Below are 144,179 nucleotides of genomic sequence, written 5' to 3'. Positions count from 1 at the left end.
TTCATACCATGATGGAATGTACCTTGAATTGTGAGCTAAACTCAACCTTGCCTCCCTCAAAATGCCTTTGACAGTGTTGAACACAGCAATGGGAAACTTCATTGGCAATCCTATCTACTATGCTTTCAAACCACAATATTGCCAATGACTTAAAATACTTTCAGAGAGACAGTATTGTGCTCGGTAACATCTGAAACACATAGAATAATTTCTTAGGTCCACAGAGTTTGGAACACCTGGTGTTAAAACACCAATTGAACCTAGCAATGTAGCTCACACATGAGTGAACTGGAGCCAGGTATATGACAAGGACATTTCAAAGCCATGCAGAGAATGGATCAGCGTCATGAGAGCTTAGACTTTGTCACTCTACGGCCTGTTCTTGGCCCCTCTCACTCGTATTTTCTCCACATTTCTTTCTAATTTTGCATTAGAAAAAAATGTAGTTTGAGGATTTTTGCCTGTGTTTAATTTTTAGTTGTAGACACTACCTCCACAATTTGGTTTAAGTACCAAGCCTTTTATTCCAGCAAGAGACATGAAACTCACCATAATTTCAAGTATAACCTGGGAGCTAGTGTCTTTCTATCCCACCAAGTGAATTCTGCTCTCCTGATAGACAATAAAGATGGCTTTGGCCAGCAGGATTTATTTAGTAATGCTGACTCCATGTTTGTTCATCTGTGAACAATGTAAAAGGCAGAGCTGGTGATTTGTGTTAACTAAGCACCTTCATTATAAGAACTCAAGGGAGAGGGTGGGGAACATTTCTCCATGCAGCTGTCTCGGGTCCTCGGATGATGTGCGCTGTTAGGAGGCATTCGAATCATGCTGGGCGTATGGAAAAGTTTAAGGCAAAGATGACGGGTCACTTTCCAAGTACTCGGACTGAATTTAAAGAGCCACATAGAGTTCCTCTCCAAATCCCACTTTCCCAGCTGGCCTCACTTCCTGTGCCTCCCACAGGCTGCTCAAGCAAATGCCACAGGTTACCAGCTCAGAGGATGGCACCCCTCTAGTGAGCCATTACCAGAGGTATGCCACACAGCCACCTGCAATCCTTCCTAAAGATGATGACTTCTCCACTCGCCCACTTCCCGCAGGTAGGCAACAACACACCTTGGTCTTGATCCTAGTCATGGCTCTGGTCCTTAACCTCCCAGCCTTGTTTGTCAGGAGCTCTTCACATGAATCCAGGTAGTATTTAGGGGTGATCCCTTTTGTTTTAAGGCAGGTCCAAGCAGTATTTTAGGGGTGACCTCTTTTGTCTTAAAGCAGGTGGTTCTTATTTTAAGGCGAGTAGAAGAATGGGCTCCACTGTAAATTCTCCAGTCCCAAGCACTTTCTCTCCCAACCCCTCTGAGAAATTCTGAAGTCTTCTCTCAGAGGGGAAGGCTGCTCTATCCATCTGGAACTCAGTGTAAGGTGCTGATACTGCACAAGAGAGCCCAGTCTGTCAGTCACACGGAGGCCAGTGGTTCACATCTCTTCCTTGAAAACAATTGTTTCACTTAGGCTCTGAGACCGGACCTGCAGGAAAGAAGCTCAGGAAGAGAGACTCAGAAAAACTGCCTGACCATAGGTGCCCTGCAAACAGGAAGGCGAGGAGAGCCCCAGTGCATCAGGCATTTTGCAACAAGGCTGTTTGCTACCTCTTGAGACAAGGAAAGCCTTGCCTGACAGTTCCTGCTAAAGATGATGGATGACTCTCCAACTTGCAGCAGAGGTTTGAGAATCACTTCACAAAACCTGGGGAACTGAGCTTTCCAAACAAGCCAATTACAAACAGGATTTGACTCCCGTCACCAAAAATCCTCGCACCTCCAAGAACACATTCATTGTACAAAGCAAGTGTTCTAATTGGGTCTCAAAGGCACGGAGACAAAAAAAAGGGGGGGGATTATTTGTTCCCAGTTGGTGAATAAGGTGTTCCTGCCAAACAGATGATCTTTTCTAGCTTAGCTTGATGTGTGTAACTCTTCATAGTTGTAAGGACCTGAACAGGAGAAAGGAGAGAGGCATAAGTTCTCACTCTTGAGTACTACGTGTGGCCCCAAGTGGAGCTGGTTTACCACGGCTAAAGTTACATTACCGAATGGTATACTGTAACCAAGCTTAAAACGGACTTCTTCTGGGACCAGCTCATGCACCATCACAGCTGCTACAGAACACAGCTGTGGATGATGAGCTTATCCCCCACCCTGCAGCAATTTTCCTGGTTGATTACGACCATCTTCCCTGTATGGCCATGTCTCTTGGGCACAGCTGAGTGGCTCTTCCTTTATGAGATGCAGAAGCTTCTCTCTGAGGACTTTGAACTGGAAGAGATAAACACCAGCCTGACCAAACAAATAGGCCCAGACGTTTACCAAGAAGTCTTTTTTTTTTTTCTTTTTTTAGAATGCTCTTTATTTGGGAGCCTTGGTTGACCTTTATGTGTGAGGAGGTGGAAATGTCCCCAGGAAATCTTAAAAACCTCAGAGGAAACTGTTGACAAGACTCCAGAGAACTGAATTTTTGTTTGTATTCTGTAGGCGGGGAATAACAGATGGCTTTCTATGTACTTCAGGCAGAGGAGTGCAATCTTGACATTTTTATTACATTACTTGTTTGTTGTGTAAGTGTGTACACATGTCCCAGTGTGCAGGTGTGGTCAGAGCCAAGGACATCTTGTGAGAGTGTGTTCTCTCTTTTCATGATATGGATCTTGGGACTGAACTCAGGTCATCCTGCGTGGCAGGCAGCAGGTACATTTACCCATTAGCAACCTTGTCTGCACAAGATGATTGTGATCTTGAAAAGAGTGATTTCTTAGTTTTTTAAGTGGGCATTTTTCACTGGTGGTGCTACAAAAATAAATTACAGAGTTTCAGGACATTACACTGGGATTCTGATTTATTTCAGCGTGGTGTGTGTGTGTGTGTGTGTGTGTGTGTGTGTGTGTGCGTGTGCATGTGTTTTTCAGGTACATGGGTATGTGTGAGTGCATGTAGAAGCCAGAGTACAACCTTTGCTATTGTTCCTCAGGTAATATCCACCTTGTGTTTTTGAGACAAGATTTTATGCTAATTTGGAACTCATCAAGTAAGCTAGATTGGCTGATCAGTGATTGCCAGAGATCTGCCTGTCTCTGTCTCTCCAGTGCTTGGATTACAAGTATGTGCCACTATGCCTGGACTCTTTCATGTGTGTTATAAGGATTAAATTCAGGTCATTGTACTGGTGAAGCAAGCACTTAAATGACTTAGCTGTCACCCCAACTTTTAGATGGCAGTTTTGAAGAAATTATATTAAAAAAAGTCACTTTCAGCAGAAGTTCTATGTATTGAGGCAAACCATGTAGGGTCTTATGAATAGCTCTCTCATTTTTAAGTTGAAACCATTAAAAATCCCTAATTACACCTCTACTTGAGAACTAGAGGGGGCATGGGGAACTACAGTGCTCTGTAATCAATCAGACATGATCACTCAGCAGCAGGAACACAGTAGGGCAGAGTCAGGAGGAGTCTAGGGGGTACAGCATACTCAGGAGAAATGAGATTGAATACAAGAGGATGTGAGTTAATGTCTGAGCAAAAGACACACACAATCTTTACTTGGAGACTTGGAATTTCAGGTCGTAAGGCTATTCCAACCTTGGGACTTTGGTCCAAAAGGAATTAAAACCATTGCTGAAAAGGACTCAATATCCTCATCTTATCAGAGGTCCCTGGGTATATGACCACATGCTGGCATATGTTCAGAGGCAAAGTGACGAAGGTCTACAGGTTGGCTTCAGCCTCATGTTCCTGGAGTTCTTGCTTCCCTGTTTTTCCCATGGGATGGTCAGAATAAAGTTGAGTATTCACAAGTAGTATAGTAAAAATGAGACTCAACCTCACAAACAATAGAAGCCAGGACAGCTGGGCCATGTTCTACAGGTGGATTAGATCATGAAAACTGACGAACCATTGTGAGGTCTGGATTCAGCATCCTTTGGAGTGCTAGTCCCTGGTTTGGCCCTGACTCAGGACCACCTAAGCAGAGGCTGTGCGGACATGGGCCACGTAGAGCTTTGAGGTTCTGAATCATTGGTTTGGGTGTTTGGGCAGTGATGGGGGCTCAATGTCAACTGGCTCCTCTTTTCATTCTTTCCACTCTCAGAAGAAACCAGGACACTCTGGTCAACTCCTCAGCAGAGGTCAGAGCTGGAGCTCTCCAAGGTGCTGATGTCCTAGGCCAACTTCCCCAGAGGGCACAATACTTTGCTAATGTTCCTTGAAGCTCACCTAGGCCAACTGGGGAACCCTTTCCCCATCCCTCCCCCTGTTCTGAGAATATATTAACCATAAGAGGCCCATTAGAAGGACATCGGGATAATTGAATTAAAAGGATAGATAGATAGATAGATAGGTAGATAGATAGATAGGTAGACAGACAGACAACAGACAGATAGATAGATAGAGGAAGAGGAGACAAACCCGCAGAGATATCAGTCACCTTTTAAGTTAATAGCCTGGGGAACCAGATAGATGGCAATATTACTCAACAGGAGAATTTTCAGTTGTGTGTGTATGTGATTTATCTTATACAAGTTGAGTGTACTAGGACACTTCTAGACTTAGAGCTAAGATGGTACCAGCAAGCACCACCATCTCCACTCCCCTATGGATATGAGGTAATAGGTGTGCAAGGTCATGCCTAACATGGCTTGTGGGCATTGACAATTATGTCCTTATTCTTGCCCAGTGTCTTAGTTTCACTTCACCCTGATCAAAAGTGACTTTGGGGAGAAAAGGGTTTATATTGACACAATCTCCTACATGTCATAGATCATCAATTTATAGAAGTCAAGGCAGGAACTCAAGCCACTTCTCACACCACACCCACAGTCAGGAGCAAAGGGGGGAAATCAACCTCTTGGCCAGCATGCTTGTTTGCTTTTGCTCAGGGTCCAGCACCAGGAATGGTGTCAGCCAGCACTGGGAATGGTGTCAGCCAAATGGTCTTTCTACACCAAGTAACAGTCAAGATAATCCCCTACAGGCATATCAATCTGATTAAGATAATTATTTATGACTCTTTCCCCAGAGGATTCTAGGTTGTGTCAAGTTGGCAGTTAAAATTTAGTACACACAGCAGTCATTCTTACCCAACCAGTCACCTCCCAACCTCTGTAGTAATTCCTTGTTCACTGTCCTTTGGCCACAGAAACCTGCCTCTTCTAAGTTGTCATGCTGGTTTCTCACTCAAGGCCTCTTTGGATGCCCTTTCCTCTGCCAGGAAACATTCTACTGCTGCTACTGAGCCCATTATTCATGTGCCTGCTCAAATGCAGCCCTTTCAAGAGAAGTCCTCCCTGATGTATGCATGTGGTAGTCATTGCAGGTCTCTCTACATCACATTGTCACTTTACTTTTCTGTTAGCATGTATTATCACTGAAAATTTACATTCTGCATGGAGGACTTTTTGCCTCCGAGCTTCATCAAGTGCTTTGAGGGCTAGAAGTCTCATCTGTCTTTCTCATTTCACTTTCTTGGACAATTATTCATATACAAGAATGAATGCAGAAAATGCATGGTAGGGAGGAGAAAAGTGTAAGGTTTAGTTTAGTGAACACTTAGTGAGCATGTACCCTGTCCCAGTAGTTGGAATCTTTAACAGATACTTCAATAAATAAAAGGCATCCTTAAAATCTTGGAGTTTATAATATCAGAAAGGAGGGAAACATGAATATTTATGTTTAAGAGGAAAGGTCTATGGAAGAGATAAACATCAGAAAATATGAGGCTTCGTGGGAGAGGAGGAGTTCCATAGAATCTGGAGATTTTAGAAGGCTCCACATAGAAAGCAGAATCCTGAGGTCACAGAGTCAGGCAAGTGGAGGTGGTATGGCTGGGAAACATGAAGAAAGGAAAAGAGTTAACAGTAGTTTACAAGAGTTTCCTGTACAGGAAAGGAAAAACTGAATTAAGAGTACCGAGATGTGTAAATCACTGGAAAGGAGTGAGTCCATTTAAAGATTAAAAAGAAGAAGAGGCATAATTGCATACATATAGGTTAATTTTCAGGTGGATAGATGGACAGGTGAGAAGGCTGGTGGCAGAATTCCTTTCTGGTATCCAGGATTTTGTGGACAATAGCCTAACATCAGAACTTGTTTATCTATGAATTTCAATTTGGGTTCAATAGAACAAAGAATGGTTGTAGTTGTTCAGAAGTGAAAAGGTCTATCTTGGAGTCAGTGAACTCTTTGCCCTTTACTGAGTTGAGTAGAGACCTTGCTGAGGGCCTTAGGCTTTGGATGGGGCATTGTAGCTTATTGTCTTGATGTTCTTTTTAGCAAGAATGTTTCTTTATCTTCTTATAAAAGGAGCATATCCCAGTGAGGTAGTTATGTAGAAGCCAAGGCTCTTCAAGAGGAAGAAATAAACCAATAAAAAGAATGCACAGTCCTCTACTTCTACCTCATTATCTGTTTTCCTATAGATGTGGACATTTACTAATTTTGATAAATGTGTTTGTGGAATATATCACGTCCAAATGGCAGGGTTAGCCAATAGGTTGGAGGCTGAGAAGAGCAGACACTGTAGCTATAGCTCAAAGACATTTTGGAGGCATAATTTCCTCTGCATTGGGGATGGCCAGTCTTTTTATCTTAAGGTTTTTAATTGAGTGGATACGTTTATCACCCACATTAAAAACAATAATCAACTCCACTGATGAATTCTGATTAATTTAGAAAATGACTGCCCATGTACATGTAGATAAGTGTATGGCCAGTTATCTGAATACTATGGCCTAACCATTTAACACAGAAAATAAACCATCCTGCTGGGAACCTGCTCATATCCAGCTCAGCCATTGGTTAAGTGGATACTGCTCCTTTAGTGGCCTAGGTACCCTTCTTTTGCATCTACATTCTATGTATACATAATTGAGAATGGAGAGTCAGATAATGTTGGCATATCTTCAGGAATTTTTTCATGTTCCTGTTCAAGTGTATGTACTCACCCCAACCTTGTCTTTTAAAATTCTGCAGCTGAATTCTTGATTCAGGCTTCTTTCCTGTGATACCCCATTATGGACACTATTCGGTCTTTGTCTATTCTCTCTCACACTTGATTATGCTATTTACCACATTATCCTTTCCATTGAGAAACTAAGGCTTCAGCTCCTACACTGTGTCTTTAGTCTCATAGGTATGGAGAAAGTTGTGATAGAAAAACATCCTCACTTCTGTTTCTAAGTTAGGGAATGCCAGAAGAAGGGTATTTACATTGTTTGCCTGAAGGATCTTTTGGAGAGAGCCAACATTGGGGTTTTCTGCATCACCACACCATTCTCCATCTGTGTCAGAATTTTTTTGTGTGCATTTTTCAAGCTTAGTGTTCAACGAATCTTCAACCTAATAAGAATAAGGTGCTCTGGCTGAGGACCAGCTGGGAGGGAATGAGCGGATCCACATTCCTTTGAAGCCAGTTTCAGATTCTGGAATGCTTTATTGGAAACCACACCATCTCTGGAGAGACTCATCACCTCTTAAGTCTATGTTTAGACAAGGTCAGGACAGGGGCTCTGGACTCCTAAATACCATAGTGTGTGTGCCCTGATTAGTAGCTTCATTTGTGGTAGTTCTGGGTTGATTCAGAGTTAGCCTGGCATATCCTGTTGAAATCCAGAATGCCCCATCTGTCTTAGCCACTTTTCTCTAAATGATGGTAACAACTTAGGAAAAAAGGGTTTTATTTCAGTTCCTAATTTCATGATAGAGAAGAAATAGTGGTGTTCTTAAGGATGAGAAAGGACCTTGTATGTGGCTATGGGTGTGTGAGAAGCTTGCTCACATCTCAACTAAAGAGAAAATATAAGGCTCAGTGAAAAAGGAACTTTACTTAAACCCCCAAGTCCCATTCCTACAGCCCTATTTGCAGCTCAGTCCTCTGCCCAAATATTTCTACAATCTCCTCAAACACAGTTGGGAACCAAGTGTTCAAACATAAGAGCTCATGGAAGATATGCAGGGTAGTTTTATAACAGCTTGACACAAGCCAGAGTTATTTGGGAAGAAGGGACTTCATTTGAGAAAATGCTCCCAACATTGGCCAGTGGGCAAGTCTGTGGTTCATTTTATTGATTTATAGTTTGTGTGGGAAAATCCAACTTACTATGGGTAGTGCCATCTGTGGGTTGTTGGTCCTGAAAACTATATGAAAACAGCCTGAACAAGCTGTGAGGAGAAAGACATCAAGCAGCATTCTTCCATTGTCTCTGCTATGGTTCCTGCCTTCAAGTTCCTGCCCTGATATCTCTGGATGGAGAACTGTAGTCTGTGAGGTGAAATAAACCCTCCTGTAATTGTACATACATTTCAGAACCAGCTCTACTGGGCTGCCCACTGGGAGAGGGAAGCCCACTCTCCCAACTGCTGCAGTTGGTAAAAACCAGGGCTAGTTCTCCAGCTCTTATGACTTCAGGGCTGCCAGCTCTCACAACTACTATTGAAGGCATCACCCTCCCTGCTCCCCCTGTATTTCATTAGATTGTAATAAGCAGCTCTATATCACCTATGACCACAGGGAAGGGGGACAGACCCACTTGCACCTCCTCCATTAGGGCCACCTTTACTGTACTGCATAGGTGAGAAGCAGGTCTTGCTTTCTCAAGTGCCATAGCTGGCAAGGGGGCAAGGGCAGCTCTCTCACTCTCATGACCAGTGGCCAGCTCTCCTAATTGCCTCAGGTGGTGTAGGGCAGGGGTAGGGGGAGGCAGAGGTGGGAGGGAATCACTTGTATAACCAGGGATTTCAAGGCAGAGTAGTGATGGGGCCAGGTCTTCTACTCTCATGACTCCAGGTTGTGCTTTTCCTACTGCTGGAGGATCTTCATCCCTCTTGGAGGCTCTAGACTTCAGATTTCCCCTACCTTTAAAGACTAGTAACATCAACTTTTCAAGAACATTGTAAAAATCAAATGCAATTTTGGTTATAAAAGGGTACCAAAATAGGGACAGAGACTCATTCTAGGAGTGGCACCTTGCAGCATAACCTGGGACTAGTTTCAGGCTGCTCTTTCACATGTGACATAACCCCACAAAAATGTAGGCATGGATTGTTGAATTTAAGGCTCTCTCTCTCTCTCTCTCTCTCTCTCTCTCTCTCTCTCTCTCTCTCTCTCTCTCTCTCATTCACTCTTTCCCTTCCTCCCCCCCCCCTGTGTGTGCTTGGGTTTATGTATGGAAATGGGAACTAGACAATGATCATATCCAGCTGGTTATTATGAGTACATTTGTAGCTGTTGCTAAAATACTGAAATACTGTCTGCACATTCTCTGAGTACCTTCTGCTAACTTGGCTACCCTCCTAGCAATTGCAGGATATCTTTACAGTGAATAGTTTAGAAGATGAACATCTGGCATATAGTGGTCTCTGAGACTGCTGCTCCAATCCCGTATCCAGGCAAGACTCATTCTTGTTAGTCAATGTCCTACATCATACCTTACATTTTGACTGTCACCAATTTAGTTATCTTTTTATATGCAGAAAACCACACTGAGACAGTATATTTATTTTCCTAAGCTCTGTGAGTTGAGAAGTTTTAGCCAGATGTTTCCCTTCTGGGGGTTGATATACTTGGGTACTGAAGTCACCTGCAGGCTTTATGATAGCTGACCATCACCTGGGAGTTTAGTAGACATGTTAATGGAAGTACCCACACTGGTAACCAGGTTTCTCACAATATTAATCAATTTTCCACTTAAAATACCCTAAAAACTTCTGTGTCAAAAGCTATAGAAGAGTTGGCCTTATGCCAACTCTACTATATTCTGCTCATCAAAGAGATAAAGGGCCCTTCTAGATTTAAAGTTTTAGGAAAATCTGAACTTTATATTGAAGAAGAACAGGTGGGATAGAAGACATTTCTTATTAGAGAGAACAGTTTGTTCTAGTCAGGGTGGATAAGGCTCTGTCTGAAATCCTTTCTGCTCTTGTCTCTTTATCCTTCCTCCCCTTCACAGATGGACCTCATCTGCTGGGATGGGTCAATCTCTACTTCTCCCCAGAGTTCACTCTTTTATTTCCTATTTCATCACCTCTTTACTGGTAAAAGGAAATGACAAGATTATATATTTGCACATGTACAAGAGGGACCTGAGGACAATTCACTTTTTAGAATCCCTCATTTGTTGTCTTGGGTGTACAAGAGAGGCCAGTGAGAAATTTCTTCCCTGTGTGTACTGGCAAAAAGGGAGTGGTCCTATAGGATGCACTATTGTCAGAGATTGTCATATTCCTTTTTCTGTTCCTGCAATAAAAAACCAAGACCAAAGCAACTTATAAAAGAAAGCATTCAATTGGGCTTTTAGTTACAGAGGATTAGAGTCTATCATGGCTGAGCAAAGAAAGGAAAGACAGCACAGACAGCTGAGAGCTCAATTCTTGATCCACAGGCAGCAGGGAGAAAGGGCAGCTACATAACAGAGTCAATATTAATTATCTTGAAATCTCTTTCAGCGAAGAATTTAGTCCATTATTTAAAAAATGTAACCTCAGGCAAATTCTAAGGACAAGGGCAGAAAGCAGCCAAAATATCATGGCCGTGGTATCCAGCCCAGTTAGTAATATTGTTTTCCAATGAGATCTCTTGAGCTGGGACTCTGTGCTTCACAGTGCTCTTGGTTTTACTGTCTTTCAATATTCCACTAGGATGATCTAAAACACACTGTTTATAGCATTCAATTACATTTATAGTCCAAAGTACCAAACTCTTCCACATTTTCCTGAATGTCATATGGTCAGGTTATTCACAGCAATAGCCTAGTCCCTGGTACCAAATTCTGTCTTAGTTACTTTACTATACTATACTATACTATACTATACTATACTATACTATACTATACTATACTATACTAATCAATATGACCAAGGAAACTTGTAAAAAAGTATTTAATTGTCATATGCTTTGAGAGGATTGGAGTCTATGATGGTGGAGTAAAGATGTGGCAGCAAAAAGGGGTGGAGCTCACATCTTGGTCTCTATGGGGCTTCATGGGCAAAATTTGCACTCTGCCAGAGAGTTAAGTTTTGAGATGATGGTTAAGTGCAATAGGTGTCTTTAAAGGGTTCCACTTTTCCTAGACAAGTAAGAGTGCTACACCGTTGACATTGTGTACTCAGTTTTGTGTGTGGGCCCCTATCCATCTGAGCTGGGCTGGTTCTGGCTTGTGTCTGGGCAGATTTTATTTTTGTTCAGGAAGGCCTATGCCTTATATCCCATTGCTAGGGCTTGAGGTCTTCTACCAGTAACTGCCTTCTAGAGCCACTGTCTGCCTCATTCTCTCTTCTGGTGTGCTATGACTGTATCTGCCACCTATGATTTGCCATCCACATTCTCAGCACCTGCCCTGCATCCTGCCTCTAACCTTGGCCAAACTGCCAGAGGGAGAAAAATGTATATGCCCTTCTGTTCAACTGAAGAAAAAAATGTATGACTCTTGGTTTCTCTCCCATCCATCCATCCAATCCTCTCATGTTTTTTTTTTTTTTTTTTTTTTTGAACTGAGGGGAAAAATCTGTTATTCATAAAGAAAAACAAAGGATGATAAATTATATGAGCTTGTAAAATATATTCACATGAATCACATTTTCTTCTGGATAATTGAATTTAGAGTGACATTGTCCAGCATCTGCTACTGACGCAGGAATGCCAGTCTCCTTCAGTTGTCTTTTATATTTTAAGTGTGATCCCATAAGGGCCCAGCTAAACCCAGGGCCTTGGCTGCTTCCAGGCCAGCACACGTGTTGGGATCTTTGCACAATTTTGCTACTTGGCCTAAATGAGGAGCTTCATTAAAATGATATGTCTCCGTTAGAGTTGTAAATGACATGTGACCTTCCAGCAAAATATGGTCTCATTAGATGACAGGAAGAAATGTGTGGGATGTAAAGTTTTGATATTTACAAAGGTCAAGGCAAAGGTGAACATTCTACTTACCACCAGTCTAGCATTCCTGGGTCCTACTGTGGCTGCTGTTGCTTGGTGCAGCAAGAACTGCACTTTCCACCAATTTGCTTATAATGCAAGATTGTGGATTGTTTATGGTTTGTGTGAAAACACCACCATATTTTAGTTATAATTGAATGGCTGGTTGTGGGGGAAAACTAAAAAAATGTACAGAAATAACTATCTTCTTTTTTCATCTTCCCCTCCAACTAATTATTCATTGGTTAATAGGCATATTGCCCAAAAGAGAAGGTCCCAGGAGACAGACAGCTTTTCTCATTTCAGAAGCGTTGGGACCTGGCTTCTACTGGATTTCCTGTCTTCACAGACCTTCTCCTTATCTCTCAAGTAACAGAAGGAGTCTGGCTTTCCAACCTGGGCCCAGTGCACTTTACAAGTTTGGGTTTACTTAGTGGCATGGGAGACATGGCTTTTGGTTTGTAGGACTGGCCTTCTGATTGAACTCCAGGAATGAAGATTCATAACAACAAATGAAAGTAAATAATGGATAAAGGATGCTGAGGGTCACTGGAATCACTTTGTCCCTTTTACTTATTGGTACTTTGACTGTTTGAGGGCAGGGCCTCCACCATAGAAAGGGCTGTGTGTAAGCAAGGATGAGCATTAGCCTGTGTTCCATGTGCCAGCCCTGGCTATGAACTGTATCTTTTCAAAGCAGGGGCAGGTAATCTGTGGTCCATGAATCAAATCAGGTCTACTACCTCTTATAGATTAAAGTCGTTTTGGAACATGTTATGCCCATTTCTTGTTTGTGGCTGCCTTTGTATTCTGTTAGAATACAAAGTCAGTTGCTGTGACAGGGCTCTCACTGTCTGCAAAGCCCAAAACCATTGACTATTTGACCCTTGACAGATGAGGTTTGGAGACAAATGATCTGGAGGTACGGACACCTTTTTCTAATTTTCAGGAGTCTTTGACTTCCTGCCAAGGTGCAGTTGCACCCTAGTGATGACAAGACTGCCCTTTTCTAATTTCACAGAGGTGCCTTCTTAGCTGACGACATTCTAAAGAGTCAGCTCTAGTCCTGCCTCCACGGACTCCCCTACGAGGTCTTTGGGGAGCCAGGACTCTTGGGTCTTTACCCCAGCCTACTGCAGGCAATTGCTGGACACCAGAGCCAGCTCTAGGATGCCCAAGCCACAGGTTTATTGCACAGTTAGGCTGTTCAGGGAGCCAGGGAATGGCTGTTGCAGCTCTCAGCAGGGACATAAAAGCTTTCCTTGTTCTTTTTCCAAATAGCCGTGAAAGAAAAGGTTTGGCTTTGGAGCATCATCACTAGCCACTCCATAGAGAAAAATGCAAACTGTCTTGTGACTTATCATTAACCACTTGTTTACACAGCAGGGATGATTGACATGGTTTATTTTCCTGCGGTTTTTCTCCTAATCGAACGCGAAACATGAACTGTAGAATTCGTATGGTTCTCTTCACCTTTTGCAACCCAGAATCTGCTAGGGAAGTGTTGCTGGTCCTTTTGGTTGTCCACCCTGCGATTGATTGTGTGAACAAGGATGAATGCTCATATCCTAGTTAGGCCCCATAGAACCCACCTAAAAGAACTGTGGAGTTATATTTGAAAACCCAAAGTATTCCTTATGTTCCCCAGGAAATAACCAGACACAGCAAGATCAATGGGTTGTAGAATGTAAGGCTGGAAGGCAATCAGAGGTGTCCTGCCTCTTGCTAGCTCTGAAATCCTCCACCGTGCAGTTGGGAAATGGCTCCAGTGAGGGCTGTGTAGCAGTTTTCCCAGAATCCCTTGGAATTGATGCTTTCTTCTCCCATCATCCTCCTGTGGGCAGGGTTTGTGTGTCAGCAGAGGGTGCCACCCCTTGTGATTCAGATCACAGGGATTGGGGACCTGGTAAGAATCTTTGTGTCCCTTTCATCTTGCCCAACATGGGACTTTTACAGAGTTCTTCTCATTTAATGATCTTGTTGTGGCCCCACTGTCCTCCTAGACAATGTCTCCACACTCCATTGATTGCTACATATTATTCTATGATAACTAAGAAAAATCTGTGTGGGTGGATGGACAAATTCTGAACATCCCTAAAGATACAGTATAGTGAGTACTTTAGAATATTGTGGAAAAATGAGAATGACGAAGCTGAAGTCTTATAGTCCTGCTAAATTGTACCACAAAGTGCCTTGGCGAAGCTGACTACACAGAATCAGAGCAAGAGGGAGCTGAGGAGAGAAAAGTTTATGAGCAATTCACATTCTGGGGTCTGAGGTAGAGGAGGCTATATCCCTGATAAGGAACTGATCTTAGGTGACAGGGCTATCATGGTGGCATTCCTTGGGATACTGGGCTTTCTAGAGGACAGAGACTGTAGGACAAAGCATGCTAGGTCACTTCTAAGGAGTTCAGGGCAGTTGTCAAACTCATAGTCTTAGGCCCTAGCTATGCTCAGAACCCCCGGGGATCGTGGGAGCTCTAGGACCTGGCCTGAGTGAATCACACAGAATAAATTTGATCTCAAGATCTTTCTGAAGCCTGTTTTCTTTTAGAGTTCCCGACATTACACCTATTCTTTATGCTCCCCACCCCCGAATAAATATCTATCTCATCACTCATGGAGAACCTCCATTGGCTATTGGATTCCTTTGTTGGAAAGTAACTAGCTCTTCTCAGAAAGAAAACCAATTCTCCTGGAGACACTAGAGGAGTCTAACTGCTGTTAGGACACACTCAATGGAGTGATGGGTGTGTGCACATGGGTGCCTGTGTGTGTGCACCTGTGTGCACCTGTGTGCATATCTTCCTCTTCTGAGCCTCTGGGTCTTCAGGAGTGGATGGATGCACATGAGGTCAACAACATAAGATGCAGCAACTGAAACAAAGGAAGTTTGTAGCCTTGGAAGGGAGGGCATTCGGCTTCCAGGAAGCACTTCTTACTCTGAGTCCCAGTGTATTAGTGACTTCTGTTGCTCTGACAGATGCTGCCATGTACAATTTAAAGAAAAGATTTGTCTCACAGTTTCAGAAATTAAACCTAGCTTGCTAGCTAGTTAGCTAGAGCCTGAACAGGCTACCCCCTTTTCCCACTTCAATTCCATCTGGATTCTTAGCCCGAGATGACCTGTCCACATTCAGGGTCTGTCCTTCTTCCTTACTGAATCTTTTTTGAATCAGACATACCCAGAGGCATGCTTCACTGATCTCCTAGGCTTCAAAATGTAAATAAATTGGCAATCAAGATTAACCAACACATGCAGCCTTGAAGAAGACTGGTCCTTACCTGAGAATAAGAGGGTTGGGGTTTTGCTCACCTGTAAAGATCTATTTATGTTCTGTAGGTTATAGTTTGGACCCAGGTGGAAGACAGTGGAACTTTCTAACATTAAAGGTAGGTGGTGGTAGGAGGGTGAGGGGTAGTGTCTTGGGGTTTCTATTGCCGTGAAGAGAATGGCCACAGCAACTTTATAAGGGAAAACAATTGGGGTTTGCTATTCGAACTACCTCAGGTGGGGCACTTTCTTCTTAGAAGGGAGGAGTCAGGCTTTGGGTTGAGCATCTGGAAGGAGTCTTCTTGATCTGTTTCACTTGAAGTCAGAGTCCAGGTCTCTGAGAGTGCTGCCAATGTTGGGAGGGTCATGTGTGAACATGCGCATGCTAGGAGAGGAAACATCATCCTTTTAGATGGGTTATGACTGTTTCTTAGGTATGGAGCCTGGCACCACATAGAGAATAGGTCTTTTGCCATGTACCAAGTCTTTTGCAGAGCCAGACAGTGTGACACAGTGGACCCATGCTTCTTCTCTGCAATTATGTTACTGATAGATTAACAAAGAATTCTCAACTTTCTCTTTTCCTATTGCCCATGCCTAGCCTCTCCACTCTCCTTCAAATTTCTCAGATAATCTCTTTCTCGGGAGTCATCTTTGTGCATTGGGAGTCACAGCTGACACTTTCCTGATGACCTAGTATCTCCTTGGTTTTGCCAGGAATGCTGGACTTAGGGATGATCAGTATAAGAAATAGCCCAGATATGTTCCCTTGTTCCCAAACTTCTACTGTAGAAGTTTCTCTGTCCCTCTGTCCCTCTGTCTCTCTGTCTCTCTGTCTTTGTGTCTCTGTGTCTCTCTGTGTGTGTCTCTCTCTCACCCCCTCCCACACAGATACACACATTGATCTTACTATACAGCTCTGGCTGGCCTGAAACTCAGAGATTCACCTGCTTTCCCTCCTGAGTGCCTAGATTAAGGGTTTGTGCCATGACTCTCAGTCTAGAGGCCTCCCCCTTTTGAACAATTATAGTCAATAAGCTTGGTAAGTTTTGGACAGAAAATGAACCATGTGGATAGAATCAGATGGAGACAAGGTTGTATATATACCAGGGCATCTCTGGACAATGTAATTCTGACACGACTTATTGTGTACTTCGAAGTGTGATATGACCTTGGCCCTAGCTGCTTGCTAAGTCAAACTTATGTCTACAAGATAAAATGGGGAGTCTTAGTTTTTAAAGTTACATCTTTGCTACTATCTTAAGCATTTTAAATAAATTATTTAGACAACAACCGTATGTATTTTTTCTTTAAGTGATAGAAGTTCTTAAATGGCAGCAATTACCTTTAATCTTACTTCCTGTGAAGGTTTGAACATACAAACTGGTACTATTAGGAAGTGGCTTTCTTGGAGTAGGTGTGGTATTGTTGGAGGAAGTGTGTCACTGAGGGTGTGGACTTTGAGCTTTCCATATGGTCAGGATACACCCAGTATGTTTCAGTCTTCCTTCTGCTGTGTGTGTATCAGGATGTAGAACCCTCAGTTCCTTCTCCAGAACTATGTCTTCTGGCATGCTGCCATGTTTCTCACCATGAAGATAATAAACTAAACCTCTGAAACTGTAAGCCAGATCCAATTAAATGTTTTCCTTTATAAGACTTACCTTGGTCATGGTGTCTCTTAGCAGCAATAAAAATAAAGCATTTCCTTTGGATCTATTGTATTTTAGAGGCTTGCCAGAATTTCTTGACACTTTAAGCACCAATGACAAAGAAAGGGGGTGTCAAACCTTATGAAGAGTAAAGAAAGGTTGTGGCACTGATCTCACCATAACCCATTAGGTGGTTTTAAACCTTCAATCACTAAATTACATTTCCTCATGCTATTGGATGTCACTAAACCATTTTGAGATCAAGAGAAAGATAAATTTTAACTCGTTGTCACTTTGTGTGAAGGAGTCTCCATTCTTTGGTTTCTACATCTTCAATTTCAGATAATGTTTGTGCAATTGAAAGACATCTGACCGATAGGGGATACTATTTAAGGTATCCAGCCACATATGTTCAAAGTTGTCTTGTGTGTCTGTGACATATGTATGCTCATCTTTGTGTGTGAGCACATGTGTGTACATACATTTTTGTATGTGTGTAGGATAGAGGTTGATATCAGACGCCCTCACCAATCAATCTCCATTCTGAGATTTGATCTTTCACTGAACCCAGAGCTCATTGATTTTACTGGGTCGATTGGCCAATTAGCTCAAGATATTCTCCTGTCTTTACCCTCCCCTACCAGGCATCAACTCTGGTAAGAGGAAGAAAATGTAACTTTTGAACTAGATCCAACTCTCAGGTCTCACAAAGAAGTAGGTGAGTGCCCCCAGAAGTGCAGTAGCAACATTGTTAAGAGGTTTGAGAGCCCAACAGAAAGCAAAACTTTCTAATAATCAAGGGGTGTGTTGTCTCTAGATAACAGAGGTCAACTGAATATTTATCAGTGATGGCACAAAAGAAGCAGGTGACAATCTCTAGAAACATACCACAGTCCTGGGATAGGGGAGGTATATGGGAGGTATATGGTATATGGGAATGACTCTAGCTTAGACTCCTAGTAATGGAGACCCTGAAGTGGCCCACTTCCTGTAGCCAGGCAGGACTCCCAGTGGAGGGACAAGGAAAGCAACCCATGCACTAAAACTTTGACCCAAATTGTGTTCTGACTACAAGGTGTACAAGTCAAAGATAGAGCAGGATCTGAAGGAATAGCCAACCAATGACTACCTCACTTTGAAACTCATTCCAAGGGCAAGAACTAATCCCTGACACTATTAATGATACTCTGTTATGCTTGCAGACAGGAGTCTAGCATGACTGTCCTCTGAGAGACTCTGCCAAACAGCCAATTGAAAGAGATACAGCCAAACATTAGATAAAGTTGGAGAGTCTTATGGAAGAGTTGGGGGAAGGATTGAGGGACCCACAGAGGACAGGGGACTCCACAGGAACATCAACTGAGTCAACTTAAAATTTAATGAGATTGTTTGTCTTTAGTATAAAAGTAATGGAAATGGTAGTTAGAGGAAGGAATGGGACAGAGTTAGATTTACTTCTTTTTTTTTTTTTAAATCAACTTGGTGATTCTGTTCTTCCTCTTGGGCCTCTAGATTTACTTTTGATTACCAAATATCTAATAAAAGAAGAGACATTTGTTTATTTGACATGAGATGAGTACTGGAAATTTAGAACCCAATTCTAAATCAGAGAAGAGTTCCCTCCTGAGTGAAGCCAGGATAGTTCCCTCTTGAAGAGAAGAACTCTCAGGGTAAGTTCCTCTGGGAGATGCAGAAGCCCTTCAGGACTCCTTAGTCCTCACCACTTATATGAGTCTCATTCCTAATCTGGATGGTGGGACCAGCAAAAGTAGCTTTAAATATCCCACTGCATGATAAGCCCCAGGGACCATCCAGTTTCTCCACCCACATCGACCCCCATCTTCACAAAGCCTCCTCATCTATTTGACCTAACACTGGTTGCCAGGTTACAGAACCACTCATTTGCTGCTCCACAAAGGGTACACTCGGGCAACTCAACAATGAATACAGCTTGAAGGGAGACCAGCTGTACTTACAAATAAACATCCCAAGCACATTAATCTGCTGCAAGTTTTTATGAGGGGAAGCATAAAATTTTCAAATAAAGGGCTAATGGGAAATATGTCCAAAATGTTGGAATCAGTGATGTTCTACAGTAGAGAACTGCCGGGCTAGATCCATCAAACAAAACGTTACTAGCAACTGATTGAGTTTTAAGACCCCTGGCTCTCCACTCCCACACCTGAGTTGTATATTTTATCTGAAGAGCTGTTTCATGTTCCGGACTCAGCTCTGTTTGCAGGAGAGCTGTCACAGTTTTATGGCCTCAACTTTAAAGAGCAGGACATTTCTTTCCTGGAGAAGAAGGCTAATAGGAGGTAAAATGCAGGGATTATGGGCTCTCCCACAAATCCAGGCAAGCAGATGCTCCTCTTTTTGTAATCAAATGAATGTTTTCTTTGGACCCAGCTAGCTAGGAAGACGCTCTTTTAAAACAGCCCTGGGAACAGGAGACATGTGCCAGGCCAGATGGAAGGAAAGGGTGAGGAAAGCAGGTGTTTAGTTCTTAGGAGTACCTGCCCTCCTCCCCCTTCCGGGTACATGACTGTAGACAATGGCAAAATGATTTTCGTTGTAACGTGAAGACTGGGGATATGGTTAGCCCTGCTCCCATCCTGCCCTTTGCTCCTCTTAGTAACCTCCTTCCCCCCTCCACTTCCCAAGGGATGCTGAGCTCTGCTTTGCTGTCCCTTCTCAGCACTGAACTAGCTCAGCTTGAGCTGAAGACCACCTCCCGCCACCACAACTTTTCTGTCTCCTGTCCAAAGAAGAGCCCTTGGAACAGTGGAAAGAGACTGAGGTAGGAAAGCAGGACCAGCTTAAAGTCCTACTCTACACTCACCAGCTGTGTTTGTCCCTAAGAAAGTCACTCAGTATTAGTAAAAATTCTCTAAAAGGATGGAATCAATAGACTGAATATATGTGGCATAAACACACACACACACACACACATGATTTATTAGAGTGGTTTATAAGAATCTGGTAGTTGTTTAGTCCTTGAGATTGGATGTCTCACCAGCACCAATCTGGCACTAGAGTCCTAGTGGATTCCCAGAGAGCTGTTGTTTTTCATTGGGTTCCTGCCCCAGCATCAGAGAAGATAAATTTGCCAGCTAGAATGTGGATGAGCAGGCCAAACACAAAGGCTTCTTTCTGTTGTGTCCTTTTATGTGGGCTCCTATGAGAAGGTATAGCTCAGATTTTGGATGGGTTTTTCTGCCTCAAATAATACAATTAAGACAATCCCTGGCAAGAGTAGCCAGCAACTTGGGGTTTTTGTTGATTCCAGGTAGAGTCAACATAGTAACCACACTTCGTTTTGTTTATTCTTGGAGAAGAAGGACCAGTACCAGAACCAAAGGGTCATTGTGACCCTGCCATGGCATGCACTAGGTGACTGCTGTTTGGTTCTATGACTTGACTGCTGATTATGAAACACTTTCTTGTTTCTGAGCTTCAATTTCCCCAGATGAAATTAAGAACTCCTTGCATGAATCTTAAGAGAATTAAGAAAGACATGCACAGAAACTACTTAGCACAAGGTGGGTACTGGATAATCTGTTTTAGGAATATCTCTATTTGAGCAGAAATCAAGTCTGATTTTAAACACATCATGAGAGGGCAGGGTTATCCAGAGTAGGCTGACTCCATGACAGGCTGCAAACTGGCAGTTTGGGAAACTAGGCCTAAGTTTCTGTTTCCTGGAACTGGAAAAGTCTGAAACAAGTCAATTCTAGGAAAAACCACCCCTCACAGGAAGCCAATCAGGAAGCTAGCCTGAGCCAACCTCATGGGCATCCACCCAATCAGGAGCTGTAGTAGCTGTCCCACCACCTAGCTTGAGCCAAGTATAGCTAGTCATCAGAGGTCCTCCAAATCCCCCAGATCCTTATCCAATTACAATTATAAAGGTACCTATGTCTTTGGAGATATAACCAACCAATCAAGGGGGAAAAAAGCCAAAACTTACCCACTCCTACCCTAACTGGCATTAAACTGACTCTGCAAAGTGCATGCCTCTGTCTTCCATCCCAATGTATGGTAGACCCCTGCATGCGGGTTCTCTGCAGAACAAATACTCCTGTTGTTGCATACTATTTGAGTCTAGAGTATCATTCTTTGCAAATCATGGACCCTCACAATGGTTAAAGCCTAGTGAAGGTCAAGTACTTCATACTCCCTTCACTGTGCTCTTCACAGAGCATTTGCTTAACTCTAATTCTAATTCCATGTGACCCTGGTTTCTTCCTCACCTAGGGGTCAGCTTATATGCTTTGATATTCTCAGGTGAGCCACCCTGATTGGGTGGCTCCTAATACCTTCTATTTTTTTTTCTTTATTTACAACTGATCCTATCAGTCCCTGGATGTCATCAAAGGATACCAGTGCTGGCTTTCTACCCTGCATCCCAAATGCAGAGTAGCTGGTCTATTAAACCCCTCTAAAGATCAGTTTCAAGATCCTGTGGGATGAACAAATGTCTTCGGGTGGAGGAGGAGAAGTTAGTTCATCCTGGATATTTCCCTTTCTTTCCATTTCTATTCTGAGCTCCAGACACTACTTTTATCACCTGATGCTCTCCTGTTTGGCATCATGACAGAACAGAACACAAACAACACAAACCAAATAAGCACCTGCCTGTAGAGCCTTGGGAAGGTTCACAGCTCCAAAGGCAGCACTGCCATGATGTAGTCTATGCCTGTAAGAATCACCTCCAGTGGACCACTCTTCCTGAAGTGGACTTAGCTCATACTTCTTGCCTCTTGCTAGTTCCCAAAGCTCTTCATTTCTTCTCAGTTTTAAAGCTCAATCTACTGAGTAAGACCTTATTAGGTGATAGGAGACACCATCACCTATGCCTTTTTACTTTTATATATCCCATCACAGAATATAACCTTAATAAAGACTAAAGGAAGAAAGTCTGGTCCACACACTGAGGGGGAGATTGGAGGTTCTAGGGACAGCCACAAGTAGAGGTCCCAGGTCCTTTAACAACTAGACATGTGAGAAAGGGAATTTTCAGAACATCTCCTGTCCCAGTTACTGCTTAACTGTGGGAACCAGAAGGGGTACTGTCTGAATGAGCCTAGCCAGTCCCTAGATTCATAAGAAATAATTGTAGCCATCTGGTTGGAGAAGCTTCTTAAAGAGCAGTATACACCTGGCTTTCTTATCACTGCAACAATTCCTGGCTGTAGAATGGTCCTGATTCTGTTCATTAGAGAGACTGAGTACCACAGGCACTAGTGTCCAGTTCAGGCTCCTGCACTGGGAACTGACAGGGACCCAGGGTTACAGGATTCCTTGGACTGTAAGCCTTTTGTTATGGTCCTTGTGAAACGGCTCACTCTTCATTCTCCAGCAGAGCTGGGACGATATCCAGGGCCAGCTGTGTGCTTTGGAAAGACGCTTCTCTAATTTCTTAGCACACACACTCTCTCTGGTGCAGGAGGATGAATGAGATTAACTTCCAGTTTCACACCCTGGAACTCCAAGGACCAATGAAGAGTCAGTGTTTCTCAGCTTCAAGATACTGATTTGGCTTTTAGCAAATGAGTACACTAACAAGCTAGAATCTGCAGGTCCTCAGCGGGTGAATCTGGGAACCACGGGAGCAAAGGGTTTCCAGTTACCCTCTGGCTTGTCCTCAAAGTCTTCACTCTCCCTAAAGAATGGGTGTGAAGGCTCAGGCTACGCAATGGTCTGGGAATGGAGACTTGGAAGCGAGCATTGAGGTTCCCCAGAATTGTAAGCCTTCAGCCAGCAAGCAGGAGGTCAGAGAGAAGGGAAGGGAGAGGAGGGGGTATACGGTGAGGTTACAATAAACATGGAGTGCTGCTTCAAGATGCCTTGTCCAGCAGCTGGTAGGCTATGCTCCTCCGTCAGCACTGGTTCAGACTGAATGTATTCTCCCACAGTTCAAATGATGAGGCCCCATTTCTCTAACATTATGGTATTGCAGGTAAATAGGCTTAAATGAAGCAATGAAAGTGAGGCCTCCATAACAGGAAGAAGAGAAGACTAGAGACCTCCTACCATCCCATCACTGTGAGGAAAAGGAATTTTACACTAGGAAACGTACAATCTATAAACCAGGAAGAGCATCTTCACTGCCTCGCCAGATACAGAATCTGTTGGCAGCTTCAGAACCGTGATAAATGTTTGTTGTTTAAGCCATCTAGTTTATATATTTTGTTATAACAATTTAAACTGTCTGAGTCAAATCTTGATACTTTTTTTTTTCCCACTACGGTTTGTAGGACCAGAGGAACCCAAGTGATTGTTTCCTTTAGTCTAATCTTATTCCAAGAAGTGACATTATGACTTAGGGACTTTACCTAAGTCAGGTCAAAATCTTGGCTCTAAAATCAAAAAGACATTGGCTTTTGTTAGTCACCATGTCTGTATGCAGAGAACAAAACAGAGAACAAAGTTGTTATTCATGTAATCTACTAGGCAAGCCCTATGGAAGAAGGAGAGAAGTTTTTCACAGGGATCCATTCTCTGGAGGGATGCGACATCTGTGAACATTGCTGGCACTTCTAGCTTACTTTGTAGAGACACATCTAGGGCCCTTATTCACCACACACTTGCAGAGTAGAGTTAGTTCCCCTATAGCTTTTGAATTCACAAGCAGCCTGTTTTAGTAGTAGTTAAAAATTGTGACTGGTACTTCTTACTTGCACAGAGTTGGAGAAGCTCCTGAACACCTTTATGCTTGCTCTTCTTCCCCTAAAACCCACCACGGTATTGCCTTGCTGAGATGATTGTGAAGGCTCATGCACTCCCCTCCTTCTTTCTCTAGAGGATTTTGTAGTTATTAACTCTTGTACTACGCAGCCATTTTTTTCCCTCTCTACTTTCCTGAACCTTGCTATCCACTTTACCCAGCCCCACTGAGCTCCCAGCCAGCAGAGCATACATGTGGTATGCTTTATTTTGTCAGCATGGTGTTTATTACAAATCTGAGCTTGAGTGTGTTTGATGGCCACACACTCTCCAGCTTGCTAGTCCCCTGAGATTCATGTTTGAAACATTTATGGTACTTGTCATGCCTCTGTAGGCCTCGCTTTGCAGGCTTGTAACTACTTTTAGTGTGGAGAAAAACTGGACTGAGTAGGGGTAGACTATGTGTGTGCAAGGAGCTCTGATAGTGGAAGTGAGGACAGAAATCTGGAGTCATTGTTGAAGTGCCACCATGGCATTAGGGTGTCATTTCCCCTATTCACCTCTGTGGCTGTACCCCATGCTCCTGACCTTGCTACCAGGAACCAGACAAGCCCAAAGCAATGTTTCATGTGTAGATGCCTAGGTGTATACTCATGCATGTGTGCCCACATAGATGAACTCTTGCCCCAGAGCCATGAAGTATCTGTCTTTGTGGCAGCCATACACTTTGTGATTTTTTTTTTCTCCAGTGGCCCCTTCTGATTCCTAGGTGGTGAGAGATGCTCCTGCCTCTGCTGTCATCTTGAATTCTGGTACTTTCTCTTCCACGGCAGCTTGAGATGCCAAGTGTGGGGCTCTGGAAGTAAGGTTTCCACTTGATGGAAGGACAGCTACAGCAGTTTCTTTTTGGTGTGGTTTCTTCACAGGATGATTTCCTCCAGTTCTGCTAGGATGGAAGGGTAGTTGCAATATTAGCCACAGTAGCAGGGCATGAACTATCAGGAGGCCATGGATTAAAGGGCCTTTTCCTTGAATCTTTGAAATACAGGAGCAACCTTCTCTCAGCTGCCTGAGTCTACATTAAGCATGTTTCAGTCTAGGCTTTGTAGTTGGCAGGCATGGCCTTGCCTTGGATCTCTCTCTGCACTTGTTTCTTTAATGAGTTTATTTTTGGAGTCTGGCTACTCAGATCCATTATCTTGATGGCCTACAAGGCTTTCTCTCTCCCTCTGAAGTGTCTTAGTTCCAAAAATAGCCCCTTCCCAAACTAACTTCCACATACTCTGTTCCTTCATAGCAGCGAATCACGCCATATTTACTTCAAAAACTTCACATTGAATTGGGGAAGGACCTTCCTCATTCTCACAGTCCTTATAATATCTGGAGATGACATTATAGATTTCCAGTTCGGGAGGATTTTGGTGGCAGAACCAAGTAAAAGGAAGAAGCTGGGTAGATGATAGAAGAAATGGCCTGAGACACTTTCTAGAATCTTCTAGAACACAAAGGTTACTCATCTGAGGTGATAATTAGTTTAAACACAACCAAAAATCTCTTGGAAAGAAAGTCTGCATGAAGTATTACCTTGATGAGGTTGACTTCTAGACTTGACTGCAGGGATTGTCTTGGTTTTCTTAATGAGTTGGGGAAGACCTACACTACATGTAGGCAGCATCTCTGGTAGGTACTGCAAACACAAGAACATGTAAGAGAGAAAGCTGCTTACATATCTGCTCACTTGGCTTTCACTCTTATTGTTAATTTAATCTACTCTGTTGCTGCTGATCTCTTGTGTGAGACAGTTGCCTATGGACTACTCAGACCACAGCACGTAATAATAACTTTCTATTAAAACAGTATGCATTCTATTGGTTTTGCTCCTCTAAGGCAGTGGTTCTCAACCTTACTAATGCTGTGATCCTTTAATATACTTCCTCATGTCACCACACCATGATCCCCCAAACCATAAAATAATTTTGTTGCTACTTCATAACTGTAACGGAATCATAATGTAAATATCTAATATGCAGAATATATGTGACCCTTCTGTGAAAGAGTCATTTGGCCCCCAACAGGGTTTGAAAATCCATGGGTAGAGAACTAATAAACATAGCAACTGAGATTAACTTTTTTTTTTCTTCTGCATGGATGGCTCCTTTGGCCAGCTTCATGGGAGAAAATTTGCTGTTGGTTGTACTGCCAGGAAAATGCTTAGTCACAGCTACTCAGCAGTATTTCTGAAGAAATGCAAGAGCCTTTTCCTATCTCCCTCAGCTACCTGAGGCAAATCAGGACCAGTAAAGACAAAGATGCTTTTTATTCAAGCTAGATTTAAACTAAGTAGGCCAAGGGAAGGAACTGGATGATCTAGGTCTTATAAGAGTAAGCCTTGACCCTCTTACCAGGATTCTGAAGCCCTCCTGACTAATCAGAACCAGATTTTAGTTTTGTTAATGAATATACTTGACATAAAGTCTCAAGGACACAAAGGCTATGCAGTGAAAATGTAAGTCCCCCCACTGTCTTAGTTACAGTTTTATTGCTGTGAAGACACACAATGACAAAGGCAACTCTTATAAAGGCAAGCATTTAATTGGGGCTGGCTCACAGTTTCAGATGTTCAGTCCATCATCTTCAAGGCAGGAAGCATGGCAGCCTGCAAGCTGATGAGGTACTGGAGAAGGAACTGAGGGTTCTACATCTTGAGCTAAAGACATCCAGAAGGAGACTGTTTTCTGTAGGCATCCAGGAGGGTCTCTTCCACATTTGGTAGAGCTTGAACACTGAAAGACCTCACAGACCACCTACATAGTAACAAAATTTCTTCCAAGGCCACACCTTCCAATAATGCCATTTTCAATGGGCCAAGCATATTCAGACTACTACATCCACCTATATCCCATGCCCATTCTCCCAGTTTCTTACTCCAAAGGCAATATACTATATAAATCTATGTAAGAAGACTATGAGGTTATAAATTTGTAGGAAACTTATAAATTTCTTGATATATAATCTATTTCTTTAAGATTATGCTAGCATTCTACTTACAAAATTTGTCTCATATTTTATATTGTACATCCATATTTGGACACACAGAACTGCCTAAATATTGTAACAGCTCTGTAAGTTGTCACTGTGTATGTTGTTATTATTATTATTAATAATATTATCGAAAATATATTCTCTCATACAATAAATTTTGACCCTAGTTTCCCCTCCTTCCACTTCTCCCAGCTCCTTCTCCCACCTTCCCTAGCCTCCAGATCCAGCATCCTGACTCCCTTTCTCTTCAGAAAACACCAGGTCTCCAAGAGACAACAGCCAAACACCGCTGACAAGGTACAATAAGATGAGGTGAAAGCCCTTCTCATATCAACAATGGGTGAGGCAACCCAACAGGAGGAAAAAAGTCTTCAGGAGCAGGCAAAGAAGTCAAGGCACACCTATTCCCACAGTTAGGAGTCCTACAAACCCACCAAGCTAACAGCCATGACATGGGCAGAGGACCTTCCACAGACCCATGTGGGCCCCGTGCTTGCTGTATCAGTTCCTGTGAGCCCATACGAACCCTCTTAGTTGATCCACTGAGCAATGTTCTCCATCCCCTCTGACTCCTGCAATTTCCCCCCTCCTTCCTCCAATCTTTAAGGGGAGGGACATGATGGGAACCTCTAATTTAGGGTCTCTCTCTGCACAGTGTCTGGCAGTGGGTCTCTGCTCCTGACTTTTTCCTTTCCTTTCCTTTTTCCTTTCTTCTTTTTGTGTTTGGTTTTTACCCTTGGTCTCTGTACTGAGTATTAATTTATTTCACTCTCTACTGATCTCCCTTTGAGTTGAAGTGAGTCTTTTGATTTTTAGAAGAGCGATGTTGCACCAGGTGTCACCGATACTAATATGTAGGCTAAAGCTAGAAGTGACATGTTGGGTCTAGAGACATTGCCCTTGGCATCTTGATACTTGTTACCTCATTGTCCTGAATAAAATTCTGGGCGTCTTCCCAGCACTGCATAAAAATGCCAGCTGCCCACATCTGCATCAACAGTACGGCAACAAGACTTTCTACTCCTGCCAGTCTGTTCAGTGATGATATCTCACTGTGGCATTAACGTAGGTTTTTATGTAATGAGACTGTTTCCGAAACCTTTCATGCACATGTGTGTGTTTCCATGTGTGATTTTTAAATCTCCTCGATGAATCTGTTCATTCTCCTCCCAGTTTTGCATCGCGCTGTTGCTTTTTTTTTTTTTTTTTTTATGTTGATCCATTGGCACTTCTTGGATAGGGCATTTCCTTCTCTGCGCTTTATATTTCCAAGTGACAAGATATTGTTGGTTGGTGACTTTCACCTGTGTGAAGGAGGAGTCATTATCCAGTGGCTAGGTTATGCCTCTCTAGCTAAGATACTTCTTTGTCTCTCCCTGCCTTTGAACTTGTTCTACAGGGAACATGTCCCTCTGGCCATGTCCTAAGCTGAGTTACAAAGGTCTTACACATGCCAAGTAAAGGTGGGTAGGAAGATCTGCAACACTTTGGGATCTAATACTGGGAGACCTTCTGTTTACATAATAAGGTTGCCTACCCCAGTGACTCCATCAGTAAGTAAATTATTTTTTAATATTAATCTGCTTACTCCTTTGTTGGTAGAGTTTTGACTGGACAGTTTGTTGTTTATTAGATCTTTCGAAAGCTAATGAGCCTTAGAAGTATTAAAAAGACTCTTTTATTTTTGCCTGTGATTTGAATTCCAAGTCTATCTTTTCAAAGATTTTGCTTTTTACATTTTTTTTCCCTTCAGGGGCATGTTTTTCTTCTTCGTATGGAAAACTAGTGAAATTGATCAACCTCATATTTTCTGAATATTGAAGCTTTGTGTTATGCTTAGAAAGTCCTTCTGTGTTATTAGATTATCTAAGATACATACTCATGTATTTCCGTTAGGTAAGTCCCTGCTTCATTCTTCATGTTTAAACCCCTGTGAGGCTTCCCCCCAGCACGGCAAGCTTTGAGGAAGAAGCTTTGGGAGGTGGTAAGGAAGGAATTTCTGAGGGCAGCTGGAATACCTCCCAGGCACCAGAAGAGGAATATACCATCACCATCCTCTCTGATATCAGGATTCTAAATGCAGGGCTTGTTTTTAGGCTCACCACAATTCAAGCCCAGCTTGCTTCCAGTGGACCAACAGCCCAGGAAGCAATAGCTTCCTCTCTGAAACAGATGGGCCTCAGAGCAGACTATAGAAGCCTTCCTGGATGCCCTAAGTCTGGGTTTGCTGGGCCTCTACCTCTCTTGAGATGACTAGAAAGCCAGAGCAAGCCTGTAGCTGTGGCCCTGAAGAAGGAGCGTTTACAGCACGTTGCCTCCTCTCTTCTGATCAAAATCAACCCCAGGCTGCAAACGTGGGATCACTTAGAGACCAAAGTCTTCCTGCATCAGGTCCTTGTTACTCTGTAAGTTCCTTTCTCATGTTATAAGGGAACATGCCTTCCGGGGAGCAAAGCAGACCATGTGCGTCTTTCCACCGACCCCTCTGGGCTCAGCAGACTGAGGACCACATCGATTTACTTCCCACCTGTCTGTTCACAGCCCCGCCCTCTGCCCACCAGCCTGTCCCAAGATAATCAGACAACCTTGAGCTTTCTGTTTTTCATATGCATAGTTAAACATGGAGACGTTTGCTGGTCTCCCTCTGATTCCTTATGTGAAATGATGTAAATCTTGATGAACGTGAAGGTGACGTTTATGGGTGTTTGTAAGTTCTGTGTTTATTAACATTTTATATATTACAACCTGCACTCTCTCCTCCTACTGCCAAGATCAAATCTATATAATTTTTGCTCATTGTTTCCTCATTCCGTCTTTCTTCCTAATAGTCCCTAATAGTAGAGCTGCACTGGCTGTGTACTACAAAACTCCCTGATGTTATAATTTACATAGCTGAAAGTTAGCACAGAATCACAGACTGGCAGCCTTTCGACTATCCATCCTGTGGCCACAATTTACATAGGCAATTCTAATTCTTTTGTACAATTAATGACTCATATGTTATATCCTGGAGCCACATGGAAAGATTTTTTGGGTTACCTGCTGTTCTGTATTATCCATGCTTAATTCTTACACTAATGCATGTGATTAAGAGTTATTCCCACTTTCTCAATTGAACCAAATTGAGAGGGCTGGGGAGGGGATGTTAGTTCCACACTGAAGGGTGTGGATGTGTGTGCATGTGTGTGTTCGTATGTGTATGTGTGCATGTCTCTGTGTGTATATGTCTCTCTCTGTGTATGTCTGTGTGTATGTATGTTTCACTCTGTGTGTGTGTGAGAGAGAGAGAGAGAGAGAGAGAGAGAGAGAGAGAGAGAGAGAGGGAGAGAGAGAGGGAGGGAGGGAGAGAGGGAGGGAGGGAAGGAGAGGGAGAAGGATTTAAAGATTTTAGCTGTAAAGTTATTGCAATGTGGGTAAGCTTCAGAGAAAACTTTTGTCCATGTGGGGAAAATATTTGAAAGAGGCATTAAAAATGCCCTGGGGGCCCATCAACTTTGTAGCCAGCAGGTTTGAGTGGACTTTTTCTGTGGTGAAGCTTTTAGCATGCTGTCAGTTAAGGACAATCAGGACCCATCTCAGGCGTCTGCTGTAGAATCAGGAAGCACAAAGGAATTGCTTTCTGTGTGACACTACTACTGGATAGACCTGTGACTTAAAGCCTGCTAATTAAAGGCATCTCTTCAGAACTAAATCAAGGGAGGCCAAGGTCCAAGAATGTTTTAGGATTTTCTCTGTTAAAGAGGGTTGGGTGTGCCTAGGGCCAAGTGTGCAGTGGTGGTAGAGGTGACCGAGACCAGTGTCCACTAGGGTGGTCTTGAGGATGTGTTTGTGTTTTCTGCCTCATTGCCCTGGCTTCAAGCCTGTTTCCTGGTCTCAGCTCTGCACATTTCCTGTGGGTTCTGTAGACTATCCCAGTACTACTTTACCTAACATCCCATCTCTGCTTAGGTCTATCAGTGTTGACCTCTGTTCTACGTAACTAAGGGTCCTGAGAAGTCTCCTCTCTTTTTATGGTCATGGTGACCCTTTCTGGAAAGCAAATAAACCATCTCACTGATAGAAGGAATAGAGAAAGCCTTTATTTTTGGTTTTTATTTGCCAATTTCCTTGGCATAAATACATTTACCCACAGGCAATTTTGAAATGCCAACTTTTAAACCCAGACCTGACAACATTCCTGAGTATGTATTCATCTAGACACTAGAAGCTACCCAAGACAGCTCCAGCACAGTGCCACTGAATCTTGAAACCTGGGGGCTCAGCATAGGGCAAGAAGGGTGTTGTCAGAATTCAGCTTTTCTACTCACGGTCACAACTTTACTGAACTGATTGTATGGCATCCAGAGAGAGGAGGTGAACAAATTCTAGTTGGTGAATGGGGACATTAGAGTTGAGGCCAGGACCCAACTCTGGGAAACGGATCCAGCCAGTATGAGCCTCTTTCCTCTATGGGAAGGAGAATGTATTAGTTACTATGCTTATTGGTATGACCAAACACCTAACAAAAACAACTTAGGGGAGGGAGGATTTGTTTTGGTCATGGTTTCAAACACTTCTATCCATCCATCTATCCATCCATCTATTCTTGCTTGGTCCCACGTACCTGAGCAGGACCTTATAGCCATGGGAGTGTGTAGTGGAAAGAAGATACTTGCTTCATGGCTAACCAGAAAGCAGAGAGACAGAAATGCTGCCCCTGGATTGCCTCTTTTATTCCTTCTGTGCTCTAGTCTCTGAGATGGCATTGTCCACATTCAGGGTGGGTCTTCCCTGGAAGCACTCTCATAGACAAATCTAGGACCATCCCTCACCAGTCTTCTGGGCGACTTCAAATCTAGACAAGTTGGCAATGAAGATTGATCATTACAGGGAGACATCTTTGCTTTGACACCAAACCCTGATTATTAGGATGGCGCTTGCCCTGATAATGTTGTAAAGTCCTTTTAATGAGCAGGCCCTCTGTGTGGAAGCCATGGGAAAATAGTTTTGCAGGGAAAGCTGGGGCTGAAGGGTCAATTCTCAGGGGAGCATCTCACTGTGTATGCTTGGGAGCTCTGGTCCAGGGAAGGCCTGCTGTGTATCTACAGTGTGCATGCTGTGGTGGGATTGGGCCCTGGGGACATTCAGCTCTGTGTGGCTCTAGGCATGTGTCTTGGATTACTGGCCCTCAGCGGGTGAGCAGACAGCAGAGCCCCTTGTTAGAGGACATGGCGAGGATTTGAATGTTTAATAAGAAAAGGATGGTCAAAACATGCTACAAGAAATCCACAAAATGTCACTGGCATCAGCTGTCTTGTTCCCTCTGGCGTGTGTTGACAGGGTTTTGTAAATAGTCTGATTAATCCATGGCCTCTTGTGACCTAGAAATTCACAATTGGGATTTGGTTTGTTCCTGGGAATTAACATGTTGGCCAGTCAGAGAGAGAAACAAAGGGGGCACACGATGATTTCCTGGCCTTACATCAGAAAAGCCTTGAAAATAGCTCATGGGCTTCCAAGAGCCACTGGCCTCCACACGCCACTTGGAGGTCTGAGACACTTGGTATTCTATGACCTGTGGGTTCTCAGTCATCCTGGCTGGATAGTCTATAACTAATTAGGACTGAGAAAGCATGAAGTGCCAAAGACCCTAGGCAATGCTACCTGGCCACTCAATGGACTCAAATGTACCCTTCAACTTCTTTCCTTCTGTCCTTGGTCTCTAAAACCATCCTGCTGGAATTAAACAATTAAGCACTGGGGGCAGGAATAGAGAGGTCTTCACCAGCAGCTCATTTTTGCTACAACCACAGGGTGTCTCATGACTCTTGGTTCAGATCCATCCCCAGTCCCTTCATATGAGTCCCACTGGCATCATCAGTGAGCCCTACAGGGTCACAGGGCAGCTGATACTACTATCTCAGCCATCCCAAGCAGCTGAGTGAAGTCTGCTACCGTTCTCTGCTCTCAAAGCTCTCCTAGGGACTCAAGGTGCAGATATCAAGAGAGAGGCCAGCTCTCTGACAAGGAAGCTCACTGGCTCTCTGCTTTATCGCCTATTTCCCTGAAACCTTTGACTGAGAACTACAAGTGTTCTGATGAGATAGGCAAGCACAGTTTAGCAGCTTTGGAGTTGGCTTAGGCTATGCACATCTTTCTCTGATAATCATGCACTTGACAGACCGAGATTCTTACATGCAAGTACTGTGTGCATAGAGCCCTATCCAAACTAACAATGCACCCTGCAATCTGCTGGCAACATCTGAAACCCACTTGTGTTGTGATGCACGTATACCAGCTTCAAAAAGTAGAAGTATATCACTCAGCCATGGGCTGATCCAGCTTGAACTGATTTTGGATGCATGGGTAAGAATGGTGAAACTAAATACTTACCTGAACTTTTAGGGAGAGTCTCTTACTTATCACCTTATGCCTATGCATATTTGAGTATGCTTATGATTAAAATCAGATGCATCACGGGAAAGACATACATAGTAAAGAAACAACTTAATCTGTCCTTCAAAATGGGGAATGACCCAAACCCTAGTAATTAAGATCCTCTTTCTCTTGAACCCCATAAAAGGAAGTCACGAAGACTAACCCTTGCGTATTTTCAACCACATAGCCTGCTCGTCTCTGATTCCAATCTTTTCTATTCTTTGCTTTAAATAGAATTTTCCTGCTACTTTGCAATCTGTGTGGGCTTTTATTCCTTGAATAAGAAGCCAAGAATCTGGGATACTGGTCTAGAGCCTAAGCATTGGTAATAGTGGGGGGAACTCAAAGAGAACCCTCAGACCTATTTTTCTCTTTGAAGAACTGGACAAAATGCCATGTGGTTGCAAAGATAAAAAACAAAGGTATGTGCTCTGAGGCACATTTTGGAGGACAGGAACTTCCCAAATTATTCATTTCTCATCATTTAAAGCATGCTAAAGTCTAGCTAATCACTTAGCATTAGATTAATGTGTCAAAAATCAATACAAAGTTACTACCAGTCGATGCTTACAACTTTCGCAGCCCCCAAAGCAATCCCCTTCCTCCAAAGTGAACACCAGGTATTATCAGCTAAAGAAGAACAGCATCCACATGCGTAGGAACTGGAAGGAATCTCAGAGATAATTTTCCACTGAAGAAACTCACACTTTTGCCTCGTGTTGGAGGCAAAAGGCAGGACTGAGAGTCCCAAGTCCCAGATTATTATGGGATCTTCTCATTACATGGCTGTAGCGTATTCACATACGAAGTAATGGAAGAAGATGGGACTCTTGCATGATGCTCTGAAAGTTATAGGTGCATTGGACAGCTGGTACTACTAGGGAGGATACCCAAGGGATTATCTACTCTCAGTTTTTATGCTACTCAGAACACTCGAAGTGACTATATTGATTGTGCTAGGGAAAAGCTTGTGTTGAAAATCAGGACATTAAACAGTTTGGCTAAGTTAAGACCCAAGATGAGACAGGTATTACCTGAAAGAAAAACCTCTGCAAATTTCTGCTCTTTGAACCTTTGTGGCTAATGCCAGCAAATACTCATGGTACTTGGGGCGTGGCTGTTGTTGTTGTGATTGGTGGAGTGCTCATGAGCAAGGATTTGGGTGTGGTTTTCCTCCTTTGACCTGACTAACCCCTTGAGTGTACATGCATGTGTGTGGGGTGGAGGGATGAGACGGAGAGAACATATTTGATGATGTTATTTGACATAGAGGTATGTTGAAGAAGCATTAAGAAGATGTGGTAAAGAATGCACAGTCTTCTTTTTCTTTTTAATGTGTATAAAAGTGGATATTAGAAGATAGACTCAGAGTTAGAGGGGCTTGAAGACTGGGTAGCAGAGGCATGAGTTACATGTGTTACTCAGTGGAAGCAAAACAAATGAGAAAAAAAAAATGGAACAATGGGTCTCTGATAGAGTGGAGGGGACTCCATAAAAATCCTCAATAATAAATCGTTCTGCCTCAGGTCATCCACAGTTGTGGTGGAAACCCAGTTGGGAGGTTGAAGTCCAACAGTCCTTTTGGGCTAACAATCCATGCTCTTTACAGACTTTGTTCACATGGCCACATACAGCTCTCATATGCCCTCTACTTCCACAGGGCCCTGTGCTTCTACTGATTCTTCACTGAGGAGGAGAAGATGTAAGGAAGAAGTTAGGGCAGGAAGTGGGGAGGACCCTAGACAGGCATCATTGTCCGGGTGTCTGAGATGACGGGGCATGGACAGCCTTTCCTTCTGCTAACCACTGGGACCCACTTGGTCTTGCTTCCATTGGAAGACTTTCAGTGCACATCGGCTCCCTTTAGGGTCCTAAAAAGTCCTCCAGGAAAGGCAGTTCTGCTTGACCACAGAACACCCACTACCAGGTTGATACTATCAGTTGCATGGGGCAGAACAAAGGGTGATTTTTGATAAGATTAATCCACAGTATCAAATCCAGAGTAGAGATCCAATGTACTGTGAAACTTGCCCTTAGCTCAAGGTTCTCCCAGTCTCAGTGCCTCTTATCTCTGCTGCTCTTCCTCGCTGCATCCCATATGTATGTTACCTTTTTACTTCTCTGATGAAATACCCTGACCAAGGCAGCTTAGAGAAGAAAGAACTTATTTAGGCTTATGGTTCCAGAGGGCTGGGGTCTGTGATTGCCAAGCAGAAGCCATGGCAGCAGGAACAGCTGAAAGCTTACTACTGAAGCCACAGACAGAAAGCAGAGGTGGCTAACTCAGTATGGCACAATTCTTTTGAAACCTCAAAGCCACCCTCAGTGACTCACCCCCTCCAGCAAGGTCCACTCCTCCCAAACAGCCACCAACTTGGGACCAAGTATTCAAATGCTTGAGACTTATGGAGGACATCTTATTCAAACCACCACACCATGAATCCCCTTCCTTGGACGTGCATGGTGTTCCTGACCAAATCACACATCTTTCCACACAATTTATACACGAGGCTCCCTAAACCCCTTTCAGTAGAATGGCACCCTTTTGGAGATGAATTACTTAGAAGAAGGAGTCTCCTAAGTAACTCATTTGAGATGAAGATGTTAGTGAAGGTGGGATCTAGTCCAACTCTGTTCATACTCATGGAGGGAAAAAGAGAATGAGGCACACGTAGGAGGAAGACGGGATGAAGCCTCTGCAGAAGCCAGCCCTGTCAGCATCCTGGTTTTAGACTTCAACTCTCAGAGTCTGGAGAAACAAACTGTTGGTTTGCTAAGATTCCTGCCGTGGTTCACTGTAATGACAGTCTGAGTGAGCAGTGCTCCCAAGGTAGACCTCAGAACTAAAAGTGCTCCCCACTATAATACACTCATCCTTTCCAGACCCTAGAATCACAGTTAATTTCTGCCATAAACAAAGCCAACAAAAACCTAAACACTTCCATTGACTTTCTGAGTTGCTCTCCGGTGTGCTTTGGTTCCATAATGTTCCGTTGATTTATCCAACTGAAGTGAGTCCCTGTTGTATGTGTCTGTGAGAGAACCAGGGCAGCTTTTCTCTCCATGCCTCTCGTATAATAAGTTGTGAATGTTTACTCTTTTACCTCCTTATCGGGCCTCTTCTCATACAACCTTGTTCCATGGACCAGTATGTGTGGAGTGCAATGAATGGCGAACATTTAAGAGATGCTCAGTGATTGTTTTCTAGGTGGATGAAACATTGCCCCCAACTTTATGCAGTGGAGAGGAAGGTTGAGTGTCAGTGCGAGCCTGGCATTTGTTTGGGGTGCTGGGCTTCCAGACAGTTTCTCTGGATCAGGGAGGGCTTTGAGGAGGGATTTTTGAGAAAGCCCTTGGTAGATGCAGAGGAGGTGAAATCACGCAGGAGTGAGAGAGAGGCTTTAGAGCGCTTCCTGGTTGGGGTTTCTAAGCAACTGTCCATCTTGATTGACTGGTTTTCCAGGACCTCAGGGGCTTTTATGCAGAGCAGACCCAGTAACTATAGGAAGACAAGGGTGGATGACGTGCAGACTCCTGGGCTGTGGGCTCAGCTCCCCGTTAGAGCTCTTCCCAGTGACCCAGTGGAGCCAGAAGGCACAGGTGACTGGAAAGCTGCCAAATCTTGGGCCAATTTTGGGTCCCTAGATGGGTCACTGTGAGTGTCAGGCCACCGGCACCAAACTGGTGGGCTGCACGTGCAACTTGTCATGCATGGTAGCCACACATTGGTCTGTGTGACCCAGCCCAGGGGAGCCACCCCCTGGAGCGGTACTCTGACACCCTCCACTCTGATCTAAACACAGGTTTTTAATTTCCCAGTGTTCTGCCCTTTCTCCCTCTCGCTGGTTGGCTTCTCTGTCACTTCATTTCCTGCTATGTTCTCATCTTACAACAAAGGTGAACAGAGCTGACCTCTCCTTGCCCCAAAGCAGAATAAAACACAGAACAGATTTTTGTGAATAAAAATACAGGCGAATACCACCAGCCAGTCGCTGTGGGCTCCACAAGGTCCAGCTGGTCTACTTCATACTGGCCCTACAGTTTCAACCTCAGGGCAGAGAAGCCAAGTCAGGGCCAAGCCCTGGGGCAGGCAATGGACAGAGGCCAGCTCACTGAGCCACAGTGAGGCTAGACCAGGTGGTGTTGGACAACTTTTTCCTGTGGAGGGCAGCTGGGAACATGGTGACCTCCTTTCAAGTTGCTCTTACCAGGGGACCAAGGAGGAAAACTTGAAATGCTAATACCTCGTAGGAAGGAAATATCTGGAACGTTGGGGGAAACTACAAGAAGGATGCAGAATATTTCTTAGAATAGTAACAGGGACTGGTAAGAGCCAGACGGAGAGCCCAGGTTGGGTACTTATTCTCTCGAAACAGGCTGTGTTTTATCTCAGGCAAGATGCCTCACCTCAGTTTTGTCATCAGTGAGATTGAGTCAGCGAGGGACGATTTGGAGGTGAATTCAGAGTCAGATAAGACACCACATCTTATTCAGGAAGTGCTTGTCATGGGATCTATGGTGTACACTCTTTCCATTTGGCTGTTACCTTGACTGCCGGGGGACCCTCTGGGACATCATACCTCCAGCTTTGGTCTCCCAGAACTATCTGGAAGTTTTGTCAGCTTTCTATACAGACTAATGCTTCTTCTTGTCTCTATTTGTGACAGATGTCTAGCTTCAGAGTTTTCTGCTCCTGCATTTGCTACTGGGGCACAGCTCACAACCATGCTGGCTAGCAGGTATGCTTGCAAATGACTCATTAAATAGCTAGATGCACAAAATGATTGTTATCTTAAGAGACAATTTTAAGATGTGAACTTAAGTTGTATTCCTCCATGTATTTTCCACCGCTATTTAAATGTGGGTGGAAAAAGGCTTTCTGTTATACCCCTGGTCTACAGAGAGCTGTGGCTAGGTTTGGAAGTAGAAATTATCTGTAAGACACTTTTCATCCTGAATTCTGTTTGTAAAAGTTCTGAAAGTGTTGAAAAAGTATATTGGATGTATGGGAGGTAAACAAACAGGAGAGACAGAGACAGGCAGAAAGAGAGAGAGAGACAGAGAGAGAGAGAACAAAAAGGAGAGAGACATGGAGGAAGAGGTATTCCTCTTTATTTTGCTTCTGAGTTCCAGAGAAATTCCTAAAAGTATGTGGGACATGAGGGAGCTCCACATCTTCTGTGAACATCTGTGGTTGTCTATGTGCCTTAGAAGTAGCATCTTTAAGACTGGTCAGTGCCTGCAAATGCAGGGAACTGGTCCCAGGGCTCCCCAGGGATGGGCTGGCGCCAGCGGAGTAGACTGAGGTAATGGATATCCATGAACAGGTATTTAGGACTGACAGCTAATGAGCATATAGGGTCCTCTGGGTACCCAGATACTATTTACAAGCCTTCAAAAGGCTTAGACCCCAGAGAGACAGAAATCAAGCAAGAGAATTACAGCCATAGTTGAGTTGTTCTTCTCCATCTGTACTGTCTTAGCAGTGAGACGTTTGCAGACTGTGTAAGAAGTACCCTGGGTCTGTGTTTGGGGAAAGGGTATGAGCAGCCCTTCCTGGTCTTAGGTGCTATATTAATGGGATGCACTTGGCAGGGCTCTCACTCCTGAGCTTGGCTCCGTTGAGCTTAAGCTCCCATAGTTATAAAAACTGGAGTAACCTGTACATTGGGGTGCATTATCCCACAACCAAGAAAGTTTTTTGTCTTTTATAAGCAACTAAGTTTTACAAAAGGAAAATTGGTACTTACTCTAGCTGATGACTAATGCCTGTAACTGCCTCCCTGTATCATTTCTAACATCACAATTCAGGAGGCACTTGACGAAGCTCCGTCCCTCAGACATAAGTAGTGACTTCAAAGCACATCAAAGTGGATAACTCCATGCCTGCTTTGCCCAAGAGTTTCTAGTTGGTTTGCCCTGGGGCTCCCGATCCATAGCTCCAGAGGAGACCACACAATAGGCTCTCACCCCCTAGGCTCAGTGCAGGAGTGGGATAGGGGTGCTCTCCTTTTTCTGGTCTTGCTATTTTACTTTCTGATGGCAAGGTGCGCTCACTTCTTTGCCTTTTAAAGAACTAGTGTCCTTTGATGCCTTGCTTGGGAAGAAACGTAGATGATGTCCTTGTTAACAGTCTTTCATGTAAAAACCCAATCTTGATATTGGCTCTTGTTCCAAAACAGATGATTGCGATATAGTTCATCTTTCTCTTTGGGGGCCACAGTTGCTATCAGGGACTATGCCCAGCTGGGGGGCTGTCTTCATTCAGGACAGAGCCCTCATCTTGGGTTCCCATGATTTTCTTTAGTGTGTCATATTTTCCTCAGCAATGAGAGATGTTTCTCTGTAGAATAACAAGCTAGAAAGAAGGGTCGAGGCTGATCCAGCTTGGTAGGGTCAGGATGGAAGGTCCAGGGGATCCACTATGTGTGCTCAGTGAAGGGTTGGAGTCTGCATCACGGTTTGGGAAATAAATATCTGGCTGACTGCTGTGAGGTATCATGGGGGCTGTGCTTGGGCATTTTTTTTCTGAGATTCTGCCTCCTGGTCAAAACTTTTCCCTTGAATCTTCTATCCTGAAAGTAAGCCTTTAAGTGGAGAGCATCTTCAGGCTTCCTGGCATCCTGCTGTTTCTTCTGTGTTACATGGGTCTGGAATTCACACAGGTTGCAGCATGCAAGGGTAGGCTGAAGCCACAACATCTGAAGGCAGAGGGCATCTCACGGAGCATCCGACAAAACTCCCAGAGGTGAGTTAGTGCCGGCAGAGCGAGAGAACAGCACAGAAGAAAATGAAGAAAAGGGAACAGTGGCTACTGTTGTGGATGTTCACTGGCTTCTTATTTTCCCTTTGAGATCAGAGACATACACTGTCTCTAGGTCTCCTGAGACTCCTGTGGGGCTTGGCTCCCATGGTGCCTAGAGATAAGGCACTCCATGTCCTTTGGAGAACTGCCCTCCAGGTCATCATCCAAACTTCAGGCCAGGTCTGGTTACCAGTTAGCACTTGATGGTACATAACATGCTAGATGTGGATTGAAGTGTGGGTTGTATTTCTAACTATGGCTTGAGATAAAGAATCTTGGAGTTACTACGGAATACCATTGTGATGCTGCTGGTGGTGGTGTGATGCTGAGCCCTTCCCAGGGAGCTTCTTCAATTGTAGAATAAAACTAGCCGTCTACACCATCCCTTTCCTAGGTCCTGGGAGGCAAGTGAAGCCAGGGCCCTCAGTTGGAGGCTGGGGTTCTGAGCTGTGATAAGATCCCTTCTCCCCCTCCTCCTCCTCCTCCTCATTCTTCCTCCTCTTCTTCTTTTTCCATTTTTATTGGTTATTTTATTTATTTACATTTCAAATGCTATTTCCCTTTCCAGTTTCTCCTCCACAAACCCCAATCCCCTCCCCCTACCTCTCTGAGGGTGCTCCCCCACCCTGCCTACCTACTCCTGCCTCAGCCCCCTAGCATTCCCCTACCTTGGGTCATTGAACCTCCACAGGACCAAAAGGCACTCCTCCAAGTGATGCCTCAAAAGGCAATCCTCTGCTACATATGCAGCTGGAGCCATGGGTCCCCCTTTGGTTGGTGGTTTAGTCCCTGGGAGTTCTAGGGGGTCTGGTTGGTTGATATTGTTGTTCTTCCTATGGGGTTGCAAACCCATTCAGCTCCTACAGTCCTTGCCCTACCTTCTACATTGGGGTCCCCCTGCTCAGTCCATTCTTACTAAGAGCCTTAGGCACAATGCTAACTTCACTTCCACCTAAGGCTTTTTCTCTCTGAATGGTGGAAACAAAGGTGTTTGTGTGCCCTGCTGCCCTCTGGTGGCAATCTCTGGAACTCACCGCATCCTTGACTTCCAGCTTGGATTTGTTGATGGCTGTTGCTTTCCAGATTTTCTTGTCTGTCTTTGTCAGAAAGGTCGAGGTAAGGTTGATTTCCAGGTGATTTTGTGTATCCCCACATGTGTATTGTGAGATCTATGCAGAATCTCTCCCCATTCAAATACTCACTCTGTGGGGTGTGGCAGATGGCAGCTCAGTAGATGGGCAAACTTGCTATGAAAGCAAGAGGATCTGAGTTCAAATCCCATGAACCCCGTGAAATCTGATGTAGTTAATTATGCCATCACCTTATCAATGGGGGCAGATACAGGTAGATCCCAAGAGTTTGATGGTGAACATAGTGTATATGCATTAAAAGGAGACTGGATGTTTCTCAACATTGTCTCTGGCTCCACACAGGTCAGTTGCTTGCAGACAAGCCAGGGGCTTTATATTCATGACCCATGCATCTTCAAATGCCTGGAATATAACAGCTTGGATGTTTGCATTCAGTAGGCATTTAATAATTGTATGCTAGAATGTAATCAAAGAATGAATAGGCGGAGTCTCAGATGTGGTACTTAGAGTACACAGCATGTGATAAAGACAGGGTGAGTGGACTTCGTTGTTGCATGGCAGGAGCCATCAATCCAGGGTCAACTCTGTATTTCAGCAATGACCCTGAAAAGTCTGAGTATACATTAGGTGCAACTGGCAGCAAAGCACACTTCAAAACTGTAACAGACTATTAAGCCAGTTTATGAGGATCATGGGTGTGAAGCAGGGAGTTTTTAAACTTTAGACAAATCTCACCCTACTTATGGCTTCAAGAATCTCCATGACAGTTTGACTTGGGGACCATAACTAATCAATTGCAGCCAAGACAAATACCTGCTTCATAGATACAAGTCTGACTTCAGGGCTGAATTCAAAGTAGGGGTCATAGCTTAACATTGAAATTCACTTCCTCTTAAAACTTTCCATACTGGAACCATTTTGGACAGAAGATAGAAATAGTACTGGAGCTTTAAGGGGTAGAAGTTGTAGAAAAATTGTTAAGTGCATATTTGGGTTCTTGTCCGCACCATCTCATAATGAATCAAGACGAATGTGTCTCTTTAATTCTCTTGGGTGGAAATGGCCATTGTTTCTAATGAGAAAGAACAAAATGTGGCCTGAATGTCTCCCACCACCAGAAAATACGCTTAGTGGTATCAGTGCTCACAGAGACATGGACTAGAGTGGAATTATCATGTGAAACATCGGTTACAATGCAATTTAAAGAGTTAATATAACCAAATGATATAGCCACAGATTTGAAAGGAACACTGAAATTTTACAAAATCGTTTGCAGCACCCTTCCCCAAAGCAGGATGATCTCAAAGAAAACACGGGTAAATACTTGTGTCTTAATGGGTAACATCTTCATTTTAACACATTAAAAACACAAACAGCCCACACAACTTACCTGTGATCCTGTGACTAGTTCTGCTTCGGAAAAGCCTGAAGTAGGAGCAATGCAAAACAAAGACAAAGAAGGAAGTTATGTCAAAGAAAACAAAAACTAATGTGTAGTTATAATTAGGACCAAATCCCTAAACAATGAAACTCAAGGAATACACTCAGAGGAAATATTATTTTTTCCATCAAGTACTGGGCATTGAACACAAGGCTTTGGGCAGATGAGGTCCACGCTCTTACCACTGAATTGCATCCAGCCCTGTAAGCATTATGGCTGCACCATTAAATAATTTTTGGGGCAATTTTGAAGTTCATTTGGAGTGAAAGTTAATACACAGAAACTACCAGCAACTTGGTACAAGGCTCAGGTACTGTGGGTGTGTTTAATGAAGTCTTGAGATATGGCCAAGAGGCCCATTGTCTTCAGTGGCAGGGGACCTCCTAAAGCTATGTCCCTGGAGCGCCACCTGTGAAGTCCACTGTCAGGCAGAAGCGACAATGCTTAGTGTCTTCTTTCAGGATGATGGATTTTCTTCTAAGCAAAGGATTCCAGAACTTTCCCTCTACACTTACTAGGATATACCTTCTCCCTAGCACCACCATACCCAACTGGACATCACAGCAGAGGGCAGGGTAATAGGTGAGGCTTCCTTCTACCACCTAGAGGTGTGACCAGATGACCCCCAGCCCCATTGTATCTCTTGAACAAAGACAAGGGTTTGGGCTCCTCCTTTGCTCATAATCCTAAGGCTTTAGGGGAGGAAAAATAGCCAGAGAGAGCACATTAGAGGACAGTTAGGCTGCCCAAGATCTTTTCCAAGGACATTCCTCATAAATAGTTTGAAGTAGAAAATCTATTCTGAAGCTGGACTTGTTCCAGACTTTGGGGGGGCATGCATCAAGATGGGGTGTGAGATACTGGCATATGGTATTGGAGGACTCACCTTACTGAGTGCTTTCCCCCAACCCCGAGCAGGTACACAAACTGTGCGCAGAGCTGGTGCTGGGGGATGCCATTTGGTGGTCTAAGAGTTACTGATTGCTTTCTTCGTCACAAAGCCTTTGATTCCTGCTGGCTCACGTGTACACATGTGGGTATTCCTGGTGGCCTGACCATTGAGCATAATTAAAAGAAATGATTGGCTTTCTCTTGATGCAAACATCTGGTTTTACTTGAAACAAGATGACTTAGCTGTTTAAGAAACATTCTTGTAACCCTGGATGCACATTTTCTTCTTAAAATATATATTTTCTCTGTTCAGGCAGCATGGTAATGTAAACACTCCGTGTAACTGACAACCGACACTTTCAGAAGTATGTGGGGCTCTGAGCACCGGAGGGACCGCAGAATGATTGCATTTTTGATTTGATCACTGGAAATCTGTTTCAACAGTCACTCTGATTTAAACAATTACTCTGATTTATACTCCAAACGCTGTAATTTGCAGAAAATGTAACCATGTGAGGACATTTTGTAGAGTATGTCTTGGCAACTCCTCTGTTTTGTTGTGATGTCATTCCCCTTGGCTTCAAGGAGTCGCAGAGGGAGAAGAAGGGAAACAGGGCTGCTCTTTTGATGTGTTTTCATGACTGCCATGGAAAATGCTCCCAAGTCTTCCTGGCCTATCCTATCTTACTCCCTGCCCCCAGGACTACTTCTGTAGGGTAACAGATGGCATTCAGGATGGATGCAATATCAAACTCTCCTGTAGGTCAAGTAATTCATCCCAGAGGATGCGCTAAGTGATTCCTATGGTCCTATCCCCTGTACTTTCAATTTAGGCAGGACAGGTGGGATGTCTACTCTCACATTACCTACACCCAAATCCATGGTCATAAGGATCAGTCTTTTTACTGCCCAGGAAAGAGGGAGTCTTATTTGGCTCAAAGAATACTGCCAGGCTTCTAGAATAAGCTAGTGTCAGAAGCTTATTGATCTAGACAACTGCATGTTGGTCTTGTTTTATGTGTAGAGAATTCTTCTCAACAAAATGAGAAATAAATTAGTTACCGGTCTCATTAATATGATGAAATATTTGACAAAACAACTTAAGGAAGAAAGAGATTTTGCTGGTTCATAGTTCTAGGGATTACATCATGGAAGGGAGGGTGTGGCCTCAGGGTGGTCTTGTAGCCACAATTAAGGAACAGAGAGTGGTGAGTGAATGCTGTGCACACAATGCTATCTCCTTTGTGTTTAGTCCAGAAACACAGTTCACGGGAATGGTATTGTTCACATTTAGGGAGGGCCTTTTGTCCCAGGTAACCTAATATAGAGAATTCCTCACACGTATGTCCAGGAATTTGCTTCCACAGTGGTTCTAAATCCTATTAAGATGACGGTCAAGTTCAACTATCAAGGTCAACAAGGTCATAAAGTAGAAAAAAATAGGTGGCTTATGTATTATTGTATGTTTGGGCTTGTGGGAGTTAATGTTCAATATTAGCTCTGTTTGCATCTGCCACCCTGCCAGGCCACCCAACTGTCCTTGTACTGCTGGGGAGAGAGCCATGAAGGGCTTGGGTGTGAACTGGCCCTGCAGACTCCTGTGCTGGAATACCTGGTGCCCAGGTGGTGCTGCTGTTTGGGAACGCTGTGGGGTTTTCAAGAGGTGGAGCCTCACTGAAAGCTGATGGGAGTGGATGAAAATGTAAGTAGAACATGCCAGGGCTGGGGGAAGTCTAGAAATGTGTGTTAACTTTTCTAAGCTATTTTCAGCTTTCCTGTAGCACATCTGGGATCTAGACATTCCCACAGGCCACCCAAGGGAGCCATTATAGCAAGTGACTCAATGACCTCGAACAGATGTATGGGTGGACCTATTAGGTCATCGAATCTGGGGATGTGGTAGATTCTGAGTCAGTCCAGGAGGGTGTCTTAGTTTCTTACCCAGTTGTAATAAAATACCCTGACTAAAACAAAAGAGAGGGAGTGGAAGGGGAGGGGAGGGGAGAAGAGAATAGGAGAGGGGAGGGGAGGAGAAAGAGGGAGGGGAGGGAGAGGGGGAGAGGGAGGGGAGGGAGAGGGAGGAGAGAGGGAGAAGGAGAGGGAGGAGAGAGGGAGGAGAGAGGGAGAGGGAGGAGAGAGAGAGAGGGAGAGGGAAGAGAGGGGAGGGAGAGGAAAGAGAGGGGAGGGAGAGTGACAAGGAAGAGAGGGGAAGGTGGGGGAGAGGGAGAAGGAGAGAGAGAGGGAGAGAGAGAATCTTGAATTGCAGTTCAACAGGGCTACGGTCCATAATAGTGAGGAAGAAGACATAGCAACAGGCACAGAAGGCAGTCATGTATGTTGGTTAGTGCAGAGAGTAAGGTGTTCATATTGCATCTATACCGAGGAAACAGAGAATGAACAGGAACTGAGGCCCAGGTGTAAAGCCTCAAGGCTCCTCAGAAACTGACTTTTTCTGGCGAGGCTCCACCTCTTGAAAACCCCACAGCCTTCCCAAACAGCAACACCACCTGGGCACCAGGTACTCCAGCACAGGAGTCTGCAGGGCCAGTTCACCCCCAAGCCCTATATGGCTCTCTCCCCAGCAGTACAAGGACAGTTAGGTGGCTTGGCAGAGTGGCAGATGCAAACAGAACTGATATTGAACATTTTAACTCCCACAAGCCCAACCCTACAAAACAGATCACCCTTTTTTATGACTTTTTTAACCTTCACAGTTGAGCTTGGCTGTCAACTTGATAGGATCTAGAATCACCATGGAAACAAATCTCTGGTGTTGTACTTGTTCTGGTCAAAGACCGCAAGAGACTTACTTCGGTATCTCTGTGGGTAGATAGCAAAATAAAATCACCTTTCTCCTGGATTTTTCTTTAGTTTCCCAACATTAGGGAGTATGCAGGTGTCACCCCCTAAATTTCTGGTATATCATCTCTGCTGTCTATACTTCCTTAGAAGAGGTGGGGGGTGAGTCCTTGGTGGTTTTTCCAATTTCCTCTCAGTTGGGCAGCAGCTCCCATAGACTATACTGTAGAAGAGTGATCCGAATCTCTTTAAATATTTCCCCAAAGTTACGCTTGACTCCTGACTGGATGTGTGTTTAGAACACTATATAAACACCTCATCCCTTCTCAGTGTGAGTACCTAACTACAGTACCAAGACAATGTCTTTTCCTGTCTCTTTTCTCCACTACTTCACATCCAATCTTAAAGGATGCTATTATCATCGTCCACTCAGTTGATCAAGTGAAGCATGTATCATCCCTGAGTCCCCTCTTTCTCTCATGCCTCACATTAAGTTCATCAGCAAATTGCATTGGCTCTAATTTCGAACTGTGTCTGTAACTCAATCATTCTTCATAATATTCATGCTTGCTTTATTTTAAGCTATTCTTCTTCATTTGGACCACAGTGGCAGCCTCTGAACTGGGGTTCCTGTCTCTACTTCTGTCCCTAGAGAGATGACATTCTCATCCTGTGGTTCTTCCCTCCTCCAGGGGACTTTTGACTACATCTGGAAATGTTTTTGGTTGTAACTCCTATAAAAATGGAGGAGGGAGGCAATGGGTATCTAGTGGATAGAAACTATAGCCAACATTGACACTTCTTCTATTCATAAGAAAAACCTCCTTTCAAAAAATTCTTTAAAAGGTGAAAAATACTGAGATAGAGAAGTCCTTCCCAACACAGTGACCAGTAGCCAAGCTAATGTTCCTAAGTCTAAATTAAAATATTTTATTTCTCATTAATAACACTTACATGTTCTATTGCTGTAGAAACATTATTTACTGGTTTACAAAGCTCAATAAAACCCAGTTGCCCACCAACTGTACCCATGTCTCTTTTTTCTTTTTGTCTATTTATAATAACCAACAACATGGGTCCTTCCACTTGTCTTTAATCTCCTAAATGTGCTTTTGGCTCTAGGTCTTTACCCTTGCTGTCACTTCTGTTTGTGATACTATGGTTTGTTTTAGAAATGTTTCCTAATCTAAAAATAATAATTGATACTTGATTTGTGCCCCTCCAAATATCAAACACTTAAAACTGAGCATGTCAGGGCTTCTCACCCGACACCCTCTTTCTGCTGAGAAATACATGTCTTACCTGATAGTTCTGAGGTCTTGGTTACTCAGGCTGAGGGTGGAGGAGGTGGGAAAGCACAGAGGTTTGGGAACTTTTGTTGCAAATGGAGGGTCCTCTGGCTGATGAACAAGACTCAGCTGAATGGGGAGAGTCAGAGGGAATTGGAGCCAGAAGGGTCTCAGTTGGGGACCAGTTTTCTTGTTCACTGAGAAGGAGATCTGAAGATTATCAAGTACAGTGGAAAGTGGTAGGAACAGGCAGGGTAACATTACTTTGAAAGGATTCCAATGTGCTACTATATTTATGCTGTTTGGGGACTTCCCCAAGGGACCACATCATTGATATGTGGATGTTGTACTCTGTGACTTTGAAGGCCAGACCAAAAGTCTCTTTCCTGAGTCAGGATTCTAGTCAGAACATCCAGAAAACTAGGCTTTATTGAAGTAAAAACCAATTCACATTGAGGATTAAATATGAATTTTTGTGTGTAAACCTTTGGCATATAATCTGATAAACAGGAGACACTAAATAAAATTCTAATATTTGTTGTGCAAATCCACAATGAGGATAATAATCTCCCTTGGCCTTTCAAAAGACTGAGTCTCAAGTATACACTTCTTACTTACTTAGCACTTTCTGTTTGCCCCTTACTGAGTAACTGTTTTTATTGGTGTGAATTTTCCTTCAGTAGTTCCTACCCCAGGTCTATGTGTATGGATCTTAGACCAACTGTACACAGTTACTTTGAGAGCCAGAGCAATGGAGCTCAGTTGAACAGGCACCATTTTCCTTTTTTTGTATCCTCTGTGAAATCAGAAGAGGGGAGGTTGTAATGAGAGGTAGATGAACTACAGTTAATTACAGTAGACAATAGCTGGGTGATTGCTCTGCAGCCCGGTGAGGGATCCTCAAAATTCCTTCTTCCTTCAGGCCTACCTTGCTTCTACCCTGTGTCAGTCTCCAATAAGCCCCGGTCTTGTTCTGTGGCTCTGAGAGTGGTTTAGTTTTTCACAATTCGAAAGCTCAGGGCAACTTAATGATCACATCTGGAGTGAGAGTATCAGGAGAAGTTCTGATGCAGGCATGGATAGTTTTCGAGACAGCTCATGAGATCCCAGGATCCAGCAGTGTCTGGATCAGCAGAAAAGCTCCCTTTAGCATTTGTCCTTGCTGCCTGCCCATCACAACTCTTTGGTGGGTTATACTTTCTCTTGCTGGTGAGGGTGATGATGATGACAACTTTCTTCTTTATGACCACAGTATCCGTACAGGTCTAAGTACAGAATTGTTTGTTGTAGGAAAAAAAATGTCTTGCTTAGTATAGCTTAAAGGAAGCCAGGTTTTGAGTTCTGGAGTCAGAGGTGGCCAATTTGCCATGTCTTTATGAGTAATCATGGGCCTCTTACAGGAAGAAATGCTGGACAAAGTCTATATTCATGCTGCAGAGAGCGGAACAGGGCAGCACCATTGCCCCAGGTAGACTTAGCATTTGGTTGAGCTGATTCAGATGACAACAGTTACCTATGACACAAGGGTCTCTTTGACCACAAATGCTTATTCCTCCCTGTCGGTAAACTGTCCATGTTGCTCTGAGAATAGTTATAATACTACCTCTAAGTATTTGATTCACAAATTGGGCATGAAACAGCAATCAAAGCCAGCAGACCAGGTTTCTTTTGGGAGAAAAAATTAAGAGTTTTTCTTTTTCTTTTTCATACTCAATGTCCTATACCAGGCAGAGGTTTGGATATTTCTGGGGATAAACAGGTCGAATGAAGTGAGTTGGAAGCGTGACCTTCTAAATTTTCATTTTGACCTTGAGCAGATGCTATCTCCTTAAATACTATGGCATTCACAGGCAAAGCTTTCTTGGATATACAGTGACGTCATGAGGCAGAAGTGGCCTTTGAAACAGTTAGGAAACACAGCACTAGCAGAAGACAGATTGGAGGCTGAGAGCTATAGACAGAAGCCATGCTTTTCCTAGGAGGACTGACGTCTAGCTTTTTATCCTCACCCCTCACAGATTCACAGGGATCATCCTGCCCCATGAATAAAGTGAGCTCATGACTCTCCTCCCACAAGCACTTCTCACCAGCTTGGTGGGATTATTTAAACATGTATTGACCCTGGCTCTCTCCAGAAACTTGAGACAACCCCACCCCCTCACCCCATGCTCAGGTGATATGCATGAATATCACCTGATATGCTATTCACAGTTGCATTAGGGGCTTCGACTTCTTTGGGAAGACCTGAGGTCTGCCCAGTGGAATGCTATGGGTTCTGTCTCGGTTCTGGGCTGTATGTATGGAAAGGGGAATTCCAGTACAGGAACTAAGACGATAAAACCAGGCAGCTCAAAAGATAGACATGGAGAGGCAGGGGTCAAAGGTCACTGTGCTAAAACAATGGCTCCAGAGTGTTTAGGTGGTGAACAGGAAAAAGACATCTAATATATGAGTGGTGAGCCTTGTTTTTAAATCTCAGGTGTCTTCCCTTTGGCAGGTGTGGAGGCTCTGCCTTAGAAGGTCATGGCTAAACTCAAGAATACAATGTTCCTGGAGCTGCTCTCATGGGAGTTTCAGAGATGTTAAGGTATTAGATTTTTATCAGGATTTTATGATTAATAATAACCTTGCTTAATTTTTTTATGGTGACCATAGTTTGTGTATATGTTGAAGAGTCTGGAAGTGAAACACAGGGTAAGCTGAACTAAAGATTCTCATTTCTTAATGATTAAAAACACCTTTGAAAGGGGGAAGAAGAGAATAACTAGCTATCTATTAAATTCGTGATTCTGTAGGTGAGCCTTTGGGGATGGAACCCCCCCGGGCTGGCCACGCCCAGCTACTTTTAGTGAGGATGCCTGTGATCAGCTACTGGGTTTCCTGAAGGCTGGTTGGTTAAAAAAGGGCTCATTGAGATGGCTCATCTCTGACCCATGTAACCTGTCACCTTCCATCTGGCAAGTCTAGATTTTAGTCCATGATGGTGGCTGCACAATTCCAAAGAGCATGTAGAAGCATGCAAAGACTCTTGAGGCTCGATGTTGGAGCTCATATAACATTCTGGTCTCTGCATTCCATTATTTAAACCAAACCACAAGGTCAAAAAATGGAGTCCACCTCTTAATGGTAGAAGCTGCAAAGAATTGTGGCAATTTTTGCAATTGACCACAGGTGCCCCCTGTGCTTTTGTTAGCTCTAAGGATTTGCTTCCAACCTTTTGAAGTCCCTAAAATCATTCAGGAAAGTGAAATCTGAGAAGAATGCCAGTGTTTGAGAGATTATAAGGATTCATTTTTAATGTCAAAAAATTTCCTAAGCTCTGTAAAATAGTTCAAGGACCTTTCAAATGAGTGCTTGAAAAAAATTACTTAATAACAAAATTTTACTGTGAATTTGAGAAAATCTTGAGGGAAATTTGTATCTTTAATCATGTTAGTGTTTATGTGCATTAAAAAGTATTTAAAGTTTATATGATATAAGATGTGTTATGGTCCCAGGCATTGCTTAATGTATAGAAAGCATCACGGAGCTCCTTGGAATAGCCCGGCAACATGATAAAGATTTGGGAGCCCTAGAAAACCCTAGTTCAAGGACTGTTTCAGACCAGATAAAGAACTTGTTGAATGCTTTTGGGTAGTGCCTATCTCTGTGTGCAGTTACATGTCTGCAGTTGACTTTGTTGGGAGGGTGTCTGGAAGCTTCCATACATCTTTTACATCATCTCTTCTCATTCTTGAACCACTTATCCCTTGCGTCAACCAGCCAGGTAGGAAATGCCACCAAGGAAGGTCAAGTAGCAAGTTCATAATTTCTGGGATGAATAGCACTTCTGGCTGGAGGACCCAGTGTCTGCCTCCCATTCTTGGATAATTCCCATGCCTCAGCGTATATTTATCCAGCAGAGATAAATATTTGGAAATCAGAATGGGACATGGTAGAAATGCTCCTATATCAGGACACTATCATGGTCTGGCTTAGGGACTCTTGTAGCTTGCTATTACATGCTTGGGACAGTAAGGGGCCAGATATGAAGGTCTACGATATGGACTACCCCAGCTCACAGTTAACCTTCTGAGGGAGGTGGGGGCCTACAGAGACCTGAGGGTGACAAATCCTAGCCAGTCTCCTCAGAGTGCCACTTTTAAAGCTATTTGTGTCAACTGACCTCATGTGGATATCAGCAGTCAAAGAAAAATAAAGAGCAGCCATCCCTCTTTCAACTAGAATATTAAAAGGAGCTTTAACATTTCCTGCAACAGTGCACTTCAGAGTTTACATTTCCTCCTGAGGGGCTGCTCTGGATGAGAACTCTTCATTTCAAGCCTGATTTCATTCAGGAAGTGCCTGGGAATTAGGCAAGAGCAGCAAGACCAGCAAACTAAAAGCTCCTCTGCAAGACTTAGCTACTGTCTCCCTGGTGTGCTTGGCAGGAGGTCAGTCCTTTGGAACTGGATGCTTACTTCTTGCTAGTTTGCTCATCATCCCTGCCAACACTGTCACACTACCATTCCCACCTTTGCAAAAAGTGTTGACATGACGCCAAGATGAACATTCCATAAACTCCACCTGGAACTTGGCCTCTCCTGGAGAGCTAACATGGAGGATACACTGACTGAAGGTTATCCTTGCCTCCCTCCTTTTCATTCTGCAGGATAGAGGTAGCCTAGTTGGTTTAGTGACTCTCTGTGGTAACAAATAAATGAGAACCCTGTTGGTTTGGGAAGGGGTGGAGGTCAGGAAGCCACAGGCTTCTTTTCTAACAGAGGGCCACTGACTGGTCCTCCAACCCCTTGAATCTTGAAGCTCCTGGCCAAAAGTATAAAGTGCATCTATTATGGCTCCATAGTGTAGCCATATTTACTCATTAGTGAGGCCAGTGGGGCAGAGTTTTGGAATTTCAGCCTTCTAAAATGTTAGGCTGTGAGGAGTAGGCCATGAACAATGAGTTATGCTCCCAGAAGACTAGGTTGTCAAAGCCAAATGTGTGACTTCTCAGTCTTGGGACCTGAATAAGTAAGGGGCAGCAGAATGTCATCTTGTGTCCTCCCCAAATCCATATTTGATACATAATCCTTCCTAAGGTCATGGGATTATGAGATGGAGTCTTGGAAATGATTAGGTTATAAGAGATCTTTCATGAATAAGATTAGCATACTTAGAAAACAGGGCTGGGATGGAGCTTGTCGGCCTCTCCTACCATGTGAGGATAAACAGAGCTATTATACATGAGGGTAGGTTCTCACCAGACACTGAATGATGAGATCTTGGAATTGGAGCCTATAAAGCCACAAGCAAATTTCTGTTGTTTATAATGTACTCAGTTAAGTGGTGTCTCTGTTCTGTTGGAACAAAACTTTCTGCCCCTTGAAGATGATTCTTCCCAGGGTGTGGGAGCTCATTCCTATGACTCTCCGACTGTTTGGATGGTTACTTCAATGAAGACAGGTGCATTGGCATCAAGTGAGTAGAGGTCAGGGTGCTGATAAACATGAGAATGCACAGTATCCAGCCTTAAATGTCCATGGTAGTACGATTGGCAAGCCTGGTTTGAGAGAAAGTCTGCAAACTGCAGTATCTGAGAGATGGAATCTATGAGGAGACCAGGAGGTGAAGGAAGGGCTAAGTGACCCCGGTACCAAAGCTCAGGGACCAGAACAACTGAACTGGAAAACCAGCTGAAAAACCAGCTCTAAAATATGGAGGCAACTTGCCCAAACTTAAGATGGACCAACAGGTTGTAGAAGAACTCTCATTTATTTTGCTAGATGCCTCTCTTTCCATGAACTACTTAGTGGGACGTATAGAAGACATGAGTGTAATGCCTTCCCTTGAAGTCTCTACCTCATATGACCAGGAACTCTGACTGCTGCAGTGGAAGAGAGGTTGATATCAAGGAAAGTTTTTGCTTATCAAAAAGTCAAGTGTCTGGGCTGGAGAGATGGCTTAGTGGTTAAGAGCACTGACTGCTCTTCCTCCAGAGGTCTTGAGTTCAATTCCCAGCAACCACATGGTGGCTCACAAACATCTGTAATGGAATCTTATGCCCTCTTCGGATTCTCTTTTCTATAGAAAATTGGCTATTTTCAGAAGGAGAGAGAGAGAGAGAGAGAGAGAGAGAGAGAGAGAGAGAGAGAGAGAGAGAGAGAGAGAGAGAGAGGTTTAACTCTGCATCAGCGAGTAGGATCATGGCTCTGTGAACTATGGACCCAGAGGCCAGAGCCTGGATGAGTACCTGTGTTCTCCATGTTATTCTTCCCCTCTCCCACCCACATACCCAGTGATGGAACCACACCTGGCTTGGAAAAGGCACATGACCCTTCCCTGGATTTGGCTTATATCTTGACAAGATGGCAGTTACCCTTTTGCCAACTGCCAACAGACACAGCAGACTCTGCCCCATGTCTGTCCACATCCTTTGTCCTTTCTGAAACCCCTCTTCCACTTTAGGGAGGGTCAGTGGGAGCCTGGAGACTTGGTGGAAAGGCCCTTGTAATTTCTTTCCTGTTGGTTTCTGACTTGACCTCTTGGGAGATAAAGAGCATACTGACTCCAGATAGGGCTCAGCTTTTGAACACCTTGAGAACAGTGTGGGGATGCCATGCTATTTGTCTCTGCATTTGAAACCTCAGTGAGCCTAAAATGGGTGAATGTGGGTGGGATGAAAGGATGGGGAGATCAGGAAGATGGACAGACAGACTGCCGAGTGGATGGGAGAGATGAATGGAGGAGAGGTGATTCGGGGTTGGTCATTTTGCACTGTACTTGTTGGGCACCTGCAGGGTATGTGATAATGGCTTCTTCTTTCTGGTCTGTACCATCCACGAGTGTCTCAGGGGCTGGGAGGGAAGTTCAGGAAGGTTGAATTGAAAACAAATGAAGAAACTGAGGCCAGGATTAGACTCATACCCTCCACTGGGCCTCTTCTGTGTTGATCAGAGCATTCCTATCTTTCTTCCAGAGCAGAGATGAATTAGTTGAGGCAGATCAGACACTCAAGAGCCTTTATTTTATTTATTTTGTTTTAGACAGGCAGGGGCCCTGTTTGTGGAAAACAGCCTTAGAACTTCATGGGAGATGAACAAAAACTGATTCTGGCTTGCGGACAATCGTTGAATTGTCTTGGCCCAGGTAAAAACTTACCCATATGGTGTTGAGCTTAAGCCAAGAGTTTTCTGGGGTGGGGGTCGAGCGTAGAATGCTGGGCAGGGAATCCACAAGCAGAGCCTGAGCAAGTGAGCCCACAGAAGTCTGACAGAGGCTGACATCCCCACTTGCGATGTGCCAGATGTGTGTCTTTTTAACTTGCTTAACCTCACACAGCTTTACTTTCTCCAGCTGTAAAATGGAGAACATTATAACACTAACTTCATAGTGAAGCTTAAAAGAGAACAAAAATGTGTGTGCGAAACACTTCTGTGACTGTGGTGAAGTACTTGCTCAACAAGCTTGCCTTTAGTCTCAGACCCCTGGTGCTACCTCTGTATTCTGTCTCCTCTTCAAGGTCGGCAGTTAGCAGCACACAGAGGTGGGGAAGCTGCCAGCTGCCTGGTTTAAATGGCATTGGGGACAGCTCTGTCATGTATTAGAGATGTCAGCCAAAGAACATGGATTTCTAGCCAACCACTCATTTGTTCAGCTACCAAGTGTGGTCTAGTTATCAGAGGCAAGCCCACCACAGCCCTTCTTTTGCTTTTTTTTTTTTTTTTTTTTTTTTTTTTTTTGGTCTCAGGAAGTTTTGCCAGAGGAGGAAATTGAGTTGTGGCTTGGTTACAACCCAAAATGCAGACATTTTCCTTTTTGATAGGCGCATCCACCAGCCCTCCCAATGGCCCCAGGAAACACACAGGAACTGAACATCTCAGTCAGCAGGTCAGCCCAGGAATTGATACCATTTGGAAGAGGATGGAGAATAAGCAACTGCCATGCGATCAGAGGTTCGCACACGCCCTCATGGGAGGAATGAACCAATTAACTAATGGAATGTGGAGCATCTCTGGGAGCTGCAGGGGCTCCAGGCAGCCAAGAAAAGTGGCCAAACAGGTCCCGGTGTGGATAGGAGTTTGCTGCTGGTGCTAAGTTTGGCCAGAACGAAAGCTTTAAACTGGCTCTGGGCAATTCTCATGGGTTCTGCTCATTTTCTCGCTCACATGCAAACAGTAGAGCCCTCTTTAAAAGGGGGGAACTTCTGCATCAGGGCCAAACAGCAAGCCAAGCTCTTCCCACGCAGGAATCTTGACCCTCCAGCACCTAAACACTGGTGGATCTCATGTGATCTTCCATGGCAATGGTGCCCGGATCTCTCTTCTGTGCTGACTCCTGTCCAGGCTGAAGATGCCATTCCCTCTGTCTTTGTCTGTCTCTGTCTGCCTCTCTCTGTTCTCTCCACCATCTCTGTCTCTGTCTGTCTGTCTGTCTTTGTTTATCTGTCTCCATCTCTCTTTGTGTCCCTCTGTCTGTCTCTCTCTACACACCTTTGCATGTGCATATACAGGGCAGAGATACACACTGGGTATGTTTTTCTTCCACCATTCATTTTAGTTTTGTCGAGACAGGGGCTTTTCCTGAACGTAGAGCTTTCTCTTTCAGTCAGACTGACTGGCTAACAACCCTCCAGGATTTGCTAGCTCTGTCTACCTCTCAAAGCCCAGTTATAGGTGCATGCCATTATGCCTGGATTTTACACAGGTGCTGGGAATCTGAACTCAGGGCCACAAGCTTTCACAGTAAGCATTTTACACCAAGCCACCTCCACAGACATGGAGGATGCCAAACCTTTCTGAGATTTGACTCCCAGAGGTAAAGATTTCTAGTGGTGCCCGGCGAGCTAAGTGCAGGGTCTGGAGCAAATCGTGCAGTGGTCAACTAGTGATTTCTGTTATGGACAGAGACACATAGGCTTATTCAGCCAAAATTCAGTGAGTGATTTACAAGTGTTTGTAGAGTGAGTGGTCAAGAGAGTAATGGGTATATTGGATAGGGGAGGTGTCTTGGTGAGGCTTACATAGATAATTTGTTATGGAGTGTAGACTAGAAAGCTGTCTTTTTGTTCATTTTTTTTGAACAGGATCTCTCTATTTAGTCCTGACTGGCTTGAACCTTGCTTTATAGACCAGAGTGGCTTCAAACTTACAGAGATCTACCTCTGCTATTCTCTATTGGAAGCTGCCTTTTGATTGGCAGCTCTGAATTTTTCTTTCTTGTATGATTTATTCTTGCCATTAGTCAGAGCGTAGGACTAGGAGCAAAGGGGGCTAGGAGACGGAATCTGGCAAAGGGCAAAGTTCCTTCTCCAGCTACCATTTGATGTAGTCAGAGACTAACCCTAATCTGGGCCAGAGACCTCTGCTGAAAGGGGCAACCAGAGGTTTTGCCTCATCATTTTGAGTCCCAGTGGACCATTTATTAGGGAAGGCTTGGGGTGCAGAAGAGGAGTACAAAGCTGTGTTTACAGAGCAGGGTTCAACTGCACCCTGTCAGAATCACATGGTGAAATCATTCCCCCACCCCCACCCCAGTGCCCATGAATGTGCTCATTTGGAGGACATCTTCACAGATTAAGCTTTTCAGGGTCTTCTGTAGATGGGAGGAAGCACTCTCAAAGTCATAGTGAGCCAAAGGCCAGAGGACAGAGGTCATGAGAATTGGAGATTGAATGTGTCAAGTGGCATTGGCTACTTCTATTAGACCTGTTAGTCCCGGACAGAACGGAGATGACAGGTGTTTCATTCATTTCAAGAACCACGGACACCAGATTTTGAGAGCCTCATTCTTGACAAACCCTTACCAAAGTCAGAATAACATCTACATCTCAACTAAAAGAGATAACTGTAATCACAGCTTTTGATAGTTCCTTAAGTAGCTTTGGCCACGGGCTATGTCCCCATATCCCACAGTCATATTCCAGCTCTTAGCCTCTGTGACATCTGGAATCAGGGCAAAGCATTTGGCCACTAGGACCACATGAATCTCTTCTTGCTTAAACTATTTATCAGAGAACCTTCCAAGACATCTGATCTCAGTAATGAAACCATAACTGAGATTCCATATGAAGACTTGCAGTGCTTTTTTTTTTTTTTTTTTTTTTTTTACTGTTCTAGGATTAGAAACCATTTCGACCTCCTCTGGGTGAAGGATGCATTCTCCTGCATGGGTCCTGGCTGAATACCTTCAGAATGTCTGACTCTAGCTACCCCTGACACAGAACCCTTTCCTACCCAAAGGATTCAAGGAACTGAGCAAGTCAACCCTGAACACAGATGGGAGGCAGCTTCAGATCTCTATCTCACACTCTAGCCAATGCCACCCAGTGTTAAAGGACAGGACAAAGGGGAAATGGAGCACTTTCCAAGAGTCTGCTGATGGAGGAAGGCGCACAGGGCTGGCTCTGTTCTATTTCAGGACGAGCAGTCCAAAGAGTAAAAAGCCCCCCCCCCCCCCCCCGAGGAGGAGGTAGAGGGCTGTTTTCCTGGGGGAATAGACTAAAGCAAGCATGGTTTCAGGAGATGCTAAACCATGAGGTTGCTACCCTAGCTAAAGGCAGTGCCAAGGCTCATCTTCTTGGCACCCTCTACCCATGCAAACAGATTCCTTAAACTCACAAGGAAGACTCAGGGTGTATAGAAGAGCAGCTTGTCCAGGCACTCTTTGCCCATCTCTAGGTTGCATGGCATTCTTTGTAAACCACTGCACATAGTGAAGCTGCTGGGGCAACATGCCAAGCTTCATACAAGTCCCTTTTCTCCCATCCTGTATCTGTGCTCCTCAGCAGTGGGGATTTGGTTGTTGTAGCCCGGTTTGCTCAATGCAGTCCTTGTCCCGGCAGAGGTTTGGCTGCCAGTCCTGAGTCATTCAAGCACTTTTTGTCCCTTAGAGTTGAGGTGTGGTTACCAACCTAGGGTTCCATGTGTGAGTTCTGTACAGGGCACCCTGGGCCAGATAACAGGGCTTTCTATTGGCTCACTTCCTCAAGGACCAGTCATTTGGCTATGGATGCTGTGTCTTTTTCACTTGTAGGGATCATGTAGTACATACAACCTTGCTTTCCAGGGACTGGGTAAGAGGGTGTCGGAGAGCAGAAAGAATTTCAGGAGCAGAGGCTCCCGGTGAGGCTGCATGAGGGTGAGCAATGGCCAATTTCAACTTTTACTGAATATTGAATTTTAACTTGATTGGATTAATAGACACCCAGGGAATTGGACATGGTGGCACATGCCTGGAGTCCCAGCACTTGGGAGGCAAAGGCAGGAGGATTGCGACAATCCTGAGGCCAGCTTTGTATCAGCCACGGACAAGAAAGGCTACATAGTGAGACCCAGTCTCAAAAGGAAAAAAAAGACCAATCACCTTGGGGTTTAAAAAGGTATACCTTTGGGCATATCTGTAAGGATACTTCTGAGAGGTCTAACTGAGCAGGATGGATGTAGGTGACACAATCATATAGGCCACGTTTGGGCTGAATAGTAAGGACAGCAAGAGAAAGCCAGGGAACAACAGCATCTGTCTTTCCCTGCTTCCTGGCTGAGGATGTGATCTGACGGTACCTCAGGTTCCTGACACAAGGCTTTCAGCGATACAGTGGACTGGATTCTGTCAGCCTGAGAACTTTTAAAAGCAAATCTTTCTTCCCTAAAATTTCTTCCTGTATTTGGTCACAAGAAAGCAATTAATCCATGCTGCCTTTTACTACTTGGAAGAAGCAATAAAGGAGAGATTGGGCTAGAGATGTGTACAAGTAGGGTGATTGTGTGTGTGTGTGTGTGTGTGTAAGTTTTATTTAAACATAAACATTTCTACATTTTTGTGTCCTACATGTGGATGCATAGGGCAGGTGCCACTGGGACATGCACACAGCCATGCCTGTGTTTCTGCTTTGGTTATCATGGAAAGAGGTGATGCTTAGGATATTTAACAATTAGCCTCCCCAGGGCACCTGCCAATTAGAGCAGACACTGTAAGTAACAGCATCACTTGGAGTCATAAGGAGTCTATAAGGTTCATGGAAGTAGTCAGCTTCGGGGAATATAGGCAGTACTTAAAATATTCTCAATGTTTTGATAGCAGGTGACCTTTGGACTAAATAGTGATTCTGAAGTCACCACAGATAAACTTGGGTGAGTCATTAGGAAAGTTGGTTCTGGCTAAGGTGGGCTTGGTTTAGGTTCGGAGAATGACATGTTTGGAGTGACTATACGTACATGTTTGTAAGTTGGTGAAAGAGGAAACAAGAAGACACTCATGCCGTGTGTCCAGCACTGAAGTGGTTAATGTCACTGATGCCATCATGGTCACTGTGGAAACAACACAGCATGTTTCCATACATAGTTATGGAGATAATGCAGATCTGGTCTTTAAGCTCAGTTTGCTGTAATCAAGTCACCAAAGCAAAGCTATTTAACACCCCAAGCCTCAGTTTTCCCATCTGTCTGTTACAGATCACACTATGTCCCTATTGGCTTATTGTAGAGTCATGAACACTGGGCATACCGGGTGACCTATACGTGAGTCCTGTTACTGTTCTCATGATGACATTGGTATGTTGGAGCTCTCTGTAGTCTGCTGGAGCTTGAAAACCTTTATAGATCATTGAGACAAATCTGTCATTTCAGGGATTGCTGTGGCCTGGAGAGGTGTGACAGGGAAGCGGCCTGGGCCTGTGACCCAAGGATGTGGGCTGAGCCGTAAGGAGCTTGCATCTGGGTATTTGCTCACTCTGCTGAGTGTCAGACTTTATAGCTGAAAGTGGATCCACATGAGATGCTTGCACTAGATGAAATTTACACCACTCACAATTAACATGTTCCTTGATCATCATGGATTACTTGGTCTCAGTTTTCACTCATTGGCTGTAGTAACAGATACTCTTCATGTCCTACAGGATCCTAGTAAGTTTAGAGAGATAAGTGAGAGGCCATATCTCCATCTTCCCTGTTTGACAACTGGCTTGGTGAGCTTGCCTAGGTGTATCAGGTGATCTGATTATTACCCAAGAGCCTTCTCCTCACATTGCAAAGCCTGTGTTGGTGGTGTCTTTTAGTGGCTTAGGCAGAAAGTCCATTGTGACAAGGCCTACCAGAATCCAGGTACCAAATACTATAGAATCTGGTTGCTGCTTTTAGGGATGGTTGGAGAGCTAGAGGCTGGGTGCTGGTGAGGCATTTGATTGCTACTCTGCAGAGTAGGCTTTTGGGAAAGGATCCAGAGATGATAACAATACTTTTAGAGTGTTTGCATTCTGTCAGATACCTGACTGAATGGCACACGCTAACTTTCACTGTCTTCACAAGAAATCTATGAGCCAAGCATGTACAGTGACACCCCTAATTTTATCTATGAAGAAATGGGGGTACCAAATATTCACTCATTGTTAGGCCATGTCCCTTATAGGGAGGAGAGGAATTAGAACTTGGAGGCGGGGTTTGGGACAAGTTCTTTCTGAGTCTGCGCTGGACAGGGAGATAGACGGCAATGACTCTTCTTCCCCTATGGTGAGATTTAGGCAGAACACTGGGAAAGAGAAAAAAACAGGTCTGATGTAGGCAGACTAGGGCTCCAGAGCTTTGAGGAGGGGCCAGGGCTCCCAAAGGGCAGCTGTTGCCACATTCCAAGGCAGCCATACACAGTTGCTTAGTAAACACCAGGGGAATCTTGGGAGCATCATTAATCATGGGGAACCTTGTAGGGACTGACTCCCCTTTGCCCTGCCTCTCCCCTTTTACGTCTAGAATTCTCCAGGAGAAAGGGGTCTCATAAGGAGAACACTTCTGGGGGACTCTAGAGAATAGGCTTCTGGAACCACAGAAGATCTGTGGCTGGGACCAGCTTTACCCAGTTTGATTGATAAGGCCTTGCTTAGCTCTACCAGAGGCCTGGGTTCCCATCAATGACTGCAGAGGGCTCAAAGCTTGTGAAACCAAGGTCTGGCTATAGGAGTTTTCCAGGCCAGGCCAGCAGAGCAAAAGAGAGTTGACAGCTGAGGAAAGACCCCTGGCAGGGGAGGTAGGGGAGAGAACTTTCCAGAGGACAATAATTCTGGGATCTTTGTAGGAGGAATGACGTGACATATCACTGGGAAGTAGAAGTAAGTGGTTGAAAGCCACAGGCAAAGCCTCGTCAGCCACCTTTGTGAGCTTGTGCCCTTACATGTCAGCAGCACTGGTGACTCCACAGTGGTGGAGCATTGGTCAGTGAGTCTCCTCATCTGGACATGCACAGAGTTTGCCTGGTTTATCTATCCCTATGTGGTCTTCTCTCTCAGTCCCTCGGTGTACACCGTGGAGTAGGAACTCTTGAGGTAAACAGATTGTAGTAACAGAAGAACTAAGGATAATTAGCCACATGTCTTCTACCCTAATGGAGTATCTCAGCTGAGCCCACCTCAGGAGAAGAGCCAGCCAAGCTCTTTGGAGGTGGTGTGGCCTTTTTCTAGCCCTTCACATCTCTATACTTGATGGCTAAAATCACATTGAAAGACCCCCTGGGGGCTATTTTATGGTGCCATGGTGCAGTGTGAGAATCTGCTCTTTTCTCTATGATCCCACCTGTAGCCCCACTCTGCCATAATGTATACCCGAGGAGCCAGGAGGAAGGCTAAGCTAAGGCCTGTTTTAGCTTCCAGAGAGGGGACATCCCTGGCCTGCCCTTGAAGGCAGACTGACCCAACACAACAGAATTTCCTATGAGACAGGCCTTGGGTATTAGGAGAACTCCATGTCTTCCTCTTGGGGAGACCACAGTATGTTCAGATCATTCCTCAACTCTCCGTGTCTTCCAGTGTCTAGGAGTGGAAGCTCACCACCAGGTGAATAAACGAAAAGGTAATTCTTTTTCACACAGGTAAAAGAGTTTTGAGTTCCTTTCTTTACTGGTGACTAGTTCATATCCCAGCCGGCTGTCCCTGTTCCCTGAGTGAGCCTGAGGCCAACACAATGCCCTCAGTGGGGAGGTGAGCAGTAGCTATGGGGGAGGGAGAAGAGCTGGATTCTCCTGTCTTGGAACTTGGAACTCACCTCTTTGGGGGCCTGCCACCTCCAGTCTTATGTTTGGTTCACAGGCACTCACATTAACACACGCAGTTAATTTAGCATGGATCGGGTAGAAGACACGCCCCTTTTACTTTTCGACCTAAGATCATGTTGGTGCCAATTTCCTTTTAAAATAATTCATTACCTGTAGGCCACTGGCGTGAAATCCCAGCAGTAGCAAGCCATGCATCCTCCCTCCTGTGATTCCAAGGCCTCCCCTCTCTCACCCTCCCCTAGGGGGTCCTTGGCCTCTGTGTGTATACACTCATGTTGAGTTTTTTTCTCTCTCTCTCACATTCATTGTGCGCCTTTCCTTAATTTGGTGTCCCACCAGGTGCCAGTGGGGGACCACTCAAACACTATGTCAGTGATCTCAAAATTGAACCTCAGGGCTTTTTTTCTGCCAGTGGCCCGAGCAGATGTGTGGCACACTTTATTAACTCAAGTACCCACGAGTTGAAAATTTCATTAGTTTGAGGGGAGGGCTAAGTCGCATCAAGGGACCTGGTCTGGACAGATTCTTTGTGTCAAGCTGACCCCTAGCAAAACGGATTATTGTTCTAAATGAGACAAGTGATCTAATGTTCTGCCTATTAGGCACCCACGGCCTGTAACCTTTTGGGATACAAGTGTGGGAAAGCAGTAGGTTCTGCTACACCCCTGAGTGCACATTCCTGACAGGTGGCAGCTGGCATCTTAGCAACTGTCACAAGGAGCCCAGAATTATCCTGTGCTTCCCTAAGGCCAGGTATTGGGTGGGGTCAGGAAGCCACCTGCCTTGGATGAAGGAGCCCCAGCAAAGCAGAGATCAGCCTCCATTGCAACCCTGTAATGGGCCAGGGGACAGCCACAGCCAGGGGACAGCCACGGCCAGGCTGCGAACAGCTGGGAGAATAGGGGCTGCCTGGCTTTTTTCCTGGGTTATCCTTACTCTGGGCCTGTGGGACACAGAGAGGGGAACCTGGCTGGTTTGTTGTACAGAGGTCCTTGGAGTCTTTTGGACTGAGCCACTAGAGTATCCTTGCAGAGACCACCTTTCGAAACTACCTCGCCTCGGGCTGTTCCCTTGTTCAGCGAAAAGGCTGCCATGCTTATCCCATTCAACAGCTCTGAGGGCCCTCCAGCCCATGAGGGGGACAGGGTGTGTTTGGAGGATGACATTGAGGAGTCAGGTGTGACGGGTCTTATTCACATGTGGAAGGTAGCTAGAGAATGAATGTGGGATTCTGCCCATGGAGCTGAGAGGGGCTCTAAGGGCAGGAAGGTGGGAGTAGCCAGGACAATAGGGTCGGGGAACAGTTTAGGAAAGATTGGGACAAGGGGTGGGAGGAAACGTGTGGGCCGCTCATAGACACCTGCGGTTGCTCATAACACACTTTCTCTGGATAAAGCTGGGATTTAGACGCAGGCAGAGAAAGAGTCTCAACAGAGGGTATTTAGGCAACATCTCTGGTGGCCCTCTGGTCTCCAGTGGGGCCTGTGATGGAGATCCAGCCTTTGACACACCCAGCCCTTTTGAGGTGGAAGGCTGGAAGCCTTGGAATGCAGCCTGAGGACTTGGGCTTGGATCTCTCAGAGTCTTGGTGACTTGGCCTCTGGAAGAGCAGAGGCTAGAGCTACACTGGCCTCTGTCTTCTAACAGACAGAAAGCAGAGCTAGTTGTAAAACCTTAATTAAGTGAAATATTTTAACAAGAAGATTCCAAGAACAGAATGCCCTGCTCGTAAGCAAGCCATCATGAAAATAAAAGCTGACAGGAAGTGTGTGTTCTGTTCAGCAGGGGAAAGTTTCTGCAAGCAGGAAGAAGAAAGTGTTGAGAGAGCTGGGCTGCATCTCACCCGTGCTGAGAGCAAGCCTGCTGGTTCCTGGGGCAGAACTACATGAGAGAGGTCTATGTGGGGCCCTAACGATCTGGCTTTGATGAGTTTGGATGGTCCACCACTATCCAAACACTCAGACCCTCCTTGAGCACCTGCAATGAGCCAGGAAGTCTGTGAAACTATAGACATACAAGACCCTCAGCAGGCAATGTGACAGGGTACCAGGAGGCAGAACTGAGATTAGCACCCGATAAGTCCAGGTTTTTTACAGCTTGATTTACCCTTCCATCCTGGCCCCTCCCAAAGCTACTCAGGAGGGAGGGCATTTGACTGAGACTTCAGATATATTCTTTAGGGGTGGAGCATTCCCTTCTTGAGAAAACAATAAATATTGTGTATATGTTTACATAGCAGATGGAATATGGTTTAGGACATTTGTGCCCATATTGAGTCTTGTACATCAGATGATCCAAGAACCCATTTTGGCTGGGATGCAGGGTCACACCTGGAACAGGTGAGAGAAAGGAGGGCTGATCAACTACTGGGCACATAGTCAAAGCTGAGCGATTGTAGCAGAGGATTAGACGTTCTTGGAGGACTTCCTAGAGGAGGTGGGCTGTGAGAGAACCTGAAGAAGGCATGACTGAAGGGGAAAGAAAGGAGTGAAATATGAGATCAAGTAGCAGAGAGATGGTATGTGGCTAAGAGATAAGAGAACTTGGCCTCCGGAGTAAAGTGTAGAACCAGGGTCATGAACTGATGCCTTAGGTATGCATTGTCCTAGGTATGAGTCAATGATGGGAAGAGAGAGAGAAAGAGAGAGAGGGAGAGGAAGGGGAAGGGGAAGGGGGAGGGAGAAGAAGAGGGAGAGGGAAAGGGAGAGGGAGATTTCTGCTGTTCCCATCTCAGTCTGGGCACAGTAAGGAAAGTCGACTGTATACACAAGCAGAGTAGGTTGCTGAGAGTTTCGGATAATTTCTTGGATTAGAAGTGTTTCTGTGACAACAGGAACAGGTCTCTCTTTTGCTACCCAGTATACTGACTGCACACATTTTCTTCACTGTCTCAGCAGACCTGGTACCAAGCTTTATAAAGCTTCCGCAAACCTCTGAAATCTGCATGCTAGACTTATCCAGCATAGTTCATAGGACAAAAGGATACTCATAAGAATATTTCTCATCCATCAGAAAAACTAGAGCACAGGCTCTGGCCATACCATTGTTCCTCCTGCTCAGGATTTTCAGCCTTGAACTGGCATCTCCTTGTCCTCTACAGAAGATCACCAGAGCACATTAGAATCCTTGAGCCTGACCAAATTAACTTGGAGATGTTGAATAAATTTTCAAATTAAACAACAACAAAGAATATTTCCCATCAGGTTGTCTTATATTTGTAAGTTTTGAATACTCTTTGATTTCTCAGTATGAGCACTGACCTATGGTTTCCAGGAGCTAGTGAACACAGGGTGAAACAGGAATCAAATCTGGTTATAATATAGTGTCTGTAAAGTTCTGTTCAATAAGTTTCACCTTACTTCTTCCTTTAGGGCCCAGGAGTATCTAATGTTCTGACATTGTAGCCTGTCATCTACTAAGTGTATGCCCAAGAACTGCACAACTGAGTTACAAAATGAAAATCTCATAATGTTTTATGAAAGTTTGTGGGTTTACCTTGAGCTAAATTCATATTTATTCTTGGTTTTACATGTGGAGCACATGTCGGACACACCTGCTAGGCACAGAGAGGGAGAAGGCAAGTAGAGAATGTTCTGTGAGGATCTTGGAATCCACAAGGTCCCTCTCCTGGAAAGTCACAGACTTTATCAGTCTCTCTGTGTGCAAGACTCCCATCTCTGCTTTTGAGAGAAGACAAGTGTTCAGGGTCGATCTTTGCTCACCCACCTTGTTCCAGTAAAATAACTTGGACATCTTGTTAAACAGAGTCTGTAAAAATCATGGTAGGAGGAATCCTTGTCCCTGTTGTATTTGTAAGATGAGGTAGAATTGTTTTCAGTGCTGCCTGTCGTTAGAACTGGTTAGCTTAAAGAAAAGGCGAATGTTTACAAATCTGAGGATCACTTTGATTTTTCTGAAGGGTTACAGCTGCAGTGTGGATGTGTACCAACAACACCCCATGCACAACCCACATGAGGATGCTGGGGCCACAGATTTTAAATCATCCCACAATGATGGAGGCTTCTCATACTTTGTAGGAGAGACTGGGTCTGCAGAGATGGGGGCAAGTTGCAAGAAAATAGAGAAAGAGATATAGAGATGGGAACAGATGGCTCACAGGGACACACATGTTGTAGGAATGTCTAGAAAACTTCAGGAGGGTATGTGGGATGAGGCTTAATGGATCCATCCAGATGTTAAAGAGGGCATGGCTGGACAACTCTGCAGACTCAGGCAGCCGGTATTTAGGAACAACAACTTCTGGACTTGTAATTCCCTGTTCCTTGGATTTGCTTAAAGCAGGGCACACTATTGTATAACTCAAAGCTCAGGATGTCAGATCACAGGGATGCCGACCTAGAAGTTGTGTGACTTGTCAGAGGCCACACAGCCTGTTGTAGCAGCCTACAGACCTGCTTCTGGTAGAGAAACTTGTTTGTAAAAGAACTCTATAAGCTCAGGATTTAAGCTCCCAGGAGGTAAAATTTCCTCAGGACTTTCTCTCTCAGGACCTAGAACGCCCATGAGGAACGAGGAGGAGCAGAGTACTCCTGGAAGAGAGGGAAGTTAAAGGTTAGAATGTCTTGTATCTTTTTGGGACTGGGCTACCTCACTTGGGATGATATTCTCAAGTTCCACCCATTTACCTGCAAAATTCATGATGTCTTTGTTTTTAATAGATGAATAGTATTCCACTGTGTAGATGTACCACATCTTTACCCATTCTTCAGTTGAGGGACATCTAGGCTATTTCCAGTTTTTGGCCATGATGAATGAACATAATTGAGTAAGACTCTTTGTGGGATGGTCGAATATATTTTGTGTATATGCCAAAAAGTGAAATAGCTGGTCTTGAGGTAGAACTATTCCCAGTTTTCTGGGAAACCACCAAATTGGTTTCCAAAGTGGTTGTACAAGTTTGCACTCCCACAAGCAGTGAAGAAGTGTTTTCCTTGCCCTACATGCTCCCCAGTATGTGCTATCTCTTGAGTTTTTTATTTTAGACATTCTGACTGATGTAAGATGGAGCCTCAGAGTGGCTTTGATTGACATTTATTTCCCTGATCACTAAGGACTTCAAACATTTATTTAAGTGCTAATTGGCCATTCAAGATTCCTCTGTTGAGAATTTTCTGTTTAGCTCTGTACCCCATTTTTAAATTGGGTTATTTGGGTTGTTGTGTCTAACTTCTTGAGTTCTTTATAAAATTCAAATATTAGCCCTCTTTTATATGTAGGGTTGGTGAAGATCCTTCTCCAATCTGTAGGCAGCTGTTTTATCCTATTGACTTCAGAGAAAGGGGAAGTGGTGAGAAAAGTTCTGAGAGATGGACCTAGTGTACTAATTACTAATTTTATAAAACCAAGGTCAATACCTTGGTGTCACTTTAGGAGAAAGAAAGTGGAGGTGACTGAGACTGGGAACTGGGAAGGCAGCTGGCGGGAAGGTGGGGTTAGAGGATGTCAGAAGAGACAAGAATGGCTGGTGGGGACCAGGATAGCTCTAGGGTTTGGAGTTGGAAGAGAGGAAAGAAGAGGTGGTATTTTGGGCAATGACTGCCAGCTCAGCTTCCTCACAGGACAAAGATAATCTCTCTCTCCCTAGGACCAAGTTAGCCTCATAGAGCCCCCCTCCCCCAATACACACATGAGAGAAAACCATAAGCTGTAGTGATTTCATGGAATGGTTCATATTTTTTGTGGTTTTTACTAAGGGGGGAATTGGTTTATTAGTATAAGAATCAATAGTAGTTCTAGCAATTAAAAAACAGTGCCCAGCTTTTAAAAAATGAATTATTTTACTGGTTTATATCCCAAATGTTGTCCTCCTCCAGGTCCATCTCCCAGAGCTTTTTACCCCATGCCCTCTCCCCATTGCCTCTGAGAGGGTGCTCGCCCTTCCCCCCCACTCCCAGACATCCCCCTGCCCTGGGGCATTAAATTTCTACAGGATTAGGCACATCCTCTCCTGAATGGCTAATCTTTCCGAGGCTAGACAGTATGTATTGGAGCTGAGTGAAGTATCTTGGAGGTTTTCATAGAAAGAATGATTGCTTCAGTAAATTTAGGGAACCTGCAACTGTAAGCCCCAACTATCCAGTCAGGTAAAACACTGGAGACATCTAATAACATCCTAGAGGGAGTCCTGGGAGTCCTGTAGGATTCTCCTCAAGGCACAGAAAGGAGTCAGTTTTGGAGATATAAAACTTTAGATAGCACAGGAGAACTCAGGTCTGGTCAGATCATCTGCAATTATTCTCTGAGTCACCATTTTGCAAATGAAGTTTCTGAGGATCACAAGAGTGACATTGGTCTCCCAGGGCACTTCAGTTATCTAGGTGGCAAACTCAGAACTCACAGCCAGGTCTCCCTCTTAGGGGCAACTCACTTCTTGATCAATTTATCACACTGATCCCAGGATTGCTGTGAGTCCTCATCTGGACCTTGTGAAGGTTGAGAGTAATCTGAAGTCTCCCATGAAAGAACTTACACTTTTCCATTTTAAACCTGAAAGCTTAGGATAATGCCTGGCCCAGAAAATAGATTTGCTAAATGCAACCAAAGAAATGAAATAATTTCCCCTTGAAGTGGGGAGTTTGTCCATCTAACAATCCAGGTGTCACAGGAAGAAAAGGCAATACAAGATAGTTGAAGTGATTAATATATGTCAGATATATGTCAGGCACTTAAAGATTTTCCTGTTCTTTTTTTTGTATAAATTATCTCATTGTATTAAGACAATATAGCCAGTAGCAAAACAATCACTCGAGGCACCCCTCGGTACCCAAATGAGGCCGTTGCAGACCTCCCATCCAGCTATATAATTGTTTTTTCTTCTGTAACCCATCCTGAGTCTTCAGCTTTTTGTTGTCCTGTTTTAAAACTGTGCTGTACAAGTCTTTGGTTTTCACTGAATTTTAACTTTATTCTGTCTTCTGAGACTTGCTGTTTCATTCTGTATTATATTGGCACGACTTCTCTGCAACATTGTAACTGGACTTACACACCATTAATGTTGACTGTTGACACCAGGACATGGTCCGTTTATCTCTGTTCTGTGTGCCAGAGTTGCCATTTGTTATCTAATTCAATCTTCCCAAGAACTCTGACAAAATGGAACCACCTCCACTTCCTGGGAAATCTATTTCGTCATAAGAGTTAGCAAAAGGAAGTTAGATAATTCATGGATGAGGGGAAACTTAAATTTGGCACTGGATCTTTTTCCTGAGCAAGGGGGTCTTTTGGGGTCTTTTCTTTTTTTTTTCTTGTTTACTATAGGCTCAGCAGAGCTATGGAACAGCACTGATCTCTCTCTACAGATTTTTCTGTAAGCATACCAATGTCCCAGGGATGCAGCTCTGCTCAAGCCAGTCCAATTCTAATCAAGGCCTTTGTGTCTCCTGAAGCCATCTTTGGGTCTAGTACTGTGTGAGGGCCTTGGTAGCCTTCTAGATGGGTTCCAAACTTAACTAAAGGAGAAAAGCATGAAGCAAAAAGGACCTTTGTGGGGGTGTTGTTGAGTATTTTTTCAATATGAGTCCTTCACAAAGATGCTTTTCCTTCAGGTCAGTGTCTGCTTTAGTTTCTCCACTTGGTATCTCCTGGGCAGTGAGGCTTGCTATTCCTATTGTCCCTGAGTTGAAGCTCACAAAGGTGGGGCCACAGGCTTGTAACTCAGATACCTGGCCAACCCCAATGCTTGAATGATTCATCTGCTCTAAGACTGGACTAGATAGTGCATGTCCAGTGGAGAACAGTGAAAAAATGGACTTGAGATCAGAGCTTAGTGCCCATTACTTTGAGTCCCACTGAAGCTCTTCTCAGATTTGGGGAGGCAGGGTCCAGTTTGGAGGATAAAAACAAGGCTCTCAGCCTAAGAAGACACATGTACCTGCCCCACCAATGTTTTATGAGGCTCTGGAATGTTATTTGTTGGTGACCACCCAGCCATCCCACCAACAAATGGAGCACCCCAAAGGGAGTTGTAGTGACCTCTTAATGTGAGACAGCATACAAAGAGATGAGCTAAGAGGAAGGGTCTGTTTCTGCACATTTATCTCTGGTTATTAGACACTTTTAGAGGGAACATCTGTTTGTCCACTTTGGCTCCCATATTGTAGGCCCCACTTGAAGGCTGTTTTGGCCCCTTCCCTGACTGAATGGGGACTAAGTCATAAATCAGAACCAGAGAGGGGCCCTAGAATGGGTTGTGAGAGGGGGCTTTTACTCATCTCACCAAGAAAGGTAGACTTGAGATCTTCATCTCTTTAGTCTTCAAATGATGAGACAAAGAAAATGGAGATCACACTAAAGGTACCCTGTGGGCTCAGTCCAATTGAATCCACTCAATATAGGGTTTAGGCTGGTGACAATGCTATGAGTTTAAGCTGGGCCTGGGAGTCAAGTCAGCCCAGCACATGGTTTGATCATGCAAACAAAGTTCCTGGGACCCGGGCAGAATGCCATTATTTGATTCCTCCTTTGATTTGAACCTTGGATATTTGTTTTATAAGAGGAAAATCTGTGATTATAGGAGGACTTCCCACATCACCTCACAGTACGTTCTCAGGAGATGTACAAGGTGATTCACTTGCTGTACAATAGTCCAATTAATTATGTGAGAAAACACAGTTTTCTTATTAATTTTCTAAAGCTATGTACGATCAGTGTTAAGTTGTCCCCATTCAGTTGGCTGCTGTTCTCCAGCATGAATCTCTGTCTTATCCAAGTAGGAAATTTCCACTTGAGCACAGCAGTAGAATTGGAACCTACTGTGTGATCCCACAGGCGCTTTATGGCTGTGACAGTCTCTGAGTCCACCGCCTGCTCCTGTAATCTTCCTCCCAGCAACAGTCTTTCTGGTTCTACTGCTATAGGTTACACAGGTTCAAAATGTCATAACTCCAAGGTCTGCCTCACTTACTGCCATGGCTTGAGAGGAGCCCTAAAGTTCTTGTCCTGGATCTTCAAACTAACAGTATAATGATAAGGGTACAAACATCATAAATGGATCCTGTTATTAAGAGAGTTGGTTAATTATAAAAGGGAATTCGATCCAAGTTCCTTCCTTCATTTCTTGGGTCCTGCATTCCTCCCTCCCTCCCTTTCCTTCCCCTCTTCCCTTTCCTTCACTCTGCTTTCACTCCTGCCATTCTGTGACTGTGCTGTCTAGTTTTTATGTCATTTTGACACCTGTCATCTGAGAGGAGAGAACCCCAATTGGGTAAATGCTTTTGTAATATCTATTTGAAGGCAAGGGAGTAATTAGTGTTGGAGAACCCAGCCCAATGTAGGTGTTTCCATCCCTGGGTTGGTGGTTCTGGGTTCTATAGTGGGAAACTGTCTTGAATGCATTGGCACAGGACACAAATTGCTGAACAGAACACCAAATGGGACCTCATGAAAATGAAAAGCTTTTGCAAAGCTAAGGACACAATCAACAGGACAAAATGGCAGCCTACAAAATGTGCAAAAATCTTCAACATCCCTACATTTAGCAGAGGACTAGTATCCAAAATATATAAAGAATTCAAGAATTAGATATCAACACGCCACTCCCAAGACCTAACGAAGCTAATCAAGAAGTAAGAACAAAATGAGAATGCTTGAATCTCACTTAGAAGGGAAAATAAAATAGTTAAGATGGAGGAAACTGGATGAGAGGGGGATGGGTATTGCAATGGGGAGGGACAAGGAGAGAGGGTCAGAGGGCTAGGATAAGGAATAGAAATCTTCAGCTGGTGGCTCTGGGGTGGGGGCATCTTTAGGATGTGCAGAAGCCTGGGAGTGGGGAGGCTCAGCTGAGACAACAGTGGGGATATGGAACCTAAAACATCTACCTCCTGTAGCTAGGAAGGAACCCCAATGGAGCAATAGGGACACTGACCCACCCATAAAACTTTTGACTTGAAGTTTATTCTGTACACAAAAAATAACAAGAACAGGAGATGGGGCAGAGACTGAGGGGAATGGCCAACCAATAACCAGCCCAGCTTGATATCCATCCCATGGGTGAGCACCAATCCCTGGTTCTATTAATGATACTGTTACTCTTGCAGACAGGAGCCTAGAATGATTGTCCCCCGAGAGGCTCCACCCATCAACTTTCTGAAACAGATGCAGAGACCCAGAGCCAAACATTGGATGGAGCTCAGAGACTCTTATGGGAGAGGTGGGAGGAAGGATTAAGGGCCCTGAAGGGGATAGGAACTCCACAGGAAGACCAACAGAGTCAACTAACCTGGACCCTTGTGGGGCTCTCAGAGACTGAACCACCAAACAAAGAACATAGGGAGGCTGGACCTAGGCCTCCCACACACATGTAGAAGATATGAAGCTAAGTCTTTATGTGCGTTCCCTGCAACAGAGACAGGAGCTGTTTCTGTTGCCGGTCTATGGAACATACTCTCCTAACTGAGATGCCTTGTCTGGCCTCAGTGGGAAAGGATGCATTTGGCCCATCAGAGACTCTATGTGCTGGGTGGAGGGGTACCCAGGTAGGTCACCACCCTCTCAGAGGAGGAGGGGGGATGGGCTGAGGGACTATTTGAAGGGCAGACTGGGAGGAGGCAGCAGTGTAAAGTGGATGTATGTAAAGTGATAGTATGTAAAGTGAATGAATAAAAACATAATAATGAATTATTATAAAAAACAGTACAGAGCTAAACAGAGAATTCTCAGCAGGGGAATCTTGAATGTCCTTAACAGGGTGTCAACATCCCTAGTCATCAGGGAAATGCAAATCAAAACAACTCTGAGGTTCCATCTTACACTTGTCCGAGTGGCTAAGATCAAAAACTCAAGCTGTAGCACCTGCTGCTGCGAATGTGGAGCAAGGGGGAGTGCTCCTTCATAACTGGTGGGAATGCCAACTTGTACAAACACTTTGGAAATCAGTTTGCCAGTTTCCCAGAAAATTTGCAATAGTTCTATCCCAGGTCACAGCTATGTCATCCCTGGGAAGATACCCAAAAGATGTCCCATTATACCAAAGGGACACTTGCTCAGCTATGTTCATGGTTGCTTTGTTCACAATGGCCAGAAACCTAGATGTCCCTCAACCAAAGAATGGCTAAAGAGGACTTTGAGAGGAAGGAGGAGGACATCAACCCACATACAAAACTTCAACCCCAAATTTGTCCTGCTTACAAGATGTGCAGGGGTTAAGATGAAGCAGAGACTGAGGCAAAAGTCAACCAAAGACTGGCTCAACTTAAAATCCATCCCATAGGGGAGAGCCAACACCTGGCGCTATTAATGACTCTCCGCTATGCTTGCAGACAGGAACCTATCATAACTATTCCTTGAAAGGCCTCATCCAGCAGCTAATGGAAATAGTGCAGAGATCCATAAACAAACATCAGGCCAAGCTTGTGGAGTCTGGTGGAAGAGTGGGAGATATAATTGAGTGAGGTGGATGGGTCAAGGACACCATTAGAAAACATATAGAGTCAACTAACCTGGGTTCATGGGGGCTCACAAAGACTGGGCCACCAACCAAAGAACATGCAGGCACTGGACCTTTGCCCCCTCATTTGTAGAAAATGTGCAGTTTGGTCTTCATATGGGTCCCTTAATAATTGGAGCAGGGGTTGTCTCTGTCTCTGTTTCCTGTTATTGGATGGATCCCCCTTTTCTACCTGGACTGCCTGCTGGGTCTCAGGGAGGAGGAGGTGTTTAGTCCTGCTGGGACTAACCATTCCAGGGTTGTATGGTACCCAAGGAGGGTTTCCTCTTTTCTGAGCAGGAAAAGGGATAATGGAGGATGGGATTTGCAAGGGTGGGAGTGGGAGGAGAGGTGCGAAGGGGACTGAAATGGGGATGTAATGTGAATAGAAAAAAATTACAGAAAGAAAAGAAAGCAGGCTGAACCATGAGGAGCAGCCAGTAAACATGGACTCTGGGTCCCTGACCTGTTTGAATTCTTACCCTAGTTTCCTTCAGTGATAGACTGTGGTATGAAAATATAAAGGAAGTGAGCCATTTTCTTTCCCAGATTGTTTTTGGTTATAGCATTTGATCACAGCAATAAGAACCCTGATTAAGGCAATGACCTCATATAAAGGCTCTCAGCAGATACTGGTGCCATGCACATGTGTTTCCTGTCTTTTGGAACCATTAAAAACTGACACCCCTCTCCCCATTCTCTAAGTCAGCTTTATTTCTTATCGCCTTTGCTTGGAACAATGAGTCACTTGGTCCTTTTGGTTCTGCATTTGTATCTGCCTTTACCAGAATCCTCCTTACCATTCACAATTTCCCACATTGATCTTTCAGAAAGACTCAGGTACATCCTCCCACCACAGATCTAGTCCACTGAAAGTCATACATATGTTCTCTAAGCACTGGTCAAATGGTTTCACTGGATGCCCTTCTTCAACATCGAGAGGTGAAACCACCTTTCACCCCAATATTCACATCCTCTAAAATCTTGTCATGTTGACCCTTCCAATTTAGTCTTCCCTGTCATCTCTGAATAGGGAATCTGGTGTTTATACCACACTCCCATGTATTCTTTCACATTCTCCTCTTTTTGAACTGACCTTCCTCTTTTATTGTTTATATTTCACTCAGTTCCACCCCAACCTTCCCCACAACAGCTTTCTGCTCCACAATCCCTTTTATTTACAATCTTCATTGCCATTTGCTGACAACCATCAGATGACAACTCCTCCACTTCAGCTAGATAGACAAGATTAGTAGATAGATTATCTACTAACTACCTCACTAATGTAGAGGATGTAGTGAATGAGTGATCCTAGAGCAGGACCAATCTTTCTGCCTCCTTTATTTCTTTAACATAAGCATACCTTAACCAATCACCTCATAACAATAGCCCTTTGGTTGTACACATCAAAATGGCAAAAGTTCCCCATACCTATTACTTTAAATAATTTTCATGAATGATCCTATATAAATATTATCCCTATTTTTTTCTGAAACAGGGCTAGGAAGGTCAGATTGCTTGTGCTCTAATATGTTCCAATACAAATGAGCCAAGTTGAGGGGTATGCTACACAATAAAGAAGTATTTATTTGTTTTTCCCTCCCTCCCACTTTCCATCCCAAGTTTGACAAAATAACTCAGATCTTGATTTTTCTCTAACTTGTACAAATATGTCATCTTGAGTTTGGGCTGCTTCAAAGTTTTTGGTCTTCGTGCCAGCTTGGTTGCAGGTGTAGTTTCTATGTGCTTCTTGCTCTTGCTGTTGGCTGCAGGTGTGTCTCAGGATAGTTTTTATGGTAGTCTACAATGTCTCCTACTATGTGAAGGCTTAATCTGAATACATTAATCGATGAATCAGAAGGTGATAATTAGTTCTCCTTGAGCAAACCTTATGTAGGGGCTCACATTATTGGCTGTAGCCACCTGCATCTTTTTTAGTAAATCTGAGACATATCTGAGAAACAGGTAGTAGTTTTGAATGAACAGGTCAATCAATCTTGTGGACTCAGCAACAAAGTTTTCATAGTAGCCAAAGAGTTGCTGTGAAAAGCTCTGCAGTTTGGAATGGAATTGCCGGAGGTAGTCAGTGGCCCAGCTTTTCATTTTCTCCTTTGCCACAATGGAAAGCTCTGCAATCTTCTCCCTCCCCTTTCCATCTATATCAGCAAGCATGCTAAGATATTCTCTGATATCCCTGGACACAAACTGCTCAACTTGAGTTGACATTTTGGAAGCAAAATCAGCAGCTGTCACACTGTATTCTGAGTAGAAGTCCCTCAGGGAAGAGAAAAGAATCTTGATCAGGTCAGCTATCTTTTCTTCTATTTCATAATATTTTACTGTCCAGCCAAGCATGCTTGGATTAAAATACTCCTCACGAAGGGCCTTCGTATACTGATGGACCTGCTGTAGCTTGTAGGACCCCTCCTGAAGTATGGATTGAACAAAGTCATTTAACTCACTGAAGACATAGTATGTGTCTTCCCTTAGGGACTTAAAAGCATATGGAACATGTATTTTGAAAAACATGTTGATATGATTAGTGATACAAGTAGATTCATTGTCCTTTAGGCATTTAATTTGTTCTTCTATGCTGTCTAAAAGACTATCCAAATAGCCCTGAAGATCACTTAGTATTGTTGTAAAGTTGGTATCCTGTTGGCCTATGTTTGATGAAATGTTTAACTCCTCCCTGAAAACCAATATGACATCTTTTAGTTTACAAGGTTTTGGAAAAAAATGACATTTAAATGTTATGTCATTGATGAATCTTGATTTCTCTATTTGGTCTTGCACATAAGAAAGCAGGTTTTCCAGGCCATTAAACAGCTGAGACAGTGACTTCTTGGTTTCCCTCATGACTATAGTGTAGAGTTCATCTGCAGTATATGTTCCAACATTTCCTGGGAACTTGACTCTATTGAACTTCAGAAAATGAATGAATGAGTCCATCAGCCACGTGACTGCCATGTGGTACTTCTGAGTAACATGTAGTAGACTGCCTAACACCCTCTCCTTGAGTTTCTCAGGGATGCTCTGGCTCTCCTGAGCCAACATCTCCTCATATAGATCCTGGTAAGTATCACGGGCTACTCTCTGGAAATGCACATTCATCTCATCAACCATTCTTATGGCATGTTCAGCATTGTTCTGTAGACTCTTTCTTAGCTCCGAAGAAGCATATCCCAGGTGGTACTTATTGACATAATCATAAATAGCCTCAGAAGCCTTGGGCACAGTGCTTTTCAGGGAGCCTAGCAATCTGGAAGCTGCTTCTTCTTCCCAATTAATTTTGACATATGTTTCACCATCAGATTCATTGTATTTCCACTCAGTTTTGAATATGCTGAGTTTCTTATCTGTGGGGGACTAAAACCAGAAAAACAAAACAGATCGGGGAAAGAAAAACATGCTTTCAAAGACTCCAATTATGTAATATACTACATTAAAACTTCATTAACACTTAAAAGTAAAGAGGAAGAGAGGGTCATCTGTATTCTAAAGGGGAATTTATCTTTCCCATGTTAGTTCACTAACATGTAAATTTCTTTTAATCACATGTACCAAGAAGGATAAAAAAATATGTGTGGTATCTACTTAGCAGTGTTTAGCACTAAGTCCTTGAATGGAGAATTGGGCATGGAGGAGGAGGAAGAAGGAAGGAAGAGGCAGGAAACAACATATTCTTGAATAAAGAAGAAAAAAAGTGCAGCCAACAATTTCAACTCCAGTATGCATTTTCCAAGTTTGTGACTGGCTTTTGGTTTATGTATTTCCTTTTATCAATGCCGTCTTTGATCCCAGCAGAGCTTATAAACTACATGATATGTATTTGATGTGCCTCAATCAAACAACTTTACTATAGGGAAGAATTATAGAGCCTCAAAAATAAAATCCAGAAAACACAATTTAAAAAAAATGTACATGTGGCAGAGTTTGTGCATGTCTTAGGAGATGAGGTTTGCCCCTCATCTTTGCCCAGGAAGTCATAAAATAATAGTGCTTATTGGTTATCATGGGTGTGTCTAATAATTAAGCTCAGCAAGGATTGACTGACATTTTCAGGACAGTAGTATCTCAGTGAAGATGTTTGTCTGGCTTACCACTTGGTTTTCATCTATTTTGAGCATGCTCTCAGAGACTGTCTAGAATGAAGTGCATCCTCTCTAGCTCTCTACTTGCTTTTGTGCATGTGATACCCATCACCTGGGACCCACCTGAGGATGGAAGTAGACATTCAGCTTCACACTCCGCTCATCTAGGCTTGAATCCAGACCCACAGTACCTATGGCCAAGGAGGCTGCTGAGGCAGACAGACTTGTCTTGTTTTCTTTGTAGTGCAGATGGAAGTCAGTCAGTGCTGGGCTGGTGATGTCCATGTGAGCCTCTCCCTCCCAGTCCCTAAAAGCAGAAAAGCAGAGAAGTCATGATGGAAGGGGTCCAGAGATGACAAGTTTTGAAAAGACACCAAATATCAGTAAAACTTTCATACCAAAGTCCTTTAAACACACCATCTTCATTATACTCCACATTGAAGTCACAGTGTTGAAGTGTTCCTTTGATCTTATAGATGAACACATCATCTGCAATTCTGTGTGTTCCCACAACTGTATAGGAGAGAATTTATATGTCATTGGCACATTATTTTGTGTGTGTATGTGTAGTGAAAACTTGGACAGATATCTTAACCAAATATTTAACCTAAAAGTTTTAGTCATACCATTGCAGTTTCTATATTTAAAATTATTATTATTATTATTATTATTATTATTATTATTATTATTATTATTATTATCTTATTATAGTACTGCCGTTTGAACCCAGGGCCTCCTGAATGCTAAGAATGTTCTGTTCCACAGAGCAATACTTCAAATCCTTATGATTTTTTAAAAATAAATTGAAGTTATCATTAGTCTTTATAACAGACAAAAGCTACTTAAAAGAAGGTTCTTCAATGTCAGTAAGTTTAGTTTTGTTTTTAAGAATATATGGCACTACATACATATTCTGAGTTTAGTTCTACATTTTGCTACAGATAACAACTGTGCATTTGATGTTAATTAAACACACAGTTATTTACTCAGAACTCAGGTGGAAACACACAGTATCCAGGAGAGGTGGAAGAACATTTCTTTACCTTTTAGAGCATACTCCAGAAACTGCAAGGTTGAACTGCACGTGGAATCCAGGAACGTTTCAACATGATCTGGTTTGTTTTTCCAACCAGTGCTCCAAGTGACATTGTACAGGGGAGAAGCCATTCCAACACGTGCAGTCAGTTCTCCAAGGAAAGGAATAAAAATCCCAGCAGGCACAGAGAACTCAAAGGGTGGGATCTCGATAGTCTGCTCCGGCAGGGTGACACTAGGCAGATCAACATCTGCAATCATGTTGGCTAACTTATTCAAATCAAAGACAGTGCTGCCAACTTGAAAGCTCTTTGGAAGTGTAAACTGGGACACAGTTAACTGAATTTTAGGTATAGTTGCCTCAAAAATAGGGACAGAGGAGCCCTCTGATTTAGAGTATCGTGTTAGCAGATCAACCCTGGGGAAATATACTTTGGGGAGCATTGTTAGGTTGAGGGCAAATGGTGAAGTACTTAATTTCTTATAGATTTTTATTCCAATGAAGTCATTTAGTTTCAGCCCTGGTATAATGAATCTATCAGCCAGTTCTTGCACAGGGAGTGAGAATAGGTAGCCATTGGGGTTTTTGGTATATAGAAGGGAAGTAGAAGCTTGAAGATACTGGCTCTTTCCATCCATCTGTAGGAGTTCTTGCAAGCTCTTGCCATACACTGGTAGAAAGATATTTTCAAGGTCCCACAGTTGTCCTTCTAAGGATCCTACAATGTCAAGGCGTACCGCTTCTTTGTCATTGGAGAACTGTGCATTGTGCTGAAGAACACGTGATTCAATCTGGACCCCACTTTTCCAGCTGACCTTCTGGTTCTTAGTGTTAGCTTTTAGGATCACTTCCTGGTCAAAATGATGGAGATCGAGGAGAGAACTGGGTTGACTCACATGAACATGTAGAAGGGTCGACATGGTCCATGGGGAGAGCTCCAATGTGGCTCTGCATGTTTGCTTGCCTTTTGTGGCAAAGTAGCTGTATACCTGTAAATGGTTTTTCATATTGTGTTCCCATGTGGCATAGATGCGTCGGAGAGTGGCTTCTCCAGCAAAATTTTCTCCTATTTCAAAGTTCCAGATACCATCAACTTTGGAAGCTCCTTGTAGCCTTACTGAAGACCGACTACCCTTGGAATTCAGGTATGCATTGGCCTCATTGGCAACACTTCCTGAATATTCCTGTGAAAGGAAAGAACCCTTGATATTTCCTTTGGTGAACGACTCAATGGAAAAATAGGAAGTGAGACTTTCTAAGCTAAACTTGTGTTCAATGCCTCCTTTTGCAGTAGAGCGCAGCTTAGAAGAACTAAAGTCATAGTTTAGTTCAATGGATGATGAGACAGTGGGTTTTGACTTGGTATTTCCGTTAAGTTCCTGCTTGAAGTTCATTGTAAGAAAGGGAACATGGAGGTTGGCAGTTGTTCTCACTGATGCTTCCGTGCTTCTCTTGGTTAAGCTAATGGTGCTGTCATGACTGCCCTTTACAAATTTGTTAGTTAGAGAGACAGCTGTGGCTAGCTTCAGTCCTCTTTTCTGCATCAGACGTGATGTACCCTCTAATTTGTACTGCAGGGCCTCCGTGACAAATGAAGAGGAAGAAAGGAAATGGGCAACAATGTCTGATTGGTTATAAAGTCCAGCATTGGTATTCAGAGTGATGACACTTGATTTAAAAGAAAAGTCATAGGTAAAATTGCCCATGGCTGGAATATAAATGCCATCAACAGTGCTCAATTTCTTGAAATCTGGGAGGGAAAACTTGAATAGATTCCTAGGGACATGGAAAACTGGCAACTCCAGAGAAGGCAGCACTAACCTGTATGAAGGCAGGGTGATGTTAGGGCCCCGGATTGTGACACTTGGGGTGCTGATTGCTTTGGGGATCACATGGCTGGAAGCCAGTGTCTCTACAGCATATGGAGACACCTCAATGTTGACAACTGGGATAGTGTATCCACGATTTTGAAAGGTCCTGGAAGGCTGATTGAAGGAATTTTCAGTTTTATACGTATCAAACATAATTTTTGTTTCATTATAGGATGTGGTAAGAAAATGTAATGCACTGTCTCTGACTTTCTCAAATTTTCTGTCCCAAGAATTGACATTGTTGAGAATAAATTCATAAAACATACCCAGAGGAATAACAATGGAATGCTTGTCTCTGTTCTTTTTATATTGAGCCTTTGCATTCAAATCAAATGATTGCCTTGTTGTCTTCAAAAATTCTCTCAAGCCTGTTTCTTCCCATATGGAGAAATCTTTCAGTAAGGGAGTAGTGAACCCCGTGTAAGGTAGATTAATTTCAGGAATTGTTAAAGGTATGTTTAAGAAATCCAGGTTGGCATCTCCATTCATTTCTATACTGGCTTCTATGCTGTGCTCATTGTTTATAGCAGAAATATTTTGATTGTATTTGTACTGATTGAATCTGGTGCTGGCTTGCCAGCTTGCTTGTTGGGCATGGGGACTCAGAAACAGTGCATAGTTATTCAGAAAGTCTATTTTCCCAGTCAACTTTAGTGGAAAACTAACTTTCAAGTTCCCTTCATTATTTGTGGATACAGTAATCTCAAATGGTTGTGCTGAAAAGGAAAGAAAATTTTTCAAAGTTCCGATAACTTTTCCATTTAAGTTGGCATTGTGTGCACCAGTCATTTCTGCCTTTGCTTCCCCAAGCAGTGCCTGACCTTTGGCAGTTAGAATGCTGGAACCCACATGCTGAGATTCAACTTTTGACTCAACTTCAAATGTAGAATAGTTGAGAAAGCCATATTCATAAGTCAGTCTTTGGATGACAGTTAAGTGTTTGCCATTTATGTTATTGGACAATCCAAAAGAAGCAATGGGGCCATCCACAGTGAAGCTAATTTGGGACGAATGTATGCCTTCATCCGAGAAGTTGGGACAGGCCCAGTTCCATGACCCTGTCCCTGAAGAAGTCCATGCCACATGTCCAGCTTCTAATAGTGTCTTGATTTCATTATTAAGAGAAGCCTTGCTGGAGAAGTCCAACCTGGGAACACTCAACTTGTGGAAGTACTTTGTCTGACTGTCAAGGGTGAGCTGATTGTTTATCTTGATAACCATGACATTATTAAACTCTACTGTATTTTTCTCTGTGTGTAAACTTGCGACGGTGTCTGATTTTCCCTCAATAGCTTTTCTAGAAAATAATATCTCACCCTCATGCTCCATTCTTACATACTTACTGGAGAAGTTCATGGATTCCTTTAGGACCAGAGGATGAGCATTTAACTCCAGAAATTGAGCTTGTGCTTGAAAATCAAAATTGAGAGCATCGAATTTGGACTCTCCTCTGGCAGTCACAGAAGCCACAACTTCTGCTTTGTTTTTTGAAGTAGTCACATTCTGTATGTTGGCATTGGCATCTAATGTAAAGAGGGGAGATTGGATCTTCAGGATGCTATGTAGTTTGCCAAGAGCAGGTATTTCAATTGTGTGTGAGAGGCGAGGAAGCTGGAATTCTGGTATGTGAAGATCAGGAACCTGCAAATCTTTGAGATTGACAGTTGGGATTGTGAATTCTGGAACTATGATTTCTGCTACATGGAAGTCTGGCAGAGTAAGTCTTGCAAGAGGAATGTTCACCATCTCCAGGTCTCTCAAGTACATTTCTGGAAGAGGCCAGTGTAGCTCACTGCTCAGCATTTGGTCAATAGTTCTAATGATCTTTGCTTTTATTTCCAGCAAGTCAATTGTAAAGGAAGGGACATGGAAGGTGTTGAGAAGAGTGAAATCTGGAGTAGAAAATCTCAATGGGATTTTTACATTTTTTAACATTTTGAAGTTTATCCAAATCGATGGAATCCTCAAATCCGTCAAGGGGACTATAAAGGTAGGGGTCTGAAAGGTAGCTTCTTGGAGAGCACGGAGACTGATCTCAAATGCTGGCATGGTCCCCAGAAATGTTTGGATTTCAGGAACCATGAATCCTTGTTCCACCAGTACTTTCACACTCTCAGCCCAGTTTTGGATGGAATATTGCTCTGCGAAGTCTGTCATGTTTTTAGCATTCAGAGTCCACCAGTCAGAAATATAGGTGACCAATGTACTGTAAACTCGGCTTACCAGAGACAAGCAGCGTTCCAGTTCCCACTGAATGTCCATTTGATAAATTCGGTCTCGTACATCTTCTAGGGTATCTTGGAAATGGGCTTTTATTTGAGCCAAGACATCCTGCAGCCAATCAACAACCACAGTTACTTTGGTTTCCTTGAGCCTTCCCAGGGAGTTGGAGATCGTGGTTTTGAAGTCTTTTACCAACAGTTTTAATGCTTCAGTTTTCTGTGGAAGTTCGAGAGCTTGGATTTCAGCGTTGATTCTCTGAGTCATCTCACGGAGTTTGCTGTTGGTTTTGTCTACAAATTCATGATAATCAAATGCTTTCAACTTCTTCACCAGTGTGTCAATAAATCTGTTTAGTTCTTCAATGATATTTTTGAAAGACACTGCTTTAAGCCACTTGACAGTATCATCAATAAACCCAACCAATTTCTCATAGTAATCTTTTATCTCAATTTGCTGTAGCACATTACTTAGTTTCTGAAGAGGCTCACTCAGGCTATATCTGTGGGCCAATTCTACTGATTTATCCATTAAAACCTGGATTTGCTGGTCTACTTCATATTTCTCAATTAACTCATAGAGTATAACTCTAAAAGTATTGATTTTTTCAGTTACTTTATAATCCTCAATAAGATTCATAACCAAGTATTTGACACGCTCAATAATGTCACTTATTCGTTGGAATAGAATTGCAGTTCTCAATTGATCTAAATGCATTGTGACATCAATACCTTCAATCTGTTGTTTAAACTCTGCAGCAAGCTGCTGAATGTCTGTATTCTGAATTTGTGTCCTGAGCTGCTGTAGTTTTTTTTGTATCTGGATTTTGATTTGATATTTGGTATCCACATTTTGGATCCAAGAGGCGCTATTACTACTGATTTGGTTAAGATCAACATTTTCAACAAATAAATATAGATTATGGATTGATTTTGCTAGATTTGCACGGATATGATACTGTTCATCAAGCATTTTTAATTTTTCAATGATTCGATCAATAATCTGAGCAATAGCTCTTTTTAAGTCATGTGGATCATAATTATCTTTAATATACTGATCAATTTGTATCATGTATGTCTCAAGTTGAGAGAGTTTTTCATTGAAGTTGATTTTGGCACTGTCTAAGGCAATTAGTACATCATTATCTATAATTCTATAATTTTCCATGAAAGAAGTTAATTTTTCCTTGGCACCAGCTACTTGTCTCTCCCAGACAGATGCATTCAGATAATCATGAATCTGCTGAGAAAGTGTGCTCAGGGCCATTCTGTATTTCATCACAAACTGATCAACACTGAGTTGTTGCAGCTCTCCCTGCATGGCTTCCAGTAGACTTATAATTCCTCTTCGATTTCTCTCCAAATAATCTGGCAGGCTTTTGAAGAATGGGAGGCTGATGGTGTGAACATCCTGGTTCTTATCATACTTCACCATAGCAACAATTGTGAATTCTTGGGGCTTGTCAACAGCATCATTTATCTCTAAGCCATTGAAAGCATTGACAGGCTCTCTGTAGAAAAATGGCACTTTAATTGGAGAGTACAGCCCAGAGAGGTCAGCCCGTCCACTAAGCTCAACACCGATGTTGTCTTTAGTGTTGTAGGCTTCAAAGTCCTGGCTGTATACTTTGTCATTCAGTCTGGTATTGAGTTTCCAGGTGCTTGTCTGCTCAGCTGGTGTCAGCAAGGCACTGACTGTGTGTTCAAAAGCTGTACTCATGCTGTTCTTGTACAGGAGATTGTGGTTTGTGGATCCTTTGTAGTCATGAGAGAAAGTAAGTGCCAGAGGTTCTGCTTTCAGAAGAAACTTACTATACAGCTGTCCACTGTGTTCTCCCCAGAGGGACAGTTTCCCATCACCATTTGTATGTGTGTCGATGCCCAAGGTAAACGGTGCCAGAACAAAGTGGAAAACATTGTTAAAATTCAGTGGATCTGAACTGTAGCTGGTAGTCACATCAACAGAGGAAGCCAGCCCTTCAATGACTGCATTAAGCCTATGGCTGAACTCCACACCCAGAACCTTAGCGACAGTGTCTGCTCTGTAACTTGCTAGTACCAGGTCAGTATAAGAGATGGTGTAGATGTGTTTCAGCTCGTTGTTTTGATAGGCTCCTTTGAAGTTGCCACCCACATTCAGCTTCAGTGGTTCCAGCCGGAACCGTCCGCCGTTGGTCACATCTAGAGCATCGTATCTCAGGTCATTGCTTAAAGTAGTCACAAAAGAAAATGGCCGCAGCTGCAAGTTAAAATTCTGCTTATAAAACTTGTCTCTGCTGTAAATATTGTCCATTTTTGAGGAGAAGTCCAGTGAGAGACCTGCGATGCTCAGACTGTGTGTGTGGTCAAGTTTCATTTCAGCATAGGAGCCCATCATGTCATTGGACAGCCTCAGCCCTTCTCGGCTGAGTTTGAAGTTGAAGATATTTTTGCTGTCTGCACCCAGAATCATGGCCTGATACATGCTTCCCAATGACACTTCTGTGAGGGCAGCTCTCCCATCAAGGCTGAATTTTGCATGGTGTTCTTTGAAACGGCCATTTGTTGATAATTTCATGGATGCTCCAGAGAGCCCAACCTCTGCATTCAACTCATTCTCCAGCAGCAGGGGGCTGGACTTCAAGTTGGTAGTTGCACTGGTAGCTAGTCCATTTCGTCCGATCTTTAGTGTTGCCTTGTGAGCACCAGTGTTCATTTTGTCGGTGCCCAAGATGTCAGTGTTTAATTCTACACCCTGGGAAGTGAGGGATCCAGAAAGGAGGGTGACAAGCCTCAGGGACTTGTAATTGGCCTGGTGTTCAGAACGCAGCTGTGCGCTTTGCTTAGAGAAGGTCATGTCCAGCTTGTTGGAAGTAACAAAGTTCTCATATTGCCCACTGCTGTCGGATTTCAGAGTCAGCTCATAGTTTTCATATTTCAGGGAAGCTGTGTTCTTGAATATGCCATCTTGCAGGTCAGAGGTGGAGGTGACAGTCAGGGTTCCATCCTGGTACATTCCCACTATCTGGTTGGTTCCCTGAAAGTAGGTGGAGTTAAATCTCATGTTGGATTCTCCGCTCATCTGTCCAGTTATAGCATCTCTCTCACAAGACAGGCCATATTTGCCTTGAGCATAAAATGAAGATGCTCTGAATTGCCCATCAACCTTGATGTCTTTGACATACAGATGTTGTTTCTTTTTTGAGTCCAGGTGAACAGTAGCAGACATCTGTGGTCCCAAGGCACTAGATGTTTCAAATGTTAGTAAACCTTTTGAGACTGGGTTGTTTCCAAATTTTTCTACATGACTAACTTTGAATTTTGAATCTAGAAGTTTATGATGCAGAGACCCATCGCACGATAATGTGAATGTGCTCTTGCTGTCGTATGTTGTTTCTCCAGATCCTAACAGAAAAAACAAAGATGCTGGTTAAATTAAGCAAATTTCCAGAACAACCTTTATGTAGCAAAATTTTCAATAGGGACCTTATACATAACTGCAGTGTCATTGTGACGTTTATAATATACCCATGAAGTTTGATGTCAAAGGCACTCTGCCAGTTATCTTGGCTGCTGCAGACTGCATTGGGTTCCCTTATCAAATGCTTCTATTGTGCCTCATATTGTACAGTATATACTGTATCAGAGTGTTTCTTAAACTAAGTTATTATTTCTTAGATATATGGCTGCTTTTATTTACGCCTAACAGATTGTTAAATAATTACAATATGCTTAATAAATATTTTCATTAGTTGAATAAATGAGATGACTTCCAAGTAGAAAAACAAACTAACTAACCAAAACAACAGCTAGCAGCATCTATAGGAAAGTCCAAATCCTTTCTTCCTAGAGCTCTCCCATCAGAATGTGTGATACGTTAGCCCTATGGCCCCATTACCTGAACAAGCCTCACCTTGCACACTGTAGGAAAACAGGTCAACCACGGAGTCGGCCTTCATGCGGTACTGAGCCTGAAGGCTGAAGTGGTCTCTGCTAGTGTTGCCACCAGTGTAGGAGGCTGACCAGTTGTACACATTGCTGTAGACATTTGTGGAGAGGTCTAGAACACCCAAGAGAGGGACTTGCAGCTGATGTGTCTTGGGAATTGTAAAAGTGGGCACCCTGACCTCGTGAGATGGCAGATGGAATCCCACAGACTTGAAGCTGAGAGCTGGTGTCCTCACACTCTCTGGCATCTTGAGGTCTTTCGAAGACTTGCCACCCAAAGGCAAAGGAATGTCAATCTTTATTCCATTCTTATTCAGTGTGTATTTGACTCGACCGTCACTGAAATGAACAAACACAGTCGACATTAAGAACTCAAGACTCTCTGGCTCCTCCAGCAATATTACACTTGCCCCACCCCCACACAACCCACTATATTGTTTTCACCAGGGTATTTCTTATACTCGGATCTCTTTCATTTTCCCTCTACCTGTCCAATCCTTCCAAAACCCTTTCAAGAGCCACCTCTATATCATTATAGCCTCTTATCCCAGTCTTGAAGAGCACACCCTAACTATGCTTATATAGTTGTTTGTTGATTCATTTGTTGGTGCCTCCAATGTATCTTCCTAGCAGAAAGGACAGAACCTTATCCAGTTTCTGTCTTCTGTTTCTATTCTACTGTTTTTCATATCATGGATACTTGATAAGTATTTGGTAAGACTAATAGAAACAAGTCCATATACAAAAGAACACAGATGTAGAGTCAAAAAAAGTAGGTGATAGTTTTAGCTTCCACTAATTGGGAATGTTAAGATTAGCCTCTCTGGGTCTTAGAGATATTATCTGGCTAGTAGTACCCTTTCTAGTGAACCCCAGAAATTGCTTTAAGGTATCAAATGAGCTTTGCAATCTTTTCAGTCCAACTGCAGAGGACAATAATGGTGACCTATAAAAATAAATTAGGTGATATTTGTTACATTTGAATAACTATTCATTGTGCACTGCAGTAACACGGGAAGGTTGCTGCATGTGCTGACCCCCACATTCAGCAGGGTGATGAATGATTAGTACTAAAGTCCTGTTCTATTCTCACACATTGAACTTCCGGGAGTAAAGAACACATTTTATCTTGAGCAGTTTTGGTTTGTTTGGGGCTTGGGAAGATTTCAGCCTTGTCATAGTAATCAGGAATGCTCAATTGTACCCTCAGCCACCACATGCTGAGGGGCCATATAACACAGGCCTATTGCATTCTGAACTGTGAGGATTATTCCAAGATCATTGACTTAGAAAACATTGTCTTTTTAGCTCTCGTTCTACTATTTTTTTCATTAAATAAACAAAGTATTATGCACATTTTTGTTAACACAGAAACGGAGTGAGCAGCGTGCTTCTGAATTTCCTGTTACAGTTAAGGTTCATGGCTAACCATCTCTTGAAATAAGTACCTTCATTCAATTAAGTGACTGTTCTGACCCTCTATAGCTGAGTTTGAATTCTTTTCAAACTCAGGCTATATGTATCATTAATAAATAGGATTTTCAGATTTTTAATAATTTTCTTTAGTTCTCCATACTGGGCTAGTGTTCACACTGGGAACTCATTTTCTTTTTTTATAAAAGATTTATTTATTTATTTGTTTGTTTGTTTGTTTATTTAATGCATGTGAGTATACTGTTGCTTTCTTCAGACACACCAGAAGAGGGCATCAGATCCCATTACAGATGGTTGTGAGTCACCATGTAGTTGCTGGGAATTGAACTCAGGACCTCTGGAAGAGCAGTTAGTGCTCGTAACAGCTGAGCCATCTCTCCAGCCTCAGGACCCCATTTTTAATGATGCAAAACCACCAGTGTTTACTTTGTAGCTGTTCATTGTCTCTGAGAGCTTAAACAATTCCTCAGAAAGTTTTCAACAAAAAGACTAAATCTGGTTAGGTAAAACTTTCCCATTTCCTTGCCCAGAACAAAGATAATGCTCTTTAGTTCCTTTCTTACCTTTTTAGGAAGAGGTTGTCTGGGATATGGAAGTCAGGCAATCCCATTTTTGGGAGGTCCAACTTGGAGAGGCCATTGAGGTGATCCTGTAGAGTTTGGGAGTAAGGAAGACCCCTGGTTGCCATCTGAAGCCATGTGTTTGTTGCCTACAAAATGAAAGGACAGTTTAAGAGAAAGAAATGGGTCTGGATGGACTTCCAGGTAAAATTAACATGAACTGAGAGCTTATGCTCACAGACCAATTATCAAGCAGAAGGCTGATAGACTGAAAGTTAAAAATATGTTACAGGAAAGTATGAATTTTAGTCCCAATTTCTCTGTAATTATTTTTTTTACTAATTTATCCATGTGTGTGTGTGTGTGTGTGTGTGTGTGTGTGTGTGTGTGTGTGTGTGTGTGTAGTTTTATGTTCATGGACATACATGTGGAAAAGTACATGGAAGCCAAAGGACAACCTCAGGAATTCTTCCTTCATTGACCTGTTTGCCTCACTTGTTGCTTTGAGCTTAGGTCTCTCACTGGGACCTGAGGCTTGTCAATTTGTCTTTTCAGTGAGTCTCAGGAATTTATGTGTCTATGACCACTTCGTGGTGGGAATCTCAAGTGTACACTTGTCTGTCTTCTCATGGGGGTGATAGGAATCGAACACAGATCTTCATGCTTATACAGTAAACACTTCACTGACTGAGCCATCCTCTCCCCCTTCCTCGTATGCCCCCCCCGTGTGTGTGTGTGTGTGTGTGTGTGTGTGTGTGTAATGGAACATAGTCAATCACCCTAGCCAGTGTTTGGAAGTGTCTTTTAACACAAAAATCTCTTCTGTTTAGTGGCTTTTATTGGATATTTGTCCTGTGCAGCATTATGCAACTGAGAAACTAAGCATTCAAGCTTTGTGTATGCATCTTTGAATACTTCTGCACCCAGCTCAATTGGTGATTTAGTTAGTATCCACAGCTATGTGTTTATTCTGCTGTATGCTCATACTTACAACAATTAATTTGGAACCCATGTGCCGGAAAGTCACATCTGTTTGAGGGACTCTGTGATCCAGGAGACTATTGGCATACTCCTGCAACAGTCTAGGATAATGGGAAAGATCCACTGGGAAGTTGGAGGCCACCTTTTTGGTATTCACATTGGTTCCCGTGTTCCAATCAAATTCGATTTTCTCATTATCTGAAAATGCACATGTAACACGACTGTCAGCGGTGTTAGGTAAGTTCATGTGTATTGATCTCAGCATCTACTCTTAAACACAAAGCTCTCTGGGAAGGGCACACTTGGTGAACGAGACACATACCGTAGCGCCATGCCACTCTCTTGGAAACTGTTGAGCCATAAGCTGTAGCAGACGAGTCCATTTGGAAGAGCAGTTTGGTAGGGGACCAGTGGGTGTGGACCTCACTCCTGGCTTCTGCTTGCAAGTGTGGTATGGAAACAATGCCTTTGACTTTGCCATCCCCCTTTTTGTCATAACTATTGCAAAAGGAACAAGTTGGAATCAATGATTTTTGTTCATTCCAAGGATGTAGGTACATAAGATTCAATAACTAGAAGTTTCATTGAACACACACACACACACACACACACACACACACACACACACACACCAGAGATCTAACTTATAAAGCCAATATTAGCATGGAGTGTGCAGTTTTCAGGGCAGTAGATAAACTTTATAAATAACCATTTTCATCTTCTTCTCTAGCCTTGGCCAAGCAATTAGACAACTCAAAGCTGTCATGCCTTTGTCAATAAATAAGGACTTGGGATGGACACAATTTTTAATTCACCTAGCAAATACTTGATAAATAACAAGTGCTTATGGAATATAGAAACATCCAACTGAACATATGCAAAGGGTAAAAAGTGTTGAGAACTATATTTTCAGGTAGACTGTATCGCAGAGGTGTCCTTTGTGTGGGCAGATGTGAAGCTTGAAGAAGAAACAAAAGAACTGCCAGGGCCTCCAGCTCAGCTCAGGTCTCCTAAACCTTTTCTTACCTCAGGTGGCCCACGAGAGAGACCTCAGTGATTTTCTTGTTCTGAATGTCCAGGATGAGTTTGTAAGTGTTTTTGTCCTTAGCAGATTCATCATTAACTCTGAGGATTGTCCCAAAGTTGACATCCAACCCTGGAATTAGGACTTCGCTAGATAAGGTTCTGCTTCGTCGATTATATTTGAACATTGCAGTAGCTTCAGACTGCTGTACTCCTGAAAGGGCGTATGAGAAAGTTAATAGATGTGTACTGTGAGGCTATGCAAAAAAAAAAAAAAAAAAAAGGAGGCAGAGGAGAAAGCTGCAAGACCATGACTACTGTGGATTTCAATGACACTGGTTGAGATGTTCACATGCTGGTGAGGATGTGTAAAAATAGAAACACTCCTCCACTGTTGGTGGGGTTGTAAGCTGGTATAACCACTCTGGAAATCAGTCTGGTGGTTCCTCAGAAAATTGGACATAATACTATCTAAAGACCCAGCTATTCCGTTCCTGGGCATATACCCCAAAGATTCTCAAATACTTACTAAGGACACATGCTCCACCATGTTCATAGCAGTCTTATTTATAATAACCAGAGTCTGGAAAGAACCCAGATGTCCTTCAACAGAGGAATGGATACAGAAAGTGTGGTACATTTACACAGTGGAGTACTACTCAGCTATTAGAAACAATGACTTTACGAAATTCCTAAGCAAATGGATGGAACTAGACAATATGATCTTGAGTGAGGTAACTCAGTAACAAAAGAACACATATGGTACGCAGTCACTGATAATTGGATACTAGCCCCAGAAAGCTCCGAATATCCAAGAAAAATTTACAGACCTTATGAAGCTCAAAAAGAAGGAAGGGCAAAATGTTGAAGCCTCAGTCCTTCTTAGATGGGAGAACAAAACACTCACAGGAAGGAGCACAGGATCAAGTGGAAGAGCAGGGATTGAAGAGGAAATCATTCAGGAGCTGCCTCACTTGGGGTCTACCCTATATGTGGCCACCGGGCCCAAGCACTATAGCTGATGTTGGGAGGTGATTGCTGGCAGGAACCAGATTGAGGTGCCTCCTTAGGGGCTCTTCCAGAGTCATACAGCTGAGCATGCTTGCAGTTAACCATCAGACTGAGCACAGAAATCCCAGTGAGGGTACTGGGGGGGAGGGGGTGGATGAAAGAGCTGAAGGGGGTTGTGGCCTCATGGGAAGAACAACATTGTTGACCAACTAAATCCTCCACAGGTCCCATGGACTAGAACACCAACCATTGAGCATGCATTGTGAAGTCCATGGCTCCAGTTACATATGCAGCATAGAAAAGCAATGTCTGGCATCAATGTGAGAAGAGGCCTTTGGTCCAGGGAGGGCACATTTTCCCCCATATAGAGGAATGCCAAGGCACTAAGTTGGAGAGGGTGATTGGGAGCTTGTACAGCTTTGTGAAGACAAGTAGAGGGGGAGGGGCATGGGAGAAGGGTGGGCAAAGTGGATAACATTTCAAATGTAAATACAGAGAGTATCTAAAAAAATTTTTTTAAAAAGATTTTCCCATTGACTATGTATTGTTCAGTGACTCAATTTTTGAGTATTTACTGGTGGCTTATCATGAGCTAGGGACTGTTTTCAGCCTTGGTATACCCAGCCCTTGTACAGTTCATCTTCGAGTTGTCCTTGGGGTCTGCAGACAGTAAGCAAATCAGTAACCTATGTTAGATGGCAGTAACTATTATGAAGACATGGGAAATGGTCTTTGAGGAGAAGGGGTAGAGAGGAACAGAAGAGGGGCTATGTTCCCTCTTCTCATGATGGTCACAGAATGTCTTTCTGTTGTGGTACGTGGTGTAGTAAGTGGCATATGGGTAAGGCCATGCTGAAGAGAGGACTAATAAGCCATGCTAAGTTCTGGGTAGGGGTAAGTGCGCAAAGCCCCAATGTGGGTAATGCTCAGAGAGGTGTTCAGGGAATGCAAGCTCTCATTCTTCAAAATACAGCAAGAGTATGATGATTCCTCACATCTCTGCCACTGCTTGTCATTCCTGCCTTACTTCCTTCCCACCCCCCTTTCCACAGCCTCTCAGCACATCTAAACTCATCTCTGCTCCCTTCTATCCCCCCTCCTGGTCTAATATCCTGGAAATTTAATTTAGACACCTCCACTTCTTGACTGAATTACTGAAATCACTCTCACACTAGATTTTCAGTTCCACCTCCTTCCCATCTTCCCTCAGCACGTTCCGACCTCAGAGCATTTGCGCATTCTAGTCCCTTAGGCTGCAACTGTTTTCCCCATGGCTTATCTCTTCTTCAGCCTGTTACATTTCCCTCTTTCTCCTTTTAAAATAAGTTTTGAATGGGTGTCAAATGCCTTTAATGTCAGCACTTAGGAGGCAGAGACAGGTGGATCTCAGAGTTTGAGGTCGGCATGGTCTAAATATTGAGTTCCAGGACAGTTAGAGCTACATAGGGAAACCCTGTCTCAAAAAACCAAAATAAATACAACAAACAAACAAGCAAACAAATTTCACATTACCTACCAGTGAAAATTTCTCTATCATCCTCTTTACTGTTTCCATCCTCCTCCTTTCTCCCTACCACAGAGCAGAGGTTCTCAACCTGTGGCTCATGACCCCTGGAGGAGCAGGGGGTCATATCTAGGGTATTTACATTAGGATTCCTAGCAGTAGAAGAATCACAGTTATGAGATAGCAATAAAAATAATTTCATGGCTGGGGGGTCACCACAACATTAGGAATTGTATTAAAAGGTCATAAGCATTAGTATGGTTGAGAACCACTAGACTAGAGCCTTCTATACTTTGTTTTCTCCCCTCACCGCTGTTTTTGACATCTCGAGTACTTGTTTGGTTGCTTACTATATCTTCCAAGAAGGTAAAGACTTTATTTCTAGCCTCAGTTCTAAGAAAGGCCTGACACTTATTGGGAACTCAGGAAATATTTGTCTAATGCACCATCATAAAGATGTCCTCTTTGTAAGTCTGGAACCCAAGACTGAGGCAGAGATACAGCAGCCTCATTTGGGATACTCACCTTCTGCTTGAACTAGGAACTTCAGTGTGTCAACCAAAGACTTGTCCTCTCTTAGGAGTTCATAGGTTGCACTGGCGGAATACTGCTCCACCTCTCCTGTGGGCTTCAGCTCCAGCTCATACCTAAAGATGTCACATTACATACATTACATTCAGCGCATACTGTTAGCTCTCTTTAAGACAGTAATGTTATTCCTCCAACAATCCAGCCTCACACACCACAAAAATACATGTATGGTTTCAACATCATCTCATGCTCTTAGATAGTGTTATTCCTAATAGTTCTACTTAATCTCCCCCCAAAGCCCTAGGCAACGGAAGCTCCCAGGATGCTTTGGGCTTTTAAATGTGTTGAAATGCTTCCTTGTGCCTGTCATGCTAAGAATAAGTAGTGAGAATGGGGGATAGGGGGTGAGGATGAGCCCCAAAGCATTGTAAAGTCTTTCAGCACATTGGTCAGCTTCACAAAGTCTAGAGATGCTGAAAAGGAATGAACAGACTGGATTCACTGTGACCATTTCATTCTGTGCATGAAGAGTATCAAGGAGGAAGCCAAAATGTTGGCCAGAGGGCCACTGTTTAAAGTTCCCAAAAGATGATGTGAGCTCTTAAAGTTGGTAACATGAACCTACAATCCTTGGCATTTTTCTTTTTGTCCCTCCAGGTAGATGATAATCAGATATTGGGTAAGCACTGAGAATCTCTCACCTTGTGTCCCCTGTCAGTGGGTAGTAAGAGGCAGATTCGGTGGAGCTGGCATTGGAGTATGCTCCTGTGGTGCAATAGTTCATGCCAGTGAAGAAAGGCTTGCAAGTTGACCAGGACTGCCTGTTCTCAATCAGAGGCGGGATCACTTCCGTTTTGGTGGTAGAGACCAGATGCAGTGTGTTGCTGGCGAAGAATGAAAAGGTGGAGTTGTCTTTGCGTCATAAACTGAAATGCTTATTGCTGAGTCTCATGCACATGCCCCATCCTCTATCCCTCTGTTCGTTCAAACCCATCTCACGGTATTCGGCTTACTGAGCATCAACCACATGATTAGAAGGACTCTAAGGTTTCAGATGTAACACTGGCTTCTTAGTCTGCATTCCCTTTCATCCTTCCACTGCAGGCCTGGGACTCTCAGTTTACATTGGAAAGAGAAGCTTAGAGAGGAGAGGCCAGATGCAGGTGGACAAGTTAGACCTCTGCCTCTTTTGCATGAACAGTTCCTTAAATTCTGAGTTCTTCCTACCAGCACAAAAATGCTCAAGTGTTATCACTCGTGCACCGAACACTCTGATTCTCACTACATTTCTCTTTCTTTCCTTCTTAACCCTATTTTGTCTCCTTCATAATAAAGAGATTTTCCTTCTTTCAGTGTTCTCTCCAAAGACCTTAATGCCTTACACTGACTCCTCCTCCTGTAAATGCTTGCCAATTTCTCCCTTGTTCTGCAATCCAATGGCACTGTGGTTTGTGTGTGTGTGTGTGTGTCTGTGTGTCTCTGTGAATGTTCTCTAAATTCCTTTACCCCTCAGAAGTGTTTTATAGAAATGCTCACTCATATCCAGATTGGGACACCAGTGTTTAAACTTTTTAAACTTTATGGCACTTTAGAGATGTACTTTAAAAAGGAAAAAAATAAAAAATAAAACCATTTCGACCCATGCCCTAGTTTCTTCCTTGGAATATGTGCTTTCTTCAAGACCCCCATCCCTACTTTGGGGGTGTCTTAAGCCATGCTTTCCGGATGTGCCAGTGACAATCTGTTTAGGGTATGTCTACTTTGCACCCCTTAGCACTATTTCTTATTTAATGCCCCCTCCATTACACATATTTGTATTATCTGTGTTCTGGCCCTAGTTTTTTGATTCTTTTCCTACACAAACAGTTGTTTGATCTTGCTTCTCTGTACTTATATCTTTACTGGGCTCAGATCTATAGGTCTATTTGCTAACTAGGTGGTTTAAATTAGTGGTTTCATAGTAGCAATCTACCATCTCACTCCAAGCTACAGTTTCTCTCTCTCCTCTTTCTCTTCCTCTCCCTCTCTCCTTTCCTCCCTCTCCCTTTCTCTGTCCCTCTTCCTCTCCCTCTACCCCACTCCCTCTCCCCCTCTTTCTTTGTGTTTCCTATTTCAATCAAGGCCCCATCACTTCCCTCTCTTCTTTTTCTTTACCCCATAACCAGTCAATTTCCTACTTTCTCACAATTTCTATGGCTTCTTAACTCCTCTCTACTCCTAAATATCCCTCTAATACAAGCCCCTATTCCCTTTCAATCCTAACTTCTAACAGATCTCCAGTCCTATTTCCCCTTTCCTTTTCTTTTTGCTCCCCAGATATACTAGCTCATCTTAATTATACTCCTCAATTCCTTTGACTCCAGAAGAGTCTACATTCTTTCTAGGACTTAGGAGGCTAGTCATGGTCCAAGATGGACTACCCTTTTCCACTATAGCTTCCTTGTGTTTTCTGTGTACTAATTCAGCTTGTTTAGCTCTCTCAGCCATTTTCTTTATCTTTGAGGCCATAATAAATATCTTGCTCATTACATGGACACACACTTCTTTCTCTTTTGCTTGGGTAACTCTGACATAGGTCTTGCAGGTCAAAAATGGGTTCTTTAGAGATCATTCTGACTCCCAAAGGCTCATGATCTATGATTTCATATTATACAAGTTTTTCTTGCAGCCAGCCCATGACTCATTACTTCTATTCCCTTAAGTGCATGCCTTCCTAGTAGAGTTAAAATCTAGAGGGTCCGGGTCCTTGTGCAGCTCCTTCAGCAAGATTTATACAAACTAGGCAATTAAAGATTGATACAAACTGATTAAGGAAATGAATTTGTTGAGGATACCATTCAAAGTGGAACTTTTAATGTATAAGACCCAATAATCATGTGATTATGAAATTAAACAGAACTCCATAGCCTGTCTAACGAGCAGATGCTAAGTATGATGTAGAGAGGCATAAAAACCGTTAGCAAAATGTACAAAGTAGAGGCAAAAGCAATCTCCTGTTTCCCAGGATTAACCAATTGTGGTCTAGCCTGGCTAAATCCTGCAGAGCCATACCAAATTCCCTCTTTCACACAGTTCAGATAGACTTTGGTGACAAAATTACCTGCCACTGAACAGCTTGACTGGCCTCTTTGGAGAAGGAATGATGACCTTCAGCTGCCCAGCCTTAAGGGCTACTCGAGCCTCCAGGCCAGACTCATGGAAGAAGTTGGTGTTCATCTGGACACCACTCTTAGCAAAGTCTGGGATGATGATGCCCATATTTGTCACAAACTCCAAGGACACAGAGGGCTTTGCCACTAGTTCTGCCTGAATCTGGAAGTCAAAAAGGTAACCTGTTCAGTTTCATGCAGTGCTTCAGATCCCTAGCAGACAGCTCAACCCGGAACCCTGGCAAATGCCTTTGCTAATTCTTGCCACAGGGACCACAACTGTGCTTTTAGGAAGAAAGCTGAAAGAGCTTCCCCAGAGCCAGAGTGCATTTCCCAGGACAATGAAGAGTCTGAACTGACTTTAAGCACTATCAGATATAAAGATAACCAGGGTCTTCATTCATTGAGAGAACAGCTGGTTTCTTTTTCCATTACGACATCTCAAGTAGAGATGTTGAGAGATGATATGTGCCAGTAGAATCCTAAAATTCCTCATAAAAATTAGCAAGAAGATTGCAATCATGATGCACTTTGCCTTGAAGTGGAGCATGTCTTGCACATCTGTGCAAGAATCCCACTCTGAAGGAAAAGAAACAGTCATTGATTTGATTGATTAGTCTTACATTGGCTAATTCCAGTCTCACACCAGCCTTGATCCCAGGGGTGAGGATTCCAGAGGAGGATACTTGCAGCTGTAACCCTACTCCAGTGGGGAGCTCAAAGGCATTTTCCATGAAGATGTAGTGGAGAAACAAGTCATTCTTTGACCCTTCTCTGATGGCCTGTACAATCTGAAAATCCAACAAGAGACAATGCACAGTAAGCTGCAGGTGTGTGAGTTGTGTTAAATGTGGTCTCCTAAATGCCACACAGCAGTGCCTTTTTATTTAGAAAGAAGGGGTGTAGTACATTTTGACTATCTGGGGGACCCATTGAATGTAAGTTCACAGTTACTGGTGTCAATGCATCGGATATAAGCAGTTTCTCTGGCTTGAATGTCACACCATTTTAAACTGCTGATTTAGAGGTCCCTAGCTGAACCTCACAGCTTTATGAACTTTAAATATGATGTATGACATTATTCTCCTCTTGTAAAAATTTGATTGCCAATGAGATTTTACCAAAAGTGTATTATATTATGGTAAAGTCAACTTTGAAAAAGTTAGTGGCTATGAGAAAATGTCTGTGTTAATATATATCAAATCTTGCTTTGTTTTATACATTTTCACAAAAGAACTTGAGACTTGTGTTCTTTTTCTTTCTTCCTTTCAAAGTGGAAGAGACAGAACCTAGGCTTTTCAATGCTAGGTGACCTCTGTGTCCCTGAGTTACACCCCTGGCTCTTGAGACCTCTGTTCTGGAAGCCAACATGATTATTTATCTATTTATAGGGAATATATTAAAATGTTCCCCCTTTTATGATAGGCTTATATAATATACATATAACAAAAATGTCAATACTGGGTTATAGTTTGCTATAAATTTCATTGCCTGATTATTACATCATTTTAATGTTTGAAAAAGCTGCCAGCCTAGGTCGAGGAAGGTATGCTGAAAATTGTTTTCTAGAAGATCAAACTAATATGCTTGAAAGACACAACTACGAAGAGTGCACATGGGACCCATGGCTCCAGCCGCATATGTAGCGGAGGATGGCGTTTTCTGGCATCAATAGGAGGAGAAGCCCTTGGTCCTGTGAAGGCTCATTTCCACAGTGTAGGGGAATATCAAGGTGTTGAGGTAGGAGTAGGTGGGTGGGAGGGAGAGAATTCTCACAGAAGCAGGGGGAGGGGGATGGGAGAGTAGAGAACTGGGAAAGGGGATAACATTTGAAATGTGAGTACATAAACTATCCAATAAAAATGATATATTAAAAAAAAGAAAGATACAACCATTATGATGGTTTTATTTCCAAATGGTCCCAGTTGGTTTAGATAATAAGAATGATTATCATCTTCTTAAGTGGAGTTTTTGTGCATATATGCTGTGTGTGTGTGTGTGTGTGTGTGTGTGTGTGTGTGTGTGTGTGTGTGTATGTATGTGTGCATGAGTGCATGCCTGTGTGTACACGTGCCCTTATGCATACAGATGCATTTAATTGTGAGGCTAGAATTTAATGCCGGGTGTTTTGCTTTACCATTCTCTGTTATTTGGCAAGCTCTCTCACTGAAGCTTCCCTGTTTTGGCCACACTAGCTGACCAATGAGCTCCCAGAATCTGCCTGTCTCTTATAGCACTTGGACCATTATGGGAATGGCTGTGCCTGGCTTTTGCACTAGTGTTGGAGATTCAACCTTAGGTCCTCATGCACACATAGCAGCCACTTTACCCACTGAGCCACCTCCCCAGCTACTTTACCTTTAAGACTGTGTGTACATGTATATGCATGTTTACATGTGTGCATATGTATGTGGGTGTCCAGGTCCATGCATGTGTATGTATATGTGTGTGTGTGTGTGTGTGTGTGTGTAGACCACATCAATCAGTAGTGTCATTCTTCAGGACACTACTCATCTTGGTTTTGAACATAGGATCTCTCAGTTTCACTTGGAGCTTGGTTATTTGGCTAAGCTAGTCTGCCATAAAGTCCCTGGGATCTACCTATGTCTTTCTTCCCAGTGCTGAAATTATCAGAGCCTGACACCACAATGTGCTTTTTAAATGTAGTTTCTGGGGTCTGAACCCAGGTCATGCTTACAATCAGGTCAAACTTTACCGATTGAGCCATCTTCCTAGTCTTCAAAATTCCTCTTTACTGAAATTCAGGGTAAACTTGGATTTTGAAGGATGTAGAAAAACATTCTCAGGTTGGGAGGCTGGGGAAATCTAAGGAGAACCTGGCTAGTGAGAGAGTGCTCACACATGACCTGGATCACTTACCATCTGGGGGATTCCCCGCAAAGTTTGCCCACCATTCAGCAGCAGCTTTCCTAGGACTTGGAGGTCTTGGAGCTTGACAAAGCCAAGCTCTTTTCCTAGGATGCGGAGATAGGCCCTGGCTTCAGGAATGTCTTTAGATTTCAGTTCTTTGACCAACTTGTCCACAATGGGCATGATTCCATTCACCATGTCCTAGGATTTTAGTAACAAAATATCTAATGAGATACCAGTTCTGCCCAACATTTACAGATTTCTCAGGCCAGCTTGCCTGGCACAGTTGTGGTGTACTCACACTCACGACTTCACTGAAAGCATGATCAAAATACAGGACGGGCACAGGAATTGAGCCCCACCTTTTAGTGAAGGGGAATTCTAAACAGAGATGAAGAATCACAAGCACTTGTCAGGGATAGGAATGTTTCCAAAGCAATGCTTGGCTTGAAGGATAATTAGAGGAATCCCTTCTCTCCCGAATGCCAGGACTCTTAGGAATCCTTAAGTTGGGATGCTTTCTGTTTCCCTCCCTGGTATAGCCCTCTATCCCTTTACTAGGAATGAGTGCTGGGGATTTCTTGAGAAAAGGTGGCCATTATAGAAATCAGATGGAAGTTTGAAAAACATGTGACCATAGATCTACAATTAGAAACAAACAAACAAACAAACAAACAAACAAACAAACAAACAGCTCCAAGAACTGACATAAGGTGCCAGGAAGAAGATCCAGAATGGATCAGCATTAGGTGGAGGTCAGAGATCAGAAGTTAACCACAAGTTGACACTTGAAAACAAGCTATGGCACTACTTCTAAACATCTAAACCTTGAATATACATCTATGTCCCCCAGAGTCTTGTTAAAATGAGGTCTGATTCAGTAGAACTTGGGTAAGCCCAAGAACCATCATTTCTAACAAGTTTTTTTTTTTTCTTAAATGGTACCAACCTCAAAGACTACACTAAGTTCAAACAACCAGAGCAATAAGAAACTTCAGCATATACAACCAAGATTTTATTCCTTAAAGTAAGAGTTCATTGCCAGCTTCAAAGTAGAGTTGGTTCTCATTGGCCAGTGCACTGTTGTGAATGACAGTCGAGGAAAAGTTGGCAATAATGATGAAAATATTAGCATAAAATTTATAATTGTCTGCTTATTTAACAATCAGTAGTAACACCAGGCACCATGTAATTTAATTCATTTAGCTATTAAGTGACGATGTGATACATGGATTGTTACTAGTACCTCGATGATCTAGAAACAGATCAACTACATGTGATATCAGGTAAGTTTCCCATGGGTGCATGGCTTGGAGACAGTAAGGTATGAATCCAAACTCTTGTCTCATGTGACACACCCCTAATCATTCACTGAAGTGCCTCTAGTCAGTGTTGTTCCCACTAAATTTCCAAGAGAGCCTTATTTGTAGAGGACACTGGCTCTTTCTTAGTCCCACAAAAGTGCCCGATATATAGCCACAGTGACCATTTCAGGTATGTAGAACTTTCATGGCTTCTAGGACTAGAGATGAATGTCTGGCATTGAAACACAAAGCTTCCCTTAAAAAGGGGGTGGGGGGGACATTTAACACATACACACCTGTTCCTGTTTGTCATCTTTAGTATAGCCAAAGTGGTCTACCAAGACCTTGGAGACACGATCTGGAACTTGGCCATTGACCCAATACAAAGCCCTGTTGACACTGTCTGGGAAGAATCCTTGCTTACCAAAAAGAGCTTCCAGTGTTGGCTCAAAGCCCTTTCCTTCTAAACCAATCTGAGAAAGAAAACCAGGTAAAATACAGCGTTAGGCTTTTGTTTGTACAGCAGCTCAAGACCCCCATCCCTTATGCTCATGTAATCAAACGAATGGTAGATGAACATGGCAGAAACAATTGAAGGAAGTTCTTAGATTTCACTAGACTCCTGAAAGGTAGAACTCTTCTGATTTTTCCTAAAAGACACAGCTAAGGATCAGAGAGGATAAATAACTAAGGATTTAGAATTTGGAGCAAATTCAGGGTTTGATTGGGGGTGGAGTCATGTATGTAGCTCAGTCATGCATTTTCTAGGGTTTGGGTTCTAGGGACTGTTCTGAGACATCTTTTGCTCTATATAGTCTAAGAACTCATGCTTCAGATGACCCCTAGTGGAGACATTTGGTGTTGTACAGAATGGGCAAACTACACTGGGTGCCTTCAGTCACACATACCTCAAAGAGATCAAGTGCTTCAAGTCCAAAGACTGTGAGGGTTGTTTTCAGCATGCTTTCCTTGGGAAGATAACTGCTTGGATCAAATACAAGATTCCCTTCTATTTTGGCTGAGACTGGGTCAAACAGTGGGAGAGAAACAGATTTGGAAATTTGATAGTTTCGGGAAAATTTTCTGAAGTCCATGATCGTTGGAAGTTGAGAAGCCTCCAGAGCATTTTTGATCAAATTTTTCAGACTAAACGAAAAGAAAGAATATGTTTTGAGTCAGAATCCTATGCCACTTGTCTACTGTCACCTCATGTCCCAAGAAAATGTAAGTTTCTAATAGCAACTAAAGTATTTGGACTTATATATCCCAAAGTTTTGGCTCAAGGTCTGTGCACATCATTTTAAGTGTCCTCGATAACAGGAAGTATCCAAATGGGGGATTGGTGTCTCAATTTGTGGTTCTCAGTGGCTGATAGGAGAAAACTACCCTCACTTACTCTTGCACATAAAGTTCTTCTGAGTTCAAGATGTTGGCAATGTGAGATGCCACGAAGTTCTTCACCTGTTCACTCTGTTCCCATTGGAGAAGTTGGACAATTTTGTTAATATCTGATGAGGAAGGATCCCTCATCAGCAAGAGATAGGCAGCCAGTCTCTTCTCCACTGGAGCGACACCATTTACAAAAGTATCGAAAAGGATGGTTTGGCCCTGCAGCAGAAAAGAATATTGAGATTGCTCTCTTTTTGGTCAAGACAAAGAGTGTATGTACCTGGTGGATGCTGGCAAGTCTGCCAACATCTTTATGAGAAGTTTAATTTATTTCTAAGATGGCTGCAAATGCTGATACCTAGTCTTCTTCAGTATCCTCAGAGAGACCAGCCCAGAAATGGTCCCCAGAAGATTTGTATAGAATATGTGCTGAGCTCAATTGCATTACAGTACACAAATCATGACCAACTTATGGCTTGCTTGTAGACTTGTGACTTAACAGAAATTTGTCTTAAAGTAGATTATTTCAAACTGTCCAATTATTAGACAATTATATTATTGTCAAAATATGATAATTTCAATGAAGATAAAGATGGAAATGATAGTGCAATTGGATAAGATGGTTTCTAATGCTCTGGAATCTTTGCCACCTAAGGTAAACCCAATGGTGAATTTAATTGGGTAGTACCAATGTTTTCCTAAGAGGAGATGATGATCAATTTGCTAGAAGGATAGTATATAGCAGAAAACAATGTGCTCTGCTTCATGGATTAACTACAAAGTAGTGGGTCTTTCAAGTCCACATAGTACTAGGATGTCAATGGGTTTATTGAAACTGGCACTTAGATGATGGTCCTGGGAAACCCAGTAGATAAAACAGACAGTGGATTGTCATTACATTTACTGAACCTTGTTGATCAGCATCAACTTTCACTTTACCTCATCTCCCAGCTTCATCTTCCTCAGGGCCTGGAGAGCAGCTTTCTGAATCAGCAGAGATGGTTTTGTGCTTCTCACACAGTTGAGGACTGAGGACTTGAGTGTTGGCATCACCTGTTCCACGGTTCTGCCCATATTTCCAATGACCTTCATTGAAGAAGTAAAACAAGAGCTCATCACAGTGCAGACAAAAGGGCTCTTCAGGATGGGCATATTTGAAATGAGTATATAGTGCAAAATATGGAAAGAATACCCTCAGAATCAAAAAGGTGCGATCTTCATCTCCCATGCATTCATTGTCAATCTGTTTCAACAGGTAATCAGCAATTTCCTGCAGAACTGGGCTCCACGCATGGTCCACATCATAATAGCTACCAAGTAAAAAGAAATGAGAGGCATAGTTAAACCTGTCTTAAAACCCATGTTTACTGATTCTTATTTCAGTCTGTCCCTCTCAAAACGAGCAATACAAAACAAAACAAAACAAAAAACCAGGGGAGAAGGCACTGGGATTTGAAGGTGGGGAAAGTACCAGCATGAAGCAGAGACTTGAGGCTTCTTTTACTCTCAGGATGAGAGGTGTAAGGTAGATCAAAGCAAGGTGGTGTCTTACCTGTTAACCACGTGGCTCAGTGCATACAGGGTGGCTCGGCTCTGCTGCTCCTTGGCAGTGTTAAAGATCTCCTGCAACCTCTGCGTTGAGGGGTTTGGAATCAGAGCCATGAGGTAGGTGACAATGTCAACCAGGAGCGGGTGAGCCTTCTCACTTTTCAGCCACTGGAGGATGTGAGTATAGCATTGTGGCTGTCCACATTGAACCAAGGCTTGTAAAGTGATGGGGCTGGGGAGAGACATTTTCAGTTAGAAACCTCCCGACAAATCCAGTATCCTCAGCACCTGGCATATCTTCTGCCAGGGAGTGCTTACACAACCTTTTTCACTACCCAGAGCCAACTGTCTTTCACACTACAGCTAAGAGCCCAGTAATCACGGTGACTTCTTCCACAATGTCTTCCCAAGGGATGTTGCCACCACAGAAGCATCATGAAGGGAAGCCAAAGGACTCCCAGACCCGAAGCCAATGAGGACTCTTATTACTGTCCTTTTGTTGTAACATAGAGTGTGTCTTGTCAGCAATAGCGTGGCTCATTTCTGGCCTCAGTTCCTCCTGTGAAGCTTCTCAGCACATAGAACAAGTATTATCTGTACTGTAAGTGGAGAGACTTGTTTGTCTGAGTTCTCTTTCTGCTAGCCTTAAAGGTTCAACAGAAGTCCTCATGGAATTAAGAATTAGAAGATACCCCAAAAATGTGAGAGCTACACATTACTCTTGTATGTTAGCACACAGAAAAAAATGTATGCCTTCAATGCTGTCTGTGTCTTGCCTACAAAACTCTAAGCAACTTAGATGATGGTACTATAGGCAGTAGGTATTAGCCAATTAACTGGTTATGTGAGTTGACAATTTAATAGACCCCAAGATTCTTGGGCTAAAGATTCTGCAGCTTCCACAGATCATTTGAGAATTTGATTTGTAACCTTTAAGAACCTACCTGGACACATCAATCAGCTGTGGCAAGAGGGATGTGATTGCCTCACCACTGAGGCCTCTCAGCTCGGTAACCAGTTTATTGAAGAGATTTGCTCTCTGAGCATTCTGCTCTGAGATGGACAATTGTTTCAGTTCTTGAAGGGTCTTCAAAACAACATCAGCCTGCTTTGGAGATGATGTAGACTTGGTGCTCTCAAAAGCCAGACCCACCTGGTTGGCACCTGGAAGAAGTGTCAAGGTAGTTTTACTGCATGTAGCTCAACATCTTTGTTGACTGGAAACTGGAAATGGCATAGGTATCAGCATAGGGAAAAAGAAAAGACAACGACTACGTTCTCAGCTCTTATTAGACATCAGACTCTGAGCTGGATATTTTCACTCACTCATCATCATCTTTTTGAGGGGGAAATGCTATACAACTCAATGGAAGGAAAAGGGAAATAAGGTAAGACACATAATTTGATAATTCTTCCAAAAATCTTATTTCTCTATGTGTGTCTCTGTGTGGATTTGTGTGCATAAGTGCAGGTTTCCACAAAGGGCAAAAGAGGGTGTCAGATCCCGTAGAGTTTCAGGAACTTGTGAGCCACCCAGTGGGAGTTCTAGGAACTGAACCCAGGTCCTCTGGAAGAGCAGCATGTACTCTTAACTGCTGAGCCATCTCTGCAGTCCTATTACTTCAAGAACACCCAAGAACTCTCTAGGTGTGTGAGGTCAACCTGGAGTTGAATCCAAGTTGGTGTGATTCTGGTATCAGATCATCCTGTTCTACACAGAATGACTAGGAAGCTCTGCTCCTGTCATGGCAACGCCAAGGCTAAATTCAGTGGTCCTCACCTAACAGTTCTTCCACTAGGAGCATATGGAGAGGAGATACTCTCCCCTTAGCCCCATTAGCTCATGGAAATGAGTTAAAGTGTTAACTTTGACTAGACTTAGGTACTTATTCTATGACCAAGACTATGACCTCACTAAGCCTTACTGTGTGTTATTTTCTTCTGTGGCAGTGGTTCTCATTCTTTCTAATGCTGTGACTCTGTAACAGTTTCTCAGTTGTAGGGACCCACAACAATAAAAATTATTTTCATTGCTACTTCATAATTGCGATTTTGTTAGTTATGAATCATAATGTAAATATCTGGGTTCCCTGAGGGTCCTAATTGACTTTTGTAAAAGGGACATTTGACCCCAAAAAGGTAATGACCCACTAGTTGAGAACCACTGGTCTATGGGATGGACATGTAAGCATGTGTCTCCACTCAATGAGCTCACAGGATCTACCAACCAAGAAAATGATAAAATAATGCACAAGCCCAAGTGTTGACAGACTGACATACAAAGTATTGCTCTAACGATCAATTCCTTAGGTCACTGCCTGGCCTGACTCTGAAGTTCCTTTTCTGATGGCCCCACATCATCTGGAATGGATCTGAGTCTTACGGATGTATGATGTTGTCAGAGTTACCAGAGTGATCACATTCAACTCAGTCTTCCAGTATCCTACAGATGGATATTGTCTCTCTTCCCTTTATCCCACAGCCCCTTGACATCCTCTAAAATGCTCTCTCAATAGTTGTAGTCCTGTCGCCAGAACATCACATCCCAGGGTTTATATCACGTATTAGACTGCAGGCATTTAACAGGGAACACACTAAGAGCTTAGTCATGAATGACAGACACCCTGTGGGTAGATTTCATGGTACCCACGGGACATAAAGTCTTACCTTCATTGAAGAAGCGACTGTTGATCTTAGGTGTGTCTTCAAGACTTAGTTTCTGTGTAACATGGGTCATGATCCCATACTTATTCCTGGTAACACAGGAAGTACATTGCATCACAGGTCACCAGGCCTTGAGAAAATGCTGTTCTTTTCAAGTGTTGAAAGGTCTCTATCTATTCTTCTGTCCCCAATCTGCCCACCTTTCAAAGGATCTTAAAATCCATCTTAATTCTGCAGTGGGTGACACCCACCACTTCCTGCTCACACTAATTATACTTTACACCCATCTACAATTCCTAGAGGGCTGGGACTACAGACCAGCCTCCAAACCCTTTTGTATGTCTCACAGCCTACTACAGTCATGTAGTCACAAGGACATGGCAACTATCTACCGAATATTAATTGAATATCAGTTTTTAACCTGGATTTGGATATATATGTCTCCGTTGGAAAATTCCAAATCCTTCCCAAAGCTTTTTTTTTAACTAGGGCATCATGCAATGAACAATTCATATTTTTTTCTAGATCTATAAGCTCTTAAGGACTTTAGTCTGAGATACTTTTCGTTGGTCTCGAATTGTTCCACATGCTTGAGACCTTTCTGGCAAATTCCCTGTGAACTTAAAGGCAGGACAGAGATGATAGCCACAGCCTTCTCTAAGGCCATCCTAGTCTGAACTGGCACTCAGGAGGTGTACAGCTCCACAATCTCATTAAATGGTGAATTGGAAGCAGCAGGTGACCTACTTGTAGGAGAAAGGCAGGAAAAGATGCTGCTCGCTGCAGACAGCTTCAGACACATGCTTCCTCTTGGGCTCCAGGGTGTACTGGCAAGACTGGCTGCTGCTAATGAGAGTTGACAAGGGGTGGACCTGTGCGCAGGATAAGAGAAAAGCATTTTGATCAGTCCCTGGGATTTCAAGCTGACTCTTCTGCCACAGGGCATTGTCTTCAAGGAAGCAGAGGATAAAAGTCTGCAGCACTAGAGAACTCAACAATTGACATTAGCTAAGAGGACATAAAATTGCACACTCAAGGATGTAACTCCTTCCCAGTGGAGTCTTTATCAAGTATAATGTGTACCTTGCATCCTAAATTATCTCCCATACACATGTACACCTCACAGCTTTCATTTATATGCGCTTTGTAGTTTTTCAGTTTTCTTCCACATCTTCCATGACTGTGCAGTTGGTGAACGGTAGGTTCTCCATCGTTCCTAGTCAGGCCTAGGGCTGCTTCTCTGAAAACTCAGTTCTTTTACGAACTACAGTATGTCCTTTACTGGTAGATGTGTAAACTTTGTTGCCATATTAGTCTGCCAGCACCTTGAGGGGAGGCTGCCATTGTTCATCTGATTACCTCTTTTGTTCCTTCCTTTTCTGTCTTCCTATCGCCTCAGTTCTTCCCAGAGGGAGGATGAACACAGAACAGATTCTAAGAAAAGATATCAAGCCAGTGCATTGGTCTTGTCTAACTCTGGCCCTCATGCTCACCAGAACATCTTTCTAGCTTCAGGAACAATGTCTAGGAAGATTGGAAAGGAGAGCAAGGATTGTTCAGTAGTTCATGTTAACTGAGACAACCTGTGATGCATGTCCTGGGATGTGTTATAGGAACTGGGTATACTCTGGGAACATATACTGTAGGACCCCGTGTAGCAGCACATGGGGGCTGTGAAATGGGACTTGGGCAGGACCTAGAGGGCTTAACTCTTCTTGGGATGAAAGAACAGGAAGCTGAGACACATTCATTTCACTTCATGGCCTGAAGGAAATGAAAGAATACGTGCCTCATAAGTTCTGTGGAGGCCACTCACTCAGGACAACCAGCTCTTGTCCTAAGTGACCCAGGAGGGAAGAGAAGTGGCAGGTGTATCATCCCAAGGTTACACAGGAAGATGGTTGGTGTTGTCACAGAAGGAGAGCAGGGAGGGACAAGCTCTGCAGTGGGAGTCCAGAACCCAAATCCGGTCCTGGGATAGTTTCTAACAGCCCTTCAACTTTGGCAGTCTTTCTAATTTCTGATTTTCAGGATCTTATAAAGTCTATGTAATGGATAAGCTAGACAGGCTCTTCTCTGAGATTCCTACTAGCTAGAACATTTCATAATTTTCCAAGGAAGGGCTGTTGGTGTGTGTGTATGGTGATGTGGTGTGAGACTCACCAGGCCTTTGATGAGGGCAAGAGGGCTGACACTTGTGCTGATGGGCTGAAAGCCATCACACTGCTGCAAGTTTCTCTCTGTGGACATTTCTGTCGCCACAGTTCCCTTTCTTGAATTCACTGTAACCTGAGTTGAGCAGTTTCCATACACAGTATCCTGTGGAAGCCCAAGATATGGTCAGGTACACTTAATGCAGGAAAACACCACCAGGTGCTTGAGAGGGACTCAGAAAGACATCTGGGTATAGAGGCAGGAGGGATATGGATTAAAGGATTTTTCTTTGCTCCCAGGCAGAGGGTAGCATTGATGTGCTAGCTAATATTGGGGGAGCAGACTCATGAAGGTTGGGTCTAAGGGCAGGAACAGACAGGATGAGTCTCTCTATTGTTCAAGCATAGTGGACTAGAGAGCTTAGAGCACAGTCAGAGCTCAGGAATGTTTTGTGCTTGAAGTACATTGAATTCTCCCCAGGGTTGACTTGAAATACAATATATCCCATTTTTTCTAGTGTCTAAAGTACACAAGGCTTTCCTGTGTTATGATATGGCACAGGAGAAAAACCTGAGCCACAGGGGTTCCCTTAACCCTTTACTAAGTGGAGTAGTTAAAAGTCCCAGGAAAAGCTTTAAAATTAGACCCAACACCATAAAATTGCTGAAGACAGTCTATCAGTAAACTTCAGGGACATGGGGAACTATGGTCTACGGCAGTCATACCAATCTAGGCTTTCCCATGTAACTGCTATACATCTCATCAACAGACAGCGTATTTTATCTAAGGTGAGGCTGGCCTTGGACATGTGAAGAGGACACTGAAAAGGCCACCATAATCAACGTCTATTCTCACCAGGGACAACACTTGTTTGTCCTCTTCTGTCTCTGGGGGAACTAGAAGAGCAGAGATGATGCCCCTCTTGATGTTCAGGATGTATTTGGGTTCGTCCTTGTCAGGGTAAAGAACAACTTGTTTCCCTTTAGGAATGGCCAGCTTGAGCTCGTACCTGTGCAGGTGAAAGAAGTCACATGTTCACAGAAAAGCCATTCTTCCAAGTGAGCCCACAGAGGGAATGAACCAGGGACACGGGAAGCCCCTTAGTGGTTCTTTGGATGGATTTTCTTTATACATATGTTCCCCTTCCTGATACATTCCCCAAAAGTCTTCAAATAAGGCTCAGTTTTCTCTTCTTTTTTTTTTGTTGTTGTTGTTGCCTTTATTTATTTATTTTTGTCTTGGCTTGTTCTCCCATCCCCATCTCTGTTCCCCATGTCCTCCCCCAGTCTCACGTCTTTATGGACATCTCCTGCATCCTTCAGTGTCAGCACCTGTTCACATGATCCCACACAGACCCAGGAGGATGCAAACACGGAGATTTTGACAGGTTTTACAGACATGGCATTGCACTATGTGCGCTTTTCTCATCTTGACTTTATTGTTTAATTATACTCTGGGAACATATGAATCACATGCTGCAGCTCCACTGGCATCTTTACTAAAATGTATACAGCATTTTGTTCTTTGGTTATATATGGTTTCTTAAACATTGGCCCATTTGAGAGCACTGACATTCTCTCTTCTTGGATTTCCTTTGTGTCACACAGATGATATTGAAACAGACACCCACCCATATACATCTACTTCACGCATGGCTGCTTTTATTTAGATAGGCCAGAGTTCCAGAGACGAGAACTGTTATGTCAAAGTATAAATACGATCAGCTGGACTCGGTATTGCCCCGTGGCTTTCATTTCTACCACTAATGTATGAGAACATGTTAACTATTCTTCCCTGTAGCAGTGGGTACCATCTTAACTATTGTAGCTTAATGGGTGTGGAGTGAGAAATCCTCTTGTTTACATTTCTCCACTACCAGTGAGTCTGAGTTGTCAGATGTTCACTTTTAATTCAGTCTGAGGCCAAGATGGAAGCCAGGCTCACTCTGATCTTAGGGGCTACCTTCCTCTTGGGGATTTGCTTGAGCTGCCAAGGGCCTGGCTGCACCTGCTCTGGTTAAGTTCACAGGGGAAGAGGATCAAATCCATCTCTCATAGAACCTCTCAGAATATTCTAGACATAGCAGCACAAGCCTGGCAAGTCCAGGGGAGGAGTCTCTTGTGTTTGTATCTGAGAAAGGGCCAGGGAATAACTGACACTCTCTCCTGCCACCACAGCTTTCCCCTATCTAGGTCTCTAACCAAGTTAGGTGTTTAGATGGAAGACAGGAGCGTTTTCACCCATTTCTCACAGAAAGGACTAGGTTCTGACGTTTAGCAAGTCTAAAAATAGGAAGGGAAAGCGTCCCCTGCTACCATGTTAGCATCCCTGCATCTGCCCGTATTCCACACACTGAAGACTTCCTACGTTAAGTGCAGTAAGGCGAGGGTGGTGTTGAAAAATACTTGAAGATTGTGCTGCAGTGTGACTGATGTGCTGGGATGGAGCTCAGCTCTGAATGGCAGCACTGGTCTCCAGGACACACTGGTTGCATAGCAGTCTTGGGTAGGTCTGCTAAGATCCTGCTTGCCCTTTGTCTTGTGTCGAATGGATGCCACACCCTCATAAACACGCAGGGGCCCATGCAGCATTTCTGATCTCACAGCAGCAATTGTTGCCTGATCCACCCCAAAGACCCCCAGGCAGCATCCCCGTTCGATTCTATAAACAAGATCTCTCTTGTTTAAACAACCCATCTCAGCTTTATAGTCTCAAAAGTGCTTCAGCCACGAGGTCTGTTAGGAGAACAATTTAAATGATAAATCACAGGAACTTAAGTGGAGGAGAGTCAATAATACTCCCCTTTTCTAGACAGATGGAAAAACTTCACTGGATTCTGATCTGTGATAGGCACTGAATACCAACTTTAGCACTGAATACCCGTGCACACCTCACATGATGTGCACACACCTGCGTATGCACGTGTACTGTGATAACAGAGCTCAGATACTTAAAGACACAAACCCATGCCTTACCGGGACATGGCACTTGCAAATTCTTCAGAGTTCTTGGTTTTCTTCATCAAGGCCTTGCCCTCAGGGTTGAAGCCATATACCTCTTTCAGGGTACACTGGCTGGTCCTCATGATGAAACTGCACATTTGGGGGACTTCCAGCTCCACCTGAAAACAGAAAGTAATCCACTGAGGTTCCTCATACCCAGTGCTATCCCTTTAGCCCATCAAGAGAAAAGTGTTTGGGAACATGGACCTGGAGTCGCCAGAATCACATGTTTTAAACATGTTCCTCATATGACACATCCCACACATCCCCATGCCTCAGCCTAGCTTTCTCCTTCCTACGTTAAGTTTCTTATGTTTAGCCCTCTGCGTGAAAAGGACAATGTTCTTGTGTTGGTCTTAGATTTATTCACTTTACACATAAAGAATTTGGGGTGATTGCTTAGCGGAAACGCAGAGGGGAGTGAGATTTAAGAAAACAAAATGAGGGAAACAAAAATGCATCGCAATCAGGAAAAAAAGCGAACATTTTCCTGACATCGCTTCCCCATACTGTATCTAGGGGCCTGGTGAAAGCTTCTTATGTGGGCAGAATTGAAACGGACCCTTGGCTGTTTTCCGGGACCATTTAAAGAACGTGATGGAGAAGCTCCATGTTTGTGCTGTCTGATCTAATGTAGCAGGATGAGCCACAGATGGATGTTAGCTACATTGGGATATGGTCAGTGAGATTAAGAGTTGCTTTTATTCAACCTACATGGCTAAGACCCACTGCATTTCACTTTACAGATTCAAACTATGGCCCAAGAGGGAGGAGGGTAGCTTAGCAAAATGGACTTCTCTTCCCTAGACAGACCTCAATAGCAGCCCTTGGCTATGCTTTATGAGAACAGACAGGAGTCTAACAAGTCCCTCGAGAAGTAGCCTATCATTCGAACAAACCAGGTGTTTAAATATTTCTCCTTATTATGGTGGACACCACAAACACCGCACGCCCAGCATTCTCCAGAGAGGACCACCTTCTTTTCTGATCTCTCTCATGGTCAGATCTATAGGTCAGTCCCACTGGCCTAGGCCATGCCCTCCAATTACTCGTTGGAAGCTAACGGGAGGAAAAACTTGGCTGGAATTATTCCCCCTGTGGAAGTCTTCTCATCCAGGTGGCATATTGCCAGCTGAGGTTCCAGCTTGTGCTGGAAACCGCTACAGGTTCTATGAGGGGCTCCTGGTGGAACAAGGCTGTGCACCAGCTGCAGGCTTCCCCTTGTCCTCCGTACCTTACAGTTGATCTTGGTTGCGCTTCTGGAGTCAGCAGTGCCCCGGACACCGCTGGAACTTTCAGCCTCATAGCTGTACACGTACTTCCGGAGCTGCTTGAATCGAGTTGCGTCTTCTAAATGGAAGAGAAAATAGGTCAGCCCTGAAGATGAAACAGCTCTCCAAGGCAGCTGTTTCTGGGGAGAGCGGGACGGTGACACAGGTGAAAAAGGTCAGCGGGCACAAGTTGAGTTTGCGCTACGCGTAATTTGTCTTTTATAGATTTAACATCGGCACTGTTTGGGCTGAGTCTGGTGTTTAAATCATTTGGGATTCCTTAAGTAGATCGTCTAGAGTACACGAAAGGAATGGCCAAGCATCGATTAATGGAGCTGCAAAAATCCATGGGAAGAACCTTTGAAAAATGAAGTTGTCAAAGGAACAGGGCTGGGTTTTCTTAGTTTGAAGATGCTGTCATGACTACTTAGAGTCTGTGAAGTACCCGAGACAAAGTTGTTTGACTTCCAGATAACCCTTCCCTAAGAAGAAACTTCTGGAAGATTCCATTGTCCACGGCAGAAATTTTGTAATATAGGAACTCGGGATGTAGTACTGCCATTTGGCCACCAGATGGAGATGCTGCCCCATCAGAGGAGAGGCCAACCCTAGAGCTACCGGTAGGAAGCTGGGTATTGCAGCAAAGCCTGATCCTCTGACCCCTAGAGTAAATAGGAAGGGGTGGAGGGGTCTGGAGTTCTGCACAAAGGTTAAAGTCGGCATTTCTTCACCCTCACATAGTATGAATCAATGATTAGTCAGTGATAAACAGCACAGGAATGCCTCTGTCTCATCACTATCATGCCTTGGGACAAAGCCTTGAAAGAGACCAGAAGGGTGATATAGAAAATGGAGATTCTTTGCCGGAGGACTGGGGTGCACACAGACTCAAAACCTTCGCTAGCATGGATCTGAGCAGTGTCCCCTAGTTTGAGCGTGTGGATACTACGTGGAAGGAGGGTCCTTAGGAAAAGGTGCACAGGAGGAAGTGGATGGAGAGGAGCGTAGGGGTGGGAGGTGCCCAAGGCAGCTAGTGAAGAAAGGACTTACTTGGACAGTTCATGCTGAAGTTTTCCAGGACTTCATCTTCTGTAAGAGAAAAGGAGAACCTTGGCTTTCTAGTGTTTTCCAGTGGGGTGCTGAGGCTGACAGGAGAGACCCCTCACAGCCTTAATTATTTTAGGGGCTATTGAAAGCCTTCTTTCTAACTCTCCCATCTAGTGACTTCATCCGGAGACCCAGGAGCCACCTGCTAGATCCAGTTTTCATCACCCCCTTCCCTAGGACCCCCGCGGTTGCCTTTCCTCTCACCTAGTCCAAGCTACCTAACAGCCAGCCTGCCGGCCACCATGCCGTCTACTCCCTGATGTGGCCGGTGGTCTGGAGCACGGCCCAGAGCTCTATCTCTACACTGGCTTTCTCCCAGGTTTCCACCCTAACTCACGGGCCCAGACGCTGGTGTCCAAGAACAGCATCAGAAACAGCAGCAGTAGCGGCGCCCACAGGGCAGGCCTCTGGGGGCCCATGGCCGAAGGGTGGGTGGGGTGGCTTCTTGGCTGTGGCCTGGCCAGGGGCCTAGCCCCGCTGCTGTCTACAGGGTCTTCCGAGGCGGCACTCACGCGGGTACTTGCACTGCAGCCACTGATGAGAATGCAGGGCCACTCGAAAGTGCTCCATTTATAGGAGGAGCTGGCTTAAGGAGAATTGCCAAAGGTCCAAAGGGCACGGCCCGGGGCCTGTTTGCTTTTCCATACGAACTTGTTTCTAGGCGGATAAGATCTGATGGGGGTCTCACTGCTGGTTCAGCCACTGCCACCTGGGGCTTTTTCCGGAGCTTGTTTTTTTTTTTTTCCCCCTCAGGGGGTCTCAGGCAGTGGATAGTGAACTGACTGTCCTGTGAGCCTGCCCTGCCACCAACCATAGGGACAACTTCATACCCTGTACTCCTGCTCTGACTATGGAGCCCTTTAGAAAATTATTCTTAATGTGCTGGCGGAGGCTTCTTCTTTCTAAGTTCCTTCCTGTTTTGGCGGACTTTGGTTTTGAATAAACAGTCCGGTCCCGACTAAAATTTAATCAGTCTAGTGGGATGTGGGGACGGAAGAGAAAGGGGGAGAGGCAACCTGGGAAGTCTGGTGAATGCTGGGTTTGGTGTTCAAGTCTCCCAGAAAACTAGTGAAGAGGGGAACCGTGGGTGTGGGGGTGGGCAGCTGCCAGGGTCCTCTGTGGGCAGTGCCAGTCACGGAATGAAGCTGGTGGGGTGGAACTGGTGGTCTGGAAAGGTGAATGTCTGAGTTGGGCCTTGGGCCGTGTGGTCTAAGCATCTCCAATCTAGTGGCAGGGTAATCAGCCTGAAGGTGAGCAGTTAAGGTAGGGCCTGGCAAACATTAATCTGTGTGGGTGTTTGGAGCTGTGGAGGGGTATTTGGGAAGGAGTGGGAACTGGTTGTAGTCTAGGGACAAAAGTTGGTATATGTCAGGTGTGTGTGTGTGTGTGTGTGTGTGTGTGTGTGTGTACATATATGGGTTCATGGCATGCACATGTAGATGTGTATGAACCCATGTATATATGCATACAAAGGCTGTAGGCCAATTTTTAGTGTTTCTCAAAATCACTCTTCACCTTAGCTTTGAGACAGTGTCTCCCACTGAACCTGTAACTCCTGACTAGTTTGACTAGACCAGCTGCAGCAAGCACTAAGGATTCTATGGGCAAGTCCTCAGTCCTGGGACTCCAGGAGTATGCTGTATCTTTATCCAGTAAGTGCTGTACTCAGGGTGAGCACTTTATATCCAGAGCCTACAGTGAGCCAGTTATATGGTCATATGTGACAAACCTCTTGTAGAATTGTTCAAATGTTCTGATGAGTCTGACTGATGTTCTAGCTATGGACCTATAACAGAGCATGCTCAGCCTCCCATGAGCACACACACCCTTCTATTTTCTGAAAAGAGACTCATCATCACATTTAGTCATTCTTGGCACCTGACTCTTCATATCTGTCCTATCGAGATGTTGTCTGTAGCTACAAATTCCTCATGGGCAGCTAAACTCCCTTTAGCGGTTTGCTGCTTTGGGCTGTGCATGACCATGTTCAAAGGTGGACATTTCAGAGGTCTCACCCGAAGGCTAGCCAAGACCCCACAGTACTAAAAGGCAGGTAAAGTTACTACTCTGAGGCCTCATTTCTCTGAGGGACTAACACACTAGTGTGGGAAATGGTTCTGTTTCTCCCAGACATTTTTGCTCCAGGGAAAATGGGCAAGAATAGTTAGAAACAGAAAAATGAGAAGAGGAAGGATACTCGTAAATGAACGAAGGCCAGACCCCCTATGTTGCTAACGGATGAAGCACATGCCCTGTTTTCAGCATCAATGGGGGATGTAAGTTCTATGAATTGGGTATAAAGAATGAACTTAATAACATCGATGCAGAGAAGATGCTGAGGTGCTTGGATGCTCAGAACCATCTCTGTAGGAAAAAGCCTGAGGCTCTGGAATACTGAGTTCACCTTTTTTTTTTTCTCTTCTCTTGGTAGCCTTTGGAAAGTGTCCCCTAGGCCAGGGCTCAGCCTCTGTTCTTATCTGTGGAGGGGTCCAGTGCACAGGCACCACACAGCAACTGTCACAGGGCTGAGCTGACAGAGGACACTCAGAAATGCTGTAAGGGACACATGTCAATATTCCTTAAATTACGAAGTCTGTCTAGATGGTTGGCTAAAACCACTGCGACCTTCATCGTTCCCTCTTCTCAGCACAATGCATTGAAATGCAGTGAAAAAAACTTGGAAATTTCAGAGCTCGGCTTTCAGAGAGATTTCAAATAGAATGAAGAGTCAGGAGACCCTGGAGTAGATGCAGAGAGAATCCTAGTCCCTAGAGAGGCCACATGCTATGTGGATATTTGGCTCAGGAGGAGTGAGGTTGAATTCTAGCAGGCTTCATGGGAGGTTTGCAAGACATCAGCCTTCTAGGTCTCTGTGAGGTCACAGGATTAATGATATGTATTTTCTGGGAGTTTTATTGAAAATTAAGGAAAATGATGTGAAACATAAACCATCTAGCAAGATGTCTGTGAAAGAAAAGGCATTTGATAAAGGATAGTGGTTACCACTTCACATGTGTGTGTTACAGTGGGCACCTGTTTGTTGGGTACCCATCTGAACTCAGTAACCACAACTTAGGAGCAGGGGCTACAGAACACAGGTGGTGACTCAAGACCAAGGGAAAAGGGTATGAGGGGAGAGCATCTATGAAGGACTGTGGTCCCGACACATCATTCATTTGGCGTCTCAGATTTCTGAGTGCTTAACATTGCCACTCTTCCCAAAACAAAATGGAAGACCTGCTAAAGTAAGATGGCTAGTAACTGTCACTGTCTTTGCGTACAGACTAATCTCAGCTAGTCACTATGACTTATCAGCTCACGAATGCAAAGTCCTGTTGCTTGGACAACCAATCGAATAATTACAGGGCTCTGGAGTTTCTATTATAAAGTCATATGACCAATGGGATTTCAAGGAACCAGATCACACTAAACAGCACAGTTATAACCCCTGGACAGACTCTTCATTCTGATTTTTTGTGGGTGACCAAGTTCAGGGGACCACAGAGTCTTTTAGGGTCTCCAGCAGCCTGCTACACTGAACACAGTGGGCCCTGAATGCTGGAGTGGCTTCTCAGACGTAATTTGCTGAATATAATAAATGAATCTATGCCATTTAGTTATACCCCATTGCTTCCAGGGAATTTATGTACAGTGACCACGATGCTAAGTAAACGTTTTCGGTGATATAAAATGAAGAAATACATTTTGATATAAATTATTCCCAGCCAGGCTGTTACAAAAACAACAGCAAAACTCCTGTGGTAAACAGGGACTGGCGTGGACAATGATTAATTAGGCCATCTCTTTTCTGCTCATGACAGCATTATAATTGCAAATGATGCCTGGAAGCTAGGAAGTAAATTTCAAGAATTATAGAGATTGTAGATGGAACCATGCCCAGCAATTCAGAACATGCTAATAACAAAGCATGCCTGACACACACAGCACACATCAACACACACACACACACACACACACACACACACACACACAGCTATATCTGTAGGAACACACACATGCTCACATACTCAAACACATCAAGTTAAAAGGGGGACATTTGGCGAATGATTCAGGGCGAAGGCTCTGGTGGAGATCAGTGTCAGCCAAATGGAGACTCTTCAGGTGAATGATTATTAATCTCTCACAAGGAAGCAAAAACAAACATTTTAATTCTGTTATTCTGCTACCCAAGAGATAAGGTCAGAATGTCAGGTGGCAGTTTTAACTAGGGAGAAGGGTCAGAGGACAGCAAGAGTCAGTGTGTGGAGAGCTCCCCTGGGTAGGGGCTATCTCTGTCTTGACTTTAAACCATCCTTACACTCCCTCTTTCCTGGCTCCTGAAAGAAGTCTTTCCTTGGGACGATTCCAGGTCAATTTCATGGCTTCCAGCCGTAATTTCTTTCTAGTCAGTTTCAGTATGAAATATGAATCATGAAGAAACTTAACACACATGTGACAAATAGGGTCCAGTGCTGACAAAATGAATTATATTTTAGCCTGTGACATTGTTTAATTTTTTTTTCACTTGTTTGCATATTCTAACTTTTCTGAAAAATAGGCTTGGCAGGCAAGGAGCATGGTTGCACGTATTATAATCCTTTTCTTGGCTTCCTAGGCATGAGCACTTCATGTCCGATGTAAAATAGCCTGGCTAAGGGATAGGCACCGCTGTGTCATGTCCCACAGTCCTTGGGAGAGTTTTTCTCTTCATGCCTTCATCAGTGCTCTTCAGCATGGCTGCATGTGCTTCGTATCTGGATTGAGGATGAACTTGGCGCAATGCGAGAAGCAGGAATCACAGTCATGGCTTGTGGGGCAGCCTTTGAGACTGGTGTCAGTCTCTGTGACGGTAGGACGATCTCCAAGGCCTGCTCTATCTAAAACTGTTGTAATTCCACAGGAATTTGGGGAATTAAGAAATAAACATACAGATCACATTGTTTTAAAACTTTGTCATGGTTGGAAGCTCAGGCTAAGGATTCAGAATTCCTGAACGCGATGGGTTTGAGATGGAGTCTTCTTTGTTTGATGCTGTGTTGTGTACTCCAGACTAGCTGCTCCATGAGCTTCTGAGGAATTCTTTATTCTCTGGCTCCTGTCCTGTCAGGGATTACACACATGCATCCCCATGTCTGGCTCCTTCTATAGATTCTGGAAATCTGTGCAGCAAGTATGCATATACCCACTGATTCAACTATATTGCTCCATCTTTATTAAAAAAGACGACTTTCTATTTTCTTAAGATTAGAGCCAGAAAGACATTGTGCTCATGAGGGCAAGACCTGTGTTAGGGAGGGACAGCTGGAGACATAAGTAAGCCTGGTTTATATGACCTCTGAGTCTCTGTCAGGTTCTGGGGACCCCCCTCTCCTGAACACTGTCCCATGGTGGCTTACAGGTGAGAAAAAGGTGACAAAATCCTGAGTACAGGCCAAACTTGTACAGTGTGGCATCAATGCAGCTGAACCGAAGAGGACTCGTGTGGTCTACAAGTCTAGAACGGACAAAATTGAGCTGGGGTCTTGAACACTGCACCAGACTTGGGTCATTGGGTGAGTAGCAAGCTGGGATGTAGCCAACACACTGGAGTCCTTGAGGAAAGTGAGACCTGGGATGTGGAGGGAGTACAATGTGCCAGGCTTGGGCCAGGGCCAGGTCTGCCAGACTAATTAAAGTCATCGCTTTTATTGCCGGTTACTATAATAGCACATGAGGTACTTGACACTGAGTGTGGCATGCATGGTTTGAAAACTGTAGATCACACAGAAGGCCATGAGCACTGGGCTGGGGGCTCCTTGTTAGGAGCTGTGAAAGGGGATGTAGCAACAGGATTAGAAGCCCCAGAGGTAGAGATGGTCATAGACATCAACTGGAGACTGACTGTGTCACTTTAGAATAGAGTAACTGAGATCAAGAAAATTAAGGATATTTTCATTTTGTTTTGTTTTGTCATTGCTTTCCATGGTTTAAAAATATATTTTTTTCATGACAATAACTGGACTGGGTTCATCTCGTTTACGATCTAGAATATTCATTCTATGCTAATTGCAGTATATTGACTTCATGAAATTGCTTAGAGATTGCTCTAAAAAGATGACTCTTTAATTAGTACCAGTATAGTTACTTATAATTTATTGCTTAATGAAAGTAAAAAAATGTAATTGACTTTCGGTGGGTTTGAATTTAGATCGAATATCACTCTTCAGTTCATCACGTAGAAACACAAAGGTTTGGGTTCTTAAAGGGCCAGAGGTCTTGGTAATTCTCCTTCCAATATGCATGCTCATCAGTCTTTACCTGGGCAACAGTAATAGCTGCCTGACTGATGGAATTGGGAGAGGTTAAGTAGCTAGTGCTCTAGTCAGCTAGCATTTAGGGGTTTGTAAAAGGAAAATACCCCGGCTTGCCTACACATGGCTGAGCACATCCTCTCACTCTCCATATACCTATTCGTGTGTGTGTGTGCAAGTGTACATGTGCCTGTGCATGTTTGTGTGCCTGCAGAGGCCAGAAGAAAGCATGGGATCTCCTGGAGCTGGAATCGCAGGCAGTTGTGAGATGCTAGATGTGGGTACTAAGGTAAAGCAGCAAATAATCTTAACTGTGGAGACATTCCTTCAGGCCCAAGATAAGCATTTTTAAGTATTAAATGGGTAAGTATTTGAAAACATGCTTATTGGGTCATCATCATCATCATCATCACCGTCCTCCTCCTCCTCCTCCTCCTCCTCCTCCTCCTCTTCTTCTGAGACATGGTCTCTCTGCTGTTCCCCAACTTCAAATCCTCCTGCTTCAGCCTCTTGGGTTTTGTCTCTGATTGAGTTCCTTGTGCATTCTATTGCTAAATCCTAAGATTTATGTTCTCTATCCAGGTCCCTTATTGGATGCGGAACTTGTAAATATTTTCTCCCAATCTCAGCTGTCATTTAACTTGATTTGCAGTCCACACGCTTTAAATTTTGATGAAGTCCAATTTATTCTTCTCATCTGCCGCTTGTCCTGGTGACATCTCTGAAGAGCCATTGTCTAAAACCAGGTCAAGCAAATCTGCTGCTGTGTTTCTTCCTGGTAAGCAGACAGCTTAAGGCTCGTCATGAAAGTCTATAATCCATTTTGAGTTAACTTTATACAGAGGATTCTTTTTCAGCCTTGCCCTTTGAAATTTCTAGGTTCTGTGAGCTGGTGAGAGGCTCTGAAGTGCCTTTACTGCCTCTTTGCTCATGGGGTGTGACCTAGTCCCTAAGAGAATGACATCAACTCTGTTACTCAGTGAGCAGGATGGCTGATTACTAAGCTCTGCCCTACCCAGCGCTTCCCAAAGTGTAGAAGCAGGCTGGCCCTGAAGTGTACATGTCCCTGAAAGGACAGACGGGAGACCCCATCTTTTCAGGAGGAATGCAGAAATATCCAAGTTTCTGAAACTGAAATCACTAGCTCCCGTGGAGCCCAGGGAGCCCTGAGAATGCCTTTCTCCCCTTTCTTTACAAAGTATGTGTGGTTTAGAAATAAGGCACAAAAAATGGATCAACATCTCTCTGGAAAGCCTTAGCAACAGAGGAATAAGACAAAGGGGTAGCAATCACCTTAAGATGATTATCTTTTGGTGAACAGGAGGAATAAATCTTGGAGTAGGGTTGGGGAATGAAGTTCAAAGACAAACCCAGGAAATGAGGTGATCCTTCATTCACGAAGGGGGCTCGGGTCTCCACAGTGGGCTGTATATTTTGCCGCTCCTGGGCAGCTTCGGAAAATACTTCACCATTGTAAATACTTAAAAGAACCCTAATATTTACCAAGGGCCAAAAATTGTGATGGTTTCTTCTCATAACTCATTTCATTTACTTATGTGTTTGTTAACTTCTAGTAGTTGGACAAAGCTGTGGGTTTTCTTATGTGATATTCATCCCCAGCTGCCCCTCTCTACCTCTCCTCCCCTGCTATTCCTCTTTCTTCCTGCAGAAACCCTCCCTGCTCTCTTTTTACCTATGTGTGTAAGCCTCGATTATGTGTATGAGAGAAAATGCCCCATAGTTTGTCTTTTTTGCTCTTATTGCCTTCTCTTGTCCTTCCTCTCTTTTCACGACTCTTTGTCTCCCCTCATAGTTCTCTGTTCTACTTTGGCATCCTATGTAGATGTGTAAATAAATATACATTCAAGCCTAGAATTTTCATGCGAGAGAAAAACGTGCCATTTGTTTTCCTGAGTCTGGCTTATTTCATTCGACACACTAACTACTGGTTCCATCAATTTCCCTGGACATGGCATTTTTAAATTACTTCATTAATCATTTCATTTTTTTCTTTATGGATGAATAAAATTCCACTGTGTGCATATACCACACTTTCTTCTTCTGTTTATTGTCGTTGCGCACAAATGACCTCATTTAATAATCAAATGGTAAAAATTATAAGATAGATATTAACCATCATTCTTACAAGTGAGAAAGCCAAGATAAAAATACCTTATATGAAATCAAATTCCACTATCTTAATTTACAAGCTTAGGCGCCTAGAAAAAGTAATTATCTGTATCTCTCTATATACATCAAATGAGCAACGATAATGTCTCACTGTGGCTCACCTCTTCCCAGGGAAATGAGCCATTGTCATACTACAGGATCCAACTTGATTGCTTTGGTGTCCATTAATCCCTTTAATTCTAATAACTGTGGGTTTCAAGCTACAAATTGTAGGTGAGGTACCTGGGCCTGTTTTTAAAAGATATTTCAGGACCACATGCCATATGAGTAGGTACACTAGAACTCAAACTCCGGTGTTCTGACTTCATGGCATAAAGCTCATACTCCGCCATCTTGAATCTCAATAAAAGGGTATGGAGAGCCAAGACTCTTTATGACATTTGTTGGGAAAACAATAGGGAGGTTCTGAGTGTTAGCTGACTCCCCAGGGAGAGCACCCGGGGAGATCATATGAAAACCTTGTGGTGGGTGTTCCACTGCTGACTAAAGCTGGGCTATGGTTTTTATAGTATCCATCTTTCTGATGAAATTTCTCAGGGGAGAAGCATGAAGGAGCAGAAACACCTGTGTTTACTTTGATGCCTTCATAATGTAAATGCTGTTTATTGTGAGGTTTCTCCTCTGAATGCCTTCTTTGTTTGTTTGTTTTTTTTTTTTCCCAATCAGGTAAATATAAAAGCTATGTGGCCAACTCATTTCTTTATCATAGATATCCATATGGCATTTACTCAATATTTCTCAGAGTACTGTTACTTCTATTGGGTTAACAATCTGATGTGTGAGATCGCATCACGCCCAGAGGGGGAAAAATGGGACCGAGTCAATATAAAATGAGACTTATGTCTTCTTATCTAGACCAGGTCAGTCCTCTGAACAGGAGTCCATAGGGAGTGGCTGGAATCACTCTGTCACTTGCTGACCCTTTAGGCAAAGCTTAAGGCCAAGCCTGCCACTTAATTCTGACAACCCTGATGACATGAAACAGTAAGTCAGGGCAATTGTTTTAAATCCATATACTCTTTTGGACCCCATACTCTTTCTGCTTGGGGGTCTCAGTTGCAAGTGGTGATGAATCCAGACAAGGGCTGTTCTCACTTCATGGACAGCATCACTGAGCCTCCTTGTTGAAAGGCTGATGAGCTGTTTGCTACTTTACTTCTCATAGAAGCTGGAAGGTTCCTTAAAAAGAGAGAGACAGGGAGGTGGGAGACCCATAAAACTTTGGCAGTTTCCAGGCTTACCTCATTGGTGACCTGTCCCCATCATTTGGACAGACCAGTTGCTGCTACTCTCTGGGTCCTGCTCCACCCTCCTAGTGGTCTCCTGTGGAGGAAGTAAAAGCAGGTGTCCCATGTATATGTTGTTCCCTTCCTATCCTCTCTTATCTGTCTTCTTAGGACATCACTCCTCTGCCCCAGAGACCAAAACTCATCTCTGATAGCCTCATTCTTTATGAAAGTGATCTGTTCTGTTCTCCCCACCCCTGGTGTCTTTCTCATCATCTCATTCAATGCCTGGCTATCTCTGAGGGAATTTTTTTTTTTTTGAGCTGTTTCATGGGCTGTGATGTTGGCATATGTGGAATGCCCCTAGATGACTCTTCACACAGCCTAGGCATTAGTCAGCTTGGACTACTGTGTGAATGTGCTGCATTCAGACTGGGGAAGTTAAAACAGCAGGTCACTTCCCCCCCCCCCCCCCTCACAACTCTGGATTCAAGAAGTCTGAGATTAAGGTGTTAGCATGCTTATTCAAGTCTCTTCTCCCTGACTCGAAGATGCCATCTTCTTCTTGTCTATCTTCTGCCCAAGATCTTTCCCTGTGTGTGCCATTGCTCCAAGCGTCTTCTAAGGATGCTAACAACCTCTTTTAACTTGTTAGAAGTGCTGGGGTTTGGAGTTCCCACCTGTGCTTTAGTCCATGCCTCTTTGGATTTAATCATTTATTTTTTCAATTTTGGAGATTTGGCAGCATGATAGCAGGATGCCAGTTCTTTTCCTTGCTTGCAGATGCCACCTTCTTGATGTCTTTTCACATAGCAAGAGACTAAGGCAGAGAGAGCTGTCTGTTATTTTTGTCATATAAGGACATTTATTTCATGAGGGTTTGTTGCTCATGACCTAATCTAAGCCTACTTACTTCCCAAAGGAACATCTCTATACCCCTTTGCTGGGAAGACTTTGTTAGGTAAATGGGGTATATCTCAGCCCACAGTAACTCAAAAACAGACTCTCAGGATCCTTAGAGTGGGCAGAAGCATTGACCTGTACTTCCTGTGTCTCCCAAGAATGGCATTGGAAGGCTTCCCAAGACCTTTCCAGTTCACAAAGTGACAGGGACTATGTTCTGAATGATCTTGTGATTGTTTCCCAAAGGTGGTCACCCCCATCTCCATGTGCTCCCCTAGATGAGCTTCAGCTGTTGTGAGTGTTTTGTGGAAGGACACCACTGGAAAATGCTGCGGTGGCATCTTGTTGGTCAGCATGATTCCGGCACCCCATGTGGTATTTGTTCTCTGGGGAGGACAAACCTGGAAAACAACTGCTCAAGAGAGCTTGTTCACCACTGCAAAATAACTCAGGAAGAAGCATGATAAGACCTGTTGACTTTGCCTTAGAGAGGGATCAAAAGGCAGCTTCCCAGAGAGCTAAGGACCTTCAACTTAGCAGGCTCTTAGCTCAAAAGAAAATGTAATAATGGGGATTGTTATTTTCTATGTTGACTCAAAGAAATAATAAAAAGAGACAACACAGCCACACATTTTTCTCTAATCAGGGTGGTGTTAGAGGATTAATGCTTCAGTGCTATGAATGATTTGGTTGGCAAATAAGGTACATAAAAGTACTACTTTGTAAAAAAAAAAGACCCCAAAACTATGAAGTTAGAAAAGGTTCATTTATATGCAATGCCACGCTTCTTCAAAGATGTGTTAGAGGAAATATTTTTTGGCTCTTTATATGTGATATCTTTAAAGTGGCTCTGAGGACATCAAGCCAGCCTATGAACAAAAGGCATGTTAATAGAATATGATTATCAAAATAAAGTGAAAATGTTGTATTCCTTATTTGAGTACGGCATTAGTTTGATTCTATTGTGGTCAGAGTGTTTATTCCGGACGATTCCAATTCTTTTAAGTATGTTGAGGTTTGTCTGTTGCCTAGAATTTGGTTTCTCTTGTTGGTGAATGTTCCATGGGTAATTGAAAAAAGAATGTGTGTTATGAGGAGATTTCTTTTTCAGTTTCTAAAAATAAGAGTTTAGTATTACTTGTTGATGCTGTTGTTCTAATTTATATTCCCACTGGCTTTCTTTTGCTTATGGGACAAGGGTATTGAGGTTCCTAGGTACAAATGAAGCTGGGTGTTAAAAACAAAAGCAAGACACCTTCTTAGTGTTAGCCAATCAGCAAACCAGTATATCAATATTTATCGATGACTTTCAGCATCCTGAACCCTTTCCTGGGTGCTGAAAGAGGGAGATGATGGGGCGTGATTAAGAAAACTGGGATCTTCAATCATATGTGGGACATACATATGTATCATGATGCTGTACACATGTGCATATGATCATGCTGATATGATCACGCTGACAGGCTTAGTATTTGTAACTTTCCTTTTATAATTTTTGTTTGCATTTGTTAATTTACCTTATTAACCAGACTGGGTTCTATGTGGCAACATACAGCAACTAGAAGGAGCACATGGCTTCCAAATATTGGAGGGCATGGGGAGTGGCTTGCTCTTATAGACCAAAGTGATTCTTGGCAGACCAAGAAAATGCCATTTCCCAGAGCTATAGCCTCATGCTTCAGTTGCTTTTATATCTCATTAAAATACTCCTTATAATGCCCAGATTCAATCTATGTAGGTATTTTCAGTATATACTGACTGATTATTAAAATCCCTATACACTATGGTAAGGATTTCCTATGAACAAAAAACAACTTAATGAAAAATTCTATACAAAGAGATAAATATGGATGGAAATGCAATATCTGTTTAAAAGACAGAGTAGAGAAAGGGACCAGAGAATACTGATGCCAGAATGAGAAATGGCACAGAAAGGGACAGGGGCATGTGTCCTACCCACAAAGGAAGAATGAACACAAAAGATTGATTTCCTGGACTCCGAGCCCATGAGCTCATGTCTCTTAGAAACTTTAGAGCCACATCACAAGACAAAATCTTTATGTCCTGTAGGTTTACATCTATATGCAGGTGAGGGCTGTCACTACGTATGTCAATGTGGTACATGATTGTTTGGTAGAGGGTGGGACAGGGACAAAGTTTTGGTAAGGTGGGAGAGAATGAGAGGGAAGAATCAAGATGGAACTGGAGGAGGAGGTTCTAGATCCAGGCGATAGGTAGATATGATTATTTCTAAGGGTTTCTAAGGGTTAATTTGTTTTATCTAGATGGGTGGTTTACATCTTTGTCAAATGGTTGTATGCTTATTGTGCTGATGTATGGTGGATTGAAAATTTATCACATAAATCTGTTTGATAAATTATTGATTGTTGAGTCATGATCTTACCAAGCTGTGGAGAATGTGAACAAAGTTCCTGGCTGGCAGAGAGACAGCCGGGAGAGGGTGGCTCACAGACTGCCTGTGTCTGAGAGTGCTTGGGGACATGTGGAGCCACTGAGATAGATACTCCACAGTGCCATGTGTCCCTAATGGTGTCAGCACTAGCATGGGATAAAAGGTTTCCATAATTTCATTTACCACAACAATGTCCAAATAGCAGTATAGATCATTTGCTAAGATCCTGGCACCTAAAGTTTGTCTGCCTAGGCTTAAACATTTTTCTGGAACTCTGTGATCTCCAGAGAGTTGCTTGATATACTTATGACTTGGTGTTCTCACTGTAAAACCAGAGAGAGTCACAGTCCTACCTTTAAAAGATGTTCTTATCATTTGGATTAAATAAGTTAATATAGGTTCACAGCATTATGGTAATAGTAGGTAATTCACAATATATGTGTTGGCCAGATGTGTGTTGAAGCCTTGATATATTCTCTCTGTATGCTTACTAGAATTTTCTCAACCCAGACTTTGGTAGCCCTGCTCTGAAAAGGATGGGGTTCCTCTGGAAATAGCAATATCTGTTCATCTCTTAGTCTGAGATGCTTGTGGCATTACCATTTTTACAGCACACAAATTATTGAATATCGAACATCTTCCGTGGTTCAGTGTAAAATTTAAACAAGTGACTATGAAATAAAACCTGTACGTCAGACAATGTCCTCTTCATGCTGTGAATTTTGAGCTGGATTCACATTTTGAAGGATCAGCCCTACAACACTGTCCACCCGCTAAGTGCTAGTACTGGTCTTTCATCATTTGTCACCTCCCTCCTCCAGTGTCCTGTAGAATTAGAAAAGAAGAGGAGTAGCAGTGGAGGAAGTTTATATCTAAAAATTACATGAAAGAGTCCTAAGAGAAAGCTGAAATTATCCCAGTGTAAATTAAGGCCGCCATTTCTTTATCCCCACACGTGTAAACACACAACATACTTAGCCACGGGACAGTTTTGCTGTCACTCATTTGCCTCACCAGCACTTCTATCTTTGAGAAAACTGAAGACTGTTTGTGTTAGGAGCACCAGCTTATATTATAATTAAACTATGCATATACACTGAGACTGCTTCTGAGAAAAACAGTATCAATGGTCACTAAGCTCTGTTCTACCACCGTAACAGAGGCATGAGCAAAACCAACAATTTACAACAAAACGCACCATTTCTAAACATGAAAAGATGTACAGTCTCTATCTTAAGAAAAATACCATTATCAATATGGCATCTTGTCACATGACAGACCACCGAGGGCTTGGGGCTGATACCCCTGGAAGAGGCATCGTGGCGAAGAGAGGAGCAAACTTCCATTTTCTCATTTCTCGGGATCTTTCTGCACTTGTTTTCCCAGTGCCAGCTTCCGTTTTGAATGGATGTTTCTTTGAGAATCTCTCACAAAATGCAAGGTCATCTTGAATTCCAGCACTTTCTGTTTGTTTCTTATGGGTGCTGTTCATCTTGTCAGCACTTCTGTCGTGAGCCCTACCCAGCGCATTGCATGTCCTATCCACACGGGAAAGACACAGACGACTCGATTGTCATTCTCATGAAAACCAGAAAGCAGCAGAAAGTTATGAAAAAATGTGTGGAGTAAGCAGAAGAATATGCTGAGTTGCTGCTTTTTTCTCCCACTAATTCAGAATTTGTTTTTATTCTCCACTATTTGGGCAAGCTGCCAGCCAGTTGAGTCTGACAGTCCAAGGGAGGGGAGATGTTGTTTTTCTATGACTCTGGGTTTCTTTGGAATAAAGGCACAGTGAGATAATATTTGCTAAAGGTAGCCACACTGGATCCACAAGACCCTGTACCACTATTTCCTGTCCTTTGGGTGGGGAGGATGCTGGGATAAGTGTTTCTCTAGAGTTCTGAGAACCATCAGAAGAGTGTCTGCAAGAGGAGACAGGAAAACATTCTGTAGGGAAGGGGAACTTTGTTCAGTGATTAAGTGTAGATAGTACACAGGTACACACACAGGTACAAACACACACACACACACATGAATGCACACACACAGGCACTCACACACACATGCATATATCTGTGATGGTCACGTGGCTCATTTCCAATCCTTTTTTCACCACCTCCTGACCTCTGAACTTTTTAAAATCTGTTTTTGCTAATTGCTAAGAAGGAGTCAGGGTCTCTAAGACTGTTTCCTTTCCCATCTAACTTTGTGCTTTGTACTCCCTCAAACCTGTTGACATGTTTCAGACAACAGGCTAATTGCTCTGCCTGTGTTCTTATCGTTTATGTTCTCGCTGCTTCTTATATGGCATGTCATGGCTGTCTCTTTTATCTCTAGACTGCTCTCTCAGCAATGCGGTTGTTTCAAGCCCGGAATTAGGTTTGGATGTTCAGGATTCATTATTGGTCTTAAAGTAGGCAAATTGTGTAACTTCTCAGAATCAGCTTCTCCATTTCCAAAAGGTCAGCAAATGCCTTGCTGCCACCTGGACTTTGAGGCCAGCGTGTGTGCTGTGTTCTAACTTTAAGGCCTTTAGAAATACTTTTCTCAGTGCCTCTTTTCTTACCTGCAAAATGGGCATGATGATATTTTTGCTTCATAAGAATTGTGAAAGTCAGATGAAGTGGTACATGGTAATCACCCTGGCATATATTGCTTTCCAGTTACTGCCGACACACTGTAGGTACTTAATACAATTCTAACTATTTTCTTTCAGGGTGATTCCCAAGTTAACTGGGAAAACATATATAGAAAGCATTAAAATAGCACATACGAAATGTGGCCTTTGTACATAAAGTCTCTCCGCTTTATCTGCCATCGTAAAGGGGCATCTGGACGCTGGTCTCTACCCACCACTCCCTGTTCTCTTTGCTTTCCATGTAGGTGTCTTCACGATATACATCACACATGTCACCTCCTCCATCCCCTCACTTCTGTCTCTCAGTTCAGCGAAGTCTGGTGTAGCCTTTCTTTCTGCTTGAAACCACAGTAATGCCTTGTAAACATTGCTAAAGCTTATTGCCTGAACCCAGTGGCAGAATCTCAATGACTTCCCCGGTTAACCTGACTCCAGCTGCTTTTGTTTAATTGAAAGATTCCTCATCACCAGTCACCAGGGAAATGAAAACCATGAATTCACTGAAGACCTGAAAGGTAAAAGTGTCTTACTACGCAGGCCTGGTGATCTGAATCTGATCCCTGGAACCCATACAAACAGATGGATATGGTGATGCTCGTATGTAATCTTAGTTTCTTACTGTGAGCTAGGGGTCAGAGCTGGAAGATTCTGGAATACAGTGCAGAGCAGCAGAACCAAGAGACCCTATCTCACAAGGCGGAAGGAGAAGCCAGATCCTGAAAGATGTTCTGATTTCCACAAATGCATTGTGCATATGCACCACAGTAAGTATCCTGCACCTTGCACATGCACATGTATACACCTGGTCATGCATATGAACATGGGCATGCATGCATGTGTATATACTAAACCACATCACATTGAGACACTGTGTTACCCTATAGATAATAGAATGGCTATTATTAAAAAGACAAAAGTTGGAAGATGCTGGGGAGAAAATGGAGACAGAACTTCTATGCACTGTAGATAGGGGTTGTAAATTAGTGCAGTTACTGAGAAAGCACTAAGGGAGCCAGCAAACACTGTGGCTCTTGTCCATGTCTCAAGCCCCCGTGTTCCTGCTGACTCTTAGGCCATGGTGTTCCATTCCTCTTCTTGCTTGTGCAAAGGGTGTTTGCTCAGTGTTTCGTACCATCCACCCTACCTCGTTTTCCTATGCCATGTTGTAACTTCTTAACTTCTAGAGATACACCAATGGCTCCACATTTATATCTTCAGCTTAGTTCCTTACCCCACTTGGGCTTTCAAGACAGTTGAATACAATGGCTGACCAGATGCCTTGTGGGGCACAACATTTCAAGCATCTTCAATTCCAAATGAACCTCTATCCCTTGTATCTTCCTGATTTTACCAGTCGGTACTTATTTTCCTCAGCCAGAAACCCAGCCACTGCTACGGTCCCCTCTCAAACTTACTTCTCCGATCCCTATCAATGATTAAACCTAGAAAGCTGACTTTCCAAGTATGTCCTTCACACAGTCCTCTGCCTCCTCAGTCGCTACCCATCTAAACAAGCCTCTCGCACTATTGCAACAAATTTTCTGCTCTTGGGTTGCTGCAGACACAAAATCACTCCTTGGTCTCCTTGATGATTCATGGAGTCTCATGACTCCGAGTCCTTGGAGATGTCTGTCTGTCTGGAATGTTCCTTTTCTATTGGTCTGACAATGACCTTAAGTTTCTCTGTGTAGCCTTCACAAAAATCCCCAGCAAACGTAATGGATATTTTCACTGCTACCCATGTGTGTCGTCTATATTTTCTTAATAGCTTTACTATAACTGTTCACCTTACTGAGATTGTTCACTTGGCCACTCATCCCCCTTTTACTCTGAACATTTGGAATGGTGGCTACACACTTCCGTTTTCCTCAGGTACAGCAGAATGTTTGTGACTGGCACAGCGTCCCGCTAATATTTCAAATGTGACATGCTGGACGTGTGAGCGAATTAATTAGTTGGCAAAGTCTTTTCTCCCTTTTGTGTTCAGGATGTGAGAAGAGACCACTTTCACTATCTTTCATGACAAATATTTGATGCTTAATTCTATCTTGGTCATTAGTCTGCACCTGTCATTTATGTTTTTCTCCTCCCAAGCCTTAGCCGTCTGTTCAAATGACAAGTTCATCCCCCCTCCCCCCGCCGTTTTCATTGTTCCATGAAAAACTGTCATTTGGTTAAATCACAGCATTGATGGGAATGCTTGCTGAATGCACTGTGAGATTTCTTTAAAGGAAGTTTCCTTTTATACAACGTGTCATTCAAAGGATTAACCAAGATAAAAATGGAATCATTCCAATTCACGTTTTGAAAATTATTTACTCACAGATGTACTTGATAAATCTCAAAACATGAATCTCTATATGATATAGTCTCATAACTTTTGAGCATTTCTCCAGAGAATTTGATGTTAAGGTCTCAGGGAAGCCCTCCCTCTCAGCGCATGTTCTTTTCCACATTACACGCAGTAGCCAAGACATGGAAACACAGCTCATGTTCACACACATGAAGAGAATGTGACATTTGTGAAAAATGGGATTCTGTTGGGCATTAAAAGGAAGCAAAATTTTATTCCGCACCGATGCAGATGAATCGTAAAGGACTTATGCTAAATGGAAGAAGAGAGTCACAGAACGACACATGCTGCACTTTAGAACGAGTTATTTAAAATAGTTGAGATGGAAGAAATGGTGGTTGTCAGGGTTCAAGGGAATGGGGTGCCACTAACCAACAGGCTAAAGTTTCAGGCAAGACTGGGTATGAGAAACCTGTTGTTTGTACAATGTGTAACAATGTGTTGCACACTTAGGAATTCAGCGTGTGGGCAGATCTCATGTTGTCTGTTACTCCTGTAATCTACTCCAACCCAGTGCACATTAGGGTTTAGTGAATAACTAAGGGAAAAATCTTCACACACCTTAACTTATAGTGGTTTCTGCTGACTGATTAGACATAAGGGAATGTTCCTCCTTTGTATCATGAGAAATTCTTTCTCTTTCTGCTCTTACAAACAACAACAACAACAACAACAACAAAAAACACTGGGAGAAAATGTACAAAGTGTATTTTCGTATTTTTAATATGATTCAATAATAAGCTACAAGCTTTATATAATGGAATTCCTCGATATTTCTAAAAAGGAAGTAGTTTAGACTTAGACATGCAAACTCTTTGTTACAGGGACCTCCTGCCCATTCCTTAGCAGACAGATGGGCCGGGACATAACAAGCAGCTCTTTGAAAGATGCCATTGAAAGAACCTTAATCATCTTTTCCGTTATCATTTCAAATACCCCGCCATGCATTAAGTGGGTATTTTTAAAATGTCATGTTATAGCCTCTCTCGTCACAAAAGTGACTATGCCAGTCACTTTGGCAGCCAGTCAGAGTTTGTCTTGTGCAAACCTTACACAACGGTCCCCAGTTGGCATTACATAATTGAAGACATGTGATCTGGTTAACTGTTAACGCCACTATTTATTACTCTGTGGGTAATGACCTAGTTCTGATACATAAGTTTATTAACTAAAAATAATTGAGACTTTAATCAAAGACAGAGTTTTACTTGTCTGATTACAACTTTTAGTGAATAAATTCATTTTGACAATATAAATCATCCATAGGTACATACTGCCACGAGTAGGTCCAGAACATGCCGAATTATTCATATATCTTTGCTTCTCATCCCCCATCCCCTGCTTTTATGACAGTGCCCACCCACCCTCCCATATCCTCCTGCCTCTTCACCCTGACATTCCCCTACACTGGGGCATCCAGCCTTGGCAGGACCAAGGACTTCTCTTCCATTGATGCTCAAAAAGCCCATCCTCTGCTACATGTGCAGCTGGAGCCATGGGTCAGTCCATGTATACTCTTTGGACAGTGGTTTAGTCCCTGGGAGCTCTGGTTGGTTGGTATTGTTGTTCTTGAGAGACTGCAAACCCCTTCAGCTTCTTCATTCCTTCTTCTAACTCCTCTATTAAAGACTTTGTTCTTGTTTTTAGTGGTTGGCTGTGAGCACCTGCCTCTGTATTTGTCATGTTCTGGCAGAGCTTCTCAGGAGACAGCTATATCAGGCTCCTGTAAGCATTCATTTCTTGGCATCAGTAATATGGTCTGGGATTGGTGGCTGTATATGGGCTGGATCCCCAGGTAGGGCAGTCTCTGGATGGCCTTCCCTTCAGTCTCTGCTCCAAACTTTGTCTCCATATTTCCTCCTGAGAACATTTTTGTTTCCCCTTCTAAGGACTGAACATTCACACTTTCGTCTTCCCTCTTCTTGATCTTCATGTGGTCTGTGAATTGCATCTTGGGTATTCTGAACTTTTGGGCTAATATCCACTTATCAGTGAGTGCAAACCATGGGTGTTTTTTGTGATTGGGTTACCTCACTCAGGATAATATTTTCTAGAAACATTTGCCTAAGAATTTCATGTAGTCCTTGTTTTTAATAGCTGAGTAGTACTCCATTGTCTAAATGTACCACATGTTCTGTATCTCTTCCTTTGCTGAAGGACATCTGAGTTCTTTTCAACTTCTGGCTATTATAAATAAGGCTGCTATGAACATAGGGGAGCATGTGTCCTTTTTACATGTTGGAGCATCTTTTGGGTATATGCCTTAGAGTGGTATAGCTGCGTCCTCAGGTAATATTATGTCCAATTTCCTGAGGAATCTCCAGACTGATTTTCAGAGTAGTAGTCCCAGCTTACAATCCCACCAACAATGGGGGAGTGTTCCTCTTTCACCACATCCTTGCCAGCATCTGCTGTCACCTGAGTTTTTGATCTTAGCCATTCTGATTAGTGTGAGGTAGAATCTCAGGTGTGTTTTGGTTTGCATTTTCCTGATGATTAAGGATATTGAACATTTCTTCAGATGCTTCTCAGCCACTCCTCATCCCTCAGTTGAGAATTTAGCTCTGTACCTCATTTTTAAAATAGGGTTATTTGATTCTCTGGAGTCTAACTTCTTGAATTTTTTGTATATATTGAATATTAGTCCTCTATCTGATATAGGATTAACAAAGATCTCTTTCCATTTTGTTGGTTGCTGTTTTGTCCTGATGCCAGTGTCTTTTGCCTTACAGAAGCTTTGGAATTTTATGAGGTTCTATTTGTTGATTCTTAGAGCATAAACCATTGTATCCTGTTCAGGAAAATTTTCCCAATGCCCATGTGTTCAAAACTTTTTCCCACACTCTCTTCTATTAGTTTGAGTGTATCTGGTTTTATGTGGAGGTCCTTGGTCCACTTGGACTTGAGCTTTGTACAGGGTACTAAGAATGGATCAATTTGCATTTTTCTACATGCTGACTACCAGTTGGACCAGTAACATTTGTTGAAAATGCTATCTTTTATCCACTGCATGGTTTTAGCTTCTTTATCAAAGATCAAGTGACCATCCATGTGTGGGTTCCTTTCTGGATCTTCAATTATATTCCATTGATCTATCTTCCTGTCTCTGTATCAATACCATTCAGTTTTTATCTTTTTTCTCTGTAATATAGCTTGAGGTCACTGATGGAAACTCCCGGAGAAGTTCTTTTATTGTTGAGAATAGTTTTTGCTATTCTGGGATTTTTGTTATTCCAAATAAATTTGCAAATTGCTCTTTCTAACTGTATGAAGAATTGAGTTACAATTTTGATGGGGATTGCACTGAATTTGTATATTTCTTTTGGCAAGATAGCCATTTTGACTATATTAATCTGGCTTATCCATGAGCATAGAAGATCTTTTTATCTTCTGAGATCTTCTTAGATTTCTTTCTTCATGAACTTGAATTTATTGTCATACAGATCATTCACTTGTTGGTTACAGTCATACATAGGTATTTTATATTATTTGTGACTATTGTGAAGGTTGTCGTTTCCCTAATTCATCTCTCAGCCTGGTTATTCTAACAGCAGTGACTTTCCTTGCCTTGAAAATAGATCACAAAAACCAATCAACGTTATTTTCTCACTACTTAGCCCTTTGATAATCTGATATGAATCAGAGTTTTCTTATAAAACAAATCCAGAAGTTCTCAGGAACTTTGTGTAGAACATTAAGAAGTTGTAAAACCACAATGTCCACCTGTGAATGCTCACAGTTTCATAGTGGAGATATTTGCTTAGATGAATATAGGAGTAAGCTCACATTCCCACCATCACTCAACTTTCCTATCACAGTGACTATACTGCACAGTGGGCTCTCAATTACTCTGGGGATGAGTGGCTATGTGTGTCTGGACTGTTCTCATCAACACAGATTCTATTGCACAAGTGAGAAATATTCCAAACCTTTGCTGCTCTAGAATCTTCCATCTTTGGAGCTTTGATGTCCTCTAACAATGACATATAGTCTGTATTCAGGACAGGAGGCTTCTAGGGTGACTGAGAAAGCTGGTCTGAGCCCTCTATTACATCCTACATAAGGGACAATCCCCAACTTAACTACAACAAGAAAATCCTAAATGAGGTCACTGCTCTTAGAATGACCCTGCTTTGGCTACTTCGTTTATGAGAGTAAAAGGTAGATGTCAGATGTGACTCTTGGAGTTGATCGTGACCTCTGGAATGCTGAGTCACAGCTTCAGATTGTTTATGTCGATAAGGAATCAAAGCAGGAACTAACTTCAAATGTGTCTGTGTTCCAGCTTTAGACCCTTAAGGGTGAGGAGACAGGTGTGTGTGTGTGTGTGTGTGTGTGTGTGTGTGTTTAGGTATGCTTGTGTTAGGGAATGATTTGCAGAGAGGGAGCCCCCATTCAGAGAGATGTCTTTAAGTACACTTTCTTATGTGTGACTTTTGCCCTATGTTCAGCAGTATCTCCGAGGCTAACCTGAGGTGCATTGACAGTGAGCCACACCAAGTCACGCAGGTAGGATGTGTCACTGATAACTCGTCAGTGCATATACCCACCTACTGTGAGAATGTCTTGTTGGCAAAGGTTTCTCTCAAGTACAGTACATTAAGAACACCAATATGGTGGACAGGATGCCAGGCATTGAACATGGTGCTGCTTCTCTGCCTCTTGCTGTGTCCTGGTTTCATAGACACCAGCCAATGGGCAGGAAATTGACAAGAGACTATTGTATATTGCTTCTTACCAAGCTTGTGTCCAGAAACCCATCCCTGTGTCTCAGGTAGACTGTTTATACAGACCCATTCTTTTTACCCCTGTTGGCTCAGAATCAATTCTCCTCTCTAGGTCCTCCAACACTGTTTCTCTACAAACCAATTCTTACCTTTCCAAAGGGATCACACCAATTGGATATCTTGGAAGCTCAATCTAATCGTCCAGATCTGCCTTTTATTTCTAACATTCTGTTACTGAAGAGTGGCCTTTAGTAGCTTTGGCAGTTAAATGCTCTAAGTATTATCTAGGTGTTTCATTTGTCTGCCAGAGGTAAGTCCTTGAGAGCAAGATGCTATGGATGGAGCAAATATGGAAAATCAATAATGCTAGACTAAGTTAATTATCCAATTATTAAGTGGTAAAAAGGCAGTGAGGCTGAATCCAAACAATTTTATAACTTACCTCAGTAGTTTTAAAATCTTTTGAAATGAACTAATATCAAAATACCATAATACAATACATGTGTATAAAAGTATAAAATAGAGACAAGATGTATCTGAAGGAAGACTTACCCTTACTATGCATGATACACTGTATTTCAGTATTTTTGAGGCATATATAACATATAAGACATAGAAAAATATATCACATATAAAAGATAACATACCATATATAAAGTTGCCATATATTCATTGCACATGATACTGGGTTACATTTTAGTACAAGTACATAATGTACTTTGAGCATATTTTGCAATTATGCCTTTATGCCTCTATTTTCTCAAACCCCAATCTTGTTAGTTCTGTCCTCATACACATTTATCTTTTGAACTTCATGTCATTTATTCATATATCCACATGAAATCTACGAATCATATCTAAGATAAAATATGAGATAATTGTTTTTCTGATATCAACAATTTGCTTAAAATGATGATCTTCAAGTGCACATTTTTTCCCCACCCATTGTTCTTTATGTCTGAGCAGATTTCGTTGATCACTTTTGATTAGAACCAGGGTTGGAATTAATCAGTTAAAGTATCTCTCTGATGGCTAGTGAAGTTGAGCATGTTTAGATATATTCATTAATCAATTATACTTCATCTTTTGAGCAATGTCTGTCCATTTTATTAGTTCACTAAGGACATTTAGTTGTTTGGGGTGTTTTTTTATGGTATTAAGGTTTTATTTTAGCTCTTGTAAATACTGGGTATTAATCTTCTGTAAGGTGTTTTGCTTGCAGACATTTTTTTTTCTGCCACAGTGATGGCCATCTTTTCTTTATATTGTATTTTTCTTTGCCAAGGCACAAGTCTGCTTTGAAATTCAAAATTTTTTATTTGTTAATTATTGTAGGTGTTTCTAAGCAACTGGAGTTTGTATTCAAGAAGTATATGTTTGGATCTTGAAATGTTTTCCCTGTATGTCCTTAACAGTCTCAGAGTCATGACCTATGTTGAGGTCTTTCATTTATTTGGGGTTGAATTTTGTAAGGAGGGGGAGGCAGGAATGCAGTTTTCTCCTTCAATGTGTGGATATCCAGTTTTTCCTGGCACCTTTCATTGAAGAGGCTGTCTTTTCTTCAGTGTCTTTTATCCATCTTGGTCAAAAATCAGATGACTCTATCTGTGTGTATCTTATATACAGAATTAACTCTGATGATCTGCGTGCCTCCTTTGTGCTGGTACCATGTTGTTTTGTCATTATACTTCTGTAGTATATTTGAAATCAAGTATCTGTAAATTTCCAGCGCTGTTCTTTCTATTCAAGACAGCTTTGGCTGCTCAGAGTCTTTGTTTTCTACAAGTTTCAAGATTATATTTCTAATTAAATGTAGAAAGCCTTTAGAATTTCGATTAGGAGTTATTTGAGTCTGTAGATTGAGACTGTATAGTCATTTTTTTTACACACTTAATTATTCCAACTCATGACTATGAGAGATTATTCCATCTTCTAATGATTTATTGTTTCTCCAGTGATTTGTTCTCTTCCTTCAAACAATGTTCATCATTGTCCATTAGATTTATTCCCCCACATATTAAAGAGGTGGCTACCTGTTTGGTAAATACTAACTGACTCCCATGATAAGGAATTTTTCTCTGCAATTTTTTTTATTAAAAATCCTAAGACTTCTTCCTACTTAGTAATTTATATAATATCTAAAATAATATTTACTGTAGTTCTGCACTGAGTGTTAATAGATCTTAATGCTAACAAATAGTGATACAGATATTTAAATTCCAATCCAAAAGCCATTTTCACCTTATACTGCTGCATCTAGCATCTAATGTGTAGTTATCAGTTTTCAACTGAGTGATAATAATAGAAAGGCCAAGAATTCACCCAGTGGGTATCCAGACAATAAAAAACAAATAGGTAAAAACCAGAATGGAATGGGGTGTCTCGTTTCAAACCATACCCTACTTTTGGCATTGTGTTTGGAGACAGCTTCTGTTTAATTTTTACACAATAATATAGCACCATTTCTCTCCCATTCTAGGGTCTGTCAATGGGTGAACCAGCAGAGAAAACTTTCAAGTACGTAATAAGTTCTTCAGTGAATGTTGGAGACACAACTGGATGCCATCTGATCCCAAACCATTTCAGAAAGACCAATAAACTCTCTAAACAGGAAACTTGTTTCCTCTGCGTTTTCAAAACACTCACTTTCCTTAAGGTCTTAACGTTGTAGACCATATTTCTACCAAACTACTGTCAGTGAATACAGAACAAGCATAAGATGCAATTTCAGTCTTATGGGATGCTTTTCTAGATAAATCCATCAGTCCTGAGAAACACCAAATTCCACCTGCCCTGAAATATATACATTGTGTCTGAGGAGATAGGTAGCTGAGTCGTGGAACTGAAAAGTAACAGAATAATCAATTGATAAGTAATTAAAGGATATGTGAATGAAATTCAAAGCATGAATGGGTTCTATACATATGTAGACATTCAGTATTTAAAAATATTTAAAATGTAGAATATAAAGTAAATAAACGTCATTGTGATAGTTCCTCATATATGTCATTTTATCTTTTGCTCTCAAGATTTTTGGTGAATTTTTGTGAGTTTTTTTCTAGATGACCAGTTTGAGATAGAAGGGAAAGATATAGTCTTGTGGGTACTTGGGAAAGAAATGACAGATAGAAGGAAAAATTGAGGGAAGGAAGAAAAACAATTATGGAAAATGTATAACTGAAGCTCTGCGGGCTGGCGGCTATCTTTGTTAACTCTGGGCTTAACTTTATCTTAGCAGTTCCTTTGTGGACTTTGCTGAACTCAAAGTACAGATTCCTGTGATGGCAACCCCCTTGTTGATTTGTTCTTCCTGACCCAGTGTCCCAAGGTTTGTGTAACGATCTCAGCAGGTTTCTTATAATTGATACTTTGGAGCTGAGGTAAGGGGTTTAGCAGTGCTGTGAATTTCTAAACTTAGTTGTCCAGGAGGTCTGGGGAGACAAAAGAAGCCTTCTGTGAGTCAAATGGAAAACTTGTGTACAGGAGGAAAACAGGAGTGTCACAATCAGTACTCACCTTTCTACCCGTGCCTGATAAGGTTTTGGGAAACTAGCAACATTCTTTTCAGAAGTCCGGTCAGCAGTCTCTCCGCAATTAGGTTTCCTAATCGCACTTTGCAAAGTCAAATAAATGGAAGCCCTTGGCTCCAACGAAGTTATCAGTAAACATCTCTTTGCTCTCCTGGAGACTGTGCTCGATATCAAAAATCTTCTGAATTAGCATTTTCTGCTGGGAAACAGCTTCATCTTTCAGTGAAGTATATGGTGGTAGGTTTGAAATCTGCTTTTTGGGGGCTGTGTCTACTACTTAGGTGTCTTGGACAAGCAGCAGAATTATGGACCCAGCTTCTGAAGCCATACTTCGTGGATCTGAGTTGGCTCTGTCACAGGGTATGTAAGAGATATCTTCTTTCTATGCTTTTTATGAGGAAAGAGAATAAAATGGAATAATAGAAGTAAGTTTATCCTGGTGAGTCCCCCAACAGTACCTGCATAGAACAGGCATTCAGGGAAGAACTAAATGCTGTTACACTCTGTAGATGCAAAGTTTATTTTGGTGGCTTGTTCCCTGAGTGAACAGATATTAGAAATATCATGTTTCATCTGAAAAGAACTTTGATAATATGTATATATAACTGAGACACAGAGAGCGAATTTCTACATGGCTGTGAAGATACACAGTGGGAGATTCAAAGTTAAAAGTCAAGACTCCTAGTTCTAGATCAATCTAGTCTGTACCATACTTCTCCAAGAGGGAGCACTTCGAAGTCCAAGATGTGCTTAGAGAAGGACGGCAGCTAGAACTGATTGCTCCTTTTAAATGCTCCTTTATCACTACAGTCTAATGCTGATTCATTCATTAATTAATTAGTTGATGAATTCATCCATCTAATAACAGCACAGATATGGGCCACACTCAGAAAGTGATGATTCTAAAAGAAGTCAATTGCTATTAGAGAAAACATCGACACCAGTACAATCATAGTGCATGCAACACAGCCCATTAATTCCTAGAATAGGGCAAGGCAGAGGCAGTAACTTTAAGAATGGCTAAAATGAACAAAGCCAAGTAAGGGAAAAATTATGTGGAACACACTAGAGAAAAATATGTCTTCTGGAAGGATCATGCCTTTGGCGAGCACATGGCATTAGACGTGGCCCCAGACATATGAATAAGTCAAAGAAGTAAAATGGATTTCTCCTCCATGAATGATTGTCTTTTACATCACCTGAATACATACATGTGCATGTATGTGTCAAATAAAATGCAACTCTCCACAGAGGTTCACTGGAATGCAGAAGAAAATTTAATTGAAAGTAAATGAATCGCCCCCCCAATCAAGCAATGCAGGGCAGCTTAGAAGGATGAGATTTGGTTGAAGAATTACCACCTCACGAGAGTTCATCTCCGGCAGAGACAGGACAAGCCAGTTCTCACCAGGCAGTATTGTACTGGCCTGATTTGAAGAGGTAATGTGAGAGAGGTTTGGAACTACCTGCCTCCCATACTTCTTACATAAGGGGTGGTCTTAAGCTCTCTAATCATATACTGCAGTGGATAGACATCCAGGGGCCTTTGCTGTACACTGGGAACTAGAGAAGTGTGACTAGAAATGCTGAGGGGACTGGTTCTCTAACCGTTCTCTGTTATGGTGTCTTTCGTTCCCACCAGCAATGAAATTGGGCACTGGGATTTTCCATACCCTCAATAGGTGTCTTTGTATTTAGACCTATCCTAATGGGTGTGATGGTTGGTTTCAGCTTAAAATTCTCCAGTGGTTAAATGGCATTGAGCATCTTCTCTGAATCAATGAGCCACTGATACTCGATTCTCAGGTCTTTTCAGGTCACTTGTCATTTTAATTGTGCCTTTCAGTATTTGATGTCCATTTATCTGTTTGTCTGTCTATTTGGGTTTTGGCCATAGAGTTTCTCTGTGTATCCTTGGATGTACTGGAACAAATTTTGTAGACCAGGCTGGCTTTGAACTCACAGAGATCTGCCTGCTTCTGCCTCCTGAGTGCTGGGATTAAAGGCATGAACCACCAATGCTCTTCTTGAGATATTTGTTTTAAATTATCATTAAGCACTTTTTCTTGTGGACAAAAGTGGTAGGAAATACAGATGTTAAAATAATAGGTAAAGGACTTGGCTGAAGTTGACGTCATATTTTCTGTGTTCCTCTATGGTAAAGTTATACTTCGTTTCCCCATGTGTACTTGAGGAAAAAGCCCTTATTCATCTCCTCAGGATGTGGAGTGGGGTATGATGGAATGTATCCTTAGGGATGAGGGAGGGTCTTCTAAATACTTGGAAATTTCTGTATGGGATATTTGTCACTTCTCTCTTATTAATATACTTAATTAACCCATCATTTATTTACATCATTCTATTCATGGATGTTTATCTCATTCTTTAAATTTTAATCTTGTGATGTTTAGTTCTAATTGTTAACTTGACACAACCTAGAATCACATGGAAAGAAAGCCTAAATGAGAAACTATCTACATTAGGTTGCTTTTGTGTATACCAATGGGGGATTGTCTTAGTTAAACTTAAGTTAAATAATATAAGATGACCCCGGTCACTGTGGGTTGCACCATTCCTTATGTAGGGGGTCCTGAACTATGAGATTGAAAAAAAAATCTCACAAGCAAGCAAATGTATTACTGTGGGTGTGATATAAACATCTGTCAGATACAGCTGCTGGGAATTTTTTGCAGTCACAGACTGTAACCTGTAATCGTGAGTTAAAATCAATCTTTTCTCCCATAAGTTGGTTTTGTTAGAGTATTTTGTCACAGCAACAGAAATGAAATTAGAGAAATCTCATGGTACTTTCTTTCTCAATTTGTTCTGCTTTTGAACATTTGGGATTTTTTTTCTATTTATATCCAGTGTGCCCTTTGATACTACCTCCATCACTCGGTGTGTTCACCTCCTACCCCACTTCCAGAACCAACCATTTGTCCATCAGGAAGCCTAGAGTTCCCAGTACTGGAGGATGGCATTGGAAACCAAGATATGGGTGTAAGATATACTCACTGATGAGTGTGTGTGATTGCTTTAGATCCTTCTGATCAAGCAAGACAAGATGTATGTACACACACACACACACACACACACACACACACACACACACAAACACACACTCCATGCATGCATTCACGCACAGGCACACACTACATTATATATATGCAACATCGATATCTATATTAAGCTGAGTATGAACTGCATTATATCTTGCACCTCATACAACATAAATCATTGTTCTCTCCTAGTCTTGTTTTTTTTATACTTCACTCTCCAACTATAGAGCCTGATTTCCCCCCTGTCTTCCTCCACTAGTATGACTGTTCATTCCCAGATTTCAACATTATCAGAATTATATTCACACTGATAAACTATCAACTTGAGTAGAGTGTTCATTATAAGTTTTTAAATTTTAATTTTTAATTATTTCTAAGGGTGATTGGATGAACATAATTCATTCAA

The 144,179-nt window shown here is 43.0% G+C and overlaps 1 protein-coding gene across 1 annotated transcript; it reads right to left on the bottom strand.

The window, feature by feature from the left end:
• Window positions 1-75,648: 75,648 nt before the first annotated feature.
• Window positions 75,649-114,863, bottom strand: APOB (apolipoprotein B; the record flags this gene model as incomplete). Its single annotated transcript, XM_080909678.1, has 29 exons — window positions 75,649-77,163; window positions 78,012-78,195; window positions 78,287-78,401; window positions 78,932-86,398; window positions 86,907-87,280; window positions 88,939-89,084; window positions 89,927-90,114; window positions 90,239-90,414; window positions 90,943-91,153; window positions 93,980-94,101; window positions 94,687-94,869; window positions 97,086-97,297; window positions 97,758-97,925; window positions 100,015-100,206; window positions 101,606-101,782; window positions 102,218-102,455; window positions 102,706-102,917; window positions 103,638-103,784; window positions 103,891-104,008; window positions 104,251-104,478; window positions 105,191-105,410; window positions 106,914-106,999; window positions 107,658-107,782; window positions 109,074-109,229; window positions 109,920-110,073; window positions 112,040-112,185; window positions 113,301-113,416; window positions 114,388-114,426; window positions 114,782-114,863. The coding sequence occupies 29 exons, from the start codon at window positions 114,861-114,863 to the stop codon at window positions 75,649-75,651; spliced, it is 13,497 nt and encodes a 4,498-aa protein (XP_080765804.1).
• Window positions 114,864-144,179: the final 29,316 nt, after the last annotated feature.

The sequence above is a fragment of the Micromys minutus genome, assembly GCF_963924665.1.
Source record: "Micromys minutus genome assembly, chromosome: 1".
In the NCBI taxonomy this organism is placed as follows: Eukaryota; Metazoa; Chordata; class Mammalia; order Rodentia; family Muridae; genus Micromys; species Micromys minutus.
Note: the sequence above shows the minus strand (reverse complement) of the source record. Positions and strands in the feature narration are given on the sequence as shown.